Source organism: Schistocerca nitens, chromosome 1, assembly GCF_023898315.1.
Source record: "Schistocerca nitens isolate TAMUIC-IGC-003100 chromosome 1, iqSchNite1.1, whole genome shotgun sequence".
Taxonomy (NCBI): Eukaryota; Metazoa; Arthropoda; class Insecta; order Orthoptera; family Acrididae; genus Schistocerca; species Schistocerca nitens.
The window spans coordinates 851851353-851995531 of NC_064614.1; the positions used below are offsets into that span (position 1 = coordinate 851851353).

The 144179-nt window shown below is 41.2% G+C and overlaps 1 protein-coding gene and 1 pseudogene across 1 annotated transcript; both read left to right on the forward strand.

Moving 5' to 3' along the window:
• Positions 1–518: 518 nt before the first annotated feature.
• LOC126208665 (5S ribosomal RNA) lies at positions 519–636 on the forward strand (annotated as a pseudogene).
• A 2825-nt stretch (positions 637–3461) lies between these two features.
• Positions 3462–79058, forward strand: LOC126263272 (uncharacterized). Its single transcript, XM_049960361.1, has 4 exons — positions 3462–3616; positions 28274–28376; positions 30295–30546; positions 78864–79058. The coding sequence occupies exons 1-4, from the start codon at positions 3481–3483 to the stop codon at positions 78874–78876; spliced, it is 504 nt and encodes a 167-aa protein (XP_049816318.1). The 5' UTR covers positions 3462–3480; the 3' UTR covers positions 78877–79058.
• The last annotated feature ends 65121 nt before the right edge of the window (positions 79059–144179 follow it).

The window sequence follows — 144179 nt, forward strand, 5'->3', positions numbered from 1 at the left end:
CTTTCCAGAAGAAGAAAAGGTTATTTCTATGTGGTTTAGGATTCTCTGAATTTATTGTAATGAGTCATTTATGAACATCTAAGACTGCTTCTGTTTTAGATGTGTTAAGTTTCAAACCTAATTCTTGCACTCAGTCTGACAACGCAAGATGTCTGCTCACAAATTTGATGGGTTTGCACTTAGATATAGCTGGCGATCATCAGTGTGTAAGTGATATTTATAGTGGAAGAGAACAGTTGAGATGTCATTAACTTATAATGAGAATAGTAGCAGGCCCAATACTGATCCTTGAGGGACTTCTGATACTACATTCCTCCATTGTCACCGTTTTTACCAATTATTACACGTTCCTGGCCCGACGTAGTGTATGAGTGGGACCATTCTACAGCACTTGAAGAAAAGTTAAGGCTTTTGAGCTTAGCAAGTAAGGTGTCAAAGTCCACAGTGTCAAAGGCTTTGCTGAAATTTAAAAAGCACATAATAGTCACCTGATCTTTGTCCATGGCTTGTTTTAAGTCGCCAACCGCCTTGCCGCAGTGGTAACACCGCTTCCCACCAGATCACCGAAGTTAAGCACTGTCGGGCTGGGCTAGCACTTGGGTGGGTGACCATCCGGTCTACCGAGCGCTGTTGGCAAGCGGGGTGCACTCAGCCCTTGTGAGGCAAACTGAGGAGCTACTTGACTGAGAAGTAGCGGCTCCGGTGTCGTAAACGGCCGGCAGAGCGGTGTGCTGGCCAAATGTCCCTCCATTTCTGTATAATGAAGCCTGTGGTCTGAGGATGACACGGAGGCCCGCCGGTACCGTTGGGCCCTCAGGAACGGTTCGGACGAAGTTTAGTTTTAGTTTTGTTTTGTTTTAAATCATCAGTCACTTTTATGAGAGCAGTCATCGTGCTGCAAGTTTGGCAGAAACCAGACTGGTATTCATGCAAAATGTTAAAACTTGGATAGTGCTGGTAGATTGCAAATGGGTTAGTAGTCGGAAGGTTCTTTAGCAGAGTCCTTCTTTGGTAATGGTTTTATGAATCCCTGCTTCCAGTCTGATAGGACGCAAGAGGTAAAAGAATTGTTAAAAATATTCGTTATTATGGGCAGCAGTGGATCGACGAGAAAATCGATCGTTTGCGCGATAATATTATCGTGTCCTGCAGCTGCAGAACGAATTGGCTTCCTGACCATGTTATGGCGTATAGTCTGCAGAGAAAATTTCTCGTGTTAACCACTCATGCATTAATGGAATCGATAGTTTGTGCCCCAAATAACTCTGGTCCATCTCTCCCGATTGTCTGGCAAAGATAGACCACACTGGGTTCTGTCTGTGGGTAGCGAAATCGATGGCCATTTTAGGTAAGTTCTCTGCCTAGGCGTTTGTCAATTTCGCAGTAAAAAAACTTCATCAATATTGTGCAAACTAAGCGTTGATAATAAAATTATGTAACTACACTACAAAACTTTTCGGCTTACTAGGACAGAGAATTTGATTTTTCTCCAGAACTAGTTAGAAAATGACAGCACCACCTTTGCTCACAAAAGAGCGTCCTCGCAAGTAGCGGGAGCTGTTCTCCAGCGGTGCATTTGTGAAATACGTCACTGCTCCGTCTCGTCTTGTGGTCCAACTCTCCCGGACTTTCTGCAACAAAAACTTTTCACTAAGAAGTTCGAGAAACTACGTTAGGCGAAAGGGAATTTTTTCTTCTCTTAATGTTTAGCATCGGAATAAAATTTAAAAATTCATTTATGTTACAAAGGAATGTTTACGTCGTACTTACCTTAAAGGAAAAGACAACCAACTTCAAAGATCACTAGATTTAAAATATTTTCAAAGATATTTTCAGAAGACTAAGAAAAGGCAACTTTTGTCTGAGGGCGGGGACTGGGGAAGGGGGCGACATATACTACTGGCCATTAAAATTGTTACACCACGAAGACGACGTGATACAGACGCGAAATTTAACCGGCAGGAAGAAGATGCTGTGATATGCAAATAATTAGCTTTTCAGAGCATTAACACAAGGTTGGTGCCAGTGGCGACACCTACAACGTACTGACATGAGGAAAGTTTCCAACCGATTTCACATACACAAACAGCAGTTGACCGGCGTTGCCTGGTGAAACGTTGTTGTGATGCCTCGTGTAAGGAGGAGAAATGCGTACCATCACGTTTCCGACTTCGATAAAGGGCGGATTGTAGCCTATCGCAATTGCGGTTTATCGTATCGCGACATTGCTGCTCGCGTTGGTCGAGATCTAATGACTGTTAGCAGAATATGGAATCGGTGGGTTCAGGAGGGTAATACGGAACGCCGTGCTGGATCCCAACGGCCTCGTATCACTAGCAGTCGAGATGACAGGCATCTTATCCGCATAGCTGTAACTGTTCGTGCAGCCACGTCTCGATCCCTGGGTGAACAGATGGGGACTTTTGCAAGACAACAACCATCTGCACGAACAGTTCGACGACGTTTGCAGCAGCATGGACTATCAGCTCGGAGACTTTGGCTGTGGTTACCCATGACACTGCATCACAGACAGAAGCGCCTGCGATGGTGTACTCAACGACGAACCTGGGTGCACGAATGGCAAAACGTCATTTTTTCGGATGTTTTCTATTTACAGCATCATGAAGGTCGCATCCGTGTTTGGCGTCATCGTGGGAAACGCACATTGGAAGCGTGTATTCATCGTCGCCATACTGGCGTATCACTCGGCGTGATGGTATGGGGCGCCATTGGTTACACGTCTCGGTCACCTCTTGTTCACATTGACGGCACTTTGAACAGTGGACGTTACATTTCAGATGTGTTACGACCCGTGACTCTACCCATCATTCGATCCCTGCGAAACCCTACATTTCAGCAGGATAATGCGCGACCGCATGTTGCAGGTTCTGTACGGGCCTTTCTGGATACAGAAAATGTTAGAGGGCTGCCCTGGCCAGCCCATTCTCCAGATCTCTCACCAATTTGGTCAATGGTGGCCGAGCAACTGGCTCGTCACAATACGCCAGTCACTACTCTTGATGAACTGTGGTATCGTGTAGAAGCTGCACGGGCAGCTGTACCTGTACACGCCATCCACACACTGTTTGATTCAATGCCCAGGCGTATCGAGGCCGTTATTACGGCCAGAGGTGGTTGTTCTGGTTACTGATTTCTCAGGATCTATGCACCCAAATTGCGTGAAAATATAATCACATGCTAGTTCTAGTGTAATATATTTGTCCAATGAATACCCGTTTATCATCTGCATGTCTTCTTGGTGTAGCAATTTTAATGGCCAGTAGTGTATATTGCTTCTGGGCTAAAATGCACTCGAACTGGCCGCGTATTTGACTTTCCCTAACAGTAGAAGCTCAACGCCACTGCATACACGCGTTTGCGGAATACCCCCGCCACTCTCTCTCTCTCTCTCTTCCCTTCCTCGCCGCAGTTTGCGCAAGCCGGCCGGATGAGCAGGGGTACATAAGCGTCGCACAGGCGATGATTCCTACGCTGATGTGGCCGACCGTCACAATGGCAGCAAGGACGACATCGGTCCCGCGACTGGCGCTGCTGTTGCTGTTGTCCGTGGCCCTTGCTGCAGAGGCGTCCGCCGAACCCTTGCTGCGGGAATCAGGTTGAGTATAGCCGCGTTATATTATCTGTGCTTAACACGTTAAAAAACACTGTTTCTTATCATATGGCACACGCCCTTGTCCCGCGAGGTAGCAGCTTACGCTGTAAGCTATTCGAGCATTTCTCGACTCCCTAAAAGCATTTAACTCACTACCGTACCACAACAACGCTTATTAATGAAAGTGTGATCGCATGGGATGACAGAAAATGTGAGACCAGACTGAGGGTTTATTGGTAGGGAGCAAGCAGCATGTTCTCTTGGTTGGAGAGTCATCTTCACATACTTCAGGAGTACCGCAAGGGAATGTACTGGGGCCCATCTTTTTCATGTTGTAGTCTATTAATGGAATGGTAGACAGTGTATCAGTAACGTCAAACATTTTACACATGATGCACTGGTCTTTAATTAAATTTAGCAAGGTTCCATTCATCTGGGTTAATGCGGACCCGAGACTGCACAGGTAACCCAAAACACAGATAATCCAAAGCAACATTATTTTAACGGAAACGGCTGTTAACATTATTTTGAAAAAGTACTGGTTGTCACGTTTGAAAGCTTACGCGTTACTCGCTGCAAAGTAACAACCTATATACAAAACTACAATAAAACTCACTGCATTTCGTATCACTGTCTTCTAGTTACAATTTCGGTACATAATCGTCCAGTTATCTTATGTTTTCGTTTTTCATTAAATGAAACAACTAGTTTACTGTTACCAGTCACCGTTTTATTTATTTCCACGACGCGTTTCAAAGGTTTAAACCTCCATCATCGGGTGGATTTACATTAGTTAGTATGACATTTGTGTGTGTGTTGTGTTAGATTATTTCGAGGAACTTGTGGCACTGCCTCCAGTGGTCACAGGTTCCTTTCACTGTCGTAACACATCACATGTATACAGTATATTAATGTCAATAATAGTCACGGTAAAGCCTAACCTAAAATGGTCGCATTTAAAGTTTTCGTTTTTCATTTAATTTTTTTTTTTTTCTGGCGACGGTTTTCATTTGCCCGATAGTAAAACCTCAGTACAGTGAAACGAATTTTGTCCTACATACCCGAACAACACATCAAAGCGTTAAGTGAATCAGTGTGAGTGATAATGGGTTCTTTGAACGCACCATCTTCAGTCTTCCTACGCCGAGCACGCAACGTTCACTACATCTCGTTTACCTGCTCGAATCCAGGTTCACAGTCAGATCGATATTTAATCACTCGCGGATGTTTTCGTCATCTACGTTTTCACAACCAAAAACTTTTATTTTAACCGTAAATTTAATTTAAATATTTGTTCTAATTAGAACACATTACGTCAGGTTATGTTTTTCATTTTTTTATGAATCGACGGACTACGCACGGATAATCCACATGTCGGATAATCAGCAGCTTGCTGTCTTATGTGAAAAAAACAAGCTGCACAAATATTTTGTCAGATATTGACAAGATTTCAAAATGGTGCAAAGATTGGCAACTCAATATACACAGTATTTAATGTAAAATTGTTCACTTCACAAAGTAATATCAATGAATCATAACTGAAATCAGTCAACTCATATATATTTCTGGATGCAAAAATTTGCGAGCACATGACATGGAATGGTCACATAGATTCAGTTGCACATAAAGCTGATGGAGTCATTGGTTCATTGGTAGGTTACGGGGAAAATGCGGACAAAGATGTTCAACTTGTGTCTGCAGATCGTTTCTATGTATGTACTGAAGAGAAATAATCTGCAGACTGAAGCTGGACCGTTTTGTATAAATAAGGATCACGGACACTCCCTAATGACGAATATATCTACATTTGATAAACTGCGGGTGGTCTACAAAGGAGATAGCTTACGAAAATCTCGTGGGACCCATCACGGAAAATTGGTCAAGTGCTTGGAACCCGTACCAAATTTTAACACTGAAATGGAATATTGAACGTATAAAAGAAGGGCAAAGCACGAATGGTCACAAGTTTGATTCACGGGAGAGCGCCACGGGAACGCTGAAGAAGCCGTGCTGGCTTGAAGAGAGACGTCAGCTGCCCCGTGAAAGGCTGCTTCCGAAGTATCTACAATGTGTCGAGTGAATAATTTAGGAATATAGACTACTACAGTCCTCCTACGTATCGCTCCGACAGGGACCACATCGACAAGATTAAGCCGGATAACTGACAGTGCGCACAGAGGCACTGAGGCCATCATTCTTCGTGCAATTCATACGCGAATAGCGCCCCTAAGACATGCACTTCTCATAGGTTGGTCGCTTGCGGATATGGGTGTGGAGCAGATGCATCATCACAGTCCAGAGTCGAAGCAACAACCAAGACACAGGCGAGACTGCATTGGAGAGAGTGAATACCGTCTTGTAAGCCGGAAAAGTTATGGTCACTTATTTACTTGTTCTGCGTCCGGCAGCAATATGACTGGAGACTATATTTAGATAAGATGTACTGGAAACATATATATAATTAAACAATCTGTGAAGTTATTCGGCTATTCTTTGATACCGTCTGTTTAGTTGTGCAGGTTCACAACGTCACCTTTTCTTAAAACAAGTTTCTACACACATCAGAAATCGTCCACCGTCTTGCACCTCCTCACATTACGGTTTTGATCGTCGGTAAGTGCCTCCTTCACCATTTGCCATTTGCATCTTCCCACACAATATTTAATTCTGTTTAAAGTGGGTTCAAAGCTTTCAGGGTATTTCAAAGACAAGTGCCGGTACTAGCTTAAACGGGCCCTCAAATGTTGAACAATATTGTCAAACTGTCAATATATTGACCATCTGAGGCCGCGTATTGATATACTGTCAGTATCACAAATATTGACGAGCAATATTGATGGCCCTCAAAATATTCTCATTGTTGCCAATATGTACCGAACGTGTGAGGTGAAACATTGACGGTTTGACAATATTCTGTTGAGTCCCATAGTGCTCAGAGCCTCAGACAATATTCTCCAGAGCTTCATGAACCAGCCACGTCGCGAGTGTGTGCTCTGTTTATATTTTTAGTTCGGCTTTGTGTATATCATATCTCAGAATCAATTTTTCAAGTAGTCTTTATAACACAAAACAGTCTTAATAGGCTTATGCAAGGGTAATTGTTGTGTGTACCTCTTAAGGATGGTCAACGGAGGGTTCTCTAAGACACTGCTTACTTTATTAATTTAAAAATATGATATAGGTTGGTGAATAACATAGCAGTTAGGAGAAACGCACTTCGAAAAATACGTCGCGCATCTGCAATGACTGGTAAGAGGTCTGCGAAATGCATGTCATTGTCATAAAATTATCGTAAAACGTCAGAAAAATGTTGTACATTAATTGCCTGGACCTACCCTTGCCAGGCAGATATAATTGCTTCCCAGGTTTCCATACAATTTTACTAATTTTGTTTGCTGATATTACTAAAGAACTAAGCTTCAAGCACATCAAAGAACTGCTTGCAGGAATGCTTGAAATTTGTTTCTGTAATATCACCAGACACAAGAGTTCCTTGAATGCAGAGTCGGTTTTTATCCATTCTGAGAGGACGGGAAGCTGCTTTGAATGCCGACGGGGACATGATATTGTGTTGTGTAGTTGATGTTTGCATATTTCTCTCCAACCTCTAAAGAGCATCTTGTGGCTAACCTCACCTACACCAATCTCAATCGTCAGACAAGTGCAAAACTTTTTCACTTGTCTCGCAATTGAGAATGTTGATATAGTGCAATGTATCTAATGAACAGTTTTACATAACTTACATAACATTGCCTTTGAAAATGACAGAAAGTCAAAATGCGTAAGGTTGTTGGAAGACAAGGCATAAGAAAAGTTATTAAAAGTGCATCCAAATGGCAGCGTCGTCTCACAGCATTTTCATGCAAACTGCTGCTGACACTTCAAAAAGTTCAGTGCATTCTGGGCTGGCTCTGAGCACTATGGGACTGAACTGCTGTGGTCATAAGTCCCCTAGAACTTAGAACTACTTAAACCTAACTAACCTAAGGACAGCACACAACACCCAGCCATCACGAGGCAGAGAAAATCCCTGACCCCGCCGGGAATCGAACCCGGGAACCCGGGCGTGGGAAGCGAGAACGCTACCGCACGACCACGAGATGCGGGCTGCATTCTGGGCTCTTGCCTTCACGTCATTGATAACCAAGACAGTCGGGAGTCAAAATTGAGGTCCAAAAACCGCACAGTGTTTAAAATGGAGAAAGGTGTTGCACATATGCTATTCAGGTAAATTAAAAATACGGCGGTAACGATTAAAATGATCACTGGAATGATGGTCATCAATGACTTCCTGCTAAACAGAGTGTGCAAGGGCTGGAGAGCAGAAAGAGAGGTCGTCAACTGAGGATGACCGAGTAGCAAAACTGAAAGGAGTGGAAGTGCCCATGTTGAGGGTGCACAGCTTATGATATGTCATGAGGTTCTCCAAAACCCAACCCTAAGTGCAAGTACAGGTCGAACCCCACAATACCTGATGGGCTATGAGGTCTCCCAGTAGGAGAAATGGTCAGGGGAGTTGCTCTATAAGATCTGTGAGAACTTCAGTGTCTATCACATCTTGTTGAGGTAAGTACAGTGAGCAAACAGTGGTCCTCTGACTCACATGAATTTCAACTGCAACTGCCTGCAGGTCAGTAGCCAGAGGGAGAGCTGAGGAGTGGAGTGCGTTATTGACAAACACAGTGATCTCTCCCTGGGCCCTTTCCCTAGGCACGTCGATCTTGTGATGGAATGTGTAACCCCATAATACAGGGGTATCAGACGCTTTAAAATGCTTTTCCTGCAAACAAGCACAAGTGGTGCTCATGTGCAATGAGTTTCAATTCCTTCACATGTGTCCTGAACCCATTAATGTTTCACTGTAATATGGGAGTCATTTATCATGGTGGTAGCACTTTCACATTGTCTTTCCTCTGGAGAGTCAAGGAGAGAGAGAGAGAGAGAGAGAGAGAGAGAGACATCGAACCCAACAGACAGTTTGCTTCCTGTCTCCGTCAGCGGTTGATTCTCTAACTTTGACTTGGTTATTTATTTATTTTTTTTATTTTTGCTTGGGGCGGCTTTGGAGCCACAACACTGCTAGTGGCAGTGCTGTGTGGTGCAACAGACTGAACCTCTGGAGAGACATTGGGCACCGCAACGTCGGCAACCACAACCTTTTCTTATATTCTGGGAGAAGATATGGGTTATGAAGTAACTGCAGCAGCATGAGTGCATCGACAAACGCTGGTGCTAGTGCTGATACTAACAACCTCCATTTGTGTAGTAGCATCTGTCTTCTGAACTGGCTGTTTAAAAATCAAATGGCTCTGAGCACTATGGGACTCAACTGCTGAGGTTATTAGTCCCCTAGAACTTAGAACTAGTTAAACCTAACTAACCTAAGGACATCACAAACATCCATGGCCGAGGCAGGATTCGAACCTGCGACCGTAGCGGTCTTGCGGTTCCAGACTGCAGCGCCTTTAACCGCACGGCCACTTCGGCCGGCCTGGCTGTTTAAGAACAGAAGCAAAACAGGTAGCGAATATTGAAGGTAGAATGGCCTTATACATCTCTTCGGACCTACCGTACGAAATGCGCTTTGTAGTTTTACGTTCTTGTATCTACGGCTCTTCAAGATATACACTGCAGTCCCTACTCATGACAGTGTGATCCCCAGAGCAATTTATACACTTCAGAGGAGATGAACAAGTAACTCCTTTGTGGGAAGTCATAACACATTTGCCACAAGTGCCTTCTACCTTAAACCCCACAGAAGTATTCTCAAAAACAATGGCGTTTTGAAACAATGAATTTGGTTGGGGACATAAGGCCGCACGCTTAAGTGAATGAAACCTGCCTTGATATTCTGTGGAAGTTTCGTGCTGTTAAAAGCGTATACAAACGAGTTTGACTTAACCAGATCGCTTTTCACCCTTTTCATTATATTTTGGACTTCAATAATGCCTTGTTGGGCCCATTCACCTTTAGTTTCGTCTTTGGGAATGTCCACCAGATTCCTGCACGCCACATCTTTGTAGTAGTTCAAAGTGGTATGGAGCTCAGTCTCACTGGTACATTGCCGAGGGTTTTTGGCTTTCTGCAGATTTTTCGCTCGTTGGGAACTTGAGGTTTCGGCCAACAGTGCCCTATTTCGCAAATGCTTAACGGATTTCAATGTATCTGCAATCCCCTCTAATCCCTTTAGAATGTAAGAAGGTGAGATTTTTTTCAAAGCTGCCCTGTTTCCTTTTAACTAGTAAAAACACATTCTGACTAGCAATATGTCACTACATACACTAGAACTCCGAAATATTCCTGAGTATGGAGGACTGGCTACACGATCCCTCTTGTTAGACTTTGTATTACTACCTACCAGCGGTCCCCTAATTACGCTGGGAGGAAGAGGAGGAACAGCAAATTTCGAGGGTTCCATCTCGGTCCCTTTAGCAACTAGGGATATAACTTGCACTCAGAGCGAGCTCTACTTGCTTGAGTAAGCCTTATACAACTGAGGTGTGGCAGTTTCCCCAGATGTTGCCTGATAACAACTGTTCTACCTCAATAGCCATGCACCTCATTGGCACGCAGAACAGCTTGAGATTGAGGTTTTTTAGCAGAGGTTTTTACCATCCTTGCGATCCAGGTAATCAAGCAAAGATCCCTAATCGCTGTAACACACAACATTCCACCATTGCATCACATGATGGTTGCTGAAGCATGCCCAAAGCTTACAGTGACAGAAGACTGGCAGTGCTTACCAGTCCCCAGCTCAGAAATCCCGGGGTCACCAAGCAAGAAAAAGTTTCATTAATACTGGCGTGTTCTGTTTGTGTTTCCATAAAACGGTGTGACTTGGGACAGTGGGGTGACTTGGGACATTTTGACAGTGTTTTGTTTTTTTATTATGTTGGCAGCAGTGGGTGGCCAGAACTGTTTTGCTCATTGTTATCGTTTATGTGATGATGTGCTGATGTCCTCAGGTTGAAGGGAACAACTTGTTATCAATGTAAGTACTACTTTTAAATATTTGAAAATTGTCAAAATATTAACAAAAAATGATAGTGAAATAGGAAGGCCTACTGGTTGTTATGGATTAATAGTGGAAATGTGGTTATTGTTTAAATGAGATCCCCACTTCTATCTCTAATAATAACCACAGAAAGATAAAAATTTAGGCCCATATTTTGGACTGAAATTTTCGATTTTGAAAATGACAATAAACTTGGGGTGACTTGGGACATGTCGTTGATTGGCAGAAACCCTTCATTAGACTTAACTAAAGAGAGATGTATGCACAAAAGCGCATTAAAATGAAGATGTTGGTGTTTCTTACACTCCTGGAAATGGAAAAAAGAACACATTGACACCGGTGTGTCAGACCCACCATACTTGCTCCGGACACTGCGAGAGGGCTGTACAAGCAATGATCACACGCACGGCACAGCGGACACACCAGGACCCGCGGTGTTGGCCGTCGAATGGCGCTAGCTGCGCAGCATTTGTGCACCGCCGCCGTCAGTGTCAGCCAGTTTGCCGTGGCATACGGAGCTCCATCGCAGTCTTTAACACTGGTAGCATGCCGCGACAGCGCACTGGACTCGCGTTCGGGAGGACGACGGTTCAATCCCGCGTCCGGCCATCCTGATTTAGGTTTTCCGTGATTTCCCTAAATCGCTCCAGGCAAATGCCGGGATGGTTCCCTTGAAAGGGCACGGCCGACTTCCTTCCCTAATCCGATGAGACCGATGACCTCGCTGTTTGGTCTCTACCGCCAAACAATCCAATCCAATCCGCGACAGCGTGGACGTGAACCGTATGTGCAGTTGACGGACTTTGAGCGAGGGCGTATAGTGGGCATGCGGGAGGCCGGGTGGACGTACCGCCGAATTGCTCAACACGTGGGGCGTGAGGTCTCCACAGTACATCGATGTTGTCGCCAGTGGTCGGCGGAAGGTGCACGTGCCCGTCGACCTGGGACCGGACCGCAGCGACGCACGGATGCACGCCAAGACCGTAGGATCCTACGCAGTGCCGTAGGGGACCGCACCGCCACTTCCCAGCAAATTAGGGACACTGTTGCTAGTGGGGTATCGGCGAGGACCATTCGCAACCGTCTCCATGAAGCTGGGCTACGGTCCCGCACACCGTTAGGCCGTCTTCCGCTCACGCCCCAACATCGTGCAGCCCGCCTCCAGTGGTGTCGCGACAGGCGTGAATGGAGGGACGAATGGAGACGTGTCGTCTTCAGCGATGAGAGTCGCTTTGCCTTGGTGCCAATGATGGTCGTATGCGTGTTTGGCGCCGTGCAGGTGAGCGCCACAATCAGGACTGCATACGACCGAGGCACACAGGGCCAACACCCGGCATCATGGTGTGGGGAGCGATCTCCTACACTGGCCGTACACCACTGGTAATCGTCGAGGGGACACTGAATAGTGCACGGTACATCCAAACCGTCATCGAACCCATCGTTCTACCATTCCTAGACCGGCAAGGGAACTTGCTGTTCCAACAGGACAATGCACGTCCGCATGTATCCCGTGCCACCCAACGTGCTCTAGAAGGTGTAAGTCAACTACCCTGGCCAGCAAGATCTCCGGATCTGTCCCCCATTGAGCATGTTTGGGACTGGATGAAGCGTCGTCTCACGCGGTCTGCACGTCCAGCACGAACGCTGGTCCAACTGAGGCGCCAGGTGGAAATGGCATGGCAAGCAGTTCCACAGGACTACATCCAGCATCTCTACGATCGTCTCCATGGGAGAATAGCAGCCTGCATTGCTGCGAAAGGTGGATATACACTGTACTAATGCCGACATTGTGCATGCTCTGTTGCCTGTGTCTATGTGCCTGTGGTTCTGTCAGTGTGATCATGTGATGTATCTGACCCCAGGAATGTGTCAATAAAGTTTCCCCTTCCTGGGACAATGAATTCACGGTGTTCTTATTTCAATTTCCAGGAATGTATACATGTTGGAGTCATTGTTAGTATTTGCTTATTGTTTTATGGTTAGGTTAAGGGGTTAGGTTATGTTATGTTAGGTTACATCACATTTGATATTACTGTGTGTCCTTGTTTATCAATGTGTTTGGTTTTGCAGTATAGTTTGAAGAACATATTATTTTAAATATCTACAAGAAAACTTTTAATGTTGTTTCAGATGCTTAGAGAGTATATTAGGAAGGTTGGTGGTAGGCCTTACAAACGATATGTTATGGAGAATCTTGCAAAAGCTGTGGCAGATGTTCAAGCTAAAGCTTTGTCTGTAAGTCAAGCAGCTGATAAGTATGGTGTCCCCAAGAGCTCTATTCAGAGATGGGTATCATCAGCAAAAGACTCTCCACCCAAGAAAGCCACTGGCCAAACTTTTCTCAGTTCTCGTGAAGAAGACCTCATAGTAAGCAATTTGGTAACTGCGAGTGAGTGGGGTTTTCCTTTGACTTCAATGGATGTTAGAGTAATTGTCAAACAATATCTAGACAGGCTGGGAAAAAGAGTGAAAAAGTTTAATAACAACCTTCCAGGATGGGACTGGATTGTGTCTTTCCTAAAAAGACACAAGCAAATTCTGTCTGAGCGATGGTGTATGAATATCAAAAGAGCGCATGCTAGAATCGACGAAACAATGATGCAAGAATATTTTTCTGGACTTCAAAATAGTTTAGATGGCTTTCGTCCTGAAGCAATAATCAATTATGATGAAACCAACATTACTGACGATCCTGGAGTTAAAAGGGTCATTGGCCGAAGAGGATCAAAACGTGTGTACCGTATAATGGACAGTTCAAAAAATAGTATTAGTGTCATGTTCTGTGGCACAGCTAGTGGTGAGCTGCTTCCACCTTATGTAGTTTATGGTGCATCGCATGTGTATGATACTTGGAGGCAGGGCGGCCCAAAAGGTGCACTTTATGGATGTTCAAAAACTTTCTGGTTTAATGAAATTATATTTTCAGATTGGTTCGAAGGAATCATACTTCCATATGTGAAAAAGCTGCCCAAAGAAGCGCCGAAGGCTGTAATAGGAGATAACTTGTCCAGTCATATCTCCATAAATGTTTTACAGAAGTGCAGGGAGCATAACATTAAATTTATATTACTGCCACCCAATTCAACACCCCCCCCCCTGCGGGTTCGGGGGTTAGAATAGGCCCGTGGTATTCCTGCCTGTCGTAAGAGGCGACTAAAAGGAGTCTCAAACGTTTCGGCCTTATGTGATGGTCCCCTGTCGGGTTTGACCTCCATATCTCAAAATTTTTCCGAAGAGCGAGCCGATTGGGGAAGGGCGCCTTACTTGGTGCATTGTGTCCATGTTGTGTTGAGAACTTTCGCCATCTTATTCGTCGTTGCATTGCAGTCCTCCCCGCTCTCCATCGCTTGGGCATGGATATGCTCCTGGGTACACTTTCTGCCAAACACTGTGCAGGGCCATTTTCTGCACTGACGGCGACCGTGGACCACATGTCACCTAACATCCAGCATGGTAGCCAATCCGTTGTGGTGGGGCCGCCATGTACCCTGTTGGTTGTAGCCCCCTGACAACACAGTGATCGCTCTACTGATGCATGCGCCGTTAACTCCCCACATATGCCAAGGAGTAGATTCCCATCTCCCTGGGGCATCGGGACTCCCGGCAATGGCCATCCTGCCAGGTGGCCTTTGCTGTGGCTGGGTGGCGCCCGTGGGGAGGGCCATTGGTCGGAGTAGGTGGCATCAGGTTGGATGACATGCAATGAAGCGTGGCACATCTTCTCTTGCTGGTGGCCAGCCACCAGCAGTCTCTAAGCGTTCGAGGGCCCATTTTAAAGGTAACGTTTATGACCCCAAATCGTTCCCCTCCCTCGCCACACCATGGGAGGAACGAAAGGTATTGAATGAAAGTGACACTTATTCGCCCAGGTATCTTGTCTGCACCAGAGCTGATGGGGAATCCTTTATATCCATGAAGCCTCAGTTCTTTGTAGAGCATTTAGAGGACAATTTTGGGGAGGCGGAGGGCTTGTCCAAAATGCGGTCCGGATCGGTGTTGATAAAAACGGCATCCTCCGCCCAGTCGCGTGCCTTGCTCGCTTGTAATAGGCTGGGGGATGTCTCCGTATCTATCACGCCCCATAAAAGTCTGAATATGGTCCAGGGCATTATCTTCCACAGGGATATCCTTTTAAAGTCTGATGACGAGCTGCGCGCCAACTTGGAGCGACGAGGTGTCCATTTCGTCCGGCGCGTCCACCGGGGTCCAAGGGATCATCAAGTTGCCATTGGTGCCTTCATCTTGGCCTTCGAGGGTGACACGTTACCTGAGAAGGTCAAGGTGATGGTGTACCATTGTGATGTCAAGCCGTATATCCCTCCCCCGATGCGGTGCTTCAAGTGTTGGAAGTTCGGCCATATGTCTTCACGCTGTGCTTCCGACCTCGTCTGTCGCGATTGCGGTCGACCATCCCATCCTGATCATCCCTGTGCCCCGCCTCCAATCTGTGTGAACTGTGGTGAGCACCATCCGCCTTGCTCGCTGGACTGTCCAATTCTGCAGAAGGAGCGGAAAATCATGGAAATCAAGACCCTCGACCGACTGACGTACACTGAGGCGAAGCGGAAATATGATCGGATTCATCCAGTGCGTATGACATCTTCTTATGCCGCAACTGTCACTCCTGCTACAGTCCCATCAGCTCCAGTCAGCTCTCAGAGTCGAAGGCCCACACCTGCCCCCTTGATGGTGGGGGGCACTAAACTCCCTGTTGCTCCTGCTCCATCTACTTCAGGAGCAACACCCCCCAAACCATCGGGGACATCAGTTCCCCCTTCCCAGCCGGAGAAGCGTAAGTCTTCTTCGGCTCCTCTCGCCAGGAAGGGTTCCTTTGGGGACCTCCCTTCGCAAGTTCCGACCGGTACGAAAGCAGACAGCCGCAAGTGGCTCAAACAACCACCGGTCCCTGGTCGTAGGGCCTCACGGTCGTCGTCTGTCCCTGAGACTGACCCAGTGAAGCCCTCCCAGCCTGAACCACCGAAGGCACAGCGAGAGAAACAGAAGAAGAAGAAAGTCCCCAAGGCTAACGACATTGCGGTGGCATCCATCCCGCCGCTTCCTACAAGCTCTGCGTCTGAGGACGAGGTGGAGATTCTGGCGTCCGCTGAGGACCTCGATCTCGCCAGTCCCTCGGACGCAATGGATAGCATTTGCACGGGTGCTCCATCGGAGGCAGCAGGTGACCCAGCGGCGTAATCTGCCTTCCCAGTCCCGTCACGCCTTTCCCAGCCATGGGCAACACCATCCTCCAGTGGAACTGCAGCGGTTTCTTCCACCATCTACCTGAGCTCCGCCAACTTATCAGCCTTCACCCTTTCTTCTGCATTGCTCTCCAGGAAACTTGGTTTCCAGCAATGCGAACCCCCGCCCTCCGTGGCTATCGGGGTTATTATAAGAACCGAGCAGCTTATGAAAGGGTGTCTGGTGGCGTCTGCATATATGTCCTTCACACTCTGCACAGCGAGTCTGTCCCTCTCCAGACACCTTTAGAGGCTGTCGCTGTACGGGTATGGACGCCACAGGCTGTTACCGTCTGCAGTCTTTACCTTACACCGGATGGTGATGTCCCGCAGCATGTCCTGGATGCACTGGTAGCCCAATTGCCGCCACCTTTCTTGCTATTGGGCGACTTCAACGCCCATAACCCTCTGTGGGATGGGTTAGTGGCAACAGGTCGAGGCGCCATCGTTGAGCATTTATTGTCGCAGCTTGATCTCTCACTGTTAAATGATGGTGCCTTCACACACTTCAGTGTGGCGCATGGCACGTACTCCGCCATTGACCTTTCAATCTGTAGCCCTAGCTTCTTACCGTCTGTCCAATGGAGTGTGCATGACGACCTGTGTGGTAGTGACCACTTTCCGATCCTTCTGTCACTACCACAGCGTCACTCTTCTGGGCGCCCTAGCAGATGGGCTATGAATAAGGCTGACTGGGACTTGTTCTCCTCCACTGCCGCTATTGAGCCTCTCTCTACTGATGACATTGATGTGGTGGTTCAATCGGTCACCACTGGCATCGTTACTGCCGCCGAATCTGCCATTCCCCGTTCTTCTGGGTCCCCTCGGCGGAGGGCTGTGCCTTGGTGGTCGCCTGAGATCGCTGAAGCGATTAAAGATCGCCGGCGGGCGCTCCAGCGTCACAAGCGACATCCCTCCATAGACCACCTTATTGCCTTCAAACGGCTGCGTGCACGGGCCCGCCTCCTTATCCGCCAAGGCAAGAAGGAGTGCTGGGAGCGGTATGTGTCCACCATTGGCCTCCATGTCACTCCATCGCAGGTATGGGCCAAGATTCGACGCGTCTACGGCTATCGGACCCCTGCCAGCGTCCCTGCGCTCTCACTGAATGGAGCAGTTTGTACTGACTCCGACGTCATTGCAAACCACTTAGCAGAGCATTTTGCTATGAGTTCCGCTTCTGCGAATTACCCCCAGGCCTTCCGCTCCATTAAAGAGCGGATGGAACGTCGGAGCCTTTCTTTTCACACAAACACTTCTGAATCCTACAATGCTCCATTCAGTGAGTGGCAATTTCACAGTGCCCTTGCCGCTTGCCCTGATACCGCTCCCGGGCCAGATCGCATCCACTGTCAGATGCTGAAACATCATTCAGTGGACTGCAAGCGACGCCTCCTCGACCTTTACAACCGTCTCTGGGTCGAGGGTGAGTTTCCGTCGCAATGGCGGGAGAGCATTGTCATCCCCATTTTGAAACCGGGCAAGAGCCCTTTGGAGGTGGACAGCTACCGCCCCATTAGCCTTACCAATGTTCTTTGCAAGCTTCTCGAACGGATGGTGAGCCGGCACTTGAATTGGGTACTGGCTCCGCCTCAGGGTGGGTTCCGTAAAGGCCGCTCCGCCGCCGACAATCTGGTGAGCCTAGAGTCGGCCATCCGTACTGCCTTTGCCCGCCGTCAGCACCTGGTCGCTGTCTTTTTCGACATGCGGAAGGCGTACAATACGACATGGCGTCATCACATCCTTTCTACGCTTCATGGATGGGGTCTTCGGGGCCCTCTGCCGATTTTTATCCGCAATTTCCTGTCGTCTCGTACCTTCCGCGTGCAAGTCGCAGTCTCATATAGTTCCTCCCACGTCCAGGAGAACGGTGTGCCGCAGGGTTCTGTTTTAAGTGTCTGCCTGTTTTTAATAGCCATTAACGGGCTCGCTGCAGCGGTGGGAAGTTCTGTCTCCGCTTCCCTGTATGCTGACGACTTATGCCTTTACTACAGCTCTACTGGCATTGCAGCTGTTGAACGTCAGCTACAGGGCGCTATCCACAAGGCGCAGTCTTGGGCTGTAGCGCATGGCTTTCAGTTTTCGGCTGCCAAGACCCGTGTTATGCATTTCTGCCGGCGCCGAACGGTCCATCCTGAGCCGCAGCTTTATCTTGCCGACGAACTCCTTGCTGTCGTGGAGACCCACAGGTTTTTGGGGGTCGTTTTTGATGCTCGGTTGACTTGGCTGCCTCAGATTCGGCAGCTTAAACAGGCGTGTTGGAGGCATTTAAATGCTCTGAGATGCTTGAGCCACACCAGCTGGGGCGTCGACCGATCTACCCTGCTACGGCTCTACCAGGCGTTAATCCAGTCCCGTCTGGATTATGGGAGCCTGGCTTATGGCTCAGCATCCCCATCTGCGTTACGGGTGTTGGACCCAATCCTTCACAGCGGGGTACGCCTTGCCACTGGTGCCTTCCGTACCAGCCCTGTGGACAGCATCCTAGTGGAGGCTGGTGTCCCTCCACTGCGATTCCGACGCCAACAATTACTGGCTGCTTATGCTGCCCATGTTTTTAGCTCGCCCGGGCATCCAAATTACCGTGTCCTGTTCCCGCAGTCCGTCGTCCATCTGCCAGAACGTTGGCCCCGGTCGGGTTGTCCGTATGCCGTATGCGCCAAGGAGCTTCTCTCCGGGCTTGGGTTTTTCCCTGTTCCACCTCCTTTCCGGGCACCTCTGCGTACACCCCCGTGGTGTGTTCCTCGCCCTTGCCTTCGGCTCGACTTGGCACAGGGCTCCAAGGACTCAGTCCCTCCAGAGGCCTTCCGCCGCCGCTTTTATTCCATCCTGGCCACGTATCAGGGCTCTGGCATTGTTTACACTGACGGCTCGATGGTTTGCTGGTCGAGTCGGTTATGCGTTCACTCTAGGGGACAATTCCGAACAACGTTCCTTGCCGGCTGGCTGCAGCGTTTACACTGCTGAGCTGGTCGCCATCTTTCGAGCCCTAGAGTATATCCGCTCCTGCTCAGGTGAGTCCTTCGTTATCTGTAGCGATTCCCTGAGCAGTTTACGAGCTCTCGACCAGTGTTTTCCTCATTCCCGTCTGGTGATGGCTATCCATGAGTCCCTGCATACTCTTGCGCGTTGCGGCCGCTCTGTGGTCTTCGTCTGGACCCCAGGCCATGTTGGGATACCTGGCAATGAGAATGTTGACCGCCTGGCGAAAGAGGCCACTAGTAAATCGTCTCTGGGGATTGGACTCCCGGAGACTGATTTGCGGGCAGTCTTACGCCGCGAAGTTCTTTCGGTTTGGGACGCTGAATGGCGCAATCTGCCCACGCCCAACAAACTCCGTCCAATCAAGGCGACGACGACTGTGTGGCGGTCGTCCATGCGGGTCTCCCGCCAGGAGTCTGTTGTCCTCTGCCGGCTGCGCATTGGGCATACTCGGCTTACGCACGGCCACTTATTGCGCCGTAAGGACGTACCTCTATGTCGCTGCGGCTCCGTTTTATCTGTGGTCCATATTTTACTGGAGTGTCCGCTTTTAGCTGTGCTCAGGCAGTCGTTCGCACTGCCTGACATGCTCCCTGCCCTTTTAACAGATGACTCTGCTGTGGCTGACTTAGTTTTACGTTTTATTCAGGCAGGGGTTTTTTATCATTTAATCTAAGTGTTTCTGTTTTATCTTATTGTTTTGTGTGGATTCTGGCCTTTGGCCTCCGGTTTTAAACTGATTTTTTAATGTGTTTTAATTGGTTGGCTTTTCCTTTTTTATTTCTATGGTCGGCCAACCACTGTCACACTCTGTGTGATTTTAGTTCGTTTTGTCTGGTCTTTGTCTCAGTTTCTCTTGTTCTGTGTCGTCTGTGCTCTATTCTGTTACTCGTTTTTATTCTCTGTGGGCGTTTTTAGTACTTGGAAAAAGGGACCGATGACCGTAGCAGTCTGGTCCCTTCAATCCCCCAAACCAACCAACCAATTCAACACATCTGTGTCAACCTCTTGACATGGCTTACTTCCGTCCACTGAAGGCTGAGGGGCGCAAAGTTTTAGAAGAATGGAAGCTGAAGAGTTGGGGTCCTATTATGAAGGACGAATTTCCTGCAGCACTGAAGAAGATACTCAACATATGAATTACAATGACCAAACGAGACACAACTTAAAGGTCGGATTCAAGAAAACTGGAATTTTTCCATTCGATCCACAACAGGTCTTGAAACTCATTCCCAAAACTACTGAAAATGAAGCAAGCATTTCGTACATTTTTGTGTGAATTGTTCAGAAAGGAGACACAGCCACTTCGTTTGAGATGAAAGAGACTTTCTGTTCCACTTGATAAAAGCATTTCAAATGTAGATTTGGATGACCTTGATGACTCATAGACTCATGACAATAGTGACACTAATGCTCCATTACTACCTTCAACTTCTAAGCCTTCTGCTGAAGACAATTTAAGATCAGAGAGTGAGAAATACCTGAGCTATGCTAATGACATAGATGATCATCTTTCAACTGACGAATACAATGAGCACACAGATGCCGCAATTAGAGGAACTAATACACCAATACCTATCACTTCAGAAGAGGAGTTAAATGGAGGAGACTTCATTTCTGTAATGTTTAACTATGTTGGACGAAAATGCCAGGTTGTTCTGAAAACATTAATAGGGAAAATATTGGTCATAAAAGATTCCAAAGTGAAAACTTCATTTATGAGAAAGTCCCAGAAGCAATCAGACATTTATGTTTTTCCAAATGTAGAAGACATTCAAGAAGTTTCTATTTCACACGTTCTGTGCAAACTTGTTCCCCTCTTTGTTCATCATGGTCGTTACAAGTTCCCGTGTGAAACTGCAGAGTACCTAATGTAAAAAAAAATCTAATTACTGTAATTAAAAACAACATGAAACAATTCATTTTTGTACTTTTATATATGTGAAACACTATTTTAAGACAATAAATACCATAAACATTTCTTTTGATTCTTTTTTAACTTTTCAAGATTTGTTTTTAATTTTAATATATCATAATTTTGATTATTTCATCTTAAAAGACACCAAAATTGGTGTCATATTTAAAATGAAAAAAGAAAAACATTTTCACTGTCCCCAGTCACCTCTTTGGTGAGGTGAATGCAGTTTTATGGAAAATATTTGTAGGTGTCCCAAGTCACCCCACCCTGCAAGGTGACTTGAGACACCAACAAAAAATTAAATTAAAATAAATGACCGAATTTAAGATAATATTTGATACATAAATGTAATCTACTGACCCAGACCTAACTTTTGATATACATATCCTTTTCATAAGTTGCATGGGCTCTGAGAAATAGCTAAGGAAACACAAAAAGCATCCCAAGTCACCCCATTTTACGGTTCCATTATTAATGTGATTATAAAGAGAGGCAGAAAATGAGCTGTGACATGAAAATAAAGTGTTTCTTGACTGATGTCCATATAATACATTTTATTCCTCTATAAGTGAAAAGCCTTACCTGAAAGTTTGGCCAGACTCTTTTGTTACACCCTTTATTTATTGCCAATCTCTCACCCACTTTGTTTTTCAAGTGACTGGGAGAAAACCTCAGGTGTTTCCTGTATGCAAGAAGGGTAAAAGAACAGACCCACAAAATTTCAGTCCAATATCATTAACATTGGTTTGTTGCAGAATTCTGGAACATTTTCTATGTTAGAACACAATAAATTTCCTTCAGACAGAAAAGCTTCTGTCCACAAATCAGCACTTATTTAGAAAGCATCACTGATGTGAAACTCAGCTTGCCTTTTCTTAGATGATATCCTGTAAACAAACGGATGAAGGGTAAAATATTCTTCAATTCCCAGAAAGTACTTGATGAGACCTAATGCAAACTGTTAATGAAGGTCTGAGCATACAGCATAGGAATATTTGAGGGGTTTGAAGACTTCTTAAGTAATAGAATTTAGTACATTGTCCTGACTGTCAAATGTTCATCAGAGGCAAAGACGTCACCAGGAATGCCCCAGGAAAGTGTAACAAGATCACTCTTATTCTCTGTATACAACAATGATCTGATGAAAAGGGTGAGCAACACACTACAACTGTTTGCTGCTGACAATGCAGCACAAGGGAAAGTGCCCTCATTGAATGACTGTAGGAGGATACAGGATGACTTATACAGAATTACTGTCTGGTGTAATGAATGACAGCTTCTTCTAAATGTGGAAAAGTGTAAGTTAAAGCAGATGAGCACGGGAAAAAGTCCTGTAACATTCAAGTACAGTATTAGTGGTGTGCTTCTTGACACAGTCATGCCAATTAAATAACTAACTGTAACATTGCAAAGTGGTATGAAATGGAATGATCACATGAGGTTGGTAGTAGGAGACATGAATAGTTGACTTTGGTTTACTGCGAGAATTCTAGGAAACTGTAACTCATCTATAAAGGAGACTGTGTATGGAACATCTGTGCAATCCATTCTTGAATACTGCTTGGGAGTTGAACTGATGGAAGACATCGAAGCAATTCAGAGGCATGCTACTAGTTACAAGTTTATGATACACTATTTGGGACTCACCCTTGTACCTACATATTGGTATGAACTGCTATAGAGTCAACAGTGAGCCATTGCCGTCTATGTGCCATTGAAATGTAGGTGATATAAACTGTGTTGTGCTGTGGTTGGACATAAGTGAATATACAAATGCACCCTGCATGTTTTATCTCATTATGTGCTATGTACAGGCATAGGAAATTCAGCAAAATATCATAATAAAAAAGTACAGATATACAAGATAGAATACAAGGGGCAGTCACACTGTACGTATTACTATTAGTATTATTAATATTATCATTGTTATTATTGTTATTATTACTATTATTCTTTTGTTAATCGCACAATGTACGAAAAACTTACATAGTCCATGTCCTTAAGGATCTCCTCAATATGGATCTTTGGAATGAAGAGTTCATCTGATATAATGTAATCATTTGAAAATTTCATACTTGAAACATAGCAGTTTGCTGAATGTTAAATCAACATTGTGGGCAGCTGTGTTAAGCTGATGAATGAGCTGTTTTTTTTTTTTTTTTTTACAACGGAATTTTTCATCCAGCTGCCCTGAAAGTCCGAACAATATTTGCCAGTCATTGTGTTACAATAAGAAGTATCAGTTTGGTATCCGGGAAAAATATCTTTCCAAAATACAAAATTGATCTAACCATTTTTGGTGCGGCCCAGCTGGAAACCACTTCATTGGCTATTGGTTCATTTCTCGTGTCAGTTGGGCCCCCACATCTAATCAACAAAAGCCAATTAGACAAATAATTCCTTGTCGTATTTGTTAGTTCTGTTCAGCTTGGTGGGTTATCCCAAACACTTGAGCAGTACTCAAGAATGGATGGTGCAAGTGTTTCGTACAAAGTCGCCTTTATAGATGAGCTACACTTTCCTAAAATTCTCCCAATGCATGAAAGTCAAGTATTCATCTTCCCTGCTACCTACCTCATGTGCTCATTACATTTCATACCATCCGTTATTCCTTGTTGTATCGATAATGCAGTGTCAACAATGAAGAGAAATCAGTTCACAGCATTGAAGAACTGCAGTAGCTGCCTTGTGCAATGCTTTCTTTTATCAACTACTCTGTCTAATACTATACTGAGCAAAGTACTTAAGTCCATGGTAAAGGACTCTTCCTACTGCTATTTTGGAACATTATTCATGTGTAACATTTTTGAGCAAACTATGAGATTTGTTCTTGTTAAACATATTGCAAGAACTCTTTGTTAGATGTTCTGATCTGTTGCAGTGGACTTCCCTTGCAGCTTTGGTACAGAATTTGTGACTGAATGCTCAATCGAGAAACTGTAAAATCCAATTCTTATGGTCATGCTATTATCAAGAAGTCAGTGATCACAAGAGCTGGTTCACAATAATGATTTGTGTCTGAAACAATCTTGTCATTGGTTTGTGGAGCAGTTGAAGGAGGATTTCTTGAATGATGAGGCTTGGTACATGATGTGTAGCCTATATGATGCCACAACCTATATAGTGATTCACACCGAATAGCTAGAGATTGGTGAGAGTAAATCTGGTGGATGTCTAGTGGAAACTGTTTACTATAAAATGTTGTTGGTCAGTCAGATTGAATGGAGAAGGTGGGAATATTTGATTTTGTCTTTCCATTGTTTTTTTTTTTTTTTAATGGCAACATCAATACTGATAGCTATGAAGTAATTTAGATAGTAACATGCATCTCAAACTGAAACAACTCTTTGGAATCAGAATAGAAATGCTGCCATCCATGAAGTGATCTCCATTTTATGAAAGCCTGAAGATAATAAATAGATTGGTAGAATTGCCTGCTCTCTGTCTTGATGAAACACACATCTGGTATGAACTAGAGCATAATTACAACCTGTATTGATTCACCTAAAAAGTGTAAATTGCCATTCATTACATTTCAGGCAGTATTAACATAAATAAGAATTTCAGTGAATCAGAAACTCACTGAAGCCATTCCTTAAGTATTAAATGCAGTAAGGAAATGCATCGCATTTTAATTAATTAAGTGAATGGCACTTTGGAGCCAACAATAGTAGACATCAAGATATTTTTAGTCATATAATGCACTTTATGCAAAAATTAAGCTTCCAAATAACAAAAATATATGTTAAAAAACTGTGAAATATTCTCCATGGTATACACAACAAAGAAGAACTTCAGGATTTGGGTCAACACAATATGTACACAGTGAGCTGGAGCAGGATAACGAGTTCAATACTTAATGTAATCTGATTGTTACTTTTTCTACAATATATGTTTTGAGATGTAACAATGTGGAATAGCTCTATTTATACTTGTTGCAGTTCCGCTCTGTAAATATTTTTCTTCGTTCTTGTTTCCTGTCCTACATGTAATGCATGTAACTTGAATGCATAAAACTGAATACTACATAAAACTGCTAAACTCTTAAACACACTGTGTACTCATAAATTTTATTATAAAAAACTCTATTTTACAGACAGCTGGGAACATCAGAACAAATAGTTCATGTAGAAACAATTTATTTAAAGAACGATTCTGAAAGTATAGTTCACAAAAACTATGTGCTCTCCAAACTTGAACCCCACTGATAACTGTTTGTTTCAAGAGTGGCATCACATATTTGATGTACTTCTATTATGTTAAATAACTTATTACTGCTTCCAAAAACTAAGTAGCGTAGAAAGTATCATTTCCAATAATATTTGAATCCTACAATGTAATTCTTTTAAAATTTCAATGTCAGAATTTTATAGTCCCACTTTATCTGTTTCCAAAATTGTATAGCTGTCCTGAAATAACATTTTAGCTACATGGAATATTCAAATCATAAAATTCTTTTCGAGCTTTTGTTGATCCAAGTATCTACACACCAAACATCTCCTCTTACAAAATCGAAACATTATCCATATTAATTTAAGAACATTCAGACACCCACTAACCACAATAAAATCTGTGACTAATGTGAACCTATTTTTATACCTCTTATGATATTTGTATTGTTATTAATAATTCAATGACATTAAATTTTAAAATTTCATAGTTTCTATAATGTTATTTATTTATAGGGTTCACACACAAGGCCATAATCAGTTGGGTGCAAGTATTCAGTCAGAAAAAACAGTTTGTGTTTGTCAATAAAGTAATTGTGTTATTAGTCTGTCTGTGATGAGAATTAGGTCATTGAGAAACTATGTCATGCAGTGGTGTTTGAACAGTCAAGATGTTTGTTTGATACTTGAGAATTTTTGTGAAACAACTCATTGTTTGTGCAGCTTACCAATCTGTGTCTGAAATCTATATTAATACTTTACTAGAAGCTGATCACCGTAACATGGAAACAATAAATGTAAATAAACTAAAATCGATATCGGCAGTGTTTTATAGTGTTATTATATTTGATTGTTTAAATCACCTGATAATCAGAGGATGAAGGTTGGTGAAGAGTGAAGTCTTTGAGACTCAAGATGGATACAAAATAGGGTGGCAACATTACAATTTCAGCTGTCAGCTCTCAGATGAATACTGTAATAGGATGATCAGAGCGGGTGACGTGGTCGGGGTTGTAGGGCGCGGCTGGGTAGAAGAAGGTGGCTGATTTTAGCAATCTTCCTCTTTATTGCTGGTTCTTCCAATACATTCTCTGGTAGCTTAGTCCCACCGCTCGTGTCATGGTGGAGACGTTCTGATGCACGCAGCCTGGGGAATGCGACACTGTGCTCAGTCAGTGGCTGCGCAGGCGGTAGGAAGTTAGCAGCATGAGGCCTGGCCTAGCAGCTCGCCTCCTGCAGACGGGCAGCTGCGGGCAACACCCTCTGCCGGCCGGTCCTCGGGGATAGCGTCACCGATGACGACAACGTGACAGTGACCGAACGCCCAGTCGGTCGAACCGAATGCCAATGCCCACCTCTGTTGCACTTAAATAGTGCAGACCGCTGCTGAATCCGCTGGTTACGCAGCGCCGTGTTTATTAGAAGGTTCTCGATGAGTTGGCTAACGCAACCGCACCACACGTGGCCCACGCCTGCGTAATCCTGCTAATACTGCATTCTGGCTGTTTATGGCTGCCGTGCATGTAGACACATACCGACGCTCGTTGCAAAACTGTGTCACCTGCATAACGCGCTGGCCAGCCTTCATCCGCCGTCTGCCGTGGACTGGCGCATCGCGCACTGAAACACACTAAATCACAATTTCGCACAATATTTCCTAAAAATAACCTCTTGTCTTCTACAATACCATATTTAAATGTGTAAATCTAAGATAAGTTATAATAAGTGAAAGGTAAGATACTTTGATCAGTCATTTTTGGGCATACATGTGTGATTTTACAACGAAAAGTTTCATTTTTAAACAAAAATCAAAATACATTTATGTAAGCTGCAGTGAATGTGTAATGCATCATATGCTATGGTGTCACACAATAAACAGCTGTATTGTGTGTGATTTTGAACCATGTTGAAGTTTCTTGTGTGACACCAAACAACATATTCCTTACATATAAACAACACTGACTTAGTGTTGTTTGTTTTTGTAAAATAACTTGCCACCTTACTTGTATTTGATTTTTAAATACTTATTTATTTTTCAAAAATCATTTTACTATCAAAAAATCACTAAAGACAAATGTTATTTTGTGTAAGCATTAAAACATTCTTTCATGTAATTATTCAAACATTGACAAGGGAAACTCCCCATTGCACCACCCCCTCCCCCCTTGGATTTTGTGTTAAAATGGCACAGTGGATAGCCTGTCAAAAGCTGAGAACACAGCTCAAGCATGAAAAAAGGAAGCATGAAAAAAGAGCAAAATAGGAACAATGAACACTCCAAGCATAATATGTACAACACTAAGTAAACTGCAAGAGTCATGTTGTGGTTGTGTTGTCAGGGTGATAGAGTGCAAAGCGGGTAATCTGTGATGTGTATTCAAAACTCACTTGCATCCTACTATTATTTTTTTTTTCACACAATTATTAAGCTTCCATCTGGTCATTGATGTGCCTTTTCTCCTTGCATAGTCTTGGCAATTATGATACTACATGCTGGTTATAGAATATGAGTTGTGCAGTAAGAATATCTTACTGTCACAAGTAAATGTGATGAATAGTGAGAGCAGGCATGGTGCTACATAGACCTTTCACAGAAATGAAAACAACAAACAAATTGGAGTGAACTATGTTACAACAAAGGAATTCTACAGTCAAAAATTCCAAAGCAGAACATAAGAGTTATAACATGTGGTACCTATGTAGAACTAATGGAAAGTTCATACATATGGATGTCCTTTCCTTACACCTTGTTGTTGCAAACAGATGTTAAACCATGACACAACACAAATCTGAATTCAGTGAGCAGACACATCTGTCACTGGACAACAGATCATAATTTTATGAAAAAAATTTTTTAAAGGATATGAGGGAGTTATGAACATGGATCTCACCCTTTGCAGTCCAACACCATGACAACATAACCATGACATCATACATGTTTACTCTTCCTCAGCTTTGCACTTCTTGAGTGTGGACCATTCACTGTTTCAATTCTGCTTCTTTTATCACAGTTCAGTACACTTTATCTACTGTGCTATCTTACCATTAAATCTGAGGGGGGCTGCAAAGGGGAGTTTCCCTTGTGAGATCCCTGAAGTCTCTACTATTCAGTTATTAGTTTTTGAAAATATACTTTCTAAATCTCCCAGGGCATTGAGTGGTAGTACTTCAAGCTGAAAGCTTAGCACAGTTTACAGCTTGGATCATTATTGTCTAGGCAGAAACACCAGCTAAATGATACAAATAGCTAAAATTCTTTCTGTATATTCCTTTGTCTTATTACAGTATCATAGCTCATGAGTCAGTTTAGCGCATTTTTATTTTATGAATTTACAGACAAAAACGCTGCTGCTGCAAGTGCAGGATATGGACCTGTTTTACAACGAGCAAAAAGATCTTTTAAGCTTGGAGCTGGTCTCAGTCATCAGTTTAACTTAGGGTAAGTTAATCTAACCTGATTTAACTGAAAATCTATTTTTGAATGTTGCAAATTTCAAAGATAACTCACAAATTAATTGGATTCTTCTATAGTAGCTCAACTGACACATTTATATTATCAGTGAAATCAAAAGTAGACATGGAAAAAATTGTTCAAGAAGGCAAACAGACAAGATAAAGTACCATATTTCCGTTACTGATATTATGGCAACTTGTCTAAAGATTACCATGATATGTAGCAATATAATTTATAGATTGTAAACTCCCAACAATTTTAAAACAAGGAAGACACTTCTCCTTCATAAAATTGGGTGTCATGTGGATATGACCAAAAAATGGTTCAAATGGCTCTGAGCACTATGGGACTTAACACCTGAGATCATCAGTCCCCTAGAACTTAGAACTACTTAAACTTCACTAACCTAAGGACATCACACACATCCATGCCCGAGGCAGGACTCGAACCTGCAACCATAGCAGTGACGAGGTTCTAGACTGAAGCGCATAGAACTGCTCGGCCATCGTGGCCAGCAGATATGACCCTCTACCTAAACCAGGTGTAGTAGATAGCTGAACTAGATAAACTGCAAGGATACAGAAAGATAATAACCCATTGATCACAGCTCAAATGTAGAAGAAAATATGTAACTTTGACGTGGGAGATGTAAAGGGATAAAATTAGATAGTAGCAGGGGACAATGAGAACAGAACATGGAAGGAAAGTAGTAAAATTTAGAAATAGTAAATACATATGTGACTTTACCATTTTATTTTTTCCCTTCTGGCTTGTTTATTCCATAATTACCACATTCCTTCCATAGTCATACCCTCCATACTCTTTTTCTCTGGTTGAATCATATTGTCTACCCATTACTCCAACTTCTTCTTTATATGATCTACTCTCACATCACCTCACTTTTCCATTACTGGCATCCATAATTGAGCATTAACATTCATGTGCCTTCTACTAATCACAGTGCACCTTGCCTTATGTTCCCTGCCCTGATTTCAAGTTTTCTTTTTCCTCTCACTATCTTCACTGTTTCCAACATTTGTCCATTGCAGTAACTTTATTATTTGTCATTTATGATATACACAACACAGCTGTTGATAGACGTGTCATATGAAGGGCTTATTTCAATAGTGGCACAAGTCAATTTTTGTTCATATTGAGATACAGAGTCCTAACGTTAAATGAGCGCTGAAAAATCTGCAGTTGAGATATCAGAAATATTCAAGCATATGGCTTCTTGCTAGAGATGAACCTTTTTTTCTGTTTGTTTGGCTCATTAATTTCAGAAGCATTATAGACAGAAAAGTGGAGGTAATGGACTTGTACCACTATTGAAATAAGCCCTTCATATATTACTTAGCCTCATAATATTTTAGGGACCAATTCCTATTATTGCATTTTATTTGGGTTTAGTCTTCCCAAAGCTTTCAGTATAATTGATTTCAAATTCTGATGTTTATTTTTAATTTTATCCATGTTTCGCAGGTTAAAATGTGACTGTACTCAATACACTGGAAGTATGAATTAAAAAACCCAATCAGTCATAACTTTTTGCATTTTATTTTTATTAAGTACACAATGCATTTCAGACCCTGTGGGTCCATTATCAGGTGTAATTTGTCTTAATACATGCTTTATTTTATTTAAAAAAAACACCCACATGTATTAAGACAAATTAAGCCTGATGATGGACTTAATAAAATGCAAAAAGTTATGACTCAAGGCGTTTTTTAATTCATACTTCCAGTTTGATGTTTATATTTCTTCGAATGCAACACTCTCTGTTCCACTATATTATTATTATTGTTATTATTAGATATATTTTCTTTGGAGTTGGCTATTGTTTGTTCTTCTGAGTTGTGTGAACACTGACTGGAGATATACCAGAGGTCTTGTTTCATTCCAGTACTGGGCTTGAGATTGGCCATCACCCAGGACATGGAAATGGGTATGGTTATCCACCACCTCCGCCATATCGTCAATATTATGGCCACATCCCTCTACCTTATAGCTACAACAATCAACCATATGGCTACAACTATAATTATCCGATTTATCCAGCACCTGCACCTGCCAGTACACACAGTCAGTCATATAGTGAGGCATCCAGTTCAGGCTTCGGAAAAAGTTATTCTGGTGCCCATCCAGTAGCTCATGGGTAAGTAATTATTCATAACAGAAGGAATCTGTTTAAATACATTAAGGTTAGACTATTCATTTATAATACCTGTGTGATTTAAGTTACACATATTCTCTGTGATGACAAGAAACATCTAAATCTATGTCAAAATTATGCAAAACCACTGTGAAGTGCCAGGTAGAGGGCAGTTCACATCATACCACAGATTGGGTTTTCTTCTCTTCCTCCTGTCTGTGGACTGTGAGAAGAATGATGCCTCTTTTCAATCTGTAATTTGTCTAACCTTTCTTTGTGGTGTACAGGGAGAGAGGCAGTAGCATATGTTTAGATTTTCACTTGGCACTTGTGTTTGAAACTTTGTAAGTAAGTTATCATGCAGTAGCTAACATCTGTTTTCAAGCATCTGTCAGCTCACATTTCTCAGCACTTCTGTGATACTTTATTGTGGGTCACAAAACATGTGATAATTTGTGCTGGCATTTTGTATACTTTCAACATCACCAGTTGCCTTATAAGAACTATCTTGTGTAGACCTCCTGCACTTTCCACCTCATAACAGAATAGCAAGAGTTGGGTTTCGATAACCAATGTTTCTGGAATGCTTGACGTGGAGGAGGTCATTCTTTTCCAGATACCTTGTTACATTTGAACTCAAGCTTTGTTCTAAGATTCTGCAGCAGACAATGTCAGTGATATGAGGCAGCTGTTTTATGGAGTTCCTGTACTACCCTTCTTGCAAAAGAGTGTGACCTGTGCTTTCTCCAAACACTGGGCACAGATTTTTGTTCAAAGATGTATAGTGTTTTGTGGTTTAGAGAGGAGCTGAATGAGCTGCAAATTCTGTAAAGCATCTCACAGATTCTACATGGCACTGGTAGAATGTTCTATTTTAGCAATTTCATCTGCTTCTCAATATCCCTGGTACTAATATCTGTATCACTCTCAATTATAGTGGAGTAAGAGTTAAAGTGGGACTGTGGTCCTGAATCACCTGTAAAAAAAACATTTGAGAACAAAGTTTGACATTTATGAATTTACTTTACTATTTTCATTTTTGGTTTCTTCATTGCCCATGAGTTTCTGGACACAAACTTGGGTGCCAGTGACAACATTTAAATAGCACCAAAATATCTTCAGGTTTTTTGAGAACCCTTTTTATAAAATTCAACTGTGGTAGTTGCTGAAGGCTTGTGTTGCCCTTTTGAACAGTCAAATGCATTTCATTCAGCAGGTATTGATCAGTAGTTTTTGCCTTTTTTTACATCTGTCATGCAGCAATTTAGTAATTATTTATATTTACATTTATTTATTTATTTATTTAGTTATTTATTCATGGTCCATAGATCCAGTATACAAGAGAATTGTATGGATTGGAATGAGTCATAATTATACATGAGAACATAGCCTACTTATATATGCTAATAACCACAAATTGCAATATGTGTTAAGGAACAAAATATGTTAACAGTTACAAGCTTAGGCACTTCCTAAAGTAAAACAGAGACATAAAACAATATGATAATAAATTACAATTATTCCATATTAAGTTATAACTCTTCTAGAAGTTAAGTACATTGTTATTCTGACATAGGTCATCATGTTCAGCTACAAAGAGGTAACAGCAAATATTACAATTCAATGTGCCATATCTGACTTACAGTATACAAGTGTTAATGCCAAAGGACCCATCAAGAGAGTAAAAAGAATGTTCCAGAAGATGTTCTTTTAATTCACTTTTAAATTGTGCTATTACACTATGATTTTTTATGTCTATAGGAAGGGCATTAAATTCCTTTTTGCTTGAATTATGTACACATTTTTGTACTAGGCTCAAGTTTTTCCATCCACATGCAAGTCGTGTTTTGATTTGTGTCATAGTAATGATAGTCACTGTCGGTTTTGTGCATGGGTAGGTTCTTAATTAAAAGGACACAAGGGATAGGATATATTGTGAAGTCACTGTTAATACTTTGTGTGCTTTAATGAATGATTTCTACTCACTCTGCTTAGAATTCAGATTGCTCTTTTCTGAGTGACGAATACATTATTCCATATGACAACAATGAATGAAAATAGCCGAAATAACCACACTTAACAACATCATTATTTGCACTCTCTGCTATAATACGTAGAGCATAAGTTGCTGAACTAAGTCTTTTTTTCAAGTCCAGTATATGACACAACCAATTTAATTTATTGTTGGTGTGGAGGCTTAAAAATTTAGAAATTTAGTATAATATACTTGATGTATATCTTGATCATTACAACTTGTATCCTCCTGCACTTTTCTGAACCCATGGAAATGAATGTACTGTTCCTTTCTTTTTCTTTTTTTTTTCAAAGTCAAGCCATTGCAAGTGAACTGTTTATAGAGACCATTGGGCACAAGGTTGGCAGATGTTGCAATGTCACTGTCACATGATTTTTCAACTAAAAGACATGTATCATCTGAAAAGAGAGTAAATTTGGTAGTAGCTTTTGTACACTGTGAAAGGTCATCAATAAAAATAAGAAAGAGCAAGGGGCCCAGCACAGAACCTTGCAGCACTCCTGTACTTACTGTTCCGCAACCAGATGAGGCTACTGTGCCATCTCCATGATTAAGGATACTATGACTTTATTAAATTCTATGTCTTTCCTGATTACATTGATATATGCATTATAGGGTATCAGATGTAAAATGACCTATATATACCAAATTTTAAAGTTATGGTCATGTTTGCTTCCATGCCCCATTTATTTCTGTTACAGAAACCAGTATTATTTTGAAAAGAACTGTCAACCTTCTGTTTCCAGCTATTATATGTATGATACACTGTATATGTTGGTAAGAGTGCAGGTTTCTAGTGTCTGTAAATGATTATCTATGCTAGTATTCACTTTTGTTTTGCTGAAGCAGTTTGTTCACATGTTACTGAATGATTGTTGCCCAGGAACTACATATAATTGTGGAAGTACATATCCTTTAGTATGCAATAAATATGTACTACGCTACACATAATTCAATACAAGCAAATTCAGTGCTAACCATTTCACAAAAAAAGCGAGCCACATTGTTGAAAGTAACCTATGTATCAGTTCTTCAGAGAAGAAACTCCCACATGGCATGCCTCCTGATGATTCAAATTTTTGTGTTAACAATGATGCTGTTTGTAGTGGATTTGCTGTGGGCATCTTATCTTCTTTGATAAAGGAAGTGGCGCGATGTAAACAATGTGATGGTGTAGGCTGTAACTGAACAACAAATTTGCAGGAAGGCTCTGAGCACTATGGGACTTAACTTCTAAGGTCATCAGTCCCCTAGAACTTAGAACTACTTAAACCTAACTAACCTAAGGACATCACACATGTCCATGCCCGAGGCAGGATTCGAACCTGCGACCATAACAGTCGCGGGGTTCCAGACTGCAGCATCTAGAACCGCTCGGCCAATCCGGCCGGCTAGCAGGAAGGATTTATCGTTAAAATTTGTTGTTCTGTTTAGATCCTGCAATAAATCTACCTCAAAAATGACTTTGAACATTGTGCATAATTCATATGATGTGAATTTGAAGTTAGTGTGTGCAATGCATGCAATAGGGAAAGGAAAAAAGGCTGCTCAAATGTTTTGTTGTTTGATGGATCTTTCTCCTCCCAGTAGGTTCAGCAAGTACATAAAAATACTTTTAGGGGCCTTGATAGTTGTGTCTAAAGCATCCATGAAATGTGCAGTAGAAGAAACTGTAAATATTAGTGGAACCAGGGACATTGCTGTTACACTTGATAGGACATGGCAACATCAAGGACATCATTCCTTGAATGGTGTTGTAAGTGCTACTTCTCTAGAGAATGGAAAAGTTGTTGATGTTGAGTGCTTATCTAAGTACTGCCACACCTGCCCTGGTAACAACGAAGGATGTATTGAACATCAGTGTTCTAAGAATTATGATGGTTACAGTGGAGGTATGGAACTGGATGGACTGCTAAAAATATTTCAGAGGTTGATGCCTCTAAATAACATTAGATACACGAAGTACATAGATGACGGGGACTCTAAAGCTTTTAATAAAATTAATGAGTTCAATGTTTATGGTGATACCTTGATAACAAAACTGGAGTGTTGTGCACGTGTGCAAAAGAGGATGGGTGCTAGCTTGAAGAAGCTACGAAGAGAAATGAAAGGAAAGTTGCTATCTGGTGGCAAACTTCTGTCTGGCTGAGGAAGATTGACAGAAACTGAAACAGACCTTCTTCAGAGTTATTATGGACTGGCCATTAGACAAACGGCACTTCTGAATGATGTTACAGCAATGAGAAAAGCTGTATGGGCCACCTACTTTCGTAAGTTGTCCACAGATGACCACCCTGTTCATGGACTTTGCCCTAAAAGAGCAGATTCTTGGTGTGGTTAGCAAAAAGCAAAAGAAAGTGGTCAAATATACCATCATAAGCATTCTCTTCCTGAGCTTGTTATGAATGAAATAAAACCAATTTTTTGAGACCTAAGTGACCCTGTTTTGCTTAGTAAATGTCTTCATGGTGGCACTCAGAATACAAATGAAAGTTTCAACCATTGCATTTAGGAAAGGTTACCCAAGAATGTTTTTGTGGGACTAAATACATTAAAAGTTGGTGCACTAGATGCAGTGATATGTTTCAGTGATTGAGTGATAGGAAGGTTGGAAGTCCTGAGAAATTTAGGCATAAAATGTGGCTCTAATTTGGAAGATCAGTTGCTTGTGTGTGACAGACAACAGGTGCATGAAGCTGAAAGATTTGCTTTTCAAGTTACCAAAAAAGCAAAAAATGCTAAAAGTAATGCTAAGAAGAAGCCTGAAGATGAAGAAATGCTGCAGGATGAAGACTATGCCTCAGGAATGTCCTGAGGCACAGTTTAATTGGACTCATATCTTCATTTGCAATTTCCTGCAAGTTGTATTTTTCAGAATTAAGGTACAAATATTTCCTAAAGTTTATAAAGCATTGCTCTAATTTTTTTTTCTGTAACTTGAAATAGTCCATACTTACGTAATAGACCTAAGCTTTATTGCACAATCAACTAAATTATAGAAAAATAACATTTTATTAAGAAATAATTTATAAAAATTAAAATGTAAGATGTGTTTTTTTTTATCCTTATAATATACATAATAGGTGGAAATAAATAGGTCTATACCTCAGCCTCATGTCATGCATATCTGGTAAAAATTTGGTCTTCTCCATATGTATAACATTGGATTAAATGGTACCTCAATTTAAGGAAGCAATTTGGAAAAAAATCATCAATTTCTTTGTAATTTTTTAATAACCCCAAACAGGTTCAAAAATATTCAAAATATTTTTAATTTGTTTAGAAAGTGTGCTGCATTACCTGATATTAACAAAAAATCTGTAAAACATATACATTATAAACAGTGCCTGAAAAAAATAGGTGTTGATTTTTACATAATATTGAGCCAGAAAAGTAGCCTGTATCCTTAAGCAATACCCCCTGCTTTCTACCAGTTAGGTATGATCAAAGCCACATTCCCACTGTGCCACTTAAACCATAATATACAGTTTTTGAAAGGAGGATTTCATGGTTCACACAATTGAAGACCTTGGTATAAATCGCAGAATATACTAACTGAAGCTAATCTATTGTTCAGTGCTTCTAAAACATTATTGGTATCAGTTGACAGGCCTGCTTGGAATCTGAACTAACAATGGCTAAGAGCCTTGTAGATATTTGGGTGCTCCATAATTCTCTTATGTATAGATCAGTTTCATCACCTTTCTTGAATAGTGGTTTCACATCTGTATACTTTATTCTGTCTGAGATGATACCTTGTTGAAGGGATTCATTAAATATATGGCAAAGTATTACACAAATGGCATTATGAGAATGTTTGAGTACCCTAAAGGAAATATTATCAAAGCCAGATGAATTTTTGGTTTGCATTTTAATAGTGATCCTTTTCATCTCACTGGCAGTAACAGGGGATATATGCATTTGACTTATTTTGCACAATCCATACACATTGACAGAGATCTTCCAACCAGTTTTCTCGTAATCTGTTAGAAACTGCTTATTAACCCCTTCAGTCATGAATTATTTTTAAAATAGAAAAAAAAAATTTGCACTTTATTGTGTCTATATGGACCTATTTGTTGTATATTCGAGCAAAATTTCATTATGTCATACTTGGTTTAAAAAATGAAATGTTGTCCAATAAATTGGACATTGGATCTCGGAGATGTTGGTAATGTGAAATAAGAAGTCAGTAGTTACAAATTATACAGCAATATTTATTGTGCAAAATCTTTTCAACAGTGGAATTTTTTTACAAAATACAGGAATCTATATGTTATATTAATAATTTTAACTATTGGTGTTATGATTTACAGAACAGTTAATAAGTTGAACACTTACAGAAGACAGTTTTCTTTATATTCATTTTGTTTGAAAGGCCACAAAGCAATTTGCATCTTTTTTTAGGCAAAGGTGAACATTATATTTTAAACAGATTATTTTTTATTTCCCTTGACATGGTGTGTTTTTGCATCTACCTCCATCTTTGCTTTGATCTACTACTGAGAGATGGTTAATACCATCATATTGTACATTTGATTGAGGTTGTCTCTCTGCTCTGAATCTTTTCTGCTGAGTCACTTTTCCAGCTCCTTCACTGCTTGCCCTACTACTTCTTCTCTTTGTGTTTGTCCCTGCTCTCACAAGGCTTTCAGCTACACTCATTTGAAAATGCAGTAAGTCGAGTACTTTGTTGTCTTGAATTTTTTTCACTGAACAGTGTTTTTGATATTATAACCAGATGTTGACCAAAGCAAACTCAACAGCATGCATCAGCATTCTTAGAGTCCATTTTCTGGCTCTAATAAAGATTCTGTACAGTCCAATCAGCTGATCAAACAAGTCTACTCCACCCATTGATTCATTGTACAATTTAACAACTTCAGAGTGCCTGATTTTTATGTATGATCTTGAGGTTTTGCCCCATCATTCAACAGTGTCTTCTTTACCTATTCCAACAAAATTTGAACCCAATGCCACAGTTCTGTTATCAAGCCACTTTGTCAGGACTACATTATTGTCTCTACTGACAACCTGGTCAGAAAATCATCTCTCCTTCTTTCTGATATCTTTGTCATTTATCAATGTAGGAGAAAAAAACCTGTTTACATGAACTGTTCCAGCAGCAAAAATTTCTCTGTGTTTTAATACTTGAAGAAGATGAGAAGAAGAGAAGTAATTGTCAAAATATAGTTTGTGTCCTTCACTTTTTGTTCTGTCACACAAATGGAGAACAACAGATGCACCTAAACCGAATAGTTTCTTGTTCTGTTCATCAAGCTCAGTTGCACTACCCTGATGTATTAGGAAGTCATAAACAACACCAGATCTTCCAGCCAAAACAAATATTTTAATTCCCCAAGGACACGGCTTGCCTTTCACATACTGTTTGATTGAAAGCTGACCTTTGAATGGAACCATCTGTTCATCAATACATAAGGATTCTTCAAGGGAGAATTCTAAACATCTTCTTCTGATGGCATTGTACAAAGGTCGAACTTTATACAATTTGTCACTTAAGTTTGCAGTGCATTCCAAATTGTTGACAATATGCAGAGCATTTTGCAACTGGTAAAAACCTATCTCTAGTCATAGAATCTAAGAATAAAGCTATTCCAACAAACTTGTCCCAGTAAAGTCTCACTCAAAGAAATTTCAAGTTTCCTATCGCTAGGCCTACATGCAGGCCAATGAGTGCTTTTATTTCATCTGGGTTAGTTGGTTTGAAATCTGTATAACAAAACTGTAATGGATATATATTTGTGTTTCTCGAAAACATTTCCCATTCTTGTTCAGTTACGTATTTCATAAAGTAACGACAGGTTCTTCTTCAATTTATTGATCAATGTAGCACTGATTCTCAAAATGAATAGGAGGAGGTGGCCAAGGGTGACTTCTATACTTTATTTCTTCTTTCCTAGTGAGATAGTCATATTCTGGTTTACTATTACATACAGTCCCTGCAGGTACAGATAGCTCATGTGGCTGTTTGTCACCTTGGATATCATTATAAACTGACGCTACCTCCACTGCATCTTCTGTGAATTCAAATTATGTCACCAACAAATCATCTCTCGCTGTCATTTTCTCACTTCCTATCCTTGGAGTTGTGGAAACAGCGCATGGAATATTTTCAAGATAACCTTCATCATCTGAAATATTGATATCAGAAACATCTCCTGCTTCTAAGAGGTCCAGGATCTCTAGGATGTGGTCTTGATTTGTTGTGTCATATTCCTTCGTGTGATCTACAAACAAAAACCAAGTTTTAGTAAACTACCATGTATGTTACAGATGAAAAGGTCATAAAATACAAAGCTAATTACTGGATATCATAGATAAAATAATTTATTAGCTAATATATTATGCTATGAATCCAAAGAGAAATGCAGCATTAATTGAAAGAACGTTATAAGACAGTAGAAGGTTGAAAACAACTATTATATCAATGCCTTCACTGCAGCTTATTATGAAAAAAATATTAACGCCGAATCCTGATGTCCAGAATTTTGGATGACGTAATTTAGTGACATAATAGCTCAATTATGTTCATAATCGCACAGCTGTTATATTAAACACAATCTCTACAGATGGCTCTTACCCAATATATTTTTTTTTGGGCACCAGAAAAGAAACTCCACCAAGAGTGTATTTCCGCCGTCCACCTAACCTTCGTAACCTCTTAGTTCATCCCTATGAAATCCCCAAACCACCTTCCCTACCCTCTGGCTCCTACCCTTGTAACCACCCCCGGTGTAAAACCTGTCCCATGCACCCTCCCACCACCACCTACTCCAGTCCTGTAACCCGGAAGGTGTACACGATCAAAGGCAGAGCCACGTGTGAAAGCACCCACGTGATTTACCAACTGACCTGCCTACACTGTGAAGCTTTCTATGTGGGAATGACCAGCAACAAACTGTCCATTCGCATGAATGGACACAGGCAGACAGTGTTTGTTGGTAATGAGGATCACCCTGTGGCTAAACATGACTTGGTGCACAGCCAGCACATCTTGGCACAGTGTTACACCGTCTGGGTTATCTGGATACTTCCCACTAACACCAACCTGTCAGAACTCCAGAGATGGGAACTTGCCCTTCAGTATATCCTCTCTTCTCGTTATCCGCCAGGCCTCAATCTCCGCTAATTTCAATTTGCCGCCGCTCATACCTCACCTGTCTTTCAACAGCATCTTTGCCTCTGTACTTCCGCCTCGACTGACATCTCTGCCCAAACTCTTTGCCTTTACAAATGTCTGCTTGTGTCTGTGCGTGTGCGGATGGATGTGTGTGTGTGTGTGTGTGTGTGTGTGTGTGTGTGTGTGTGTGTGTGTGTGTGTGTGTGTGCGGGTGTATGCCTGTCCTTTTTTCCCCCTAGGGTGGGTCTTTCCGCTCCCGGGATTGGAGTGGCTCCTTGCTCTCTCCCTTGAGGCCCATATCCTTTCGTCTTTCCCTCTCCTTCACTCTTTCCTGGTGGGGTGGCCGTTTGTTGCGAGGGCTTGAATTTCGTGTGTGTGTTTGGGTTTGTTTGTGTGTGTATCGACCTGCTACTGCTTTTGTTCGGTGGGACATATCATCTTTGTTTTTAGATATGTTTTTCCCACGTGGAATGTTTCTCTCTCTCTCTCTCTCTCTCTCTCTCTCTATATATATATATATATATATATATATATATATATATATATATATATATATATATATATATATATATATATATAAACAAAGATGATGTGACTTACCAAATGAAAGTGCTGGCAGGTCAACAGACACACAAACGAACACAAACATACACACAAAATTCAAGCTTTCGCAACAAACTGTTGCCTCATCAGGAAAGAGGGAAGGAGAGGGAAAGACGAAAGGATGTGGGTTTTAAGGGAGAAGGTAAGGAGTCATTCCAATCCCGGGAGCGGAAAGACTTACCTTAGGGGGAAAAAAGGATGGGTATACACTCGCACACACACACATATCCATCCACACATATACAGACACAAGCAGACATCTCACAAGCAGACATATTTAAAGACAAAGAGTTTGGGCAGAGATGTCAGTCGAGGCAGAAGTGCAGAGGCAAAGATGTTGTTGAATGACAGGTGAGGTATGAGTGGCAGCAACTTGAAATTAGCGGAGATTGAGGCCTAGTGGATAACGAGAAGAGAGGATATATTGAAGAGCAAGTTCCCATCTCCGGAGCTCGGATAGGTTGGTGTTAGTGGGAAGAATCCAGATAACCCGGACGGTGTAATACTGCGCCAAGATGTGCTGGCCGTGCACCAAGGCATGCTTAGCCACAGGGTGATCCTCATTACCAACAAACACTGTCTGCCTGTGTCCATTCATGCGAATGGACAGTTTGTTGCTGGTCATTCCCACATAGAATGCATCACAGTGTAGGCAGGTCAGTTGGTAGATCACGTGGGTGCTTTCACACGTGGCTCTGCCTTTGATCGTGTACACCTTCCGGGTTACAGGACTGGAGTAGGTGGTGGTGGGAGGGTGCATGGGACAGGTTTTACACTGGGGGCGGTTACAAGGGTAGGAGCCAGAGGGTAGGGAAGGTGGTTTGGGGATTTCATAGGGATGAACTAAGAGGTTACGAAGGTTAGGTGGATGGCGGAAAGACACTCTTGGTGGAGTGGGGAGGATTTCATGAAGGATGGATCTCATTTCAGGGCAGGATTTGAGGAAGTCGTATCCCTGCTGGAGAGCCACATTCAGAATCTGATCCAGTCCCGGAAAGTATCCTGTCACAAGTGGGGCACTTTTGTGGTTCTTCTGTGGGAGGTTCTGGGTTTGAGAGGATGAGGAAGTGGCTCTGGTTATTTGCTTCTGTACCAGGTTGGGAGGGTAGTTGCGGGATGCGAAAGCTGTTGTCAGGTTGTTGGTGTAATGGTTCAGGGATTCCGGACTGGAGCAGATTCGTTTGCCACGAAGACCTAGGCTGTAGGGAAGGGACCGTTTGATGTGGAATGGGTGGCAGCTGTTGTAATGGAGGTACTGTTGCTTGTTGGTGGGTTTGATGTGGACGGACGTGTGAAGCTGGCCATTGGACAGGTGGAGGTCAACATCAAGGAAAGTGGCATGGGATTTGGAGTAGGACCAGGTGAAGCTGATGGAACCAAAGGAGTTGAGGTTGGAGAGGAAATTCTGGAGTTCTTCTTCACTGTGAGTCCAGATCATGAAGATGTCATCAATAAATCAGTACCAAACTTTGGGTTGGCAGGCCTGGGTAACCAAGAAGGCTTCCTCTAAGCGACCCATGAATAGGTTGGCGTACGAAGGGGCCATCCTGGTACCCATGGCTGTTCCCTTTAATTGTTGGTATGTCTGGTCTTCAAAAGTGAAGAAGTTGTGGGTCAGGATGAAGCTGGCTAAGGTAATGAGGAAAGAGGTTTTAGGTAGGGTGGCAGGTGATCGGCGTGAAAGGAAGTGCTCCATCGCAGCGAGGCCCTGGACGTGCGGGATATTTGTGTATAAGGAAGTGGCATCAATGGTTACAAGGATGGTTTCTGGGGGTAATGGATTGGGTAAGGATTCCAGGCGTTCGAGAAAGTGGTTGGTGTCTTTGATGAAGGATGGGAGACTGCATGTAATGGGTTGAAGGTGTTGATCTACGTAGGCAGAGATACGTTCTGTGGGGGCTTGGTAACCAGCTACAATGGGGCGGCCGGGATGATTGGGTTTGTGAATTTTAGGAAGAAGGTAGAAGGTAGGGGTGCGGGGTGTCGGTGGGGTCAGGAGGTTGATGGAGTCAGGTGAAAGGTTTTGTAGAGGGCCTAAGGTTCTGAGGATTCCTTGAAGCTCCTCCTGGACATCAGGAATGGGATTACCTTGGCAAACTTTGTATGTGGTGTTGTCTGAAATCTGACGCAGTCCCTCAGCCACATACTCCCGACGATCAAGTACCACAGTTGTGGAACCCTTGTCCGCTGGAAGAATGACGATGGACCGGTCAGCCTTCAGATCACGGATAGCCTGGGCTTCAGCAGTGGTGATGTTGGGAGTAGGATTAAGGTTTTTTAAGAAGGATTGAGAGGCAAGGCTGGAAGTCAGAAATTCCTGGAAGGTTTGGAGAGGGTGATTTTGAGGAAGAGGAGGTGGGTCCCGCTGTGACGGAGGATGGAACTGTTCCAGGCAGGGTTCAATTTGGATAGTGTCTTGGGGAGTTGGATCATTAGGGGTAGGATTAGGATCATTTTTCTTCGTTGCAAAGTGATACTTCCAGCAGAGAGTACGAGTGTAGGACAGTAAATCTTTGACGAGGGCTGTTTGGTTGAATCTGGGAGTGGGGCTGAAGGTGAGGCCTTTGGATAGGACAGAGGTTTCGGATTGGGAGAGAGGTTTGGAGGAAAGGTTAACTACTGAATTAGGGTGTTGTGGTACCAGATTGTGTTGATTGGAATTTTGAGGTTTTGGAGGGAGTGGAGCTGGAAGTGGGAGATTGACTAGATGGGAGAGACTGGGTCTGTGCGCAATGAGAGGTGGTTGAGGTTTGCTGGAAAGGTTGTGAAGGGTGAGTGAGTTGCCTTTCCGGAGGTGGGAAACCAGGAGATTGGATAGTTTTTTGAGGTGAAGGGTGGCATGCTGCTCTAATTTGCGGTTGGCCTGTAGGAGGAAGCTCTGAATAGCCGGTGTGGATGTGGGAGAGGAAAGATTGAGGACTTTTATTAAGGATAGGAGTTGACGGGTGTGTTCATTGGCTGAGTTGATGTGTAGGTGAAGGATTAGGTGGGTGAGGGCAATGGATTGTTCGGTTTGGAACTGGTATAGGGACTGATGGAAAGAAGGGTTGCAGCCAGAGATGGGAACTTTAAGTGTGAGGCCTTTGGGGGTTATGCCAAATGTCAGACAAGCCTGGGAAAATAAAATATGCGAGCGTAATCTGGCTAGGGCGAAGGCATGTTTGCGGAGGGAATGTAAATAAAACTTAATGGGGTTGTTGTGGGGGTGTTGTGAGGGTGACATGGTAATGAAGGTGGAATGTTTAACATGAGGTTGAAATGAAAATGAAAGATAAAAATATATGGGGAGAGATAAAGGTGAACAAGAAAGCAACTGGAGATCTGGTATGAAAAAAGGCGAAAAAGTGTTGGTTGAGTTGATCCTGTGGTGAACTTGGGTTGGTAGACAGCGATGTGCATAAAGGGTAGGTGGTTGTGTTTCCGCTAAAACACGTTAAAGGACGGAGAAATTCGGGAAAATTTCGAAAAAACGTATTAAAAGGAGTGGTGTTGTGGTGAAAGATTACGAAAATGGGGCTAAAAATTGTCTGACGAAGAAATAATGACGTTAAAACCTGTGCGGAGCGGCTAAAATGATCAGTGATGTGCGAAAAACGGAAGTGGAAATAAAGTGAAAGTTATTAGAACTGGCCGAAATGGTTGTTTAATACGTGAAAGCAGCTGTAATTGAACTAGAAACGGTGGATTTTATAGCAGCGGTAGTGTTGAAGGCGGAAAATAAAATTTTTTTGGTTATGGTTTGGAAGTGGGTTACGTATTATTGAGTATATATAGGCGGGATAAAATTGTATAGTAGATTACAGTGAAAAGCGGAAGGTGAATACAAAGTGAGATTACTGGAAAAAACAGAAAGAGAAAATAAAGAGAAAATAAGACGACAGGAAAGATTTCGAAATGCAACAGCGACAATAACAAACGTAATTGTTGGGTTCAAATTAATGATATGGTTATAATAGAGGGAAACATTCCACGTAGGAAAAACATATCTAAAAACAAAGATGATGTGACTTACCAAATGAAAGTGCTGGCAGGTCGACAGACACACAAACGAACACAAACATACACACAAAATTCAAGCTTTCGCAACAAACTGTTGCCTCATCAGGAAAGAGGGAAGGAGAGGGAAACCTCCGAAACCTCTGTCCTATCTAAAGGCCTCACCTTCAGCCCCACTCCCAGATTCAACCAAACAGCCCTCGTCAAAGATTTACTGTCCTACACTCGTACTCTCTGCTGGAAGTATCACTTTGCCACGAAGAAAAATGATCCTAATCCTACCCCTAATGATCCAACTCTCCAAGACACTATCCAAATTCAACCCTGCCTGGAACAGTTCCATCCTCCGTCACAGCGGGACCCACCTCCTCTTCCTCAAAATCACCCTCTCCAAACCTTCCAGGAATTTCTGACTTCCAGCCTTGCCTCTCAATCCTTCTTAAAAAACCTTAATCCTACTCCCAACATCACCACTGCTGAAGCCCAGGCTATCCGTGATCTGAAGGCTGACCGGTCCATCGTCATTCTTCCAGCGGACAAGGGTTCCACGACTGTGGTACTTGATCGTCGGGAGTATGTGGCTGAGGGACTGCGTCAGCTTTCAGACAACACCACACACAAAGTTTGCCAAGGTAATCCCATTCCTGATGTCCAGGAGGAGCTTCAAGGAATCCTCAGAACCTTAGGCCCTCTACAAAACCTTTCACCTGACTCCATCAACCTCCTGACCCCACCGACACCCCGCACCCCTACCTTCTACCTTCTTCCTAAAATTCACAAACCCAATCATCCCGGCCGCCCCATTGTAGCTGGTTACCAAGCCCCCACAGAACGTATCTCTGCCTACGTAGATCAACACCTTCAACCCATTACATGCAGTCTCCCATCCTTCATCAAAGACACCAACCACTTTCTCGAACGCCTGGAATCCTTACCCAATCCATTACCCCCAGAAACCATCCTTGTAACCATTGATGCCACTTCCTTATACACAAATATCCCGCACGTCCAGGGCCTCGCTGCGATGGAGCACTTCCTTTCACACCGATCACCTGCCACCCTACCTAAAACCTCTTTCCTCATTACCTTAGCCAGCTTCATCCTGACCCACAACTTCTTCACTTTTGAAGACCAGACATACCAACAATTAAAGGGAACAGCCATGGGTACCAGGATGGCCCCTTCGTACGCCAACCTATTCATGGGTCACTTAGAGGAAGCCTTCTTGGTTACCCAGGCCTGCCAACCCAAAGTTTGGTACAGATTTATTGATGACATCTTCATGATCTGGACTCACAGTGAAGAAGAACTCGAGAATTTCCTCTCCAACCTCAACTCCTTTGGTTCCATCAGATTCACCTGGTCCTACTCCAAATCCCATGCCACTTTCCTTGATGTTGACCTCCACCTGTCCAATGGCCAGCTTCACACGTCCGTCCACATCAAACCCACCAACAAGCAACAGTACCTCCATTACAACAGCTGCCACCCATTCCACATCAAACGGTCCCTTCCCTACAGCCTAGGTCTTCGTGGCAAACGAATCTGCTCCAGTCCGGAATCCCTGAAGCATTACACCAACAACCTGACAACAGCTTTCGCATCCCGCAACTACCCTCCCGACCTGGTACAGAAGCAAATAACCAGAGCCACTTCCTCATCCTCTCAAACCCAGAACCTCCCACAGAAGAACCACAAAAGTGCCCCACTTGTGACAGGATACTTTCCGGGACTGGATCAGACTCTGAATGTGGCTCTCCAGCAGGGATACGACTTCCTCAAATCCTGCCCTGAAATGAGATCCATCCTTCATGAATTCCTCCCCACTCCACCAAGAGTGTCTTTCCGCCGTCCACCTAACCTTCGTAACCTCTTAGTTCATCCCTATGAAATCCCCAAACCACCTTCCCTACCCTCTGGCTCCTACCCTTGTAACCGCCCCCAGTGTAAAACCTGTCCCATGCACCCCCCCACCACCACCTACTCCAGTCCTGTAACCAGGAAGGTGTACACGATCAAAGGCAGAGCCACGTGTGAAAGCACCCACGTGATTTACCAACTGACCTGCCTACACTGTGAAGCTTTCTATGTGGGAATGACCAGCAACAATCTGTCCATTCGCATGAATGGACACAGGCAGACAGTGTTTGTTGGTAATGAGGATCACCCTGTGGCTAAGCATGCCTTGGTGCATGGCCAGCACATCTTGGCACAGTGTTACACCATTCGGGTTATCTGGATACTTCCCACTAACACCAACCTGTCAGAACTCCGGAGATGTGAACTTGCCCTTCAGTATATCCCCTCTTCTCGTTATCTGCCAGGCCTCAATCTCCGCTAATTTCAAGTTGCCGCCGCTCATACCTCACCTGTCTTTCAACAACATCTTTGCCTCTGTACTTCTGCCTCGACTGACATCTCTGCCGAAACTCTTTCTCTTTAAATATGTCTGCTTGTGAGATGTCTGCTTGTGTCTGTATATGTGTGGATGGATATGTGTGTGTGTGTGCGAGTGTATACCCGTCCTTTTTTCCCCCTAAGGTAAGTCTTTCCGCTCCCGGGATTGCAATGACTCCTTACCTTCTCCCTTAAAACCCACATCCTTTCGTCTTTCCCTCTCCTTCCCTCTTTCCTGATGAGGCAACAGTTTGTTGCGAAAGCTTGAATTTTGTGTGTATGTTTGTGTTCGTTTGTGTGTCTGTCGACCTGCCAGCACTTTCATTTGGTAAGTCACATCATCTTTGTTTTTAAATATATTTTTCCTACGTGGAATGTTTCCCTCTATTTTATATATATATATATATATATATATATATATATATATAAAACAAAGATGATGTGACTTACCGAACGAAAGTGCTGGCAGGTCGATAGACACACAAACAAACACGAACACACACACAAAATTCAAGCTTTCGCAACAAACTGTTGCCTCATCAGGAAAAAGGGAAGGAGAGGGAAAGACGAAAGGATGTGGGTTTTAAGGGAGAGGGTAAGGAGTCATTCCAATCCCGGGAGCGGAAAGACTTACCTTAGGGGGAAAAAGGACAGGTATACACTTGCACACACACACGTATCCATCCACACATATACACTCCTGTAAATTGAAATAAGAACACCGTGAATTCATTGTCCCAGGAAGGGGAAACTTTATTGACACATTCCTGGGGTCAGATACATCACATGATCACACTGACAGAACCACAGGAACATAGACACAGGCAACAGAGCATGCACAATGTCGGCACTAGTACAGTGTATATCCACCTTTCGCAGCAATGCAGGCTGCTATTCTCCCATGGAGACAATCGTAGAGATGCCGGATGTAGTCCTGTGGAATGGCTTGCCATGCCCATTCCACCTGGCGCCTCAGTTGGACCAGCGTTCGTGCTGGACGTGCAGACCGCGTGAGACGACGCTTCATCCAGTCCCAAACATGCTCAATGGGGGACAGATCCGGAGATCTTGCTGGCCAGGGTAGTTGACTTACACCTTCTAGAGCACGTTGGGTGGCACGGGATACATGCGGACGTGCATTGTCCTGTTGGAACAGCAAGTTCCCTTGCCGGTCTAGGAATGGTAGAACGATGGGTTCGATGACGGTTTGGATGTACCGTGCACTATTCAGTGTCCCCTCGACGATCACCAGGGGTGTACGGCCCGTGTAGGAGATCGCTCCCGCACCATGATGCCGGGTGTTGGCCCTGTGTGCCTCGGTCGTATGCAGTCCTGATTGTGGCGCTCACCTGCACAGCGCCAAACACGCATACGACCATCATTGGCACCAAGGCAGAAGCGACTCTCATCGCTGAAGACGACACGTCTCCATTCATTCCTCCATTCACGCCTGTCGCGACACCACTGGAGGCGTGCTGCACGATGTTGGGGCGTGAGCGGAAGACGGCCTAACGGTTTGCGGGACCGTAGCCCAGCTTCATGGAGACGGTTGCGAATGGTCCTCGCCGATACCCCAGGAGCAACAGTGTCCCTAATTTGCTGGGAAGTGGTGGTGCGGTCCCCTACGGCACTGCGTAGGATCCTACGGTCTTGGCGTGCATCTGTGCGTCGCTGCGGTCCGGTCCCAGGTCGACGGGCACGTGCACCTTCCGCCGACCACTGGCGACAACATCGATGTACTGTGGAGACCTCACGCCCCACGTGTTGAGCAATTCGGCGGTACGTCCACCCGGCCTCCCGCATGCCCACTATACGCCCTCGCTCAAAGTCCGTCAACTGCACATACGGTTCACGTCCACGCTGTCGCGGCATGCTACCAGTGTTAAAGACTGCGATGGAGCTCCGTATGCCACGGCAAACTGGCTGACACTGACGGCGGCGGTGCACAAATGCTGCGCAGCTAGCGCCATTCGACGGCCAACACCGTGGTTCCTGGTGTGTTCGCTGTGCCGTGCGTGTGATCATTGCTTGTACAGCCCTCTCGCAGTGTCCGGAGCAAGTATGGTGGGTCTGACACACCGGTGTCAATGTGTTCTTTTTTCCATTTCCAGGAGTGTACATACACAAGCAGACATATTTAAAGTTTGGGCAGAGATGTCAGTCGAGGTGTAAGTGAAGAGGCAAAGATGATGTTGGATGACAGGTGAGGTATGAGTGGCGGCAACTTGAAATTGACGGAGATTGAGGCCTGTTGGGTAACGGGAAGAGAGGATATATTGAAGAGCAAGTTCCCATCTCCGGAGTTTGGATAGGTTGGTGTTGGTGGGAAGTATCCAGATAACCTGGACGGTGTAACACTGTGCCAAGATGTGCTGGCCGTGCACCAAGGCATGTTTAGCCACAGGGTGATCCTCATTACCAACAAACACTGTCTGCCTGTGTCCATCAATGCGAATGGACAGTTTGTTGCTGGTCATATATATATAAATAGAGGGAAACATTCCACGTGGGAAAAAATATATCTAAAAACAAAGATGATGTGACTTACCAAACGAAAGCGCTGGCACGTCGATAGACACACAAACAAACACAAACATACACACAAAATTCAAGCTTTCGCAACAAGCTGTTGCTTCATTGGGAAAGAGGAAAGGAGAGGGAAAGATGAAAGGATGTGGGTTTTAAGGGAGAGGGTAAGGAGTCATTCCAATCCCGGGAGTGGAAAGACTTACCTTGGGGGAAAAAAGGACAGGTATACACTCACGCACACACACAAATATCCATCCGCACATACACAGACACAAGCAGACATTTCTGATTTCTGTGCATGTGCAGATGGACATGCGTGTGTGTGCAAGCGCACACCCGACCCTCCCTCCCCCAAGGCAAGTACCCCCGCTCCCGGGACTGGAACGATTCCCCCCTCCCCCCCAAAACCCACATCCCTTCATCCCCCCCTCCTCCCTCCTCCCTCCCGATGAAGTAACAGTCCACCGCGAAATCCTGAACTTTGTGTGCATGCTTGTGCCTCCCCGCGTGTCCGTCGACCTGCCAGCACCCTCGTTCGGTAAGTCAAAACAGATGATGTGACTTACCGAACGAAAGCGCTGGCAGGTCGACAGACACACAAACAAACACAAACACACAAACGAAATTCAAGCCCCCGCAACAAACCACCGCCCCATCAGGAAAGAGGGAAGGAGAGGGAAAGACAAAAGGATGCGGGCTTCAAGGGAGAGGGCAAGGAGACACCCCAATCCCGGGAGCAGAAAGACCCACCCTAGGGGGAAAAAAGGACAGGCACACACTCACACACACACACACACACACACACACACACACACACACACACACACACACACACACACACATACACATCCATCCGCACATGCACAGACACAAGCAGACATTTGTAAAGGCAAAGAGTTTGGGCAAAGATGTCAGTCGAGGCAGAAGTACAGAGGCAAAGATGTTGTTGAAAGACAGGTGAGGTATGAGCGGCGGCAACTTGAAATTAGCGGAGATTGAGGCCTGGCAGATAACGAGAAGAGGGGATATACTGAAGGGCAAGTTCACATCTCCGGAGTTCTGACAGGTTGGTGTTAGTGGGAAGTATCCAGATAACCCGAACGGTGTAACACTGTGCCAAGATGTGCTGGCCATGCACCAAGGCATGTTTAGCCACAGGGTGATCCTCATTACCAACAAACACTGTCTGCCTGTGTCCATTCATTCGAATGGACAGTTTGTTGCTGGTCATTCCCACATAGAAAGCTTCACAGTGTAGGCAGGTCAGTTGGTAAATCACGTGGGTGCTTTCACACGTGGCTCTGCCTTTGATCGTGTACACCTTCCTGGTTACAGGACTGGAGTAGGTGGTGGTGGGAGGGTGCATGGGACAGGTTTTACACTGGGGGCGGTTACAAGGGTAGGAGCCAGAGGGTAGGGAAGGTGGTTTGGGGATTTCATAGGGATGAACTAAGAGGTTACGAAGGTTAGGTGGATGGCGGAAAGACACTCTTGGTGGAGTGGGGAGGATTTCATGAAGGATGGATCTCATTTCAGGGCAGGATTTGAGAAAGTCATATCCCTGCTGGAGAGCCACATTCAGAGTCAGATCCAGTCCCGGAAAGTATCCTGTCACAAGTGGGGCACTTTTGTGGTTCTTCTGTGGGAGGTTCTGGGTTTGAGAGGATGAGGAAGTGGCTCTGGTTATTTCCTTCTGTACCAGGTCGAGAGGGTAGTTGCGGGATGCAAAAGCTGGTGTCAGGTTGTTGGTGTAATGGTTCAGGGATTCCGGACTGGAGCAGATTTGTTTGCCACGAAGACCTAGGCTGTAGGGAAGGGACCGTTTGATGTGGAATGGGTGGCAGCTGTCATAATGGAGGTACTGTTGCTTATTGGTGGGTTTGATGTGGACAGACGTGTGAAGTTGGCCATTGGACGGGTGGAGGTCAACATCACGGAAAGTGGCATGGGATTTGGAGTAGGACCAGGTGAATCTGATGGAACAAAAGGAGTTGAGGTTGGAGAGGAAATTCTGGAGTTCTTCTTCACTGTGAGTCCAGATCATGAAGATGTCATCAATAAATCTGTACCAAACTTTGGGTTGGCGGGCCTGGGTAACCAAGAAGACTTCCTCTAAGCAACCCATGAATAGGTTGGCGTACGAGGGGGCCATCCTGGTACCCATGGCTGTTCCCTTTAATTGTTGGTATGTCCGGTCTTCAAAAGTGAAGAAGTTGTTGGTCAGGATGAAGCTGGCTAAGGTAATGAGGAAAGAGGTTTTAGGTAGGGTGGCAGGTGATCGGCGTGAAAGGAAGTGCTCCATCGCAGCGAGGCCCTGGACGTGTGGGATATTTGTGTATAAGGAAGTGGCATCAATGGTTACAAGGATGGTTTCTGGGGGTAACGGATTGGGTAAGGATTCCAGGCATTCGAGAAAGTGGTTGGTGTCTTTGATGAAGGATGGGAGACTGCATGTAACGGGTTGAAGGTGTTGATCTCCGTAGGCAGAGATACGTTCTGTGGGGGCTTGGTAACCAGCTACAATGGGGCGGCCGGGATGATTGGGTTTGTCAATTTTAGGAAGAAGGTAGAACAATTAAAGGGTACAGCCATGGGTACCAGGATGGCCCCCTCGTACGCCAACCTATTCATGGGTCGCTTAGAGGAAGCCTTCTTGGTTACCCAGGCCTGCCAACTCAAGGTAAGTCTTTCCGCTCCCGGGATTGGAATGACTCCTTACACTCTCCCCTAAAACCCACATCCTTTCGTCTTTCCCTCTCCTTCCCTCTTTCCTGATGAGGCAACAGTTTGTTGCGAAAGCTTGAATTTTGTGTGTGTGTTTGTGTGTCTATCGACCTGCCAGCGCTTTCGTTCGGTAAGTCACATCATCTTTGTTTTTAGATATATTTTTCCCACGTGGAATGTTTCCCTCTATTTTATATATATATATATATATATATATATATATATATATATATATATATATATATATATATATATATATATATATATATATATATATATATATATACACACACGCACTCCTGGAAATGGAAAAAAGAACACATTGACACCGGTGTGTCAGACCCACCATACTTGCTCCGGACACTGCGAGAGGGCTGTACAAGCAATGATCACACGCACGGCACAGCGGACACACCAGGAACTGCGGTGTTGGCCGTCGAATGGCGCTAGCTGCGCAGCATTTGTGCACCGCCGCCGTCAGTGTCAGCCAGTTTGCCGTGGCATACAGAGCTCCATCGCAGTCTTTAACACTGGTAGCATGCCGTGACAGCGTGGACGTGAACCGTATGTGCAGTTGACGGACTTTGAGCGAGGGCGTATAGTGGGCATGCGGGAGGCCGGGTGGAAGTACCGCCGAATTGCTCAACACGTGGGACGTGAGGTCTCCACAGTACATCGATGTTGTCGCCAGTGGTCGGCGGTAGGTGCACGTGCCCGTCGACCTGGGACCGGACCGCAGCGACACACGGATGCACGCCAAGACCGTAGGATCCTACGCAGTGCCGTAGGGGACCGCACCGCCACTTCCCAGCAAATTAGGGACACTGTTGCTCCTGGGGTATCGGCGAGGACCATTCGCAACCGTCTCCATGAAGCTGGGCTACGGTCCCGCACACCGTTAGGCTGTCTTCCACTCACGCCGCAACATCGTGCAGCCCGCCTCCAGTGGTGTCGCGATAGGCGTGAATGGAGGGACGAATGGAGACGTGTCGTCTTCAGCGATGAGAGTCGCTTCTGCCTTGGTGCCAATGATGGTCGTATGCGTGTTTGGCGCCGTGCAGGTGAGCGCCACAATCAGGACTGCATACGACCGAGGCACACAGGGCCAACACCCGGCATCATGGTGTGGGGAGCAATCTCCTACACTGGCCGTACACCACTGGTGATCGTCGAGGGGACACTGAATAGTGCACGGTACATCCAAACCGTCATCGAACCCATCGTTCTACCATTCCTAGACCGGCGAGGGAACTTGCTGTTCCAACAGGACAATGCACGTCCGCATGTATCCCGTGCCACCCAACGTGCTCTAGAAGGTGTAAGTCAACTACCCTGGCCAGCAAGATCTCCGGATCTGTCCCCCATTGAGCATGTTTGGGACTGGATGAAGCGTCGTCTCACGCGGTCTGCACGTCCAGCGCGAACGCTGGTCCAACTGAGGCGCCAGGTGGAAATGGCATGGCAAGCCGTTCCACAGGACTACATCTAGCATCTCTACGATCGTCTCCATGGGAGAATAGCAGCCTGCATTGCTGCGAAAGGTGGATGTACACTGTACTAGTGCCGACATTGTGCATGCTCTGTTGCCTGTGTCTATGTGCCTGTGGTTCTGTCAGTGTGATCATGTGATGTATCTGACCCCAGGAATGTGTCAATAAAGTTTCCCCTTCCTGGGACAATGAATTCACGGTGTTCTTATTTCAATTTCCAGGAGTATATATATATATATATATATATATATATATATATATATATATATATATATATATATATATATATATAGTAGAGGGAAGCATTCCACATGGGAAGGATGTATCTGGGGACAAGGATGATGTGACTTGCCGGGTGAGAGTGCTGGCGGGTCGATGGACACAGGGGCGGACGCAAGCATGCACACGAAATTCGGGCTTTCGCGGCAGGCGGTTGCTTCGTCGGGAGGGTGGGGGGGGCGGGGGGATGTGGGTTTTGGGGGAGAGGGTGGGGAGTCGTTCCGGTCCCGGGAGCAGTGGGACTTGCCTTGGGGGGAGGGGGGGACGGGTGTACACTGGCGCACACACACACACACACATCCATCCGCGTGTGCGCGGACACGGGCGGACATTTGTGGAGGCAAAGAGTTTGCCTTTACAAATGTCTGCTTGTGCCTGTGTATGTGCGGATGGATTTATGTGCATGTGTGTGTGTGTGTGTGTGTGTGTGTGCGAGTGTATACCTGTCCTTTTTTCCCCCTCTGGTAAGTGTTTCCGCTCCTGGGATTGGAATGAGTCCTTACCCTCTCCCTTAAAACCCACATCCTTTCGTCTTTCCCTCTCCTTCCCTCTTTCCTGATGAAGCAACCGTTTTTTGTGAAAGGGAACTCTGACATTGGATACATTGCAGTGAAAATTACTTATAACTGATGAAGCATGGGATACCACCCATCTCCTTTTAGCCATGACGCCATCAACATGTAAACTTTTTTTTGATACCGAGAAACACCAAAACATACAAGAGAATGTCTTCCACTGGAGTTTATCTATCACCTCCGTAACACTTTCGTGATTACTAAATGATCCTGCGATGAAGCATGCTGCTCTCTGTTGGATCTTCTCTATCTCTTCAATCAACCCTATCTGTTACAGATCCTGTACTGGTGAGCAGTATTCAAGCAGTGGTGAAACAAGTGTACTGTAACCTACTTCCTTTGTTTACAGGCTGCATTTCCTTAGGATTATTCCAATGAATCTCAGTCTGGCATCTGCTTTACCGACGATTAATTTTATATGGTCATTCCATTTTAAATCACTCCTAATGCCTACTCCCAGATAATTTATGGAATTAACTGCTTCCAGTTGCTGACCTGCTATATTGTAGCTAAATGATAAAGGATCTTTCTTTCTATGTATTCGCAGCATGTTACACTTGTCTGCATTGAGATTCAATTACCATTCCCTGCACCATGCGTCAGTTCGTTGCAGATCCTCCTGCATTTCAATACAATTTTCCATTGTTACAACTTCTCAATATACTACAGCATCATCTGCAAAAAGCCTCAGTGAACTTCCGATATTATCCACAAGGTCATTTATATATATTATGAATAGCAACGGTCCAACAACACTCCCCAGCGGCACACCTGAAATCACTCTTACTTCGGAAGACTTCACTCCATTGAGGATAACATGTTGCGTTCTGTTGTCTAGGAACTCTTCAATCCAATCACACAATTGATCTGATGGTCCATATGCTCTTACTTTATTCGTTAAACGACTGTGGGGAACTGTATCAAATGCCTTGCGGAAGTAAAGAAACACGGCATCTACCTGGGAACCTGTGTCTATGGCCCTCTGAGTCTCGTGGACGAATAGCGTGAGCTGGGTTTCACATGACCATCTTTTTCGAAACCCATGCTGATTCCTACAGAGTAGATTTCTAGTCTCCAGAAAAGTCATTATACTCGAACATAATACGTGTTCCAAAATTCTACAACTGATCGAGGTTAGAGATATAGGTCTATAGTTCTGCACATCTGTTCGACATCCCTTCTTGAAAACGGGGGTGACATGTGCCCTTTTCCAATCTTTTGGAACGCTACGCTGTTCTAGACACCTACGGTACACCGCTGCAAGAAGGGGGGGGGGGGGGGAGGGGGCAAATTTCTTCGCGTATTCTGTGTAAAATCGAACTGGTATTCCATCAGGTCCAGTAGCCTTTCCTCTTTTGAGCAATATTAATTGTTTTTTTTATCCCTCTGTCATCTATTTCGATATGTACCATTTTGTCGTCTGTGCTACTATCTAGAGAAGGAACTACAGTGCAGTCTTCCTCTGTGAAACAGCTTTGGAAAAAGACATTTAGTATTTCGGCATATGGTCTGTCATCCTCTGTTTCAGTACCATTTTGGTCACTGAGTGTTTTGACATTTTGTTTTGATCCACCTACTGCTTTGACATAAGACCAAAATTTCTTAGGATTTTCTGCCAAGTCAGTACATAGAACTTTACTTTCAAATTCATTGAATGCCTCTCGCATAGCCCTCCTCACACTGCATTTCGCTTCATGTAATTTTTGTTTGTCTGGAAGGCTTTGACTATGTTTATGTTTGCTGTGAAGTTCCTTTTGCTTCTGTAGCAGTTTTCTAACTCAGTTGTTGTACCACGGTGGCTCTTTTCCATCTCTCACGATCTTGCTTGGTGCATACTCATCTAATGCATATTGTACGATGGTTTTGAACTTTGTTCACTGATCCTCAACACTATCTGTACTTGAGATAATGCTTTTGTGTTGAGCCATCAAGTACTCTGAAATCTGATTTTTGTCACTTTTGCTAAACAGAAAAATCTACCTACCTTTTTTAATATTTCTATTTATGGCTGAAATCACCAATGCTGTAACCACTTAATGATCATTGATTCCCTGTTCTGCGTTAACTGTTTCAAATAGTTCGGGTCTGTTCGTCACCAGAAGGTCTAATACACATATCTGTTTAACACTACCATCATCCACTATTAGCGGGCGAGGGCACTACATGCTTGTCGAACTGGCTGTCAGTGGTTCAGTTGTCGAGAACGGTTGCTGGAGCTTCGAAATGCTTGAAACAATAAATGACATCGCTTTTCCTACCAAAAAAATGCACTGTTATTGATCGTATTGCAATTACCAACATGAAAAAATGAAATAAAAAATTTACGTCCGTGAAATAAATCTTTGGCACTCTTCCAAGTTCTTAACATCGTAAAAAAAAATTACTTTGTCGACGAAAAGGTTTAGGGGTACACATCCCCCAGCATTCGCCTAGAAAAATGGCACTGGTTATCTCTACTCTTTGTACCCAATCTACTAGGTGTGATCAGAACCAGTCATCAGCTACCCCTCTTATTGCGTACATTTCTAGTTACTGAGTAAAATCTTATGGTCAGCAACATCAGAAGCCTTAGAAACATCTAAAAAATTTTGTTTCAGTACAAATGTTGGTAGTTCATCTAAGTCAACTGGCTTTTGGTTTTTTAGTATTTGTACAGTTTTACTGACTTCATGCTATCTGGTTGGTAGTAACATCATTGTACTTAGTTAGTAATTATTTAATGATGTTAAGTTTGTTTTGGGAAATTTTTGTTGTAACTTCTCTGCAATACTTGAAAAGTTAGGGGTCACACAGAGGCATACAGATAATCATTTTTCCCTCACTCTATTTGTGAGAGGAACAGTAAAGGAAAGGACAAGTTGTGGTACAAAGTAACTTCTATCTCACAACATACGATGACTTGCAGTGTAGTGTATATGTAGATGTAGGTATAGATGTTATTAAAACTTTTTCTGTTGCTCCTTCTTTCTTTTTTATGACCTAGCAGACTATTTTGCTTTTATTCTCTGTATTGTATTTTTTGCAGCAATCAGCACCTTCCTGTAAATCTTTTTGTACTATGATAGAAATTTAAGAACTTTGTCTCATTATGACTCTTTTTCATGAAACTGAGTTGTTTAAGGGTTTGGGAGGACTTCTTAATTCTTTCTGTTACCCAGTGGCTTTTGCGAGACATTAACACTAATGTGGTACCTTCGGAAATGTCTTTCCAAAGTTCGGTATAAATAATGTTGGGAATTTAGTGAAAGTGACATTTACATTGGTTTTTCTATAAAATTCATCCCATCTTTTGTTTATTAATTCTGTAGAGAAATTTTATGTTTTGATTTGTGATAAATGTCTTTTGTAGGCTTGCAGTTTAGAGACTTTTTTCATAACTGATTTTACTGTTGTTATTTGGTAGAAAAGGTCACATAGTCCAAGATCTTTTACAGATGCATCACACTTTTCCCTGTCCATATCTGTGGTCACATGGTTAATTACTGGTGTAGTTATTGTAGAAATTCTTGTTGCAATATTGAACAATAGGGGCATGCCAAAGCTCTGAACAATGTTTATGACAGTGCTACTAGTTTCATTTATGATATCTGTTTTTATTTTAATGATATCACACAAAATTATGTTGACATTTGCACTTGAGACTTTATTTAGGATGTATGTCAATTTATTGAAAAAGTGTCCGCACTACCACTGATAGAATGATACATAATAAAAATTATTAATTCATGATAATGTCAAGCCTTGTTAATTCAGAAGCAGATATTTCGAGTTATTGTCTTAACTTACTGTACTAATGCCATGTCGTGATTTGAACTGTGTTCCTTTTCTGATCTAAAGGCATGATCCTCCACCGTTTGAAGTGTTCCTACAGTAAGAGCCTGTCTTTTCATACAATGAGAATATTACTCACTGGATTTCTGTGTCTAAAAAATGGTGCTCAATGACACAAACTACCATGCAGCCCATAGACTGGAGCTCAACTTCGAACTATTACGTTTTAATTTTCATTGATTGCATGTTTTGATGAGGGACTGTTAAGTTTGTGAAATTTCCCACATTACTTTTACCAATGGTCATTTCATGTGTGAGAATCTATCTTGTGAATGATTGTTTCAGAGTTTTTTAAACTTCTGGACATATTCTTTAGGTAGAAGAACCTGTTGCTTGGATTTATACTAAAGAAGACCTACTTCTCCAACCACTGACAATAGGTATTTGACTATTCATGGCTTGAGATTTATCCCCTATACTTTCATGAATAAGCTTTTTTGGTGATGGTGGTTAGTGTTTAACGTCCCGTCGACAACGAGGTCATTAGAGACGGAGCGCAAGCTCGGGTTAGGGAAGGATTGGGAAGGAAATCGGCCGTGCCCTTTCAAAGGAACCATCTCGGCATTCGCCTGAAACAATTTAGGGAAATCACAGAAAACCTAAATCAGGATGGCCGGAGACGGGATTGAACCATCGTCCTCCCGAATGCGAGTCCAGTGTGCTAACCACTGCGCCACCTCGCTCGGTCATGAATAAGCTGTACCAATATGTCCTTATCTGTAAGCCATGCCTAGTTGAATTCCATCTATTGATAGTTCCAATAGGCACCAGAGCAGCATGTGCAAAGTCAGTTGTTATCAGTGTCATCTCTAAACCCAGATTAATCTGCCTCAAAGTTCCATTAAGATGTGGTTGATCATGACCCCACAACAACTCAACAAAGTGTGTCAGTGTCATGTCAAGGAAACTATCTTGTTTAGGGCGTCACTTATCTCATAAGTGACATTTCTGCCCCAGTCACTCTTACTATCTGGTCCTCTTATGAAAAATCTTTCCATAAAGACCCTAAGTCCTCTACCAATTGACTTAGCTCTGCATTTGGTTTGAATATGTTGGTGACTGGTACACTGCCCCCAAGCTTTCCTGTAACTGAGGGCCTGCACCTCAGCCATGGCTACTACCTGAAGTAGCACTTCTTCCTAACACTTTGCCTGTGGTTTACTGAACATGTATATATTTATATACTTGCTTTAACTGTCCTTTGTTCTTTGGTAATCACTGCTGCTACAGCTGCATCATTCTCACTTTGATGGTCCTTAGCTAAAGGCATTTTCTGAAAGGAGAAATTTTCCTGCTCTCACCTCTTAATCATATCTCAATAACAATTGTGATGATGATGATAATAATAATAATAATAATAAAGCAGTCTGTGCCATACCACGCACTTGGACAACTGATAGGTGACCCCAAAGATTTTCAAGTTCGAACAAAGGATGTGCAAAGGATAATTCCATTCAGGAATACATCACTCTTCTCCACACACTCCATTTTCTCTTTTATTCTAAGAGAAATTGGAGTGGATGTATTAAGGCCACTCCAAAACTTGTTTAAAAACACTGTGAATCAAATTTCTCAAAAAATTCCTGAAAATGTGAAAAATTAGGATTTTGTTAATAGAGCACACAAGTTCGATAAACTAAACAGACATTTATTTATTTATATCTTCTATACAAATAAAAATATGTTTTGAATGAACAGACATTAAACATTACTTTATTGTAGAGCAGCAATTGGTAGGAGTTGGGTAATTTTTATGATTAGCAGCAACAATCTGTAAAGCAAACTGTTTTTCAGATTCGCTTGTGTGAGAATGTTGCTGTAATCTTGAACAGATTTGATACATCTTTCCTCAGTCATTCACTACAATTGATGGAAATTTTCACTTCCAATTTTGTAACAAGTATCATCATTCCACAGTGAAAGGTCTTACTTGCGGAAGTCAAGGGCAGTAGAAAATCTCCTGAGGAACTGTTTCATATTAGAAGTTAGATAAAATGAGAAATCATTCTTTGTAAAGGAAGAAAAATTACTTTGTTACCGGTACCTAATATAACTCTTCAACTGATTTTTTTCTTGTTAATCTTCTTCACATTTGTTTGTTTGTGCTATACCCTAAAACATATTTGCTCAAACATAATCATCTGATAAGCATGAAGTTAATTTCAAGAGCTAAGAACCAGGGATGTCTTTCTGCTTATTACATGTCCAGTCTACCGATTTTCAGGTTTATTTGATGAAGTGTTTTAATTCACAGTTGTCATTGTAATGTTAAAATGAGGAAACAGCTGCAAATCCTCAAACATGTAACATGTAAAACAATATCATGATAATGTATTACTTGATGTATGAATAGTAAATCATGAGAATATCCCTGAATTCCTTCTGATAACAAAAACCAGTTTGTTACATACAGTCAGTGGGATAACTAGGATATGGCGGCGATGCGGGGGGGGGGGGGGGGGGGGGGCAGGAGGAGGAAAGAGTGACCAGTTTTGAGTCGGAAAAAAAAGGTAAAAGAGAAAGTGCAAAGAAGGTGAAGTAGAAAAAGAAAAACATGAATTGGAGAGCACTAAAATTTCAATGTGGTGGTAATGTATGAAAGGAAATTATTAGCAAATTAGGACTCAACTGTATTGAATAAGAGTCTATAACAGCTTCCACTCCCAGCACAAAATAGCTTGCTTCTTGTTGTCAGCTACTAGATAGAATCATTATTGTTATAATAAGTGAACCATCAAAACAAAAATGTGAAGGATTTATTTTGATCTTAGTATTTTGTTTTTTTGTAGCTCTCCATTAACCAGCAATGAAAAAAATGAAAATGGAACTGCAATATTGTTGCAAGTATTGTTGGTCTGGGCTATTTGTTGATCCAAGTTTTGAATTTTATCATACAAAAAATAATTACTAAAAAATTGAACCTTTTACTTAATTGTAAACCAATGTTCACCTCAATAAATGAATAAATGGTTAAAGCACCAACATTGGGTGATGCCAGCAGGGGTGAGAGGGGGGAAGTGGTGGGGAATGAGGGTGTGGGGGTCAAAGAGGGAGGACAAGTTTGAAGTCTGCCCTGGGCACCAGTTGCTATAGATGTGCCACTGTGTACATCCAAGCAAGAAAAAAAATTCTTTTTAAATTGTACTCTGCATGAGGCAACAGGAACTGATCTTTAAAGTTGAAACTGCCTTTGTCACCTGACTGACTGCTGTTTCTGTATGGACAGGTGGTGGTCAAGAAATCATCAGGTACTTTATTACCACCAGTTATGTAAGTCTCTTATAAAGTTTTGTCTCAGCATATCTATATCTTTTACATAATGCCATTTCTGGACAAAAAGGTGGCACCATCAGTGTGCTAAAATACCTTTTCAAAACTAACCCAAAAACATTATTATGGCAATGGAGGTAAAACAAATCATAACTGAACATTTTAACTGTGCTACGTTTTTTCTGTCATACTACAGCAAAGTGCCTGAATTTTGTCAGTTATAACCCACTTACCAACTGTTTGAGAAATTATTCTTAAGTTTTTGAGAATTTAGAGATTCCCAGAAACTGCTACACTATGTGATCAAAAGTATCTGGACACCCCTAAAAACATACGTTTTTCATATTAGGTGCATTCTGCTGCCACCTACTGCCCAGTGCTCCATATCAGTAGTCGTTAGACATCTTCAGAGAGCAGAGTGGGGCACTCCGTGGAACTCACAGACTTCAAATGTGGTCAGGTGGTTGGGTGGCACTTGTGTCTACGCCTGTATGTGAGATTTCCACACTCCCAAACATCCCCAGGTCCATTGTTTCCGATGTGATAGTGAAGTGGAAACATGAAGGGGCATGTACAGCACAAAAGCATACAGGCTGACCTCATACGTTGACTGACAGAGACCGCCAACAGTTGAAGATGGTCGTAATGTGTAATAGGCATACATCTATCCAGACAGTCACACAGGAATTCCAAATGGAATCAGGATCCACTGCAAGTACTATGACAGTTAGGCAGGAGGTGAGAAAACTTGGATTTCATTGTCAAGCGGCTGCTCATAAGCCACACATCATGCTGGTAAATGCCAAATGACACCTCACTTGGTGTAAGGAGCATAAACATTGGATGACTGAACAGTGGAAAAGCATTGTTGGAATGACAAATCACGGTACACAATGTGGCAATCTGATGGCAGGGTGTGGGTATGGCGAATGCCCGGTAAACGTTATCTGCCAACTTACATAGTGCCGACAGTAAAATTTGGAGGTGATATTGTTATGTTGGGGTTGTGGTTTTAATGGAGGCACTTGTTGTTTTGCACCACTTGTTTTGCATGGCACTATCACAGCACAGGCCTACACTGATGTTTTAAGCACCTTCTTGCTTCCCACTGTTGAACAGCAATTTGGGGATGGTGATTGCATCTTTCAACATGATCAAGCACCTGTTCATAATGCACAGTCTGTGGTGGAGTGGTTACACAACAGTAACATCCCTGTAATGGACTAGTCTGCACAGAGTCCTGACTTGAATCCTATAGAACACCTTTGGGATATCTTGGAACGCCGACGATGTGCCAGGCCTCACCAACCAACATTGATACCTCTCCTCAATGCAGTACTCCATGAAGAATGGGCTGCCATTCCCCAAGTAACCTTCCAGCACCTCATTGAACATATACCTGCAAGAGTGGAAGCCGATGGAGGGTGCCATGAACTTGTAAGTCATTTTCAGCCAGGTGTCTGGATACTTTTGATCACATAGTGTACTTGCCTTGACAAATTACTGTTATTGCTAGTCTATCAACTCTTACAGCATATGTGAGTGCTGGGAACAGCTTTCCATCCCAGTGTAATATTAATACTTGTCAGTAATTAATGTTGAAATTGTGCCTTATTTCTGTGTGTCTCACTTCACAAACTTGTTTCCTGACATACTGAAAATAAAAACAGTTCATTGCTAGGTTTTCAGTACCATGGCCAAAAACTTCTGCAACAGTAATTAATATATCAGTACTATTTCAATAACTGATTTTGCTCTTATCAAAAACATAAGAGAGATAGAGATTAAAGAAAAGCACAGTCTTTGAACTTCTGTTGCTGGTTCTGTTATTGCTGCTGCTAACAGACAATTTTTTAATGTCATTGTGAATGTTACTGTTTTATCTGACCGATGTTGAAAGGTGTGTTTTTGATGCAGCAAGCTTATAGTGGCAGAACAATGTTTCCTTTCATCATAGGTCCTTACCTTCCCAGCAGTTTTCATTGTAGTGCAGTTTTCTGCTGCTCATTTCCTTTATTCTCTTTAATTTTTGTTTCTTCCAAAGCATCTTCCACCAGGACATAACCCACTCAAAAGGGACATTGTTATGCCATACCAAATTCCATCCCCTTGACATGAGTCAGATCTCTGTGGAAGACCCAAGTGCAAGACCCAACCAGTTCACCCACCCACCACATACTACTTTAGTTCCATCACAGGCTTATCCTGTGTCATCAGAGGCAGGGCGACATATGAAAGCAGGCATGTCATGTACAAATTCTTCAGCAACTTTTATACATCTTGAGGGCTTGACCACCAACCAGATGTCCACCCAATTAATGTTCACTACTAAACTATTGTCAAGAGCACATCTGGGATGACTTTCCTGCAAAATCTTCTTCAGCTCTGAGTTTCACTGGATAAATTTTTAAAGGAACACCCTGCCATGTGAGTTTTATTGTTTATTTAAGTACAACCTAGGTTTTGGCCTTTTATGCCATTTTCAAGTATTTGCCAATACCAAAAATTGCGTATAGACCATGTAAAATTTCGAAAGATATAAAATGCCTTAAACAATGAATGTAAATTGGTGTATAATTACTAAATGTGTACTTAAATGTTATGTCGTAACACTTAACATGTTGTCAAGCTCAAAGTTAGCCATAAATTAAGAAAAAATTTGGCTCCCCACAAAATGCCAGATGTAAAATCATCATCTTGTAACAGATCAGTAAATAATCATAGGAGCATGTCATATTTAGTAAAAACAGGCTTATGTTGGTAAATAATAGATAGCACATGTCCTTAAAACTTTATGATAGTAAAATCAAAGAGTATGAGTAATAGAATAACTGAATACTACAATGATGAAGTGTCACAGATATATGACTATTAATGTTAATGTCCTCATACTATACATAACTATCTTTGGGATGGCACTGTGACCATCATTTTTGCAATATATATGTATATATGTGTACATCAGATTGTGAGCAACTGTAAGTGAACATACATGAAGTTGGATAAGGTACCACAAAGGAACAAAACAAAATAAAATTCAGAGACAGTGAATCACATATAAGAACAGAATAAGTGCCATTGATAATACAAAATACAGAAGTTACAATAAGAGTTAAAAAGTTGGGAGGTTGGGGGAGGGGGGTGGGGTTAATGATGTTGGCTGCAGAGGGATGGGACAGATACAGGAATATACACTGTTAAGACAAGACTTATAAAATTCAGAAAATTAAGACAATTGACAGTGTAATTAAGAGAGAGAGATTGGTCTGGAATCAAATACAAGGGAAGCAGAAGGGGGGGGGGGGGGGGCATGGCAATGTCAAGGAACAATAGCGAGATGGAGAAGTGGAAAAGCAATGTTGGAGGTTGATATATGTAGGGGATGGGCACGAGGGGCTGGATAAAATGACAATAGGGATATAAGTGCATATTTTATTAAATTCTGAAGCAGGAAAAATCAAAATGAGAGTGAAGAGGCAGGTGAAAGTTGGGTTGGTGGTTGGGGGAGGGGGGTGGAGGAAGTGAGGACAAGGGACTACAATGGCCTTAATCATAGGTGAGTGGTTGAAGTCTCACAGTGGGGGTGGACCATGACAAAAGACTGTGATATATATTGACAGACAAAGCATTAAGGAATTGTGTGTGTGTGGGGGGGGGGGGGGGGCTGGTTGGGAAGGATAGTGATCCATTAGATTAGGTTAGTATAGTAGTGTTGGCAAGGCAAAGAGCAGGATATGAGAGAATGGGAGAGAGACCAGAAGACACAGGGGATAATCTCCCCCCCCCCCCCCCATGTTTTCTGGTCTTTCTCCCATTATTATAGATAGTGCGAAGATGTTTAACATTAACAGTCATATATCTATGACACTTTGTCACTGTAGCATTCGGTTATTCTATTACTCATACTCTTTGATTTTACTATCATAAAGTTTTAAGGACTTGTGCTATCTTTTATTTACCAATGTAAGTCTGTTTTTACTAAATTGACATGCTCCTATGATTATTTACTCATGTGTTACAAGATAGTGCTTTTACATCTGGTATTTCATGGGGAGCCAATATTTTTCTTCATTTATGGTCAATTTTGAGCTTGCCAGCATGTTTAAGTGTCCTGCAGTATATGTTAAAGATATAAAATGTAAGTACATATTTCATAATTATACTCTAATTTACATTCATTGTTTAAGACATTTTACATCTTTTGAAATTTTACATGGTCTTGCTGTATGCAATTTTTGTTTTCAGCAATTACCTGAAAATTGTATAAAAGGCCAAAACCTGGGTTGTGCATAACCAAACAATAAAACAGTCAAATGGTGGTGTGTTTCTTTAAGATTAGATTAGATTAATACTTGTTCCATAGATCATGAATACAACACTTCGTAATGATGTGGAACGTGTCAGGTTAATAAAAGATGTCTGTACAAGATATTACATTACACAAAATATTGCATGACACTAATGTTTAAATTTTTATATATATATATTCCCCCCCCCCCCCCCCCTTAATGTATATTTAAAAATTCAGCAAATGAGTAGAAGGAGTTGTCATCTAGAAATTCTTTTAATTTATTTTTAAATGTTAGTTGGCTATCTGTCAGGCTTTTGATTCTGTTTGGTAGGTGACCAAAGACTTTTGTAGCAGCATAATTTACCCCTTTCTGTGCCAAAGTAAGATTTAACACTGCATAGTGAAGATCATCCTTTCTCCTGGTGTTATAGCTATGCACACTGCTATTACTTTTGAACTGGGTTGGATTATTAACAACAAATTTCATAAGTGAATATATATATACTGTGAGGTTACTGTGAGGATCCCTAGATCCTTAAATAGATGTCTGCAGGGTGACCGTGGGTGGGCTCAAGCAATTATTCTGATTACACATTTTTGAGCAATGAATACTTTTCTACTCAACGATGAATTACACCAGAATATGATGCCATACGAAAGCAGTGAATGAAAGTAGGCATAGTAAGCTAATTTACTGGGATTCTTATCACCAAAATTTGCAATAACCCTAATAGCATATGTAGCTGAACTCAGACGTTTCAGCAGACCATCAATGTGTTGCTTCCAGTTTAACCTGTCATCAATGGACACACCTAAAAATTTAGAAAATTCTACCTTAGCTACAGACTTCTGTTCAAAGTCTATATTTATTACTGGAGTTGTGCCATTTACTGTATGGAACTGTATATACTGTGTTTTATCAAAATTTAAAGAGAGTCCGTTTGCTGAGAACCACTTAATAATTTTGTGAAAAACATCATTTACAATTACATCACTTAGTTCTTGGTTTTTGGATGTTATTACTATACTTGTATCATAAGCAAAAAGAACTAACTTTGCATCTTCATCAATGTGGAATGGTAAGTCATTAATGTATATCAAGAACAGTAAATGACCTAAGACCGAACCCTGTGGGACCCCGTATTTATTTATTTATTTATTTATTTATTTCTTACACCATGGATCCAACTGTGACAATTTCACATGGATGTAGTGTGTGTCAATTTTTACATTGTCAATGACAAGTACTTGTACACTATGTTTACAGGTAAAGAATATAAAGTTACTTAACCACTACAATGATCCATAACACAATATAATGGAATGAGAATCCTTAGACCTACAGATTACAGGTATAAAACAAAGTAAATTAAACCTGAAAAGGTCATATAACCCAGACTGTTAAATATAAGCAGTTAACACTAAAAGAGTTACATATGTGACAAGAATGTTCAGCTTAATGTTCAATTTATATGATAATACATCATATTTTAAGGCCGTTTCTCACTGTGTTTCATAAACTCTTCCAAACTGTAAAATGACATGGCTAAAAGAAATTGCCTCAGAAGCTCTTTAAATGTAGATTTGTTGGCAATTTCACATTTGATTTCTGGAGGAAGAGCATTAAATATCTTTATACCAGAGGACTGTACACCCTTCTGCACAATCTTCAAATTTTTACCTTCAGTGTGGAAATCATGTTTCCTCCTTGTGTTATACTGATGGTATTCACTGTTACATTTGTATAAATCAGTGTTTTTACTTATGAAACACATAAGTGAGTATATATATTGAGAAGTAGTTGTAAGAATTCCCAGATTCCGGAATAGGCTTCTGCAGCTGCATCTAGGATCTACACCAGACATCACTCTTACAACACGCTTCTGAGCAATGAATATTTTCTTTGCAAGAGGTTGATTTCCCCAGAAAATAATTCCATATGCCATCAAAGAATGGAAGTAACCATAGTATGCAGCTTTTTTAATGCTTAAGTTTGCACTGACAGAGATGATTCGCATTGCAAAAACTGAAGAGCTGAGTCTCTTGTAAAGATCTAAAATGTGATGGGACCAGTTTACTCTACAGTCAATCTTCACGCCTAGAAACTTTGTTACTTCCACTCTTTCTATGACCTGTGTGGCATATTTAACAGTCATTTCTTCCTCAGTTTTGGCAGTTGGGGTGAACTGAATATAATTAGTCTTACTCAGGTTAAGTGAAAGACCATTTGCAGTAAACCATTTCATTAAATCTATAAGAATAGTATTAACAGACTCTTGAACATTTTCACATTTAAGACCATTAACCATTATGTTAGTATCATCTGCAAAGATGGTAAAATTGCACTGAATCATTGAAGAATAAGGTAAATCATTTATAAATAACAGGAACAGTAAAGGACCAAGAATAGAGCCCTGTGGAACTCCACAATTTATGTCTCTCCATTCCGATGAAATCATTCCACCACACAAACTGTCTGACTTATCTAAGACTACTTTCTGTTTCCTCTCTGTCAGGTATGACTGAAGCCAGTTATTTGCTACACCACTTATTCCTAGATGGTCTGCCTTCAGTAACAGTATTTGGTGGTTCACAGTGTCAAAGGCTTTACATAAATCACAAAATAACCCTGTTGTCACCATTTTCTCATTTAGAGATTCCAAAACCTTATCTATAAAAGCATATATTGCTTGTTCAGTTGACAGACCTTTCCGGAAACCAAACTGATGTTTGCTGAGAATATTGAATTTATGTAGGTGTTCTAAAATTCTAGAATACATGAGCTTTTCTAGTACCTTTGAAAACACAGTCAGGAGAGATATTGGTCTGAAATTTTTAACATCAGTTTTCTCCCCTTTCTTAAAGAGAGGCTTCACGATAGCATACTTTAGTCTATCAGGAACAATTCCTTGCTGCAAAGAGGCATTGAAAATATGACACAGTATATTGCTTACAGAAGTACAACACTGCTTTAACAATTTGCTAGAAATATTGTCTACTCCACAGGAGTTCTTGGTTTTCATGGAGGCAATTGTTCTTTCAATTTCTGATACTGTAACAGGTCTAATATGCATTTGGATGATTTTGTTAGGGAAAGCATTTCGCAAAAAGGTCAGGGCATCATTCACAGAACCCTTGCAGCCTATTTGCTCAGACACTGACAGGAAGTGTTTATTAAAGATTTCAGCTATGATCTCAGGATTTTGCACAAGATTCCCTTCATGTTTGATTATGAAGTTTTCTACAGCTCTTTTTTTATTGTTCCCTGTCTCCTTGTTAACTATTTGCCAGACAGTCTTCATTTTATTATTGGAGTTATCAATTTCTTTTACATAATACAGTGCTTTTGATGTCTGAATAACTTTCTTTAGGATTTTACAATACATGTTATAATGGCTGATTAATTCTCTGTCCCTTGACCCTCTGGTTGCAACATAAAGTTCTCTCTTATATTTACATGACACTCGAATACCCTTTGTGATCCATGGCTTCTTTAAGGACGAGGAAATATTGTTCCTAACAAACTTTTTAGGAAAAGCTTCTTCAAAGTGGGATAGGAATTCATTTATGAATATGTTGAACTTTGTATCAACATCATCTACTCTGCGAACTGAATTCCAATCTTCATGCTGCAGCTTATGGTTAAAAAATTCCAGGGTCTCTTTGTTCATAAGTCTGATTGTCTTCCAGGATGGGACTGCTTTTCTTGACAGGTCTGTAGTCATGTAGAGTGAGGAGCTGTCCATCATGGTCTGATATGCCATTTACTATTGCAGTGACAGTGAAGTTCTGGTATAAATTTACATCTAAAAATATATTGTCTATCAGAGATTGACAGTCAGGTGTGATCCTAGTAGGAAAGTCAACCACTGATGTAAGATTGTAGGAACTCAGCAAATTCTGGAGCTCTACTTTGTTGTTGCATTCCATTGCGAAGTTGACATTAAAGTCCCCAAGTAAGATAATGTCATTATTTTTAGAAAATAAGGTTGATAGTAACAATTCTAACTGAACCATAAAGACTGTACTTGATAGCCCCCCAGTTTGAGGAATCAGCTGTTGTTTTAACATTACATGAACCACTTATTTCAACTTTCTGCATTCTTCCAGTTAAGTATGAATTAAACCATTTGTGCACTGCCCCACTCAAACCATAATGATTTAGCTTATCTAAAAGAATTCCATGATTTACACAATCAAAGGCCTTTGAGAGATCACAAAAAATACCAATGGGTGATGTCCAGTTATTCAGAGCATTTAATATTTGATCAGTGAATGCGTATATAGCATTTTCTGTTGAAAAGCCTTTCTGAAAACCAAACTGACATTTTGTTAGTACTTTATTTTTACAAATATGGGAGGCTACTCTTGAATACATTACTTTATCAAAAATTTTTGATAGAGCTGTCAGAAGAGAGATTGGGCGGTAGTTGTTGTTGTATGAGTGTTGCTTATCAACATCAAAAAAATCATGAGATAAAGTTTGTCAGACTGCTGTATAGATATTATGGGAAATACTGCAATAAGGTGCACTAGGCAATTCTTCAAATAATGGGGCCTTGCCCACACCTATTACCAAGGTATCCAATACTATGATCTGCTCCAGTACTCACAAAATTTAACGTCTACCTGTTGGCATCTTGACTGTACTAATTAGCCATCTGGCAGTGTCAGACACTTCACATTACCTGGTACCAGTCTAATTTGACAAAGAATAACTATGGCAGTAGTGACTTCGTTTCAGATAATCAATAAATACACCTCATTTCATAATAAGTGACACAAATAGGCAAATGTTTCCTACAACACAGTACATAGTCAGAATTCCAAAGTATTTATAAATTTGCCTGAAGTAAAAATTAGAACACTTAACACTGTTTAAAAGTTGAAGGCAGTAACTCATAGAGTCACATGGGTGCACTGGATGCATTTTTGCTGATGATAGATTACCGTGGATGTCAACTGGACACATTGTTGTTGAGACCGTCCAAAATGTTGCTAATATATTAGGTGCAGACTTTTTCGTAGCACTAACTGGGCCTGAGTTCCTGCTCTTTTGCCTAGATGTTTCCTGTGATTTCCAAGCCTTGACTGACTATTTTGGGGTGGGAGTTATTTTTATAAAGACTGATGTCAGAACATGTTGTGATTTTTGAAAGTAAACAATGTTTTGAAAAGTGGCTAGTTCAGATTCTCCTAATTCAGATGAGTTGTATGTTATGAGTCACTTGCTTTAAAAAACATGTAGTAATTTGGAAAAATGCTAAATATTCTTGAAAACATTTTATTCATCTGCACTGGGAAAATCCCATTTAAAAGTACAGGTGCCATTTTTTAGATTTATCATCATCAAAAATTTATGCAAATTCTTTTGAATGACTTAATTGATTAATTAAAATCATCATCTGGTTCAGAAGAAATAGAGCAACAAAATTATATTGGTAAAAAGTGGAATCTGGCAGGCATAATGGTACAAGTACCAAAAGTAATTTTGGGTATATTCAGACTTTCATTACGGTTATCTGGATGCCAGTCTTTCTCATGATTGGTGTCAACATACCTAACTGACCGACTAACTCAGTCAAAGATCCCTATCTTGTACTGTAGTGAAGTTTACAGTTGTTAATAACTTTTAATTAACATAGTTTTTAAGAAAATTAATTATACTAACAAAATAAGTACATTGAGCAGCAAAGTCGGAATAATGATTTTAAGTGAGGTAAAGTGTAATCAAAATTTTGATAAATTTGAGTACATATTATAGAGGTATTTTGTAGATAATTGAATAAAAAATGAAAAATAAGTAGAAAGCTTAGTAACAGGGGTTTAATAAGAGCAGATGGTAGGTTCCAGCTTGCTCTGTTTTACAGAATTTTCGACACAGTGGTAAAACTCATTCCTGAGCAAAGCATACTTGATTTGAATGGCTGCTTCATGACCCTCACAGCCCTCTGGGTCATTCCCCCCATACCATCTTCTCTGAGTATTGTAGAGTTAGCTACCCTTGCAAAACATTCCTCAATTCTGTAATTCCCCTACCCCACACTCACCTCCACCCATACCCCCAGGACCCTAACTTCATTCTTCCTGCAACCAAAATTTCTACCTAACAGTTTCCACTTTGTCTGTTCTGTCGCCTCTCTCTCAATACACTTCTCATTGACATTGTGTACTGCTCAAACTCACCAGTGTAGTGTCTATGCCCATCTGTCACATTCCTAACCCATTCAGCTGTGGTCTCACCCTCCCAAATTCCTGTGTCGCAGGTGTTTGGATGGCTTTCGTGTCAATGAGCTCACCACAGTGATAATGCAGGATGTTTGGTGGGCCAGCAGGTATGAAGAGCCAGATAGATGGCTGTCATAAAGTCTTCTATTTACTATATAAAGTAAAGCAGTCAAAACCTTTTGTTGCTGCACTCACCACCTCATGATGCAGGCTGTTACTGGACAGTGGTGTGTTCTTAGCTCAGCCTAATGCTTTGGGAGACAGCCTGCACACAGAATCACCATGCTAGGCAGGTGGCACCAGTGTCAAAGTTACATTGTTAGCATCTTGATGAGTGCAGTGCCATGCCAGGCTCATGTAGGAGGCCAACACACAGCTGCAGTGAGCTCTGTAGCAATTCAGTCCCACAGTATGGTGTAGACTTGTGAATCAATGCAGAAAGTATAAGAGCAATGAGGTGAACCAAGGACCCAAGCACAGGGCACAGCAACAATGGCCCAGAGATGCAAGCCTGCAGTAACAGATTGCACACACGTAATACAGGCGTAGACCTATCAGCAAGTCAGTCCCAAGTGTGAGCCATGGATTTGTGGGTAGGTGCCCTGAAGTCAGTAGATATCAGCCAGCAATGGACCCTCAGCTGGAAGGTACCAGTGCAGCTCCCAGTGACGTCAGAACTATGGATAGCTTTAGTCCTGCAACTAGCAGGGGTGGTGTCTATTAGCAATGTGCTGGGTACCCACATCAGGTGGATGACTGTTGCGGAGTATCTCTGAGAGTTGGCTGCAGATGGTGACAGACATTGCATAGCTGCAACAGGTGACATTTATTTTTGCTTGTCCCATCACTGTTATGAGAGAATATCGTTCTTCCTCACATAGGCCAAGTGAATGGTGTGGTGCCAGGCTCAGACGTGTGGTAATCCAGGTCACCACTGTAACAGTCTGGCTCCCAGCATCCAGGTAGGTCATGTGGTAATTAACACTGCACTAATGCCAGGATGTAGCAACTGGTGTTAACAAAATAGTGGCAGAGATCATAACAAAGAAGGACCACAGTATGAAACACATGATCTTTGCTTTACCAGAGGTATTATCAGGAAAATATATTTATCTGGCTAAACGCTTAACATGTCCTTGTAATACACATTGATAATAGCCTCTTATTGTTATTGTTATTAAATATTTTCTGATACTCCATACTCAGAGTGTAAGTATACTCATTTTAGTTGCTAAATAAAATTTTGATCTCACAATGATCGGGTGGCTGCAATGTTATAAAATAGTAACTCACTGATTCATGGAGACTTACATAAAAAAGATGTCACGCCTATGGGGAAAAAAAGAAAAAAATCTATGTACTATGTGGCCCCCATGAAGGAAATATTATTAGCTATCTGTTTGCTTGACTCCAGGTTACATATACCATGTTAAAAGGCAGTGCTGCAACAATATGTATTTGTGAATGTGTATTTTATCCTCATTCTCTTTCTTTCTTTCTTTCTTTCTTTCTTTCTTTCTTTTTTTTTTTTTTTTTTAAAAAAAAAAGGAGGATTCATTTGAAAACTAGCAAAGATCCCAGTCTTATTTATGTGCTTGTTGAAGACTGGCTGGCTCTTAGCACTTTGGGACTTAACTTCTGAGGTCATCAGTCCCCTAGAACTTAGAACTACTTAAACCTAACTAACCTAAGGACATCACACACATCCATGCCCGAGGCAGGATTCGAACATGCAACCGTAGCGGTTGCGCGGTTCCAGACTGTAGCGCTTAGAACCACTCGGCCACTCTGGCCGGCTGTTGAAGACTCAATGTCTATATTTTTCAGCAAGTCGTTATCTTTAATGTTAAATTATTTACACTCTACAAGAACTTTCAGTACTATATTTGCTATATATGCAACTCATGATGAATCAGCTTATTGTTAAAGTAAATTTCATACATACTCTCTTGATTGAAATCTTGCTGAATGAAACTAAGAACAAGAAAATGTGAGTCCCCATTTATATTTTGATAAAACATGCTAGATAAGGAGACATCTTTGTATTACCTTTGTGATGTCCATTGTGCATTGCTTTTGTTTCTTGAGGTAAATGAGAATTTTGTGCAGGGAAAGGGTACACTGTACTGGAAACAGGCAGAATATACACATCTGAAATTAGAATTGAACTTTAAGAAAGGAGTGTATGCTTCTCAAGACTTTCTTTTGATCCAATTGTTGCAATATGTCACAGACACTGAACAATTTATTTTTAACCAATTACCATCTGTTATATTCCCTTGAGGTGAATTCCTTATCAGTCTCTATGCTAATATTCAGTATCCATGCCTTCTGATGAAAGAGTGATCATTCTGAAGTACCAAACTTTCCTTTGTTACATAACGTACAACCAAGATTTAGTTAAAACCAATTTTCTTATAGCTACCAGCTGCATTCAATTTCCACATATTTTGAAAGTATATTGAGCTTAGGCCTTCTACTGGTCATATTAAAATCAGCTTGGTCATTTCATTGCTCCCACATCTTAGCTGCAAACATGTCAGGGCACAGTCAGCACCTGTGTCTGAAGGCAGATATCCTAATGCAAATTTGTGTTACCATTGCAGGCTATCAGTTAGATGACTCTGAAGTAAAAATGAAACTTATTGATTGGTTAGTTTAGAATTGACAGCTATTGCAGTAAATTGGGTCATGTGGTTTTCACAGAGGTGGAAGAAGTGCAGTATTAGTCAGTGACTAGGGTTCTGCTTTTGGATGGGATAATATGAATCACTTATATGTGAAATTAGATGCTGTTAGTGGTGGTGTTTTATCATAAATGGCAACAGACAGATTTTGTTTCAGTGAATTTAAGCATTAATAAAATTGTTTCAATAAAAGTAGTCCTGATTGCATGTACGTTATTTATTTCAGTCAGAGACCAATTTTGATCTCTTATAGGAAATCATCAGCCCATTTTCTTCTGTGAAAAAGAGTAATCCACTTTCTTAGGGGTCAAAGGACTTGAATACAATCGTAAGAATGATGTAATATAAAAATATAGTTGATCTACCCTTGGTGACAGGCAGACAGTAGTATGGATTAGCTGCTCAGGAGAGGCATGAAGAACACTGCTGAATAAGGATCAGTTGCTTGTAGTTTAACAGTGAAAGCTCCATGTACCACCTCTGACATAACATCACTAATAGCCAATGGTTGTGAGACATGGCTACATTCCGCAGAATCTATTTATAAAAATTTATATTGATTAGAGGTTTGCTCATAGAATAAACAGCTATGGGTGTTTTAAATATTTTGTACAAGTTGTACAATTTAAAAAGGTGCAAAAGAAAATTTATCCAGTGATACTGACTCATTTAAATGTAAGCTGCCCTCTACAGGGACTTATGGTAGATGTGAACATAGCAAAGATGGTTGGTAGAATGACAACTGGTAACCAAGGAAATGAAATATGCTTCAGTATGTTCTTCTGTCTATCAAAGATGTAGCAGAACCCAGTTTGAAGGAAGGACATCAACCAGTAACAAAGGAAACAATATTAAAATCAATGAGTACTGTCATCACTCACAGATGCTTTGGAGTTATCTGTAGCTATATTTTGACATGTACCTATTATGTGTATGTACACACACATTTAGTTAGTTGTTATATCATTAGGGTTGAGTAGATGTAATGTTATCATCGAAAAGCCGAGCCATTGTGTGCAGTAAAATAGAAGCATAAAATGTTACAGTCTTGCGTACAAAGTTTGCTGTACTTTTGTAATTTGTATGCAGGATTGTAACATTTTACAGGTATGCTTCTACTTTACATGATACAGTGGCTTGGCTTTTAAACAATAACATTACATCTACTCAACCTTAAGGATATAATAGGCAGTTAGTTGTATGTGTGCATGTGTATAATAGGTACACATCAAAATGTAGCTACAGGTAACTCCACAACATCTATGACTGATGACAGAAGTAATTGATTCCTATATTGTTTCTTTGATTTCCAGTTGACGTCCTTCCTTCCAATTGAGTTCTGCAAGATCTTTGACTGATGTTAGAACATATTGAGCCATATTTCATTTCCTTGTTTACAAGTTGGCATTCAACAAACAATCTTTGCTACGTTTTCGTCTACCATAAGTCCCTGTAGGGGGCAGCTTATATTTATATGAGCCAGTGCCATTGGGTAATAATTTCTTTTGAATTTTTATAATCTACATCTTTTACATAATATTTCAAACATCCATAGCTGTCATAGCTGTTGATCATATGACAACACTCCTAATAATTATGTTTTTAATAACTTTCAGATGTCTTTACCACATTTTTTATTATTTCAAAAATTGTCTTATGTCATTCAACATCCCATCATTTTCAAAGGCTAATGTTGTTTTGTGTTGTAGTTTATATCCTCTGAAAATGACAGAATCCAAAACATGTAAGGCATTTTTGAAAATAATGAAAAGAGTTGTCAAGAAATTTGGACACTAGTAAAGTGTATCCAAATGGCCACTTTGCCTCAAAGCATTTTCATACAAATTGCAGCAATTATATTTTTCTTAATGGGTTCTGCAGAATATAGTCATGTCTCATAACCAGTGGCTGTTAGTGACATTATGCCAGAAGTGGTGGGTGGAGCTTTCACTATTGTACTACTAGCAAGTGAGTCTTATTCAGCAGTGTTCTTCACGTCTCTCCAGAGCAGCCTGTTCCATGCCACCATCTCCTACTATCACCCAGGGTATATCAACCATACTTTCATATAATGTCATCCGTATGATTGTATTTAAGTCCTTTGACCTCTTAGAAGGTGCGTTACTCTGTTTAACAGAGCAAAATGGTCTGATAATGGTTCTATAAGAGATTTAAATGGGTTTCTTAATGAAATAGATAACTTACATGTGATTAGTACTGCTTTTATTGAAATAATTTTATTATAGTTTTATGTTTTGCTATTTATCCATGGAGGACGTTCAAAAAAATTTAAGCATTGTTGAATATGTGTTTCTGGTGAGGACTGTGCAGGATGGTCAGCAGTTGTCATTAGAGGAACAAATCATGGAAACAGTTCACAACATGATCCTCACTGATCATCAAGTGCAAGTGCAAAAGGTAGTAAAGACAGTGGGGGTTGTGTGTAATAGCTTACATCAAAAGGTGATTGTGAAAAAAATGGTCAGCTCAATGGCTGCTCTGACAGCTGATGGTGAAACACAGATTTGTGTCATTTTCATCTGCAAAGCTGTGTTTTGAATGGTTAAAGAGAGATCTGAAGGACTTTTTGCCTTAATGTATCACCACTGATGAGAGATGGATTCATAATTGTACTCTGGAAACCAGGAAACAATTTGACAATGGGTGGTTATGGTGTCTCTGCTTCGAAGAAAGCTGAGATCATTCTGTTGGTAGGAAAAGTTATAGTGACCATTTTTCTGGAATGAGAAAGACATCATATTTATTGACACAGAAAAAGGAAAAGTGATTACTCGACAATACTACACCATTATGACAAGAAACTGAACCAAACTTGATTTATTTTTGACAAAGAAGAAAAGTCAGAGTTTGACAATGGGCCAATGGATTTATATAGAACTGTATTATGAATTTCTGTCACATTCTAACATCATTTCAGCCACCTGTCCTAACATTTTTGGGCTATGATACAATTATAGTACTTGTCTTCTATACTAAGTACCTAAATTTAGACAAAGTGAAGAAGGCGTAGCTGAATTAACTGTACTTAGCTTTCTGATGATGAAGTTTTGATGTGAGTCTCCCAGACTGCTTCTTCTTCTTGTGTAAGCTTGTAATTATATGTTCTGGTAGTTGGATTACAGTTGACATCTGCCTTTAAATAAATAGTGATGACAACCATTTATAGAGTGAATGTTAACACACATCCACTTTTGTGCATCCCTGACAACCAATGCGTCGTCTGCACTGATATGTCAAAAACTACTAAAACCTCCAGGTTCAGGTTGGAGTTGTTGTTCTGGTTTTAGTTTATACACTTTTGAGGCAGGTTAATGTTATTTTAAAAACTAGAAAAATGTGAAACACACAGGTTGAGAATAACACTTAACAGTAACCATTGAAGATTATTTATGGGAATATGATGTTTATATTGCACTGAAATTGGTATACTTAATTTGATTTGGGTGTGTTTTCCACTCTTTTGGCCAAATAGGTGTTTTGCAGTTTTGTGTTTTCTACAAATAGGTTACATCTATTTTATGTTCCCTTGCAGAATTTACAAATCACAAAAGTAATTTTGGTGTGAGCAGTTTTGAGAATTAACTATGTTTTTGTATTCAAAATTATGAAGCAATTTTTATATCTCTTTGGGATAGAACTGACAAAAACTAGGAAGCATTTCAATTTCTCTGTTTCCTAAGTTTCTGGATGAGGCATAAAGTTCCAAAGAAAGATAATTTAATTAATAATTTAACAAAATTGCACATTTGTAATTTTCTTTGTTTGGTTTGTAATTAAAATACACATGGCTATTCTACGATGGTGGCACTCAGAGGCTTTTTTACATGTAATACGCATTTTGTCTGTTTCAAACATGTATGTTATCTTGATAATAGTATGGTTGCAAAATTGGTTGTAATCCTATGTTGAAGATAATTTTCGATAAGCTGTAATATGTGTATTAGATTTCTTGTCTATGGAGTTTATAGGGTGTCTACAGATGTTATCTGTCAAAATATTGTGTGAACAGTTTGTAAAGATGAACTAGAAAGTTTTATTGAATCTACTGATACCATATCCATAATGTTATAACATACAACCTATGCTCCCTGTAATTAATTCTGATTATCAAGCTTGAAGAGATCACTTGCTGGTAAAAAATTCCGGACAGATGCAGAGGTAGCTACTTTTTTAATAATGTATTTAAGTATTAACCATATGAAATTTATTGTTATTGTTCACAGGTTTGGAAAGTAAGGAGCAGAGATGCTGAATCTTTGAAGATTTGTGAAATACTTAATTCCAAGTGCTAATATTACTACTTACATAATTCATCTTCCAGTTAAATTACATTGTTATAAGAGTAATAATTATATGTGTAATTTATTTTCTATATTAACAATTCACAATAAAGAAAATTATGCTCTGGCACTATCCAATATCATGTAATACACAGATTGCCTGTTCTTAAATCAAAATTGGCAACATCATAAATAGCTTTGGCAGCAGACATCAGATGTCACAGACAGTGCTACAATACTCATTGACCTACACATGTTGCAGAATTGACAAAGCTTTTGTTTTCTTCAGTGAAACGTTGTTACCCAGATTTGTTGCCAATTAGCAGAAGTCAGCTTGCCTGGGCTGAACAAGCCACTTGTGACAGTTAACCACTGTTTGCTTATAATTTGTCAAATTTTTGTTTAGAAAGTGTCAATAATGATGAAATTTAAAGAATCTGAGAAGAGTTCAAAAACTTTCTAGTGTTATAACTGCAATGAAACCAGTCCTGAACATGAAGATGGGTTAATGAAGATTTTTTTACCCCCAAACTCAATATCAAATGAGCTGCAGAACAAAGTTAGACACATGGCAAGGAGGGGAAAAAGTGTGTAAACCACGCAACTGCACAAATCAAGCAGTTTATCACAAGTTTTTTATTGAAACATAATCAGCATTCAAACATTAACTTGTGAGAAATGTTTATAAGCATTACTTTCCATCAGTTTCATTCATTTAATCTGCATGTAATTGTATGAAATATCCCCACAGCAGAAATAAACTTTAGTGGAACTAGGATTTGGAGTGGTGGTGCTGGGTTGAGATGCATGCACAAATAAAAAAAAAGCATTTATTTACACACAATAATCCAATTGACAAGACCATCCCTAAGGGATGTATACAATTCCCATTCACAATCCAATGAATTTACTTTAAAAGGAATTATCAGTCTTGAAACTACCATAAAAACAAACTCAAATCATTTACTTAAAACAATCAGGTATCGTGCACTCATGCATACCCTCTAGTACCTCCAGCACAAAATACCACAAAAGCTAAAAAACAGTTTCATGCCACAATTATTAATCACCAAAGGGAAGTTTGCTGGAATACATGATAACTAACATTAGCCTTATTCCTGGTGTCCAACAGAGCCATAAACAATTTATGAAAATTTGCTGTCTGCTGCCCAACAGTATCACACATTTGAATAAATCTTATGCCAACTGACAAGAAGCAAATTAAACACAGTTACTTAAATTGTATGGGTCCCAGCTTATGGTAAATTAAACTAAATCCATAGAAATTCTAGGTCACTGATTGGCAACAAAATAACTCTATTCACAGACAGATCAACCACCAAATAAGAACATGGGGCCCTAAGACACACAGGAACTCTCTTGTTATACATACAATGTCTTCCTTTGCACAAACTGAATCTGACTGGTACCAGCCCAAAACAGTCCATTGATGACAAACCAGTTATAACAAAAGAAAGAAAATGGAAAATGACAAACAAATAAAAAATTCCAGGAATAAGGCTAAAGCAACCTGGAGTATCATAAAGAGAGAAACAGGTACTACACCATTAGCCCACAAAAATATAGAACTTCATGAAAACAACAATAAAATAATCAACCTCACAGTAGTGGCTAATAAATTTAACAACTACTTTTCTAATGTTGCACACCATCTGATTACCAAACATTACACCTCACAACCAGGCAGCAATACACTCCAGTCACATACAAAAATTCTTACAAGAACCCTATTCATGTCTCCAACAACACCTGAGGAATTATCTGTCATTATAGAAAGGTTACCCAATAAGTATTCAGCAGGTACTGATGAAATACCAGATATTATCATCAAAGCAAGTGTAACATCTATCATAGAACCACTAACGGATATTTTCAATTCATCATTTGTGAGTGGTATATTCCCGAAAAATCTGAAAATGGCAAAAGTGACACCACTGTACAAGAAAGGGGACAAACATGAAGCTGCAAACTATAGACCTGTATCAGTAGTGTCAGGCTTTGGTAAAATTCTTGAAAAACTATTTCTTAGAAGGCTGACAGCCTTTCTAAATAAAGAAAACATAATAAGTGATGCGCAACACGGATTCAGAACTGGCAGATCAACACAGTCAGCTATTTATACCTTCTTAAATGAAATTCTAGCCGCAGTAGATAATAAGCAACATGTGTCTGGCATATTTCTTGACCTTGGTAAAGCCTTCAAATGTAACTGATCATAATACTCTGTTGCAGAAGCTAGGTAATTATGGAATACTAGGCCTACCCAACAAGTGATACATTCCTACCTTCATGACCGTCAACAGATCACTCAAATAAAATACAAAGACATAAAAACACAAACAATTTGTAATTTTTACAGTAATGCACAAAACGTTACACATGGAGTTCCTCAAGGGTCAGTCCTTGGGCCAATTCTTTTCATTCTTTATGTTAATGATTTGTCAGAAAAAATAACTAAAGGGACAACAGTACTTTTTGCAGATGACACAAATATCCTAATCAAATCACGTGATGAGGAAAGCCTACAAAAAACAGCTACAGGTATGATACCAAATTTGACACAATGGTTCAGAACAAACAAGCTAATAATAAATAATGAAAAAACAGTGACAGTCAATTTCCACAATTCACAGAAACTACATCCTGCAAGACCAATTTTTAAAATTGATGGAAAAACTGTCTCATCTGTGAGCGACACAAAATTTTTAGGTATACATATACAGCAAAACCTAAAATGGGAGACACATCTTAACCATGTAAATAAAAAGCTAATCACACTTACTTACGCACTAAGAATCCTCACACAAAATACAAGCCGTGCGGCTGTGATTACAATGTACCATGGCAGTATTCAGTCACTGCTGATGTATGGCATTATCTTTTGGGGGAACTCCGTAGATACAAACAAAACATTTAGGCTACAGAAAAAGATTGTTAGAATAATAAACTATGCTAAGTACAGAGACTCCTGTAGACCAATATTTAAAAATCTCAGTATACTGCCTCTTCCTTGCTTATATATGTATGAAATAATAAATTTCACAAAAGGAAGTATTTTAAAAGATGGAAATATCTTCAAGTACAACTGTGATTACCACCCTCATGATACTAGGCAGAAGCATTACTTGCATGTCAATACAGTAAGTACTAACATTTGTAAGAGAGGAGTGTATCATACTGGCATAATACTGTACAATCACATGCCATCCTATTTGAAACATATGTAAAATTTACAAAAGTTTAAAGTGAAACTGAAAGAGTACTTGCTTGACCACTGCTTCTATTCTGTTTCCGAGTTTTTAGAGTACCAGAAAAGTGTAGTGTAATTGCTAAAATATTCTTAATAAGTCTATCATTTTATTTTATTATATTAAATTTGTCATCAATATTCAACATGTATTGAATAATTTTTAATTATTTATCCTTTCAAGATAACAATGTGTATGATGGTGTATATACTGTACCAACCTGACTTGTCCTACATCGTTTGTGCAAAATATGTACCTAAACACGATTTACAGGACCAATAAAGAAATACAAATACAAATACAGTTGGTTGGCCTAACTTGGCAGTCGCTTAGCACTTGATGGACCTATCATGTGGCACCACTATTACTTCAGTTGATCTTTACTGCTTGCCTGCTGATCCAAGAAGAGACTCCCACCTGCCACATTGATGGCTGACAGCCAGCCTCATAGCTCCCTCCAGTCTTTGTAGCACACCAGGATGTTACTCGCACAGCATACACAACCCATCCTGAGAACAGCGGCAGAAGTTTTGAATCCAGTGTACATCATGATTGAATAGTACCATCACATAAACTTTGTAGAATATGGCTACAGAGAACATAGTGAAACGAGACAGAGGACAACCTGCAAGAGAACAGGATAATGTGACTATTGAGTCAAATGGAAGGGCTATAAATGATGAGTCATAGGTAGAAAATATGTGTAATAATCATTTCTTAAATATAATAGAAAATATAGATACAAACAGTTCATGAGAAAAAATGTAGCAGTGTGTTGGAAAAGCAACTCTCATAAAATTCAGTCATATGAATGTCGCATGAACTTCTCCTTCTGAAATTAAGAAAATTACCTACTTTCTCAAAAATAAAAACTCATTAGGATTTGACGATGTTTCCAAAAGAGCACTTAAGACTTACTTCCCTGTCTTATCTTAAGAATGGAATGCATCACTAACACAAGGCATTTTTCCAGAGGGATTGAAATTTGCCACAGTTAAAGAGCTCTACAAAAAAGGTGATGGAAGAGATGTCAATAACTACCAAACTGTTTCACTACTCACATCATTTACCAAAACTTTTGAGAGTTTGATATATTCTAGAACGGCTCCCTCCTGAGCAACAATAATATCCTCAGTAGATCAAAGGATTCTGGAAGGGTTACTCAGAGAATGCCATTTACACATTCTTTCACCAAATTTTACAAGCATTGAATAACAAAATAGCACAGATTGATGTTTTTTGCAATCTGTCTAAGGCATTTGACTGTGTGAATCATGAAATTCTCCTAGATACACTGAGATTTTATGGAATTGATGGTATCACCAATGAGAATTCTCCTAGTTAAACTGAGGTTGGGGTTGGGTTGTTTGGGGAAGGAGACCAGACAGCGAGGTCATCGGCCTCATCGGATTAGGGAAGGATGGGGAAGGAAGTCGGCTGTGCCCTTTCAAAGGAATCATCCCGGCATTTTCCTGGAGCGATTTAGGGAAATCACAGAAAACCTAAATCAGGATGGCCAGACGCGGGATTGAACCGTCGTCCTCCCGAATACGAGTCCAGTGTAAACTGAGGTTTTATGGAATTGATGATATAGCCAACCAAAAAAATGCAAAAAGTTATATTTAGTAATTCAACCAATGTAATCAGGGGACTGGGGCAAAATCACATATGAGGTTCCCCAAGCCTTAGTATTAGGTCCATCATTGTTCCTCATATATGTATATGATTTTCTGTCTAATATAGAAAAAGCACAATAAGTTCTTTTTGCAAATGACACTAGTATTGTGATCAATCCAAGCATACATGGAGCAACAGAGGACAATCTTCATAAAAGTGGCAAGCTCTTATTTCTTTCCACATTGTGCTTGGGCAGTGTTGCCACAGATTTCACCAAACGGAGCACTATCTAGTCACAGTTGCACAAGTAAGTGTATAACACTGTTGATGTACGGTGGCAGTTTCCTGATGACAGGTGCTTGCCATAGCCATCTAGTTCATATGTGATATCTGGGGTACTATTATTTTTCCCATGTGTAGAATTCAGAAAGATGTATTCACAATCTTTGCATGAATTAGGAAAAAATGAAAGCGAGAAATGGCCAGTCCTACAAAAATATGAAAGAATTACTTAATCATTTGCTCCAGGTGGTTTGTTGTATAACAGCTAATTTTTTGCTTCTAAGGAAAATTAATTTCATATGGTGGTGTAATAAAAATGTTTCTGATTTTATTTGTATTTTAAGAAATATGTATGTGTAGCTAACCCTATTTCACAAGGGAATTTTGAAGTATGTCAATAGTGTTATATAATAATACCTGGATAAGTAATGGATTACAGGATGTCATATGTACTTCATGACATACATTTACCTGAAATTTTCACACAAATATGGGTAATGATCTGTATGGTGGGGATTTTAAGGGCATTGAAAACTACTGCATTAGGAACTTTGTGTGTGTGTGTGTGTGTGTGTGTGATATAAAGAGAAGCAAGACTGATGTTGATGGAATGCTAAAAGTCTGTATGTATTGAAGAAAATGGAAAGTCTGAAGGAGGTGAGATGTGTTGGTCATAGCAAGATGGGATTAGTGAGGGAAAGTGGACAGATCATAAATTCTACAGGTGAGGATTAAAGAATAACTGCTAGTACCAATGTCGGTGGAAATGTAGGCCATAGAGTTAATTGCCATCAACATTTGTGATTTAATTCAGGATGTTTAAAAGTAGTAAATGGGAAAGGTGACTTCTAAAACATGGAAAACTATAATGTAAATGCAGGGGAGAAATGACAAAACTGCAGTTTAAAGGACAACTACTTTACATGTGTTCCATCCCCACACATGGAATAGGATCAGTCACCTGCCATGTCTTTCCATTTAATTGTTTTTACATAACTGGTAATTAGTTAAGTTGTTGTCATTGTGGTCTTCCGTCAGAAGTCTGGTGTGATGCAGCTCTCTGTGTTAGTTTATCCTGTGCAATCCTCTTCATCTCTGCATAATTATTGCAAACTACATCAGTTGGAAGCCTCCTTACTATAATGAATCCTTGGCCTCCCTCTAAAATTCATCTCCCTCCTCTCCCCGACAAACACACACACACACACACACACACACACACACACACACACACACTCTCTCTCCCGCTCCCTCCCTATTCCTTCCATTACCAAATTAACAATTCCTTAGCCCTCAAGATCTTACCTATCACTCACATTTGTTCATTTTTTTCCCCAGACCCATCATGAGTTTTTCAAACTCCCTATATGGTCTTCAGCATTCTCCAGTAGAATCACATTTCAAAGGATTCTATTTTATTTCTGCATGAACTGCTTATTGTCCACATTTCAAATAGCTTCAGTGAAGACTTCCTAGCACTTAAATTTGTATTATGTGACAGCAAATTCCTCTCTCTCTCAAAAATTATTTTGTCACTATATGTAGCCTTCATTTTATATCCTCTCTACTTCAGCTATCATCAGTTATTTTGTTACTCTAACAGCAAAACTCATGCCCCTTCCAAGTCTTTTATTATCTCTGACAGAATCAGAATGTCATCAGCAAACCTCAAAGTTATTATTTCTTCTCACTGTACTTTAATTCCCTTTCCAAATTTCTCTTTCGTTTTCTTTACTGCTTTCTCAGTGTATAAATTGAAAAAAATAAGAGATACACTACAACCCTTCTCAACTACTAGTTCCTTTCATGACCTATGATTCTTGTAACTGCAGTCTGGTTTACATATGAGTTGTAATTAACCTTTGCTCCCAGTATTTTATCCCTGATACTCTCAGAATTTCGGAGCATGTATTCCAATCAATATTGTGAAAAGCTTTCTCTAAATATACAACTGCTATAAATACAGATTTGCCTTTCTTAAAACTATCTTCTAAGATAAGTTATAGTGACACTTTTGCCTTGTGTGTGTTCCCACATTTTTCTGGGTCCCAAACTGATATTGCTTGAGATCAGTTTCTACCAGTTTTTCCATTCCTCTGAAAATAAATGGAGCCAGTCCTTTGCTATGACTTATTATTCACAACTGTCACCGTCTGCCTTTTATGGAATTGGAATTATTACATTCTTCTTAAAGTCTGAAAGTATTTTATGTGACTCATGTCACATATCTTGTACACTAGAAGGAATAGTTTTGTTGGGGCTGGCTCTGCATATTTTCAGTGCTCTGTCAAATTCCACTCACAATATCATATCTCCCATTTCATCTTCATCTACTTCCTTTTCTCTAATGACAGTGTTGCCTGAAAGTTCTTTCCCTTGCACAGCCCTTGTATATACAATTTCCATTTTTCAGCCTTAATTTCTTTGCTTAGTACTAGCTTGCTTTCTGAGATTTCAATATTAATGCATGTACTTCTTTTTTCTCTCCAAATGTCGGTTCAAGTATCCTATAGGTGGAATCTATCTTTCCTATAGTTATGCATGCTTCCACAGCCTTATATTTGCCCTCTGGCCCTATTCACTTAGCGTTTTTGCACTTTTATCAATCTCACTTTTTAGACATCAGTAATCCCTTTTGCCTGCTTTACTTGCTGTATTTTTATATTTTCTCCTTTCACCTATTAAAAGCAATACATCCTGTGTTATCCAAGTATTTCTGCTATACCTTGCCTTTTACCTATTGTCTTCACTATGTTATCTTTCAGAGCTACTCTTTCATCTTCTATCCTATTCATTTACCCTGTTCTATTTCATTGTTGCCATATCTCCCAGAAACTCCCACAAACTTCTAGGTCTTTAAATTTATCCAGCTTGCATCTTCTTAATGTCCTACCTCCCTGTAATTTCTTAAGTCTGTTGTGTACGGATTCAGGGGTAACTGGCCACCATCTGTAAACAGCTGCAAGCTGTGTTGGCCACGGTCGACGGGCTCCAGGCTGTTGCCCTGGGCCGCAGTGACATTGGGACACCTGAGGTGAGCACTGTGGTGCCTCTGAAACTTGTAACGTTGCATGGGATCTCTGATGCCACTGTGCCCTCAGATTTGGATGTCCCTACTGGTCACACTTCCCTGACGGTGATTGGCAAACTGCGGCAGGGTCGCGAATCCCTGGGCGGAAGGTGAAAGTTGGTGCTGGCTGCAAGGCTCTACCCTTATGCGTCTGTAACAGGTTTGAGGTACTTCCCACTGCTGAAAGTACTTCTGAGCCAGCAAAGGCGGCCTCGCCTGTTTCAGCAGTGGCCAGTCTTCCTGAGAGGCCGGACAAGTGCAGGGTGGGATTGCTTTTCATAGGGAGCTCCAATGTTAGGCGGGTGATGGAGTCCCTTATGGATATGGCAGCTAAGGACAGGAAGAAAGCCATGTGGACTCCATGTGCATACCGTAGGGAGTCATCCAAGATATGGAAAGGGTCCTTCCGGATGCCATGAAGCATACAGGGTCCAACCAACTGCATGTGGTGGCTCATGTCGGCACTAATGACATGTGTCGCTATGGATCGGAAGAGATTCTCTCTGGTTTCCAGTGGCTATCTGAGTTGGTGAAGACTGCCAGTCTTGCTAGCGAGATGAAGGCAGAACTCACCATCTGCAGCATCGCTGACAGGACTGATTGCAGACCTTCCATACAGAGCCAAGTGGAGGGTTTGAATCAGAGGCTCAGATGGTTCTGCGACCATGCAGGCTGCAGATTTCTTGACTTGCGCCATAGGGTGGTGGGGTTTTGGGTTCTGCTAAATAGGTCAGGTGTCCACTAAACACAGGAGGTGGCTACATGGGTAGCAGTGGCTGTGTTGCTTGGACTGGGCGGTTTTTTAGGTTAGAAAGACTCAGGAAAGATAAAAAAGGCTCCAGTCTCAAAGGGTACAGGGCAAAGAAACGATGAGAATTGACCCAGCAACAGTCGGTATTGTAGTTGTAAATTGTTGTAGCTGTGTTGGAAAAGTACCAGAGCTTCAAGCGCTGATAGAAAGCACTGAAGTTGAAATCGATATAGGAACAGAAACCTGGCTAAAGCCATAGATAAATTCTGCCAAAATTTTTACAGAGGTGCAAACCGTGTTCAGAAAGGATAGAATAAATAAAGCAGGTGGTGGTGTGTTTGTGTCTGTTGGTAGCAGTTTATCTTGTAGTGAAGCTGGAATAGATAGTTCCTGTGAATTACTGTGGGTAGAGGTTATATTCAACAGCCATACCAAAATAATAATTGGCTCCTTCTATTGACCCCCCCCCCCCCCCCCTGACTCAGATTATATAATAGCTGAAGTGTTCAAAGAAAACTTGAATCTCATTACAAATAAGTACCCCACTCATACAGTTATAATTGGTGGAGACTTCAATCTACCCTCAATTTGTTGGCGAAAATACATGTTCAAAGCCGGTGGTAGACAGGAAACATCTTCCGAAATTGTATTAAATGCTTTCTCTGAGAATTACTTTGAGCAATTAGTTCATCAACCCACACAAATTGTAAATGGTTGTGAAAACACACTTGATCTCTTAGCAACTAATAATCCTGGTCTAATAGAGAAGCATCATGACGGATACAGGGATTAGTGAACACAAGGTCATTGTAGTGAGGCTCAAAACCATATCAACCAAAACCACTAAAAATAAATGCAAAATATATCTATTTACAATTGCAGATAAAAATTTGCTTGATGCCTTCCTAAGAGAGAGTCTCCACTCCTTCCAAGCTAATTATGTAAGTGTAGACCAGATATGGCTCAAATTCAAAGATACAGTATCAACAGCAATAGATATATTCATACTGCATAAGTTAATAAGAGATGGGACTGATTCACCATGGTACACAAAACACATCAGAAGCAACGAAACAAGCATGCCAAATTCAGAAGAACGCAAAATCCCCAAGACTGGCTAAGTTACACGGAAGCTCGAAATTTAGTGCGTACATCAATGTGAGATGCTTTTAATAGTTCTTACAATGAAACTTTGTCTCAAAATATGGTAGAAAACCAAAAGAGATTCTGGTCATATGTAAAGTACACCAGTGGCAAAAAACGGTCAATACCATCACTGCACGATAGCGATGGAAATGTTACCAATGATTTTGCCACTAAAGTGGAGTTACTAAATACAGTTTTCTGTAATTCCTTCATGAAAGAAGATGAAGTAAATATTACAGAATTTGAAACCAGAACAGCTGTTAGCTTGAGAGACATAAAAGTAGATATCTTAGGGGTTATGAAACAACTAAAATCACTTAAGAAAGACAAGTCTACTGGTCCAGATGGTATACCAATCAAGTTCCTTTCAGAGTATGCAAACACAATAGTGCCTTTCTTAGCAATCATATACAACCACGCACTTGACGAAAGGTCTGTTCCTAAAGACTGGAAAGTAGCACAGGTCACACCAACATTCAAGAAAGGAAATGGGAGTAACCCATTGAATTACAGACCCATATCAACTGACCTTGGAGCATATACTGTATTCAAACATTGTGAATCACCTTGAACAAAATTACTTATTGACACATACCTAACACGGATTCAGAAAATATCTTTCTTACGCAACACAGCTAGCTCTTTATTCCCATGAAGTAACGAGACAACAAGGGATCTCAGATCGATTCCATATTCCTATATTTCCAGAAGGCTTTTGATACTGTTCCGCACAAGTGACTCTTAATCAAATTCCGTGTATATGGATTATCGTCTCAGTTGTGTGTCTGGATTCATGATTTCTTCTCAGAGAGGTCACGGTGTGCAGTGATATATGGTAAAACACTGATATATGGTAAAACAATATCTGGGATTCTGCAAGGTAGTGTCATAGGCCCTCTGCTGTTCCTGATTTACATAAATGATCTAGGTGATAATCTCAGATTGTTTGCAGATGATGCTGTAATTTACGATCTAGTAAAATCATTAGATGATCAATTCCAATTATGAAATGATCCAAACAGAATTTCTATATGGTGTGAAAAGTGGCAATTGGCACTAAACAAAGAAAAGTGTGAGGTTATCCACATGGGTACTAAAAGAAATCCGACAAATTTTGGGTATACGATAAATCGCACAAACCTAAGGGCTGTCAATTTGACTAAATACCTAGGAATTACAACTATGAGCAACTTAAATAGGAAAGATCACACAGATAATATTGTGGGGAAGGTGAAACAAAGACTGCGCTTTGTTGGCAGAACACTTAGAAGATGCGACAAACCCATGAAAGAGACAGCCTACATTACACTTCTCTGTACCCTGCTGGAATATTGCTGTGTGGTGTGGGATCCTTACCAGGTAGGATTGACGGAGGACATCAAAAAAGTGCAAAGAAGGGCAGCTTATTTCGTATTATCCCGCAATAGGGGTGAGAGTGCCACTGATACGATAAGCGAGTTGGGATGGCAATCACTGAAACACAGGCGGTTTTCTTTGCGGTGAGATCTATTTATGAAATTTCAATCACCAACTTTCTCTTCCAAATGCAAAAATATTTTGTTGACATTCACCTATGTAGGGAGTAATGATCATCATAATAAAATAAGAGAAATCAGAGCTCGAACAGAAAGATTTAGGTGTTTCCCATGTGCCATTCGAGAGTGGAATGGTAGAGAAGTAGTATGAAAATGGTTTGATGAACCCTCTGCCAGGCACTTGCATGTGAATTGCAGAGTAAGCATGTAGATGTAGATGTAGATTCAGGTTATTATTTGCAATGAGATAGCTGCTGCGCAATGAAAGCAGAGGTGCATGGCTCAACCCTATGATTACATCAAGCTTTTCTTTTTAAAAAGAGCCATGTGTAGCCCAGTTACCTAAGGAGCAAACATTGTCAGGTTATGGCGCAACTGATTTGCTCCTGTGGAATGCTGTTTAGAGAGCAGCTACTCACCAGAAAAAACCATTAGGTAACATTGCATTATTAAGTTATCCTTCTAATCATTCAGTGAGTCAAGGCATATATCCTAACAGAGTTAAATAAGCTGTACTAACATCTCCCTACAAAACTGGAGATTGGCAAACCACCTATAATTGTAGATTGCTTCAGTACTTCCTGTATTTTCAAGTGTTTGAGAATGTAGCCGATGATATGAACTTGATTCATTTCACTAAATGGACCTTGTTAATTGGCTCTCGGTTTCACTGTCATTGTGGATGTTCCAATTCTAAAGGATTGCCAAAGCCTTTAATTGTATGACTACAAAATTTTACTTGGAATGCTTAAGTGTTATGGCATTATTGACATATCTCTTGTAGGTCTCTAGTCTTATCTTTATGAGAGAAAACAGACCTTGTCACTATAGTGAAACTAACCTAAGAAAAGTTGAAAATAACGTTTGTGCTTCCTGAAACATTAGTAGTGGGACCACTCTTGTCCTTAACCTACATAAATGATCTTCCAGTGAATTTAGAGGGCAGTTACAAACTGTCATATTTGCTGATTATACAAGAGCAATAATGGTACATCCAGACTCTGTCTTACCAGACACAGTTCAGGTGATAACTGAACTTGCCTTCAAGTGGTTCACCACTAACCATTTGTCTTAATCTCACAAAACCTCATGTTAAACGATGACAAACTAGAAAAAAATTACCTTTTAGTGCCAGAAGCAGACATTAATGTTGATACACTAAATGAAACATTCTGCGAATGGCTAACATGTTGAAACAGAGTCAACACACAGGGTGACCCAGCAGTTTTGATCAATGTTCAGGGATATAATATGAACACCCATTTGAAGCAAGAACATTCATATGGACATATGTCCTGTTACAAATGGTTTCTGAAGTAGAACACATCTGACGTACATTTGCTTTTTGGGGTAGTGGTGCACACTTATGGGTCTCAGTCAAATAACCTCTCTGATATTTCATTCTAAGACAACATACCATGCTCTCTTCAGTCACTTTGCTTGGAATTTCTGCCATTAAACTAGACTGATGAAGGTGGAGTTGCTGATGGGCTGTTCTGAGAGAAATAGTGCAAGGGACTGAGAGTGTATCAGAGAAAAGCATTGGTTAACTGTGTTTGTACGTGTGCTATCTAAAGTCTCTCAAATCTACGCTAATGAAAGATATACAGATTTGGTGCATTTGAAATGCATGTTCTAATGTTTACTAACTGTTGTACCTGTGTAAATCTGAAAATGTATGAAATAATACAGAAAATAAATAATAGTGTACTGTAGACTGGAATTCTTTTGGCCAGTTTCAGCCTGTCTTTTTATATAGAGAAGGAAACAAAGGATAGTGGCAGAGAGAAAATTTCAAATACATTTTAACAGTATTGTTAGAGATTTGTACCATCAATTAAGTAACTTATTGAACAAAAAAACATCACATCAGTTGTACCACAAAAAAAGTGGGTCAATGTTTTACCTACACCTGGGGGTACTTTCAGTCAACCATTTCTTCATGAGAAAATGTTAATATGATGTCAGAACGAAGTAAAGTCCATGAATATCTCTAGAGTAGACATTGAGTAACATGAGGAACAAAAAAACACTGAGTTTTGAAGGTAAGGACAGGGAATACTGAACTTTATTCTGAGAATGATATAGTAAATATATAAGTGTAGTATATTTCATCAATGACAAATTAATTTTCAAGTTTCACCATGGTAATTATTTGCAGAGACACCATATCATATGTTAAAGCTACTGTACAGTATGGATATGAGCACTATTACACAAATTACTGAAGCTCTGGTACCTGAACATAGCCACATTTTATTAGTTCTGTTGGGCTGATAATCCTTATCAAATCCTCCGACAGGTGAAATAGTTTATCTTTCTGTTCTGGCCATTTGCAGTAGTATTTTATCTTTCACATACAGTTCACTTTAGCACCCTCATCACTCACTTCAATCCCAGTTCCAGAACATGATTCTTTCTTGTATGAAAATGTAGCATACTGCCAAACTGCTAATTTATCTTTCACATTTGGTGGTGCTCAGTTCAATTCAATTCAATCTCTTTATTCATCCATTAACAACATACATTGTATGGATGTAGTCAATTACAGTATAATTTTTTATATTTAATTTGTTACAAAAGCTTGGATAATAAAAATAAATATTTCATATCATAAATAATATTACTTTTCCATATTCAGATAGTGTTCAATATTATAAAAACTATGTGTTAGTAAAAATTGTTTCAGATATATCTTGAATTTATGAAATTCTTTAATTTTCTTTATTGTAGAAGGCAATGCACTAAAAAGTCTTTTGGGCTGGTAGTTTACACTTTTTTGGTAGAGCGCTCGTTTGTGGGTGTCTCTGTGAAAATCCTCTTTGTTCCTTGTTTCATGGTTATGAACCTGATTATTTAATGTTGAAAATTCCTGGTGAGTTTCCAGAAAGCAGACACATTCGTAGATGTATAAGCTAGGAAGAGTCATTATTTTAAATTCTTTAAATATTTCCCTGCATGACAGTCTACAGGGAACCCCTTTCATTATTCTAATAGCACTTTCTTGAAGTTTGAAAGCTTGTTTTGGCATACCTGTACTTCCCCAGAACATCACACCATATCTAAGCAAATTGCTCATATAAGGTTAATAGGCACATAGCAATGATTCAGTGTTGCAACATTCCCGAAGCATTCTTAGCACATAGCAATGTTTACTTAGTTTTTTACTCAAAACTTCTAGACACTTTTCCCATTTCAAGTGCTCATCCACCCACATACCTAGGAATTTTGTGTATGGAACTTGTGCAATAACATAGTTTCCTAACTCAGCTTTTACTCTTCTTCTAGCTTTACTTTTAAAAGTAAGAAATTCAACAATACCGTTTTATCCTTATTTATGATCAAAGCAATATCGCTAAACCATTTTCCTGTCTCATTTATTGTCCTAGATACACTCTTCTGTAGATTATCCTTGGTGTATCCTTTTACAAAAATGCTAGTGTCATCAGTGAACATCACCATTTCTGCAACTGTCAGATGGTTTGCAAATTGTTTATATACATACAGAACAACAGAGGGCCTAACACGGACCCCTGGGGCAATACACTGCCACCCCCTTTTTTTTTTTTTTAAATCTGAAAGATACTCTTTGCCTGCATGACATATTTGTACTTTCTGTTGTCTGTCAGAGAGATAAGACTTCAACCATTTGAAGGCAAGTTCCCGGATCCCATAACATTCTAGTTTCATAAGCAATAAGACATGGCTGGTTAGATCAAATGCTTTAGATAAATCTAAGAATATCTCACAGTTTAATTCATTCTTGTCCAAGGCATTTAGGACCATTTTCATGAATCGAAAGATTGCCGTTTCTGTGGATTTGTTCTTTCTAAACCCATTTTGAGCATTAATCAGTATTTTATTTTTATTCAGGAAGTCAGCTAGCCTTTCATACATTACTCTTTCATTTACTTTAGAGAAACGTGACAATAATGACTCTGACTTATAAATATTTATGTCAGCTCTACTATCTTTTTTGTGAAATGGCTTTCTTATGGAGAGTTTTAGTTTTGATGGGAACACCCCTGTTCTGAAAGAAGAATTAATAATTTCAGTTAGGTGAGTATCTATACTGGAAGAACTATGTTAGATTACCTTGTCTGGAATTCTGTCAATACTGCAAGACATTTTATTTTTTAGTTTATTAATAGTAGTTCTAACTTTACATTCTGTTATTGGGTACAGAAACATGGTCTTTTCAAAAGTTGGTACTTTTATGTTTTTGTTGTTTGAATTTCACAGACTTTTAATTAGGTTTGATGCTACATTCAATAATGTTCACTGAATATACTGGCTACCTGTTGAGCATCTTCTGTCACTTTATCCTCACTTTTAATTATGAAATTATGGGTCTTGGTTTTACATTTTCCTATGCTATTGTTAATAACCTTCCAAATCAATTTTGACTTATTGCTTCCCTTGTTGATGCATGAATCATTGCTTAACCTTTTTGCTGCCTGTAAAACTTTCCTATAGAGACTTCTATATTTCCGATAGTATGGTTTTATTGTTGTATCTATTTTAGCATGTTTGCTTAGGTTTCTAAGGGCAATTGCTGATTTTTTTAATCCCTTGTGTTACGGTACCCATGTGTTTGTCTTCTCACTGACTTTAATTCTTTTTAATGGGAACACTACATCATAGCAATATTTATAATCAGTGAGAAAACTGTCATACTTTTTGTCTACATCATCAATTTTTTTCTGTGCCCCACTGCACCCATTTTAGCATACTATTAAATACCCTCATGTTGTTTGCATTAATAAGTCTTCTTTGTACATATTTTTTAGTAACTGTGCATTTCTTATTGTTCTCATTCCTAATCATCATTTTTAAAACCATATGGTCAGAATAGCTTGTGTCTGTTACTTCAATCATTTCTCCATGCTACTCTATCCTGTGCAAGCTGCTTCATCTCCCAGTACCTACTGCAACCTACGTCCTTCTGAATCTGCTTAGTGTATTCATCTCATGGTCTCCCTCTACGATTTTTACCCTCCATGCTGCCCCCCAGTACTAAATTGGTGATCCCTTGATGCCTCAGAACATGTCCTACCAACCGGTCCCTTCTTCTGGTCAAGTTGTGCCACAAACTCCTCTTCTCCCCAATTCTATTCAATACCTCCTCATTAGTTATGTGATCTACCCATCTAATCGTCAGCATTCTTCTGTAGCACCACATTTCGAAATCTTCTATTCTCTTTTTGTCCAAACTATTTATCGTCCATGTTTCACTTCCATACGTGGCTACACTCCATACAAATACTTTCAGAAACGACTTCCTGACACTTAAATCTATACTCGATGTTAACAAATTTCTCTTCTTCAGAAATGCTTTCCTTGCCATTGCCAGTCTACATTTTATATCCTCTCTACTTCGACCATCATCACCAAATAGCAAAACTCCTTTACTACTTTAAGTGTCTCATTTCCTAATCTAATTTCCTCAGCATCACCCGACTTAATTCGACTACATTCCATTATCCTCATTTTGCTTTTGTTGATGTTCATCTTATATCTTCCTTTCAAGACACTGTCCATTCTGTTCAATGTAATAGTATGAGCATATACAATACATTATTTGTTTCTATTAAAAAATTCGTCAGTGGAGTAGGAGTTGGCCACTAATAAGTCTTTCAGGCTCATTTTAAACTGATCTTTATTTGTAACTAAATTTTTTATGTTTGCTGGCAAATTATTGAAGATGAGTGTTCCTGAGTAGTGGACCCCTTTTTGAACTAAAGTAAGTGCTAAGTCCTTGTGCAGATCATTTTTGTTCCTGGTATTGTATGTATGAACTGAGCTGTTTCTTGGAAAAAGAGATATATTATTTAGGACAAATATCATTAAGGAGTAAATATACTGAGAGGCAGTAGTTAGTATACCCAGTTCTTTGAAGAGGTTTCTACAGGACGTCTGTGAATTTACTCCACAAATAATATGTATTTCATGCTTTTGGACTCAGAAAACTTTTGTTTGACTTGAAGACTTACCCCAAAATATTATACCATATGACATTATGGAATGAAAGTAGGCAAAGTATGCAAGTTTTTTCATTTTTATATCGCCTATGTCTGCTAACACTTGAATTGCAAATACAGATTTGTTAAGGCGTTTCTGCAGTTCTGTGGTGTGCTCCTCCCAACTGAATTTGTTATCAAGTTGTAATCCCAGTAATTTAAGACTGTCAACCTCTTCTATCTGCTCTTCTTCATACTTTATGCATATGCTGGGTGGAAACCTCTTACAGGTTCTGAATTGCATATAGTAAGTCTTTTCGAAGTTTAATCTCAGTGAGTTGGCTGTAAACCATTTGTTAATATCAATGAAAATATCATTAGCAGATCTTTCTAGAACTACATTCGACATACTATTTATTGCAATACTTGTGTCATTTTCAATCAAAATGTACTCTGCTTCTGGCAATATAACTGATCAGAGATCATTGATGTACACAAGAAAAAGCAATGGCCCTAAGATGGAACCTTGTGGGACACCACATGTAATTTCTTTCCATTCTGATGATGACTGATGATTTAATTCACTAGTCCCTTGCACTGACACCCTTTGTTTCCTGTTAGCGAGGTATGACTTGAATCATTTTGCAGCACTGCCTGTGACACCATAGAATTCTAATTTATTTAAAAGGATGTAGTGGTTCACACAATCAAATGCCTTTAACAAATCATAGAAAATAACTGCTGCTTGTAATTTGTTATTTAATGAATTAAGTACATTTTCACTGTAGGTGTAAATAGCCTTCTCGACATCAGAACCCTTCAGAAATCCAAACTGTGTTCTTGATAATATGTAATTTGTGGTCAGATGGTTGAGAAGCTGCCTGTACATTACTTTTTCTAAAAGTTTTGAAAATGCTGTCAAAAGTGAAATCGGTCTGTAGGTTGGTGGTATCTCTTTATCCTCTTTCTTGATTAGAGGCTTAACATCTGCGTCTTTTAGCCAGTCAGGAAATGTCCCAGTTATAGTTGACTGGTTACACAAGTAACTTAGAATTGTACTACACTTACAAGATCATGCCTTAATTAACTTTGTTGATATGTCACCGTAACCACTAGAATGCTTTGTTTTTAAAGATTTTATTATGGAAGTTATTTCTTTTGGTGAAGTGAGTGACATATTCATGTACCTTAAGCTATTTGTAAAGGCTAGTTTCAGATATTCAAGAGCATTGTTTACTGATCCTGACAATCCCATTCTATCAGTAACAGATATAAAGTACTTGTTAAATACATTTGCCGCACTATGCCCATCGGTTACTAATGTGTCATCTACCCTTAATGCTATTTGCTCCTGTTCCTTTCTGATTCTATCAGTCTCCTCTTTCACTATATCCGATATTGTTTTTATTTTGTTCCCTGGCATTGCTATCTTCTTCTTGTAGTGCATTTGTTTAGATGTCTGAATTACTATTTTTAATATTTTACAGTATTCCTTGTACTCGTATTTAGCTAAATCATCAGCACTGGAGCTATTCTTGGTTCTAGGGGACTGATTACCACAGCTGTTAAGTCCCATAGTGCTCAGAGCCATTTGAACTATATTTTTAATGCCAAAATAGTAAGGGGATCCAAAGGTGACATTATAGGCCACTATTGACTTGATGAAAGGAATATGAGAGGTGAACTACTCAGTGCATCTGCAGGAGAGTGGAGAATCATAATAACTAACACATTCTTCACATTACCATCCAGATGTCACTTCACCTGGAAGTCCCAAAGAGATTCAGACGAAAATATTACCTGGAATCAGATTGATTGCGTCTTGATAAATCAAAGATATAGAAACAGCTGTCTCTCAATGAAAACCTATCCAGGTGCCAACATTAACACAGACCAGTATCCCCTAGTTGGTATCTTTCAAATCAGAATGAAGAGAGTTCAATAGAAAAAAATCAAAATGTATGATATCTGCAAACTGGAAGAATCTCCCATAAGAGAAAGTGCAGGAGTCCATCTTAATATTGAACTAAAGTCTCTGTCATGTAGCTTGTGCACTGAAGAGGTCATTTTTAAAGATAGTTTTGAAACCCTCCCATACTACTCACGTGTAGTGAGAGAAGGTATGGGGGACTCTGATTGAGTGAGAGGGAGAGGATGAGTGAGTGAGAGATAGAGAGAGAGAGAGAGTCTGGAGAGCAGTAGTTTGATCCTTTTATCATAGTGTAAGTAATTTTGTGTGTGTGTGTGGTTTAAATATTTATGTGTACCTGTACACACACACACACACACACACATTTTTTCTTCTTATCTTCTTTTTCCAAACGTTATATATATATATATATATATATATATATATATATATATATATATATATATATATATATACAAAGATGATGTGACTTACCAAATGAAAGTGCTGGCAGGTCGATAGACACACAAACAAACACAAACATAGTCACAAAATTCAAGCTTTCGCAACAAACTGTTGTCTCATCAGGAAAGAAGGAAGGAGAGGGAAAGACGAAAGGATGTGTGTCTGTGTATGTGTGGATGGATATGTGTGTGTGTGTGCGAGTGTATACCCATCCTTTTTTCCCCCTAAGGTAAGTCTTTCCACTCCCGGGATTGGAATGACTCCTTACCCTCTCCCTTAAAACCCACATCCTTTCGTCTTTCCCTCTCCTTCCCTCTTTCCTGATGAGGCAACAATTTGTTGCGAAAGCTTGAATTTTGTGTGTATGTTTGTGTTTGTTTGTGTGTCTGTCGACCTGCCAGCACTTTCATTTGGTAAGTCACATCATCTTTGTTTTTAGATATATTTTTCCTATGTGGAATGTTTCGCTCTATTATAACCATATATATATATATATATATATATATATATATATATATATATATATTGGAAAAAGAAGATAAGAAGAAAAACGAGAAACAAGGGAAAATGTATATAAATGTACACCACATGAGTGAAAAAAGTTAAAAAGCATTAAAAAATATATTTTTGTTCATTAAAAAAACCATAAACAGAAAAAACATACTTGCATATTTATTTATTCATACATAATGTATGAGTACCCTGTAAATATATATCTACACACCATGTGCGTCTTGTAAATAGGATGCTTCTCATCCCGTACGGTAAGTCTTCCCCGACCCCCAGTTCTGGGAGACTTTCCCAAAACCTATTCCTTTTCCTAGGCCTCTCCAGTCCTTTTCCTTCACGCTTCTTCCACCCCCTTCTACTCTTCTGCCTGAAGAAGGAGCCACTGGCTCCGAAAGCTTACCAATCACAACAGTCTTTTATGTGTGTGTACTGCCGCCACTTGGTGAATAGATTTGTTGTCTATCCAATTAAATAATTTTTTTTAATAATTGGTTGTTTTCCTTGTAAATAGAATGGTTTTTAAGTTTTTTCACCTGCTGCTAGCCGTCCAAGTCAGATTAGTTTTTAATTGTACATGTATATCTGTATAGCTCACAATCCATCAGATTTTTGTTATTGTAAAAGCAGCTGCTATTGGGGCTGTGGAAATTAGATTCTAAGTGTGAACAGTACATCCACCCCCTTCAACTCTTCTGCCTGAAGAAGGAGCCACTGGCTCCGAAAGCTTACCAATCACAACAGTCTTTTATGTGTGTGTACTCCCGCCACTTGGTGAATAGATTTGTTGTCTATCCAATTAATTAATTTTTTTTAATAATTGGTTGTTTTCCTTGTAAATAGAATGGTTTTTAAGTTTTGTCACCTGCTGCTAGCCGTCCAAGTCAGATTAGTTTTTAATTGTACATGTATATCTGTATAGCTCACAATCCATCAGATTTTTGTTATTGTAAAAGCAGCTGCTATTGGGGCTGTGGAAATTAGATTCTAAGTGTGCACAGTACATCAGAATTACTATAAAAGCTGCCTGGACTGTGGAATTTAGTTTTAGTAAAAAAGTATCTCCACATTAGTTTTTAGCGTAGATTTATAAATCGGGAAAAATCTACTTCACATCCTGAAAGTAGCCCATAAGCATTTTTAGAGGTATGCAACTGTTCTATCCGCTGAATCGTCTATGAACCATTTTCTAAACATTCAAGTACATGGGCGATGCAGAGGCATATGTTTTAATGGTTGAGGTTATGCCGAGATTTCGTGTATGATCGATCTCACACCCACTGAGTTCATAGCTTGCTAAATCGTTACGCGTAAGCCTGGATCCCACTGTAGCGCTGTCATCGGTTTTCTTCAACGATACCTCCAAATACATGAAACTCTTTCATGGAAGCGTCTTTGTGCTGGATGGCAATCCTAATTTCATCACTTTTGTTAAATGTGGTTGAAGCGCAAGGTTTATGCGAGAAGTATTCTTGATAAGTAATTCGCTCGTCATAGTCTTCTGGATAGTTATATTGAGTGAGGACATCATTGCAGGATTTCAAGCTAACTGAGTTAAGAAACTTGTAGTTCGCACATGTTATCACTTTGCGGTTTGGTAGCGAAGTGGCCTGCTGTGGACTATGTACACTGATTTTATACCGTGCGCCCATCCCACCTTAGATGTAATCGTACAATGATTTCCTCACCACGAAAGTCAAAAAGTTGATTATTTTGGTCCACAATACGCAAATCCAAATAGTCCGAAGTCTGAACTGCCACTGGAAGGTATATTGCATTGGTGAGAGTCTCAACAATCTTATATCCTCTAGCAACTGAGGAGAAGAACCCGTAAATAGTTTTAATCAGATTGTCGTTGAGATAGGAGTTCGTCGCAAAGTTACATTCGACTCGGGTTGTGCTGACAGGCAGTATGTCCACAGTTTGACCTGACTTGTAAAATTTACTAGGATCCTTCTTCAAAACCTGTCCTTTTGTGCAAACCAGAAGGCGTCCTACTGAACCTTTCTTGTTAAAGTCAATCGTTGTATTGACAGTCCTTACTTCAGATTTAAGTGTATTGATGTTTGAACGTAGCTCAATACCTTCTGTAGACTGTTTTGAGACTTCGTTTAAATCATCAGTATCGTATGCACCAGGTTCTATTTCCACAATGTCTTTTTCACCATTAATATCCAGATACAGTTTGTTGTTAGCCTCAGTGGTATTTAGGATGCTGTTGTACATCTCCAGCCCAATCAATATAATACTATATTCATCAATGCTCAAATCAATTGGTAGGAAGTAATTTGCTTGTAATACAGATGATGGCTCTTTCAAAGTGAAATTGTACGACATTGCACCTGAACCTCAACTGATGAAGGAATGTTTAAAGCTCTATCTTATATATTCTTCTTCTTCATCTTCTTTGTAAATGTCAAGAAGAACATGATGCATAGATGTCCGCAGAGGTGTGTATTAAAGTCCTGATAGCTCCGAAAATTGTAGAACACGCGTCTTTTTCGAGTGTAATTCTTCTGACGGTGGGATGCAATCAAATGAGTCCAAATAGTAGACGGTATTTTCATTTTTCATAACATATGACACCTAGTGGGTGCGGCGGGGGCCTCCAGCAACATATAAATTCACAATACAACATTCACCAGTTTTCCGCATAGTCTTCGGCAATGTATTCCACATAAACACACCACAGAATCTTGGAATGTTGAATTTTTTTCTAACAAACTTAAGAAGATCCGTGTTTCTGAGCGGTCGGTCTGGTAGGACTGCTAATGGGCTTTATATTTATTTATGAATAGACCAAGTCTTTGCCTTTGTGTTTCCAGGTATCGTCCCTTTCCGATGGCTGCTGCTTCCATCATGCGGTTATGCCTTCTTGCTTCTTCTACTTGTTCCTCGGAGTTTTGCGCGTTCTTGACTGTTCCAGTAATAGTCGAAGTACCACCAGCCACTGAGAGAGCTGAGCTGGCAGGGATGAGGAATGGAAGAAAACCACCTGGTGTCTTGGGTACTAGTAGAACTCGAGGTGCTTTAATGGATCCTCTTCTTCTTCCCACACACATCTGCTTCAGGGCACTTTTAGCTGCATACATCGCTGTCAGGATACAGTTCTTCAAACAGCCGTTCTTCTTCATCTTCGTCTTCTTCTTCTTCTTCAGTGCACGTCGTCTAGCATTCATAGTTCGCTTGAAATTCAACACCCCTAGCCCAACTTAATTTTATCACGCATGGTTTTATCAACTACAAATGCTGCAACGCGTTGACTTGTACCAATATCCTTTCTTCTGCGTATCGCTTTAGTCTTATCAGCTAAAATCCTATCTGCAATGTGACAACTTGGGAGATATTTATTTGCAGCGTATGCAATACTGTGTTCCATATACACTTTGTCGAACTGATTAATTCCCTTATCACCTAGTGCCAAGCGTTTTTGAAGCTTTGTTCCAGGTCCACAGTAGTTACGTCACGGAATGTGTAATTCCACTGCCGGTTTGTCTGTAATACCACCACGTCCCCTAATGCGTCTCCTATCATGCATCTTACACTACTGTGGTGGTTGTGCTCTATGCACCATATTATATAACAAATCATCAGCGTCAATCCCGCTGGTTTGTGCTGCAGGACTTATGACACGCTCTATGAGAGCGTGTAGAACCAGCGCGCAATTTCTTCGCCTTTACTACGTTCTGGGATCTGTTCTCTGTACTTTGGAAACTGTAACTATCTCTTTTGACCAGTTTGATAGACATGCTTTGTCAATTGCCGTCTTGTCTTTTGAGATACGTACCAAATCACCTACATTAAATTTCTGTTTACGTAGATCCAGCATACTAATGTGACAGTACACCGTATCCATGAGCCCATTATCACGAGCGTCGATTAGTCTCACTTTTATTGTGCTATGATTGGCTCGATTATACTGAGGAATTATTTCTGGGACGATATTTATCCATTTTTAAGAGATGCGAAGATTAAAACGCATCCACATTTGACTTTTTATTGTTCTGTTTAGACGTTCCACGATACTCGCCTTCTGGTGGATGAATGTTGAGTGGTGATGTATTTCATACCGCTGCATCACGGTCTCGGAATACCTATTGTCAAACTCTCCATCGTGATCGTTTTGGAGGATGTCCGGGCATCGATTCGTCCCTGTCTGCAGCAAACGGTCAAACACATCCGCGACATTTCTCCCCATTTTTATTTTAACAGATAATGTCCAGGCAAATTTAAAGTATGTATCAATAACCATTAAAATATATTTGAATCCATTATTCTCATGTGAATATTCCCTCATATCTACAAGGTCAGCCTGCCATAAGTCATCCAAACCTTTAATCATAACATGTCTATGAGGGTATGTTTTGCATGCTGGTTCGTGCAGTTCTCGAACTACTGACTTTTTTTTATGATACCTCTCTCTCTAGCGTCAGAGATTACTGAAACAACCTCATTCGAATGAGCTGTATTATCTGCAGCAGCTAATGCCATGAGCAGATGTAGTCGATCTATTAGCTCGTCAGGTCGTCATAATATGCATAATGCGGGATCCGATTGTTCACTGTTTTATGCTCATGTCAATACCATCGCAGCTGCTGCACCTTGTTGGTGTTGTTTCCACTATCAAGTATTGGTTTTATAATGGTTTTATATTTCTTGTTGCTCTGACTTTTTGCGATCTTTTGTATGTCAGTCAAATGCAGCATTTCACGGTACATTTCCCCATCATTAACTGAATAATTTATGGGTTTTTTCGTGGATCTTAGGAAAATAAGATTCAGTAAGCCAGGTATGCTCTCAAACCGCCTGTCACCAATCTGTATTGTGTCATCAGTTAAATTTATAGGCTATGTACCCAGCATGTACGGTCTTCCTCTGCTGACGCCGAATGTCCTATCTATCTGGCCAGGGGCATGACGGATAATGAATTAGTTAATGGCACACCATCGTTATCGTGTGCTTTTGTTTTGCTGAGTGCTGCCTGAGACATTCAATAACCAGCTTAAAGGTCTCTCTCAGTGTTTGCTGTCGATCCATATGCCCTAACCTTAGCAACAGTAATTTCTCTCGAACGGCTTTCTCCGCCTCAATGGCTTTCTGCTTCGTTGACATCTCGGTGTATACTAATCAGACACCTCTGCAGCGTAAGGCTTTATACATCCGCTCTTATTCCTCTTATTATGTGACTGCTCCACCTTCTCAACAACAAGGGCCTCTACATCTATTTTTCTCTCTATAGCTTCGACGTTTTCAGGTAAGTCGGTTACTCGATTTCATTAACTAACTCATTTAATGCGTTGATCATTCTCAGAAGAGTCTGGTAATACGTTTCTAGCTCCCTGAGCATACTTTCAGCTCTGTGCACGATAGCTGAATTTTCACATCCATGTACAAACGAATGTTCTACCTACGTTCACCCATTCTCTCCGGTTGAAAGCTAGACATGCGCTCGAATTTGTCAATGGTGCAGCGTATACTGTTCTATTGTACTCACCTCTCTTACCGGGCTATATACACAGAAACTCTTCGAAGTTCCGTCTGTACCTACCACAATTCAGTTTTCTAGTTTTATCAACAATGAGAAAGGCTGGCCTTTGTGGCCGAGCGGTTCTAGGCGCTTCAGTCCGGAACCGCGCTGCTGCTACGGCCGCAGGTCCGAATCGTGCCTCAGGCGTGGATGTGTGTGGTGTCCTTAGGTTAGTTAGGTTTAAGTAGTTCTAAGTTCTAGGGGACTGATGACCTCAGATGTTAAATCCCATAGTGCTCAGAGCCATTTGAATTTTGAACAATGAGAAACCCATACTGTGAATGTTTTCAGCTATCGGCACATGTCTTTACAAAATCATTGAACGACATGTCAGTTCGTACATGTGGTTGCTAACTGTCTTTTAAATTCAGCTTATCTTGTTTGAAGGCTATAATGAGGTTTGTATTATCCCTAACCAACTCTTTCGGGATTCTGGAATATGTTTGACTTAGATAAAATACATCAGCACCCATATGACGGCCGACAGAGATATATTTTTGAATTTCGTCATGGTTTTCCAAAACAACATCGTCAAATATGAACACAGTGTTGGCTTTATATTTTCACGTGGAGGGATATCACTGCTTTCACTGAATAACATGTATGTAACGCCTTTTACACCATGCTGTATCCCCTGTAATAAATGATGCATGGAATGAAACAGTCTTTTTGAGAATACACAAACAGTTCGGACTCAGTCTACGTTTGTTAGCAGCGTCATGAGGACATTAGTCTTGCCACAATTGGACTAACTTACAATTATTATTCGTATATTATCAGGAAGGAGTATTCCATTCTGCTTCTTCTTCAGGTCTTCTTTTGCATCTTCAGAGGACCAGTCACCAACAACAAAGTCTTGATGCGTCACCCACCTGGCCATGATATCGATATGTCAGGTTTTGGTGTGCAATGAGATTTTATAGAAAAATGAAGCTTGTAATAGTAATAATAATAATAATAATAATAATTTATAATAATATATGTAGCCACTATAGCGCAATCATCTTACTGGATGAGCTACAATAATGGTATATGTAGCCACTATAGCGCAATCATCTTACTGAATGAGCTACAATGGCTACATCTTGCATAATATAATGATGGGGTAGTTAAATAAGAAAAACAACAAAGATATGCGATTACATCTATTTTATTTACATTTCAGCAATGATACACATAGGCTGACCTTACATCATCAACAACAAAAACTACTTATTGATTTTTTACTGTATTTCCCCAATAACTGTTTTTTGTATGCAGTGAATTCAGCATGTATTTCTCTCAAACTGCTGGGTGGTTATTTAGCTTCTTCTTTTGATGCTGCAGTTATGCAGTGTTCTATATCATCTGCATGCACACACTATGTACAGTGACAGCTGACGATGTCTTTGTACACAGTTTGAACACACGGCAGCACATAGACCAGTTTTTCTGGCACAAGGGATAGCACCATCCGTAGATCGAACAAGTTTGTAACGGTGGAGCATTGTAGATAAACAGATCGGTCTCCAGATCTCACCATGAGTGTCGAGCAATTCATACAATGATGTTACTGAAAGCGTCGGACCTGCACAGTAAATGTCCAGAGATCGAATACTCAGAGGTCATCTGTTGGTTGCTGTAATGTTCTGCATGATACAGTTCATCCCATTCCAGATCCGTAAACTGAACATTAGTACTTCTCGATGCATTTTCAATCTCTAACACAACACTACAGTCACTGTCCACTGATGCTTCTATGCCAATACTTAAGCGGTTTGAACCACTAGCTGTCAAATTGTAAGTTGAAGTGAAAAACATTAGAGCACTGGGAGGAATCAGCAGCTTCACACCCACCACATCAACACTTTGTCCTTGAAGTAACATAAGATGTTCTGGGGTAGTGCATATGTTCAGATGGTTCAAATGGCTCTGAGCACTATGGGACTTAACATCTGAGTCATCAGTTGCCTAGAACTTAGAACTACTTAAACCTAACTAACCTAAGGACATCACACACATCCATGACCGAGGCAGGATTCGAACCTGCGACTGTAGCGGTCGTGCGGCTATAGACTGAAGCGCCTAGAACTTCTCGGCCACAACGGCCAGCGGTGCATATGTTGGACACCAATACTGACCCACACAGTGTGGTGGGTCCCCAGCACAGTTGTTCTGAGAGTCAGGGACTTGCTGGGTGTCCAGATCAATGAGCAGGATGCTTAATAGCAGCTTGTTGACCTGCTCCAGCATGCTGATCAGGTGCGCTACAGGATACAAAGGTGCTACTACCGCTGCTGATCCTGACAGGCCAAAGTTCGCTCCAAGTCCCAGTGAGACGATTGTGGCTGCTGCTGGTCCAGACAAAAAAAATGGTTCAAATGGTTCTGAGCACTATGGGACTCAACTGCTGAGGTCATTAGTCCCCTAGAACTTAGAACTAGTTAAACCTAACTAACCTAAGGACATCACAAACATCCATGCCCGAGGCAGGATTCGAACCTGCGACCGTAGCGGTCTTGCGGTTCCAGACTGCAGCGCCTTTAACCGCACGGCCACTTCGGCCGGCTGGTCCAGACACCCCAGAGGTCACTGAACAAAGAAGAAGGAGAAACAATAAGAATCCACAAACAATGACATAGAGTTGAACAAAGAAAGGGAACTTGACACATAAGAGGAGGAGGAACCGCTACATGCAGTAATAGTGGCAGCAAGATGTGACGAGTACTTAATTTTATGTTTCTTCTGTGATGGAGAGGCAGATGAGGATCTTGTCTTCTGGTGATGCCTCATGGTTCTTCTTCTTTCACAGACTGACTGCGACTGGGAGTGGTGAGCTATATCATTCGCCTTGTATCCCCTGCATCACCATGATGTGACCAGAAATTAAATATTTATTGACTTCAGCTGTATTTCTGGAACCATTCTCAGACAGGCATTTGGCCTGGAAGGAGTTCTTGTGTGTGTCGGCATCCCACAGGGTTTTACTGGATAAATGCTGCTTTGTTTGTGGGTCAGTCTAACTGTGACTGACGGCACGTGTAGGCCCAGCAGTGGAACGCAACAGGATGAGAAAGACAGAGAGAGCATTGTCTCGACAGCAATTTCTGAATTGCTTTTGTTCAGGGATTAGTGTGACATGTGGTCTATCAGTTGTGGGGCCTAAGTGGACACCTCTTGGACACCTGCACGTGGTGCGGCCACTGGCGGACACGTCACTTCGCGGGGCCCCCAGTCCACCCCGACTACAGGCAGTCTTCATGGGTGGTGTGAGCTGGCACTGGGTGTGGGATAGTGGATGATCCGTGCTTTGCGATCGAAAGGTGTAATTTTATGTGATGATTGCTTCATGACGGTATTCCTTGCATGGTCGGTGTAACAAAAAACGATCGATTCAATTACTTCTTTTCGATGTAATTTACAAGGCCTGCATCTTCCCAAACAACAGAGAGATCCAACCCATGCAAACTGATTTTTTTTTATAAATAAACCATATACATTCTGCTACATAACTGAATTTCCTGTCATGAGATCCTTCCTCTACAGCATGGACTGAGTCCTTTTCCTGCCAATTTCCAGATAGAGGAGGGGAGGATTGGGGGTTTATCAGAGGTGGAGGGGTTAATTATTTTATCAATTTAATTACATAGTCAATTAAATTAATAGAGTGAGAGAGGGCTATTCGAATAACTCAGTCCTGAAGGTGTACCCATATCAGCGAAGGTAGGGGGAAGATTGGTGGTTTCCTGAGGGATCGGGAGGAGCAGGTGGAGGGTTGGGGGAACAATAGGTTAAGGACCTGTCAATGAAAATGAAGCAATATTACCAGGGTTCATAATCCTCTTAGCAGAACAATAGGTTAAGGACATGCCAATCAAAAGAGAACCACAGGTTCTCCCCTGAACGCATACTTCCCCTGAATGGAGGCAACCTGCACTACCAAACTGTGCTCATGCCTGTTTTGTCCCACTACTCAGGTGCTGCTGGCTACAGAGTCTTGGTTATGGGAATGGCCACCACAGGCAATAGACTTGTCAACTCTAGAGAGCTTAGTCAGCTCTCATGTATTCATTACCAGGATAGCAAACAGAAAACGAAAAAGAGAGAGAAAATATCTGTGTGTGTAACCTTAGTGGTAATATACTCTATAAGCAAATGTTTTAAATTTAATAAGAGATCATTTACTTGAAGTTGGAAAAATATAATTAACCTTTATTCGGATTTCTGTGACTGCTTGTTCTGGTGCAAAAGCTCGAAGCATGTCTCTCATGATGTTCTGAAGACTTAGGAATATTTTGATTTATTCGGCACCATCACAGAAAATGACAATTCATGCAAGTAAGTGATTGTGGCAGAAGAATCATCATTGCTTAACATATCATTTTTCATTCTGTGAATAAAGTCGCCTAGATCGCTTAACACATAGCACCTAACAAATGCCCAGGCACTCATTTTGCCACTTTTGTAGTAGAAATGAAACCTTATACGTACTCCTGCAGTAGATTCTGTGTGAGAAAATCCTGGACAATTTCTGCACGCTGGGGCAGCTGTTTCGCATCGGTAGCACTCATTTCACAACACTTCCCACAAAACTAACGTAATTTGACGTCACGTGAAATATTGACGACAGCATGAACTGCTATCGACTTCGGTTAGTGTTCGATATGGGAGTCTCACAAGACTTCATGCACGTGTATTGGAGACTTTCATAAAAACCACGTCATTCTAGGAATGATTTATTGTAATCATCGTTATAATTAAATGCCACAGTATGCCGTCCTAAGGAAACGGAGCGCTGAAAATTCATCAGAAACACCTCATCATTATCAATAAATGTGAATTAATAACGCATCAAGAATATAAACTTCCATGAGGTAAGGGGGTGTTTTCCAACAGGATAATCCTCGCTCACTTACCTCTGTTATGACACAACATGTTCTTAGAGTGTCGATATATTGCCTTCGCCTGTTCGATTACCACATCTGTCTCCAGCCAAGCACGTATGTGACATCATAGGACGACAACTCAGCGCCATACACAACTAGCATCAACAGTCCATGTATTGACCGACCAAGTGGAACAGGCATGGAAGTCCATCCCACAAACTGACATCCATCACCGTACAACACAATGCATGCACGTTTACATGTTTGCATTCAAGATTACGGCGTTTACACCGGTTACTAATGTACCATCATTTGGCATTTGCAGTGTCTTACCTTGCGCTTACATTAACCTGCGATCTTGCAGTGCTAATCACTCAAAGATGTTAACCAGCCAGATGTATTCTCGTAATTTCATTATTCTACATTAATTATTTTTTGATGATGAGATTTTTTTCCTGTCAGTGTATAATGGATTTTCTTAGTTATCATTCTGCTCATGGATGGAAAATTTAGCCGATTTCTTTGTGTGGGTGCTGTTTAGTCACTGATCGGCCGTCAAGATAGATAAGAACCGTGGCGAAATAATGCTTACAATCTCTTTTCTGTTGCTTCCTTGATCAGACCATACCGAGCTACAGAAAGAAGCCTGTCTACGACCATGACTCACATATTTCGTAGTCAATTCTCAAAACATAAACATGACTGTAGTGTATTTGCCGGTCATCCGTCTTCAATTCCCATAAGGCTACCCCCTCTCTCTGATGCAAAACTCACTCACAAATCTATAGGAAAAGAGAAAACCACGACGGCTGGCTGATTCTGCATTCAGCCTTGCACGATGGAGCAATTCTACTGCACTTGGAAGAACACAGCCGTGCTATATTGTAAGTGTGCACGCCTATGTTTAATCGTAGAAACATAAGTTTAGAAGGCTACCATTATCTGTGCTTGAACACAGGACAAATTTTTAAATTTCAAGGTGAAAAAAATTCACTTTCTAGGACTGGAACCTTCTCAAAGTCTACGGGATCAACACAATGCCACAGGCAATCAAAAAGCTACGAATTCTGATATCCAGTTGGTATACTACAGAACAATACGGCAAACTGGAGAGATGAGACTTATTTTGTTGCAGTCCTAGACTGCTAAAGGTTGATTCTACCGTCCAGTTCGAGGATGGTTTTGAGAGGAGTCCCACAGTCGTCTAGTCGTACATTGCCTCTGGGCTTCACTTGACCCAGCCAACCCAAACAAGCAGCTTTCAAAACAAATTTTGTTCAATTTCGGTTATGCCAGTCGACAACAGCAGGAAATAGCGTCGACGTAAATAACAAAGTCTCTAATTTCGTTGAGAGACTCTGTAACCTATACGATGAACGAGCGCTCCTTAAAACAGTAGAATTAAGGAGAAAACCTTCGCCATGGCTCACAGATCATCTCAAACACCTCATGAGTGTCGGAGACGTAGCATACAGGAAATATAAGCGGCATCCGACATCTGATAATTACACCACATACAAACAGCTACGCAACCGAGTAAGTCAATCCGAAGTAAATGCAAAACTCAGGTATACCCACTCGTTAACTGAGGACATTCAATACCTGGCGTAATGTAGTAAAATCTGCGAAGCCTAGGAATAGTCAAACCTAAAACTGCTGCTGAACTTCTACATCCTGTACTGTCCTAAATGAGTATTTCGCAAAGCAAGCATCTATACTTGACCAATACAAAAGGGCACCAACTATTGATTCCCTTAATGCATCGGTAGTTGGTGGACGCGAGAAATTTCCTCTGCAGACTGTACGCCATAACACGGTCAGGAAGTCAACTGCGCGAATTCATTCTACAGCTGCAGGACACGATAATATTACCGTGGAAATGATCGATTTTCTCGTCGATCCACTGCTGCGTATAATAACGGACATTTTTAACAATTCTTTTACCTCTTGCGTCTTGCTATCACATTGGAAGCAGGGATTCATAAAACCATTACCAAAGAAGGAATTTGCCAAAGGACCTTCCGACTACAGATCCATTTGCATTCTACCAGCACTATCCAAGGTTTAACCTTTGACATGAATACCAATCTGGTTTCTGGCAAACTTGCAGCACAATGACTGCTCTTATAAAAGTGACTGAGGATTTAAAAAAAAACTAAACTAAACTCTGTCCGAACAGGCCCTGAGGGCCCAACGGTACCGACCGGCCGCCGTGTCATCCTCAGCCCACAGGCGCCATTAGATACGGATGTGGGGGGGCACGTGGTCAGCACACCGCTCTACCGGCCGTTTGCGAGACCGGAGCCGCTACTTTTCAATCAAGTAGCTCCTCAGTTTGCCTCACAAGGGCTGAGTGCACCCCGCTTGTCAACAGCGCTCGGCAGACTGGCTGTCAGATTGGCTAGAAGTTGATGACGTAAACAGAATGGCATTCCACAAATGTAGTACTCTACTTTCAATGATAACAGCAATTTCAGTGTATTTAAACCGTTTGCAGACTACAAAATCTCGATGTTTGAGAAGATTGGATAAAACTGCTTGGCCAATAAGCATTTAAACAATCATAAGACATCCGTGCTAAGATCACTAAAGGAAGAAAGAAAGAATCAAATACGGTAATTTCTACAGATCGTAGTTATACTGCACTCCAAGGTGAAAAGTTTTCGATTTTACACTTAGTTTGACAATTTAGGAAAGCGTTTGTCAAACAATTGCCAGTTGTTTGCTGTGAGATATTTGGCAAGTAGAGCAAACTTAAAATTTTGTATCCTGCATTGCACCTCGTAGATTGCCCACAATACTTCGCAACGCGAAACGCGCAGCGTGACATTTGCTTCAACAGGAGGTTAAATTTGACAAACTTGGTTGGTACGTTTGCGCGCTTGTTTGACGAGCCAGTGGATAGCTAATAGCGAATTTCACAAATAAGGTAGGTAGTTCAGCTGTGTAGAATCGTAGAATTCAGCAGCAAATTTCCTGATTGTTGAAAACAAAAGAACCTATTCGTTATAAATATTCACCAAATTTAGATGAATATATGTTGTCATAAGCCGGCCCGGGTGGCTGAGCGGTTCTAGGCGCTACAGTCTGGAACCACGCGACCGCTACAGTCGCAGGTTCAAATCCTGCCTCGGGCATGGGTGTGTGTGATGTCCTTAGGTTAGTTAGGTTTAAGTAGTTCTAAGTTCTAGGGGACTGATGACCTCAGAAGTTAAGTCCCATAGTGCTCAGAGCCTTTTTTTTTTTGTGCCATAACCTCTTCAAAACAGGATTTTCATGACATTAAGGTACTCCAGTTTTTCCATCATGAGGATACACATTCAGAGCAATTACTTTAAACATCCGTATAAACAAAACTACTCCGCATACCAAGCTGACACCTCACTTACAGTACCGGGTATTGCGCGACTTGCACCGACAATACTAAATAATGTTTTATTGATATGAATGACTCTGAGAACTTTCCGCAAAAAGAAAAAAATGTATTTATTGAGGAGGGCCGAAACTAACGGCTTATCTAATCTTATCAAAACTAATCTACTACTCAGTCTAATTAGATCTGCTCTTTGCGCTGAATCCTATAGACAAGAAATTTTTTTCAAGGTGTAAGGCGTTGTACTGGACTAAATACGAGGGAGCACTGAAAAGTGTGAAAAATCTTCAAGCTTTTTAAACGAAACAAACTTTATTAACATTCTACGGCCGGCCTGAGAGGCCGAGCGGTTCTAGGCGCTTCAGTCTGGAACCGCGCGACCTATACGGTCGCAGGTTCGAATCCTGCCTCGGGCATGGATGTGTGTGATGTCCTTAGGTTAGTTAGGTTTAAGTAGTTGTAAGTTCTAGGGCTCTGATGACCTCAGATGTTAAGTCCCATAGTGCTCAGAGCCATTTGAACCATTTGAACCATTCTACATCTTTATTCACCAAGTCTCTAAGTAGTCACCCTGCCCACGAACACACTTCTCCCGACGAGAGATCAGTTTGTTGATTTCGTCACTAAAACATGTTTGACATTGCTGACAGAATCACAACTTCACCTCTTCTTGTTTCGCTTCATCACAACCAAAGTGAAGTCTTCAAAGGTGTGCTTTAAGTTTTGGAAACGGATGAAAATCGGATGAGGCCAAGCAGTGACTATACGGAGGATGACCAGTGACGGTGAATTCAGGCTGTCGGATTGTTGCAGATCTTGCAGCTGTTGGTTTGGCATTGTCGTGCTCAAAGAGGGGGTGCTCCATGTGTAGACAAATTCTCGAATTCGTGCTTTCAGTTATCTTAGTGACTAACAGTACCTTGCAGACTTTATGGCACTGCCTTTATGTGTGAATTCTAAATCCATCAACATCCACAACACCAAGCATGACTGCCTGCTACTGGCATCGTCTCGAACTTCGTTGGCGTCGGTGATCCTCTGTTAGATACGTTGAGGTTAGCAATACCGTTTCCTTCATTACGAGCACGAACAACCCAACGTCGCAGCATTACTGTCGATATAATGATCACAGCACGCAGCTTCATTCCACTACGGATTTCAGTTGGAGGCACGTTTTCTGCATTTAGAAACTCAATAACAGTACGCAGTTTCTCCTGCACCGACATAGTTACTTTACACACAGTCATGTTAGACGTAACAATTCGGAACCCTCTAAGGGCAGAGGGTTGCAACCTGCTTCAGCAAAGCTTAAAAGTCGACCGACAGATACTGATCACATACAATACTTCAACCGATATTGAGAACACAATAAAATTTTTTTGGAGGCATTACTTTTCAGTAGTCCTCGTAATCACACAGTAGATGTATTTCAATTACAGTGAACTGTGTCGCTTCAAGGAACTCACTTGCACTGATTTTTGCAGTGTCAGGCATGTAACCTCAAAGAAAAACGTATATTTTTTTAGCGTATTCTTAAATGTCACGTAATGCGTGCAGCCTTCAAGGTGTCCTCTGTGAATGTGGGTTTCCACTTCCTTTCATTTATTCGGATTAAACTCCGTAACTCACGAAGTTAGAAGAGGCTATAAAACGTATGCCGGTAACAGCAAGAAAAGAGTTCTTTGAAAAGAGGATTTTTCTATCATTCAGTACACCCTGAGGTGCAAAAATCATGGGATACCTCCTAACATCGTGTCGGACTACCTTTTGCCCGGCGTAGTGCAGTAGCTCCACATGCCATGGACTAAACAAGTCATTGGAAGTTCACTGCATAAATATTGACACGTTTTGCCTCTTTAGACGACCATAACTACGAAAGTGTTACAGGCACAGGATTTTGTGCACGAACTGACCTCCTCGATAATGTCCCATAAATGTTTGATAGGATTCACGTCGAGCGATCTAAGTAGCCAAACAATTCGCGCAAATTGTCCGGAGTGCTCTTTAAACCAAAAGAGAACAATTGTGGCTCGATGACATGGCTCATTCTCATCCGTAAAAATTCCATCATTGTTTGGGAACATGAAGTCCATGATTGGCTGAAAATGGTCCAGAGGACACAGCACGTTCCAGGTCAACACTGCCCACACCATAATGGAACCACCACCGGTTTCCACAGTGCCTTGTTAACAACATGGGTCGATGGCTTCGTACGGTTTGCGCCCTACCCGAATGCTGCCATCAAGTTTAAAACTCAAATCGGGATTCATCTGACCACGCCGCAGTTTTCCAACCGTCTAGGATCCAACCGATTGGCTCAGAAGCACAGGTGATGCAGGCAATGTCGTGCTGTTAAAGCAAAGGCACTCACGTCGGTCGTCTGCTGCCATAGCCCATTAACGCGAGATTTCAAAATACTGGCTCTGAGCACTATGGGACTTAACTTCTGAGGTCATCAGTCCCCTAGAACTTAGAACTACTAAACCTAACTAACCTAAGGACATCACACACATCCATGCCCGAGGCAGGATTCGAACCTGCGACCGTAGCGGTCACGCGGTTCCAGACTGAAGCGCCTAGAACCGCACGGCCACAACGGCCGGCTCGCGAGATTTCGTCGCACTGTCCAACAAATACGTTCTTCGTACGTCTCACATTGATTTCTGCGGTTATCTCAGGCAGTGGTGCTTATGTGCCAGCAATGACAACTGTACGCAAACGCAGCTGCTCTCGGTCGTTACTGAAGACCATCGGCCACTGTGTTGTCCGTAGTGAGAGGTGATGCATGAAATGGGGTATTCTCGGCACGCTCTTGACACTGTTGATCGCGCAATATTTAATTTCCTAACGGTTCTGAAATAGAATGTCCCATGCGTCTAGATCCAACTATCATCCCGCTCCGCGGCCGTAATCACGGCGGAAACCTTTCCACATGAATCACCTAAGTACAAATGATAGCTCCTCCATTGCACTGCCCATCTGTAGGTGTGCGTATCGCTCTCCCATAAATATGTCACCTCAGTATAAATTCAGGTGTGAGACAATATCTTTTGAAATTGTTTGTATCCTTTTATGGAAACGAAACTTGAACGCCAAACGGCACAGACCATCAGAATAGAGTATTTTCGTATCTGTGATACAGGAAATTGCTGAAGATTAGGTGCTCAAAATGGTTCAAATAGCTCTGAACACTATGGGACCTAACATCTGAGGTCATCAGTCCCCTAGAACTCAAACTTCTTAAACCTAACTAACCTAAGGACATCACACACATCCATGCCCGAGGCAGGATTCGAACCTGCGAGCGTAGCGGTCGCGCGGTTCCAGACTGAAGCGCCTAGAACCGCTCGGCCACACCGGCCGCCGAAGATTAGGAGCATAGATCGGGTAACTAAAGAAAAAGAAGAGCTAATGTGACTAAAGTATGGAAGATACTGATAGGACAGAGCACAAGGTATCAAACAATAGAGAGAAATATGTAAAAAGGGGGGGGGGGAGATGGGGGGGGGGGGGGTTAAAATAGGAGATGGAGATCAAGGCTTGAATGCAGTAAGTCGACTCAAAGGTCTATAGACTGCAGTGGTTACGCAGATATGAAAAGACTTATACGAAATACTCTGGTGTGGAGACCTGCATCGAAACAGTCTTCAGGATAATGTCTAGCACAGTGAATTACAGACAACCTTCTATACAAACTAGAACTCTTATGCTATTTTCATTGAACGTAATATTTTAAATCCAAACCTACGAAATTGTTTGTTAGGGTTCATGAGCATAATTTCTCTGAATTTATGTAAAATATACTGACGAAACTGAAAAGGGTTACGTCGTGAACACCTTGAGTAAATGCTACAAAACTGATACTTCAGTATTTCCTTGCCTAAGGGATATACTGATTAAAATTTCATTCTAACGTGAGAGAAAAGCCGTTATTACAGATGAATATTGGTGTGATTACATGATGGCTGTTGGGTATGTCTAAATTTATTGGAATTTTTCGGTTGGAGATCGCAACGCTGGGGCCTCGGACGTGCGGCTTGTACGTTGAGAAAGGTCGAATCGTTGGCACAAAGTAGATGGGAGCATCATAGCAACAGGTCGCATAGACAGCTGCCTGTAGTGCAGTCGTTGAAGCGTATTTGGTGACGGAATGGACTCAAGGCAACATTCTTGAACGTCTCGCAATTGGCTTGTTTTCAGACCCTTATTTACTGGGACGTGTTAACTTCTACAAGCACCATCGTACATCGTATCTTTCAGTCGTGTCAGTTTCTTTTTTTTTTTTTTGTGCTCGGTTTGAATGTTTTACACTTGGGCACTGAGCTGGCCAAGATAAAGTACGTTTTGCTATGTGCGCTACTTCCTTTGAGGAGTCAGTATTAAAAGCTCAAACATAGCTTTCGCCTGTATAAAGTTAGATTTAAATTAGCTTAAGGTCCAAAGTTGAGTCGCTTTTGCGAAAAATAATGTCTGGACTTAGCCGCCCCAGCGCTCGACTCTGAGCAGCCATAGAAGAACGCCTTGAAGTCACTATCTCCTACAAAAAGCACGTAAAAAATCTGGAAGCCACTTACGCTATAGATCTCTATGGCGTCTCTAAGTATGTTAAAATCGTATTCTTAAGTTAAATTATGGCCAGCATATGTGAATGTTTCTTTAAAGAGGTGCTGTTTTATCCGTCCGGGCAACAACTTCAAACTTATCGCGTCATACCTTGAAAATGAACTTACTGAAATCACTTCCGTTGACTGCCAAGATACCTGTCTCGGTGTCGAATCTTTACAAAGCTGCGTGTTGCATTGCGTTTGCTACGTTTCTGCAAGGCGGAAAGGGTGGAGGGGGAGGGATTTTCTTACGTGTCATTTTGTTAACGGATGGGAAATCATGCCGATTCCTTGGTGTGGCTGCAGTTTAGGGACTGACCTGCAGTCAAGATGAATACGAACCGTTACAGAGACGTGGCGAAATAATGTTTCTGTCGCTTCTTCGTTGAGCCTTCACCGAGCTGCTGAAAGGAACCGGTCGAAGACACTGGCTCACCAGACTCTGTCCTCAATTCCCAGTACATAAACATGGCAGAACTGTACGTGCCACTCATCCATCTCCAATTCTCATAAGGCTATCCTCTCCCTTTTATGCACAACTCAGTCAGAAATTTGCAGAAAAAGAAAAACCCACGACGGCCTTTTAATTCTCCATTCAGTGATACGTGACAGAGTTATTGTAGTACACTCGGAAGAACACAGCTATACAGTATTCTAGGTACACACCTATAGTTAATTGTAAACATATTACCTGTAAAAATACTATTATCTGTGCTTGAATAGAGGATAAATTTTGAAATTTCAAAGTTGAAAACATGTACTTTCTAGGATCGGGGCCTTCCCAAAGTCTACGAGCTCAACACAATGGCAAATACTGTCATAAAGCTAGGAATTCTGAAATTCAGTTGCATACTGCGGAATAATGTGGCAAATGGAAGAGATGAGAGTTGTTTTGGTGCCGTCCTAGACTGCTAAAAGTTGATTCTACCGGACAGTCTGAAGAGAGTTTTGGGAAGAGTCCCACATTCATCTAATCGTATACTGCCCCTGTACTGCACTTGACCTAAACAACCCAAACAAGTAGCTTTCAGAACACACTTTGTTCACCTTAAGTTATGCCAGTCGACAATGAAAACAGTAATCACGGAAGTAATGCAATAAATCCATTAACATGAAAATATGTGAAATTTTATAAGCAAAGTGTGTAACATTTTATTTTAGTATTTTATCGACGTGCACATCAAAGAGAGAGCAAGTTACATTACTGTTACACAACCTTTGATCTTGTCGTGGCACAGTATTAACATGGACGTATTTAGTAGGACTGTGTGGAATTGTGACTGTATCTGTTGTAATATATTTACTACAATGACACATTTAATTTCTTGTGTGCAATATTTGTTGTAATTTTGAGTCAGGAAATCAATAACTTACGTTTTCAATTACTTCTTAAGGAGGGAAATATTACCATAGGATTATAAAATATCACACATAGCCAACACACACAAGAAGGGTGACAGGAAAAATATTCAAACTATGGAGGAGTAAGTGTAACAATTTAGTCATTGATTATATGGGAAAGTTGTAGAGCTGCATATTATCGGCGAAGAAGAACAGAATGGGTTTGCTGCTGGGATATCACCCAGAAACAATGTATTTTGCCTGAAACAGTCGTGAAAAAAGGACTCGTCAGAAATTTAGAGACCCGTATTGATCCTAAAAAACCCCATGATAGCATTCCCCTCTCTAAATTGTGGACCACAGTGTTGGAGAACAGTGTGAGCGTTTTTATGTTTAAGCCGTTAGAGCTTTGTATAGTGACAAAACTTTCAGAATTCAAATAGGTACGAAAATAGAAGATATTCCAGTGATCAAAAGGCTATGACAAGGACAGCAACTGTATTACGAGATAGCAACTACAATATTTAAAATACATTTGAATTATGCCGTATGGAAATGTTCCCGTCATAGTATGGGTGTATCTAAAAACGATGACATGCTATTCACTTTGTATTTTCTGATGACCAAGTCAATTCTGCAGAGGTGAGGATGACATGAACTACGTGGTTAGAAGGTTTCACAGAGAATATCAGAAACGAGGCTTAAACATTAATTTAGAGAAAACAGTGTAGAGGAGTGGATCAAGACATAACGTAAGATTTTGAGTTAGTAAAGTCTGTGCACTCTTATAAATAGCTGGGTGTTGTTATTAACAAAGATGACCCAGGAAAAGCGAAAATAAGAACGGCAATGTCCAAGGTAAACAAGCAGCGAAACAATTAAATGTAGTGTTATGGAGCACACATATTAAATCAGAAATGAAGATTAGGATATTAAATACTACTGTAGAGAATATAGCAACGTTTGGACCAGATATGTGGAAAATAATGGAAAGAATTAAGAGGAACTTATCGTCAGCGGCGTGAAATTTTGGAGATTGCTGTGGGCTGACAGTACGGGATGGAATTAAAACTGAAGACATGTGTAAGAGAATGAACTTCTGCACCACTATAATGTATGCAGTCGAAGCAAAACGTATGAGACGGTATGGCCGTGTATGCCGTTTGGATGACAACAGATAGCCTAAGATGATGATCGAATAGATTTCAACAGGAAAAATAAGAGGACAACCGTAAACATCAAGGGAAGAAACAGTTGGAAGAGCTATTTCTGAGAGGAGTTTTCTGGCTGAAAAGTGGAAGAGGTTAGGTTGCTAGAAACAACTATAGATGAAGCAGTCAAATGAAAATGAGGTAGATGGGAAAAAAGTATGTAAAATGTTCATTATATCAAAAGTAATCACCGTAATTGTTAACTCATTTATACCACTGTGGGACAAGGCGGTCAATGAGATCATGGAAAAACGTTTGCAGTTGGCTACGGAACCATGACTGTACCCAGGCGTTCATCCCTTTGAAGCAAATCGACGGCCACGAATCCCTTTGTTCAGGGCTCCAAAAGTATGAAAACCGCGTAGGAGAGATCGGGACTGTATGGGGATGCGTAAGGGCTTCCAAGAGAAACTTCTGCAGCGTCGTCGAAACAGGCTTGATAACGTGCGCGCCCGCCATAAAAAACAAATAAAGAAGCATGTTATTATCAGTTTCGCTTAATTTTAATTAAGATTATAAAATTAAGAAATAATTATTAAGATTATAAAGTTTTATTAAGATTATAAAATATGTTAAAGTTGTAGAAAACAGCCGGCCGGGGTGGCCGAGCGGCTCTAGGCGCTACAGTCTGGAACCGCGCGACCGCTACGGTGCAGGTTCGAATCCTGCCTTGGGCATGGATGCGTGTGACGTCCTTAGGTTAGTTAGGTTTAAGTAGTTCTCAGTTACAGGGGACTGATGACCTCAGAAGTTAAGTCCCATAGTGCTCAGAGCCATTTGAACCATTTTGTAGAAAACTAATTTTGTGGGGAGGGGGGATAGCTTCGGCAGCTGTGCCAGAGACGTAGGATCTCTTTGGTACCGGTTCTGTTCTGCTGTGCTGGACCCGTTTGTTGTGGGCGGTGTAAAACGTCATCAGATAAGAAGGTGGACACCATGAACAAAACGATAACCCTCATAGGATGAATAAAGGAGAATTGTTGGAAAACACTGCCGAATTTGTTGGTCCGGAATGATTTATGACGCAGTTTGCACACTGAATAAAGAAACTGGTGGCAAATGTCGAACCATCGTAGTTCATTGCAGAAATTCCAGAACTATCAGACATAGGTGTGAATGACGTAAATGACTGGCTGCGAAATGACAATGACTCTGACTACAGTAGGATTTCTGATGGCGAAATTATCGCCGTCTGATGGTCTACATACAATGATGATATTGATGCCAGATTAGCTGACGAATTATGGCTCATTCTCGACATTATGATTCTTACACAGTTGGATAAATTATCGGTTTATAGGAACGCCTGGCACACAAACTTCGGCAGAACTAATGTTGGTGAAAGCCTGAATGTTCCTACTGCACACAAGCCACGTAATAATTTGGTTCAAAAGAGACGTACTGAGTGTTCGAGTGTCTAAACCTCACTATGTTTTTTCAATAGCTGCTCAAACTTTACGTGAAAATAATGTATATGTTTATCTGTAAATAAATACATAGCGTGTGTTTGTAGCATTTAACTCACGCCAGTCTGTTATCCAAACTTTCGTCAGTTCGCATGACCCAATTCGATTAAACGAGGTTCCACTGTACTTTAAAACTGATTATAGATAACTGCTCCCAGAATGGGCAGCACTTGGTAGCGTAAATAGATTGCAATTTCACCAACGTAGTGAGCCTACATTTAGTAAGAATAGCCATTTAAATACATTTAAGTCATCTGTAAACTATAAATTGCCTATGTTTTAGAAGATAGGATAAAAACTTCGCAGCCAGTAGTCATTTAAACAGTTGCAACAGACGTCCCACCGACAGAGAAAGGAAGAAGGAAAGAATAGTTAATTTCTATAGAACGTTGTTATACTGCAGTGCGAGGTAAAAGTTTTCGATTTGACACTGAAAGTTTGACCGTTTACCAATACGTTTGGCAAACAATAGCCAATTGTTTGCCGGACTATTACTTACGTCTTTGACATGTTAAGCAACTGGAGTAGATTTCGAGATATGTCACTAGTGTCAAAATACTTCGCCGCACGATACGCAGAGCGGGACAGCTGTTTCAAAAGTTGACAAACTTGGCTGGTAAGTCTGTGCACTTGTTTGACATATCCATGGAAAGCAACCAGCGAATTTGACAAGTAAGTCTAATAGCCTACAGTAGCCCTAGAGAATCGATGAATTCATCTACAGATTTCTTGATTCTTGAAAACAAAGAAACTTACTCGTTATAAATATTCAACAACTTCAGATGAATTTCTATTGGTGATAACCTGATCAAAAACGCAAATTTCATGACAACGCGTTGTTGCAGTTTTCCACTAAGATGACACACACCCATAACGATTTCATCCCATACTCATACACTCCTGGAAATTGAAATAAGAACACCGTGAATTCATTGTCCCAGGAAGGGGAAACTTTATTGACACATTCCTGGGGTCAGATACATCACATGATCACACTGACAGAACCACAGGCACATAGACACAGGCAACAGAGCATGCACAATGTCGGCACTAGTACAGTGTATATCCACCTTTCGCAGCAATGCAGGCTGCTATTCTCCCATGGAGACGATCGTAGAGATGCTGGATGTAGTCCTGTGGAACGGCTTGCCATGCCATTTCCACCTGGCGCCTCAGTTGGACCAGCGTTCGTGCTGGACGTGCAGACCGCGTGAGACGACGCTTCATCCAGTCCCAAACATGCTCAATTGGAGACAGATCCGGAGATCTTGCTGGCCAGGGTAGTTGACTTACACCTTCTAGAGCACGTTGGGTGGCACAGGATACATGCGGACGTGCATTGTCCTGTTGGAACAGCAAGTTCCCTTGCCGGTCTAGGAATGGTAGAACGATGGGTTCGATGACGGTTTGGATGTACCGTGCACTATTCAGTGTCCCCTCGACGATCACCAGTGGTGGTCGGCCAGTGTAGGAGATCGCTCCCCACACCATGATGCCGGGTGTTGGCCCTGTGTGCCTCGGTCGTATGCAGTCCTGATTGTGGCGCTCACCTGCACGGCGCCAAACACGCATACGACCATCATTGGCACGAAGGCAGAAGCGACTCTCATCGCTGAAGACGACACGTCTCCATTCGTCCCTCCATTCACGCCTGTCGCGACACCACTGGAGGCGGGCTGCACGATGTTGGGGCGTGAGTGGAAGACGGCCTAACGGTGTGCGGGACCGTAGCCCAGCTTCATGGAGACGGTTGCGAATGGTCCTCGCCGATACCCCAGGAGCAACAGTGTCCCTAATTTGCTGGGAAGTGGCGGTGCGGTCCCCTACGGCACTGCGTAGGATCCTACGGTCTTGGCGTGCATCCGTGCGTCGCTGCGGTCCGGTCCCAGGTCGACGGGCACGTGCACCTTCCGCCGACCACTGGCGACAACATCGATGTACTGTGGAGACCTCACGCCCCACGTGTTGAGCAATTCGGCGGTACGTCCACCCGGCCTCCCGCATGCCCACTATACGCCCTCGCTCAAAGTCCGTCAACTGCCCATACGGTTCACGTCCACGCTGTCGCGGCATGCTACCAGTGTTAAAAACTGCGATGGAGCTCCGTATGCCACGGCAAACTGGCTGACACTGACGGCGGCGGTGCACAAATGCTGCGCAGCTAGCGCCATTCGACGGCCAACACCGCGGTTCCTGGTGTGTCCGCTGTGCCGTGCGTGTGATCATTGCTTGTACAGCCCTCTCGCAGTGTCCGGAGCAATTATGGTGGGTCTGACACACCGGTGTCAATGTGTTCTTTTTTCCATTTCCAGGAGTGTATAAACAAAACTATTCCTCTTACCAAGCTGACACCTCACTTATGGTACTGAATGTTGTGCAACTTGCGGCGACATAACAAAATAATATTCTGTTTATATTAATTATTCACTCAGAGAACTTTTCTCAAAAGAAAGTTCATTTGCCAAATGTAAAGCTGACGTAACGAAGTGAACCATTATATGGAGATCCATCTTAAAAACGTATTTATTTAGTAAGGCTGAAACTTGTGGCTTATCGATTCTTGCCAAAATTAACCTATTGATCTGTGTGATTAATATGACCTTCGCGCTGAATCCAGTAGACAAGAACAGAAAATTACTCGAAGCACAAGCTTTTTCCGCTACACTAAATAATAAGACAGTAAAAGTATTTCATTTACGGTGAACTGTGTCGCTTTACGGAACTCACTTCGATTGAGATATACAGTTTTAGGCATTTAACCATATAGAAAACATTTCAAGTTTTATTAACGTTTTCTTAAACGTCACGTAAGGCATGCAGTCTTCAAGGCGTCCAAAAGGAACCTCTTACACCGGCGCTGTGGATGTGGGTTCCCACTTCCTGTAAAGCCCATAGCTCAAGACGTCAGAAGAGGATATAAAATGTAGTCTGGCAACAGGAAGAAAAGCTTCCAGCCGGCCGAAGTGGCCGTGCGGTTAAAGGCGCTGCAGTCTGGAACCGCAAGACCGCTACGGTCGCAGGTTCGAATCCTGCCTCGGGCATGGATGTTTGTGATGTCCTTAGGTTAGTTAGGTTTAACTAGTTCTAAGTTCTAGGGGACTAATGACCTCAGCAGTTGAGTCCCATAGTGCTCAGAGCCATTTGAACCATTTTTGAAAAGCTTCCTTGAAAAAGAGGAATCGTTGAAGAGTGAATATAAAATAAAATGTGTGTGAATTCCTTAGAACCAAGCTGCTGAGATCATCGGTCCCTAGATTTTCAGCCGGCCGGTGTGGCCGTGCGGTTCTAGGCGCTTCAGTCTGGAACCGCGTGACCGCTACGGTCGCAGGTTCGAATCCTGCCTCGGGCATGGATGTGTGTGATGTTCTTAGGTTAGGTAGGTTTAAGTAGTTCTAATTTCTAGGGGACTGATAACCACAGCAGTTGAGTCCCATAGTGCTCAGAGCCATTTGAACCATTTAACATGCTGCAGGTCACTTGCAGAACCAAGCAGTCAGTATATCTGACTGCCATTCCCGGTACTGTAGTGACTTATCCTCAGTGGAAGGATTGAAAATGGGTGCACTCAAACTTGTAAAGCAAATTGAGGAGATACCTGAGGGAGAGGTAGCGGCTCCAAGGTCTAGGTGGCTGATAACAGCCAGGAGAGCGATGTACTGATCCGACAGCTTCCTAACCACATGATAATAAGTCCATTGGCATTGCATGACATGACGGCTGGCCATAGAGAAAATCATGTCTGGGCAACACCTTCTCAGTGGAATGTGGAGTTGGCATAAGATTATGTTAAATCTGCTGTTTCACAAATGCGTTAGATGTTATCACTAAGTGAAAAATATACCTGCTTACGGCAAGTTACAGGATAAGTCATAGCATCAACGCACACTCTTACTCCAGGAATGGAAAACTGGCCCTAAGGGTTCAAGAATCCACAGTGATTAATGGAAATGGAATATGAGCACAACTTGAATCAGTATTTGTTGTTGAGGTGGTCTTCATCCAAAGACTGGTTTGATGCAGCTCTTCATTTCTCTCTATTATTGTACAAGCCTCTTCATCTCCAAATAATTATTGCAACCTACGTTCTTCTGTATCTGCTTTCGGTATCCAACTCTTGGTCTCCCTCTACGATTTTTAGCCCCCTGCCATCCCTGACAATTCCCACCAGCACTAGATTGGTATTCCCTTGATGTTTCAGAATGTGTCCTATACTTCCTATTCCTTCTTCTAGTCAGGTTATGCCACAAATTTCTTTTCTCCACAATTCTACTCTGTACCAACTTCTTAATTATGTGATCTACCCATCTAACTCTTAGCATTCTTCTGTAGCACTGCATTTCCAAAGCTTCTATTTTCTTCTTACCTGAACTGTTTTTCATTCACATTTCGCTTCCATTCACTGTGGTACTCCAAATAAATACTTTCAGAAAAGACTTCCTCACACTTAAATCTATATTCGATGTTAACAAACTTCTCCAGAAACGCTTTTATGGCAATGGACACTACATTTTTTATTCTCTCAGCTTTGGCCATCATTAGTGATTTTGTTACCCAATTAGCAAAACTCATCAACTGCTTTAAGTGTCTCTTTTCCTAAACTAATTCCCTCAGCATCAACTGATTTAATTCGATTAAATTCCATTATCCTTGTTCTGCTTTTGTTGATGTTTACCTTATATCCTTCGTCCAAGACACTCTCCAATTCGTTCATCCACTCTTCCAAGTCTTTTGCTGCCTTTGAGATAATTACACTATCATCAGCAAACCTCAAAGTTTCTATTTGTTCTCGATGGACTTCAGTACGTACTCCAAACTTTTGGTTTTCTTTAATGCTTGCTTAGTGTACGGATTGAATAATCTCAGCAATAGACTACTATCCTGTCTCATCCCCTTGTCAACCACTGCGCTTTCCTTTCATATCCCTTGACACTTATAAATGCCATCTGGTATTCTGTACAAGTTGTTTATAGCCTTTTGCTCCCTGTATTTTACCCCTGATACCTCCAGAATTTCAAAGACAATATTCCAGTCAACATTGTCAAAAGCTTTCTTAAAGTCTAAAAATGCTAAAAACATAGGTTTGCCTTTCCTTAACCTATCTTCTAAGAGATCTTGTAAGATCAAAAATGGTTCAAATGGCTCTGAGCACTATGGGACTCAACTGCTGAGGTCATTAGTCCCCTAGAACTTAGAACTAGTTAAACCTAACTAACCTAAGGACATCACAAACATCCATGCCCGAGGCAGGATTCGAACCTGCGACCGCAGCGGTCTTGCGGTTCCCGACTGCAGCGCCTTTAACCGCACGGCCACTTCGGCCGGCTCTTGTAAGATCAGTGTTGCCTTGCGTGGCCCTACATTTCTCTGGAATCCAAACCAATCCTCCTTGAGGTCAGCTTCTACCAGTTTTTGCATTCTTCTGTAAAGTATTCATGTTAGTATTTAGCAGTCATGACTTATTAAACTGATAGTTTGGTAATTTTCCACCTGCCATTGACAGCTTTCTTTTGAATTGGAATTGTTACATTTTTCTTGCAGTCTAAGGGTACTTCGCCTGTCTCACACATCTTGCACACCAGATGGAAGAGTTTTGTCATGGCTGGTTCTTCCAAAGCTGTCAGTATTCTGATGGAACGTCGTCAACTCCTGGAACCTTGTTTCGATTTAGGTCTTTCAGTGCTCTGTCAAATTCTAATTGGAGTATCACATCTCCCATCTCAACTTCATCTACGTTCTCTTCCATTTCTATAGTATTGCCACAAAAACCCTCTATACACACCTTCCAACTCGTAGCTTTCATACAGCTGCTTCTCTTTTCCCCAAAGGTTTCTTTCATTTCCCTGTATGTGCCGTCTGTCTTTTACCCAGTGATATATGCTTCTAAATCCTCGCATTTTGAGCGTTACAGGCGGCTGATTAGAATGATACACAGCCACAGCTGCGCGGAATTCCACACTTCATTGTCGCGAACATAAATCGGACATATATATAAGAAACAATGGCACGATTTGTACTGTGCGAGAGACAAGCGGTAACTGGCGATCAAAGATCAAGCATGTAAGCTACAGATAAACCACATCTGGAGCTGCTGCAGTCGGTAAGTTGGCAGGCGTCGATATTGGCGGTCTATGTCGGCACTCATTTGTCCTGTAGCCATTCCGGCTTAGCCATTTTGCACTTTCTGCCAATTTCAGAATTTAGACATTTGTATCCCTTTTTGTCTGCTTCATTTACTGCTTTTTTATGTTTTCTCCTTGTGTATTAAATATATAGACTGGGTATTCCTTGGATATTCTGTTTTGAAAACGTTTTCGTGATTACTTTGACCACTAGGAAAAATTCCAAATCTGCCGATGGTTTTTGTCCAAGAGTGGGCTATCGATAGAAATAAAGGCAACTTTCTATGAAACTGAGGCTGATTGTTATAGGGAAAGTGGTATACATGGATACTGGGAAGACTGAAATTTGAAAGGGTTATTAAGAGCACACAGACGTATGTCAAACTGTTACAGAATAACAAGAATGTCGTCAGCGAGAACTATTGGCATTTTAATGAACAGCAGCATAGGTCACAGAGTGACTAGTAACAATGCAGATACCAAAATAACCGACAGAAGAAAAATCGCAACTCTAAAAAATAATTACTGTAGAGTAATGAAATTTTGGGAATGCATTTGTCTAGGTAACATACTTAAGTGTTAAACATTTTAAGATCACAAGTTAATGTAAGTGTGAGATAAGCTATTGCAAATGTGAAATGCTGGTATGTTAATAACCAGTGTAACCGCCAGAATGTTGACTGCAAGTGTGCAAGCGTGCTTGTGTTGTGTTGTACTGGTGCCAGAAGCCAGTTTGTGGGACGGAGTTCCATGCCTGTTGCACTTGGTCAGTCAATACAGAGATGGTTAATGCTGTTTGTGGATGGCGTTGGAGTTGTCGTCTAACGACGCCCCATAGTGCTCCATTGGAGACAGATCTGGTGATCGAGCAGGCCAAGGCAACATGTCGACGCCCTGTGGAGTGTGCTGGGTTACAACAGCAGCATGTGGACGAGCGTTATCCTTCCGGGGAACGCCCCTGGAATGCTGTTCATGAATGGCAGCACAGCGGACCGAATCACCAAATTGAGGTACACATTTGTAGTCAGGGTGCATGGGATAACCACGAGAGCGCTTTTGTTGTCATACGAAATCGCACCTCGGACAATAACTTCAGGTTCAGGTCCAGTGTGTCAAGCATGCAGACATGTTGGTTGCTGACCTTCTACTGGCCTCCTTCCAACCAACACATGGCTATCACTGGCACCCAGGCAGAACCAGCTTTCAACGGAAAACACAACAGATCTCCACCGTGACCCTGAATGAGCTCTCGCTAGACACTGCTGAAGCCGCATACGGCGGTGCTTTGGGGCCAGTGGAACATACTCTACAGAGCTTCTAGCATGGAGCTATTCTTAAAGGTACCGATTTGTAACAGCTCGTTGTGTCACTGTGGTTCCGACTGCTGCTCAAATTGCTACTACAGATACAGTTACGATGAGTCAGGGTCATACGCCAAACATGATGGTCTTCCCTCTGGATAGCGCCACGTGGTCGTCTTCTTACAACCACATACTGACGTGAAGAACGCTATCAGCAATCATGTACACTGGCTAAATGCCTTCAAAGTCTTTCTGAACTATCGTAGAAAGAACATTGAATTTCTCTTAGTTTGTTCACATGTCTTCTTTCAAACCAAGTGACATGTTGGTAATGGAGCCCTGGTTGCCTTAAAGGCAGTTTTCACTAACATCAACTCACCACGTTCAATCTCAAAGGTAACTAACGCTCACGACCGCAAAAGTTGAACAGACATCATGTTGAAACACGCCTACCAACTTTCGTTTATGTCATACAACTCCTTCCAGGTGTCCCGTTTTTTTTTTTCTTTATTTCGTCGTTGTGTTACTGGTATGTATCGAACGAGACCAGCGACTGTTACCATTACAGGGCATGACATACACACATCAAAGGCTGATAATGGTGCCAAAACATGGCAAGTGTATGACAACATTGCGAAATCAATAACATCTGCGAAGATGGATAAAAGTATAACAGTCAGCGAGAGCTTACAGTGTTGTAGCATATACCATATTCCAAATCCAAAGCCATCTACGAGGCTTAAATGGGAAATACGTGTTCAATGCAAAAGAAAGATAGTTAAAAGGAGTATACTAAAGATTAGTTTAGATTAGATCTCTACGAAGCCACATAGAAGCAGAGAAGAAAATTAGTGTTAAGAAAGTACATGAACTAATAACGTCGTCAGAGTTTGACATTCGAACATAAGACATGAGCGCCAATAAATCATCTGGAGACGACGAAGCGCAGCAACTCTAAAGTTATTCGATCTGGTATTTAAAAAAAAAAAAAAATGGCTCTGTGCACTATGGGACTTAACTTCTGAGGTCATTAGTCCCCTAGAACTTAGAACTACTTAAACCTAACTAACCTAAGGACATCACACACATCCATGCCCGAGGCAGGATTCGAACCTGCGACCGTAGCGGTCGCGCGGTTCCAGACTGTAGCGCCTAGAACCGCTCGGCCACTCCAGCCGGCTTTAAAATACAAGAAATCAGAGGTTATCCATCGGATTTGCTAGGGAGCATCCCCACCCCACTGCCGAGAAAGCAATGTAAAATGGGCATCTGGAACGATGAGTTACGATACTCGTTGGTAAATTCCGGTGAGAAGATAGTAGTACTTCCAAAAAACAGATGAGGCGATGCACCTCGTTTGCTACCATAGATCAGTTCAGACAGGATATCGAGTTATTCTCATATGTGGGATTTATTTGTGTGGGATTAAATGGGACCTTCATACGTCTCCTATCGTCTCTTGCTACCGAACGATACACAAACCTACTGACCGAGCACGTGCATCCGTTTTTTCGCCTTCAGTCCAAACGGCAACCAGTATTTTCAGTACGGCGCTGCCCCACCCCACAGAATGGTTTGAGAAACACTTAAGGGACATGGAGATGTTTGTGTGGTACCTGGGGAAGGTGCCTCTCATCACAGTCTCTTTCATCACATCTATGGCGCCATCGCGAGAGATTAGCACGCCTTGGATCTAGCTGTGACCGATCTCCATGTGAATCATATGGTCTTCCAACGCTTTCGTTGTGTAGCGGAGTACGAGAAAAAACTACTCCCTCTTCTAACAGCAGTGTACTGTAGGTCTTTGGAGGAGCGAAATCTTCCTTTTGACTGAAAAAAAGCACAGACTATTCTCGTTTTTAAGATCATCAAACAGACGCACAACAGTACCTCTGACGTTGGTGAGCTGTAGAATTTTTGAACATGTTTTATGCTCGCATATTGTGAAATTTATGAAGACCCAAAAACTCCTATCTACGAATCAACATGGGTTCCGGAAACAGCGATCGTGTGAAACCCAGCTCGCTCTGCTCGTCCACGACACCAAGGGGATGGTAGACACCGGCGCCCAGATATGTTCCTTGACTTGCGTAAGGTATTCGATACAGTTCCACACTGCTGTCTAGAGAGCAAAATGCGAGCGCACGGAATATCAGACCAACTGTGTGATTGGACTGAGGAGTTTCTACCTAACAGAGCACAGCGTATCATTCTCAATGGAGAAACTTAAAAGTGACTTCGGAAATAACCCAAGTGAGTGTTATAGGTCCAATACTTAACACAACATGCACATGTAAATGACGCAGTGGACAACAGCGGAAATTCCATGAGGCTTTTCGCGGATGATACTGTTTTATAAAAGCAAGAAGTCGCAACGCTAGAACACTGAAGGGAAACGCAGAGGATCGACGCCTAGCGCATGTTGTGGCAAATGAACCTCAACATAAACAAATGTAACGTACCATGTATATGTAGATAGGAAGATCGATTATTGTATGACTTCGCGACTCCTTAATTATCAGTGGAAGCAGTTTCTTGATTAAAATAATTACGAGTATGCATACGGAACGATTTAAAGTGGAACGACCACATAAAACTAACTGCAATAAAGGCAGACTGATATTTATTGAAGGAATACTCAGGAAATGTAGTCCATCAGCAAAGGAGACATCTTACAGAACCCTCGTTCGACCAATATGTCAATATTGCTCGTCAGTATGGGATCCGTATCAAAAACGATTTGTAAAGGAAATATAGAAAATCCAAAGACGAGCAGCTCGTATCGTGACCGGTTCATTTGGTAAGCACTAAGCGTCACAGAGACGATCAACTAACTCCAGTGGTACACGCTGTACGAGATGCATTCGGCATCACGGTGTAGTTTACTGTTAAAGTTCCGAGAGCATACGCGGTCAGAAGAGCCAGCAAATATATTGCTTCCTCCTACGTAGATATCGTTAAAAGGCGCGAGTTAGAAAGATTCGATCCCGCATGAAGGCTTACCGGTAACATGATTTAATAAACGTCATTATCGAATATTTAATTTGAATTTCGCGAAGAAAATAAAACATAAACATATCACAGAAATATACCTGTATCTAGTACCTTTATTCTTCATTCGGAAAGCAAAGGAAAGCAGCAATAAGCAAATAAAACGCGACATTTTTGTGTCTAATTCACATATCGATGCAAACGTGAGCGGAATGAAAGCTCAAAATAGCATGATATAAGGTTCTATGCAGGACACTTCTAAAATATTTCAGAAAACTTGAAGAAAACAGTTCGCGTAAGCTACATGCTGTGTTTAGCATTCGTTGGAAACAAAATGGCGAATGCGCCAGCCTGTGTTTTTAGAAGCTCTAGTTTTACCAGTGGAGGAATCATATCAAACATTTGAATGATAGATGAGCCAACCAAGAACCAATATCGCTGTAGATTGTAACAAAGCGACAATACGGGTAGTTTGTCCAGGAAAACTATTAGATGAAGACTTCCCTGCGGAATAGAGTAAATCTGTAGGTTTTTTTTTCTTTGTCTATTGCTTCCTGCGCAGAGGAGGTAAGCAATTGTTACTCTCTCTTTTATTTATTTTTGATACAAATAAAATAACAAATTAACATGATGTTGCGCGTCAAGTTAATATAACATATTACAGCGTCTTTCATTCTCAAGGAAACACTGTTAACCAAATAACAAATCATAATGACGGTACAAAATATTCAAGTACAGATAGTCAAGCTTTCAAGTTCGTTCAGGAGATGTATGTTATACTAATAGTAACACAGGCTCAAAAACTCGAAATTGTTGTAGTTGTACATTATACATGTTAAGTATAAAATAAATAAAATATGTAAAGCAATCTGAAAACGAGATCATAATCAGTTCAACTGTCTTCGAAAAAGATATATGCAACCATTTACAAATTCAATTCCCTTTTTTTTACTGTAAATTTGCTATGATCGGCTGCATGTACATCATAGTACTCCTTGAACTAGATCCATTGTTCCATCTCCCCGTTCTGCCATACGCAGCAACTGAATACTTGGAATGTTTATTTTTATGACAGTATCTCTGGCCTTAAATTCTAAACATTATCCCTGATGATCTAGCACTGATTTTCACTCACCGTGGTCTGCACTAAGCGCTTTATCGAACCAATTTCGTTATACATCCTTATAGATATCCAGCTATCGTACGTGCTGACGTACATACTTTCTTAGACTTAGATATTTGTTTTCTTTTCGATAGTTTTCTTTCCGTGGTGTTGGTGACCTTTCTGGATGTGCTGTTTTCGACAGTACATTAGGAAAAGCCTCTTGTGGCGCCAAACAATATTTTTGTATGATTTGTCGCTGAACGATGTCTACAGGGCAATAGCAACGCTACTGAGCAAGTAACCACTTTTTATTCATCCTTATTCATTCCAATTAGTGCCTATTAAAAACTGATTATTCTCAGACCGACCCATAAATTTGGAAAATTATCGAATGCCCAACGGCTCTTTCAACGGGCGTAACACGCTGTACAGTTTGACGTATCTGAAACATTTGTGTAAGATCGATTGCTCAGATTAAATAAAACTGAGAATCAGCATTTAAGAGGAAGTCAGACAACTGACCTGCGTAAAACACTAAAGTGTATTAGAGGCGTGGCCATTTCGTTTTGCAGAAACAGATTTCCGATTCTGTCTACTTTGAGACAATTTAATTTTCTAATTCACTTCTTTGTTTTACTTTTATCATAACAAAACAAGACCTGAAGTTTCTAACTTGATATCATTTCCCAATGAAACTCCAGGAGCAGACTCGAACTCGGGACCTTCGCCTTTCGCGGGCAAGTCTCGGTCCGGCACACAGTTTTAATCTGCCAGGAAGTTTCATATCAGCGCACACTCCGCTGCAGAGTGAAAATCTCATTCTGGAAACATCCCCCAGGCTGTGGCTAAGTCATGTCTCCGCAATATCCTTTCTTTCAGGAGTGCTAGTTCTGCAAGGTTCGCAGGACAGCTTCTGTAAAGTTTGGAAGGTAGGAGACGAGGTACTGGCAGAAGTAAAGCTGTGAGGACGGGGCGTAAGTCGTGCTTGGGTAGCTCAGTTTGTAGAGCACTTGCCCGCGAAAGGCAAAGGTCCCGTGTTCGAGTCTCGGTCCGGCACACAGTTTTAATCTGCCAGGATGTTTTATTCTTGTTGCCACAATAATCTGTCAACTGAAGGTGCTTAAAATCGAAAAAAAAAACCATGCGCGGCCGCTTACTGGGAAGAGTTAAATTTCTGTTGCTTATCCAATACAAATAGTTACTCATGAAGCTTCTAAATTTAGCACAGTCTATGTCTTGTTTCACGTCGTTTTAAATGTCATTATTTAGATGTTACCTTAACTTTGATCTATAAGGTAACTGAAACGAAAAGAAATAATAAGGAAATTGTCAAAGCTACATAACTTTTTCTAGTCATCAACCCATTTTTTTTCCAACATAAATTGTGTAGGCCTAACTTCGTTTATTGGACCGACAAAATTTACAAAGTTTCTTCCGTGCTCACTGATATATTCCGCACAATTAATTCCGGAATGTAACATCCTGTCGACCTTTTTCCTTCCTCATGAGTATCTGTCTGTTTTAGCCACATAATCCGAAGCATCCGTCCAGCAGGGGACACTCCCAACCACAGTTTCCTTGAAGTTAGATATAGTGGGAATTAGAGAAGTCCGGTAGCAGGAAGAACAGAACTTCGTCAGGTCAGTATGGCTTCATCAACACAAAGTTAAATAGGTGTAACCCAGGTATAGATCTTCTAAAGAGTAAAACACAGGAATTCGGGTAAACTACTACGAGCAGCAGCGGAGATAGAAGCAAAGCCAACAGCCATCACATTGGTACAAGTTTATATGCTGAGCAGCCCTGCAGATGATGAAGACATTGAAAGAATGTATATGAGATGAAAGAAATTATTGATACAGCTAAGGGAGGCGAAAATGTGATCGTGTTGGAGGAGTGGAATTCGATAATAAGAAAAAGCAGAGGATGAAAAATTGTGGAAGACATGGATTGGAGGTCAGGAATTGAAAGGAAAACCTCGTGATACTATTTTGCATACAATATAATTTAATCGTTCTTAATACTTAATTTAATAACCATGCTAGGAGCTTGTATACGTGGATGAAACCTACAGACACTGCAAATTTTTAGATAGTTTACAAAATTATATGACAGAAATTTCGAAACCAGATTTTAAAACTGCAAAATATTTCTGGGGGTAAATATGGTCTTTGATCATAATTTATAGGTTATGTGCAGGAGATTATATCTGAGAAAATTTTAGAAAGTTAGGAAATTAATGAGATGGTATATTGTAGATGACACCTATGAAAAATAAGCCAACATGACACATGGCGTATTCCAAGGAGAACAAATTTTCTATTACACATGAAATATCGTGTATAGGGTCATGCTGGATAAAAAACATCTGAGGTTCGTCAAAAGTATACTGACATAAACAGAATTGTTCACAGCAAACGTTTCCCAAATACAAAATATGTGACTTGTGAAAATGGGCAAATCCCGGAACTAACCAGGTAATAATTTAACAGCAGATCTGGTGTACACATTTAAAAATGTATTTTCTTCAAGGCTGTGGAAGCATGCTGACTAAGGGAAAGAAGGGTGCCACATGAAGCAAAAATTAGAAATGTCTTTCGAGAAAAGAGACAGATCTGTATGATTGTATTGAGAAAACTTTAGGGAAATGTAACTCATCCATAAAGGAGATGGCATATAGAACTCCAGTGCGACCCATTCCTGAGCACTATTCAAGTGTTTTGGATCGTCACCAAGTCGAATTAAGGGAAAACATCAACGCAATTCAGAGGTGTTCTGCTAGATTTGTTATTGGTAGGTTCAGTCAGCACATAAGTATTAAGGAGATGCTTGATGAACTCAAATAGGAAACTCTGCCGAGAAGACGAGCTCTTTTCGGGACTCTTCTGCCTCTCAATGTGTCCCACACAGCAATGTCATTCACCTCTTTGCTTCTTTTCTGAGATAGCGTAAGTATGGGGCCACTAGTAGAATAAAATCAGTGTCACACCATTCTGAATTTTTTCCAGATTTATTCAGGTTGTGGATCCAAGATGGCGGCCCTAGATGTAGCAACATGGCAGTGATGTCATGTTGGGAAATTCAAATTTTGGTGGGAAAATAGCTCAATTGGGCTACCTCCACTAACCTAACCCCACACCCCTCCCAATCCTCCACATCCCTTCACCTCCTCCATCTAGAAATCAGAGGCAAAAGGATTCAGGCTGTGCTAGGCTGCTGGATAGGATGGAAGTAGTCTTTATTCTGTGTGCATTGTTTATTGAAACGATTTGCGTTGTCATAGGCAGTAGCTCCGTCAGGTGTGTTCAACTTGAGGTCTGGAGTCCAACTGACCTAGTTCACAGCACCACACCCACCACCACCAGAGGGGACTGTTGGCCCTCTCCTTCTTCCCTCCCATAATGTAATTAAGGATGGTGGTCTCGGAAAAATGGTGGGAAAAGGACTCAGTGCATGTCTAGCTGCTGGGCTGGGCTTTTTTCAATGGACGAGATGCCTGTGTTGGAGAATAAGGAGTTTAACAGGCACATTAGCTGTAGTCATGCAGCTGAGGGCTGTGTTGATAGCCAGTTGCATGATGTCTGAAAAGCAATTCAATGAAGCCAAATATGCTTCATCGAAAATGAAGATGCAGCAGGATCTTCTGACAGCTTTTTCCAAAATTCTTGAAAATGTAATGTATTCAAGACTAGCGTCACATATTTGTAAAAATGAAGTACTAACAAAATTTCAGTTTGGTTTTCAGAAAGGGTTTTCAACAGAAAATGCTGTATATGCTTTCACTGATCAAATATTAAATGCAATGAATAACGAAACATCACCCATTGGGATATTTTGTGATCTCTCAAAGGCTTTCTTTTGATTGTGTGAATCATGAAATTCTTCTAGATAAGCTTAAGTATTGTGGTATGAGTGGGATAGTGCACAAATGGTTTAATTCATACATAACTGGAAGAATGCAGAAGGTTGAAATTAACAGTACAAATAGTCTACAAAAACCAGCAGAGTCTTCTAACTGGGCAGGTATGAAGAATGGTGTCCCACGAGGTTCAGTCTTGGGTCCCTTATTGCTCAGAGCCATTTGAACCATTTTTTGATCTCAGCTGCTGCTGACGCTTCATGGTTCTTCTTCTTCTGTTGCTGCTGCTTCCAGCTGACTGAATTAGAACTGATGCTGTGGAGCTGCTGAGCCTGACCTATATCCCCTCTGATGATGTCACCAGATACCACCATCCTATTGGCCAAAGCCTATCAAGTGACCAGGTTCAGGGTTCCTATTAGTTCCCACCATTCTCTTCTGGATCATCAGCTTGGATTACATCACGGGAGGGGAGTGGCAGAGGGCCAAAAGTGCACTCTGGTGGCAGTATTGTGAACTACACCAGTTGGTCTCCACGCCTTAAAGTGGACACCCATGTTTCATTGTGAGTAGGGTGAAGTTGATATGGGTTGTTAGGGAGTTTCAGAAAAAGGTAGACAGTTCCAGCACAAGCATCTATCTGAGTAAGTATTGAAATGCATCTTCACACCATCCCACTGCGTTGCCATTATTTGTCGAAAGATATTCACCATATGCTCATTCATTATCTTTCCTTTCCACTCATTGTGGAGGAGGCTAAGGATGCACTCCTCAGTTCTGTGCTTTCATGTAGTACTCTTATAAAATTCATCCCTGCCCATCGCCAGCATTTCCTCAGTTGTACTCATGAATGCTTGCGCCAGAGGGGATGAACGTCTTGCCTCTTGCATTTCAGAAGGCAGACTGGGCTTGTATCAGTTGATCTACAGTTACAGCACACACATTTGTCAGCACGAGTCGCGAAGTGTCTCATCCATTGAACATATAGTAGAAACAGTAAACAATTACATCTGTTCTCCAAGTCCAGCAGCTACACAGACTGAGCGAATTTCCCGCCATTTTTGCCCCAGACCGCCATCTTGGATTACATCAGAGGAAGGAAGCGGAGAGGGCGAATAGCGCTGTCTGGTGGTAGTGTTGTGAACTAGGCCAATTGGACTTTGGACCTCTTCGTTAACACACTGGATGGAACTGCTGTCTATGACAACTCAAATGATTTAAATAAACAATACATAGAAAATAAAGACTTATGTCCATCCTATCCAGTGTCCCAGCACTGACTAAGTCCTTTTCCCACTAATTTCCAGATGGTGAGGGGAGAGGAGGGAAGGGGGAGGGTTAGGGGGGGAGGGGTTGGAGGTTAGTTAGTGGAGGTAGCCTAAATGACCTATTTTCCCGCCAAAATTTGAATTTCCCGCCATGACGACACTATGACGTTGCCACATTTATAGCCGCCATCTTGGATCCACCATCTTGAATAAATTTGACAACAATGCAGTGGAGTGAAGCTCTCTTTGCCCTGTGACTGGAGTCAACTGAAATATGGATGTCTCTCGTCAACTGAGATGAATGAGTTCCCTCCCTGACAGAGTAACAAATTGCAGGGAGCCATTGCATGAAGCACCTCATGTGACTACATTGTTTCCACAAGTGTGAGCTGCTGCAGTGAACTGTTTTTCTGCGGTTGTAACATGTTTCAGTTTTTGGAGCTGCTGATGCTTATATAAAGAAATGGAGTGTAATACACCAGCACTTTGTCAGTAGATGTGAACACAGAGAGTGCTTCTCAAAACGTCAGGAACTGCTGTAAGACTTTATTTCCAAATGAAGAGATGTTCAACGTGCCGAATGAAGAAAGTTTACAGAAATTAGCAGGGGATAGGACAAACTGACTAATGGTTGTTCTACCTCGTAAGAGAACCAAAGGACGCAAATCCGTCGCGATCGATAAAGATTATAAAATGACTTCTTGATGGCTTGTGTAGTTGCTACACAAACGGACACCTGGCTACTGCAGGATGGCAGTAAACGGACAGTGTCAACGGCGCAAATAATGCTGGAAATGAGATTGTGCCTGAAGACAAACAGTGATTGGCCCACAAATGTACTAAGTTCGGTTTGAATACAGAGTCCGCCAGAAGAATGTATACACACTTTAAGGAACGAAAAGTATTACTTATGTGTTTATTTAACATTTAATAATTGATCACATGGTTACTTTAAATGTGCAAAATGTTCACCGTTGGCGGCTATACACTAACGAGAGGTTGCTGCAACTACGTCAGTCAGTGTTATAGTGGAGATCGCTGCACATGTCGCTGTAATCTCCTGCCGATGTTCCTCCAGCGTGCGTGGCTTACGTCGATATTAGACGTTATCTTTCACAGTTCCACACAAGTAAAAGTCCATAGGTATTAGATCTGGCGACCATGGAGGGAACTCAATGAGCCCTCTTTATCCAATCCAACGCCCTGGGAAACTGTCATCCAGGAAAGCTCGTATGGCTAGGTGGTAGTGTGGTGGCGCCCCGTCCTGTTGGTAGAAGACCTCTTCATCAGCTCCATAAAGCGCACTTATACCTGGGAAAATTGATGTGCATTACATTTCCAGGTACACGTCTCTAATGACAGTAGCACCAAAGTAAAAGGGTCTTACTAAGCCCCTACATGATAGTCCACATCACACATGAACCCCTGATAGATTGACCGCTTTAGCCACAAAAACATGCGGAATTTCAGGTGCCCAGTACACACTGTTATGCCGATTCAAGTTTCCATTAAGTTTAAATTGTGCCTTGTCTTACTATTTGCTGATACTATTCGCAAAACTTCATTCGGCGATCAGGATCGTCATCATAGATCGCGTGCAGTACTCGTGGAATGTTAACTTTCGGCTTTGCAGCTTTCACAATTCTTCATACACTTGTACTGCTAAACCCCACTTCACGGGTACGTTGCATAGTAGACTTCTGTGGAGAATTAACAAACGTTTCCAACACGAGAGCCGACGAGGCAGAACTTACAGCTGTACGCTGTCTTCCTGATCTTCCTTTGTGAATATCACAAATCGTTCCATGCGATTGAAACCTGGCAATGATGCATTTCATTGCTAGGCGGGTTGGCGGTTCTGTTTAAAACTCCAGCCTCCACTGACATTGCACTTCAGTGGCATTACCAAACTAGAAAAACCACTTCACAATACAGTTTCGTTGCTCGAATGTCAAGTGTGCTCCAGCCATCTTGTTTTCTCAATACCAAGATGAAAGTACTAACATCTGTTAAGCCAAAGACCATACTGCAACACAATCGTAACTCAAATCGAAAGACAATAACGATATCTCGATGGAGTATGACAAAGAGTGTATACATTTTTCTGGCGGACTCTGTAGTATGTGCAACTGCAGGATCAAAAGATACACAAAACGCCAAGTGATGACCTTCGCAGATCTGTCGTTCAAATATGCGAATCTCTAAGAGACCAAACTGCTTAGGTCATCGGTCCCTAGACTTACACACTACTTAAACTAGCTTATGCTAAGAACAACACACACACACACCCATGCCCGTCGCAGAGCCCCAAAAGCTAATTATTGCTCATTGGCGTTTGCCAGAAATAGAGGAAACAGAAAAACGCATGATAAATTTAATTTTATCACTTTTATTATCATAATTTGAGATTTCCTCAAATGAAAGATTACAAGGGACCGTTGCAACATGGCTGGACAAAATCAGCTGGCAGAGATTACTTCAAAGGAGACAGGAAACATGGTACACTGTTATGATGCACTGTTTTGACAAATTTTTCAATTGCCAAGATGCATAATAGTCAATACATAGGTGTAGTGTCTGTAAAAAACCTTGTTTGATATTCTTGGCTATGTTCTGTCCTGTTGGAAGATGGAAAAATACAGCCCTCGTAAATAAATTAATGACTAGCTTGAATCTCCCTTAAATGATTTGGGTCCAGAATGACAAGCCGAATAGGCGGAGGAAGTATGTTGCAGATAGGACACATGCGTATGTGAATAATCTATACAATGAAGGTAAATAACGAGTTAATCTAGAAGTGCTTGTATGCAACACTACAAACCGAAACCAAACAACTGAGAACGAGACTGGTATAGTAAGAAAATAAATATAATTATAATTTTTGTTGTAGTACTCTAAAGAGGCCTATAGAAATCAGGCGAAACTTTTCTTGTTAAAAAATTCAGTTACAAAAGACGAGCAATTTGTTCATCTTATCTAATAGACAAACAACGTAAGTTTTTTACGCTTCCGACCTCTGAGAATATCAAGTAGATGCAGCTAATTATACGAGGTGTCCATAAGTGAAGTTCCAGTTCCAAAACGCTGCAGAAACGGAGCCACTGCTCAGATTTACGTCAAATTCGAACAGCATATTATTAATGCAGGAGGAAACGTCATGAAACAAAAGAAGTTAACGAACACTTTGTTGACAGATGGCGTTGTAAGCGACTTGACGTAAATAGGGTCGACTACAAATGACGGGTGATGGAATACGATAGCTACGGTTTGAGCTTAACAATACACCGTCTGTGCTGGCAGGTCTGCAGGAAGGAACTCCTAAACATGAGTGATTTTGTATAGATAGCAATTCAGGATGTTTCATGGGTATTTATACACCGCATTCGCAGGCGTGTTCAACTTTCAGGCAGTTCCCCGTGCACTGCATGTTTGCACACCACCGCTCGGCCCCTCGTACAGTGCTGTGGCCACAACTTCGACAGACATCGTGTCAACTGCTTTTCTCCTTCTGCCGCACTGTACTTCAAAAGAACCCGTCTTTTCGAATTTTATAATTATCCTCTACAGACCCCTAGCAGGCATCTGACGAATGCCTTTTTCCATACTTTCGAGTGTCCGGAACTTCTGCAGGGATGCTAGCGCACAGTTGCCGTCTTTTAAAAGAGCTTTACCAGCAGCGTGCGATCCTTCACGATCACAGTCATGGTGGGCGTCTCGGATGCAAAAAGGGAACAGCCGTGTGCCCCGCGTCTATAGGTGTGAATGTACTGACGCTTACAGCGCCATCTATTGGTCAAATTTTCGTTTTTTCCCCCTATGAATTCTCTCCCTGCGACAGTAATACGGTGTTCAAATTTGGCATCATTCTGAGCTGCGGTTCTCCTTCTACAGCGTTTTGAAAGTGAAACTTTAATTATGGATACCCTTTTTACAGGGCGAGCATTAGTAAAACCGACAAACTGCAGGGGCGGATTCTTGACTGAAAATGGAGATAAAAATGTTCTATGAACACGTGTCCGGAAATGGACGGTGTGGGTGCAACGACGTCAAATCGTCCCAGAACACAGTACATAACTATAGAGCTGCATCACAATCACACCACAACAGATGTTCAAATTAGCCCCCCTGGGATTGCAGGTGATAGAGGTAATAGCGTTTGGCATGCAGGATATACCTTACACCATGTTGGCGGGCCACTTGTCTGAAGCTTGTATTAGGGTTCGTCTCAATACCCTCTGGAACCCGGTCCTCCAAATCTGGCGTACACACAGTCCGCCGCCTCCCTGCACGTTCGTCTGTTTGAAAGAACCCATGATCACACAGACGCCAAAAAAGGGCTTGAAATGTTGTGTGACGTGGCTGGTATCTGTGTGTGAACTTGTTTTGGTACAGTCGTGCTGCCTCTCGACCGTTTCCATCTGCTTGGCCATATGCAAACACCATCTGGGCTTGTTCCCGACACGAATACTGGACTGTTCTGCTGCTGCGTCAATCACGCAAACTGCAATACACAACAAACACACGGTACTTTGTCAGAGGAGCTTTCATTCGTCAGCGCCATTTATCGTGGTAACGATGTATTTCTGGACACATCTTCATAGGACCTTTTTCCATCAATTTTCAGCTAGAAATCCGACCCTGCAGTTTGTCGGGTTTAGTAATGTTCACCCTGTACATTACACTTCAAAAACTGGACATCGTCGAAATTTAAGAAATGCTCAAAGCAAACCATTAACTTGCACCATGAACATCGAATGAAATACGGCGCGTCACAGTGAACAGAAAGGTTAACACTGTCAAGATCGAAGGCGAACTCCTTGAGAGTTACAAACCGTGCAGGACGTTCAGCTAGGTATCCACTCTTAAAGAATGCATATAGAATCGTTTTGGTGTAACGGGGTGATGAGATCTGATCGAATGTGATGCCATGCAACCGAATCCGAAACACTCTGTCGTGGAACTTATCGTGCAACTGACTATCTTTTAAGACGTAGCTGCAGATAGCGTGAGTTTGTCCAATGTTTCCAGGTGGTATGAATTGCAATCTCACACACTTTTCAGGAGGTGTCGTTTGCTGTAAAGGAGTGTAGTAACAATTGATCTTCTCGTCCCCCACATTACATAGCTTCTTGGATGATTACGCCTTACGACGTGTGATTTTAGGTTTTTCGTTCTCTTCACTTTCCATGCGCTTAAGGTATTTTCTTAACAAGGCCTTTTCACCTATGATGTATGCCACAGTTGTATCCAATTTACGATTTAATTTGGCTTTCCTCAGTCGCGCAGCATGCTTTAGTGATTCACGCACATCGTCCAACAATAATTTCTTATGTTTGTTTGGCTCAACCAAGATCGGTAAGGGTTTAATCCACTCATTAGATTCGTGCGTGTTATGTATTATATTTTTGGATAAGCCTGGTGGTTGAGTGCGGCATGTTATTATGAATCACTTCAAAGACCGACACGTATTACATCCGCTTATATTCTTGCGTCGCAGCGTAAGTGCGGATAAATCTGTTAAATCTCTAAATACACGTTCAACGGGTGACGCTTCTGCATGATATCGTGATATCAAGCTACGCTTTATGTCTATTTAACACTCACTCCTTCCAAGTCATGCTGGTCCACGGAATGGAGTAAGAGGCTATACAGTAAGTTTGATGTGGATAGATATCCATCTCATAAACATAATCCTTGATCAGACCAAGTTTCTGATCG

What these genes read in the sequence shown, in the direction of transcription:
- LOC126263272 (XM_049960361.1), top strand. Translation starts at nt 3,481, where the DNA reads ATGATTCCTACGCTGATGTGGCCGACCGTCACAATGGCAGCAAGGACG. An exon ending in ACCCTTGCTGCGGGAATCAG is followed by an intron (nt 3,617 to 28,273) that starts GTTGAGTATAGC and finishes ATGAATTTACAG; the next exon opens with ACAAAAACGCTGCTGCTGCA. An exon ending in AGTCATCAGTTTAACTTAGG is followed by an intron (nt 28,377 to 30,294) that starts GTAAGTTAATCT and finishes GTTTCATTCCAG; the next exon opens with TACTGGGCTTGAGATTGGCC.